The 142,303-nt window shown below is 39.9% G+C and overlaps 15 protein-coding genes and 2 pseudogenes across 16 annotated transcripts in view; 5 read left to right on the top strand and 12 right to left on the bottom strand.

Moving 5' to 3' along the window:
- Window positions 1–890, bottom strand: part of LOC133742381 (uncharacterized) — a 2,225-nt gene extending 1,335 nt beyond the window's left edge. Inside the window, exons 1-2 of the mRNA XM_062170043.1 lie at window positions 811–890; window positions 1–323 (exon numbers count right to left, since the gene is read on the bottom strand). The exon at window positions 1–323 is cut by the window's left edge and continues 1,335 nt beyond it. Coding sequence (XP_062026027.1) covers window positions 1–304 — 304 coding nt within the window. The 5' untranslated portion in view covers window positions 305–323; window positions 811–890. The remainder of the gene's footprint in view (window positions 324–810) is intronic.
- A 12,447-nt stretch (window positions 891–13,337) lies between these two features.
- Window positions 13,338–14,795, bottom strand: LOC133742369 (uncharacterized). Its single transcript, XM_062170035.1, has 2 exons — window positions 14,592–14,795; window positions 13,338–14,117 (listed from the first exon to the last, which is right to left on the bottom strand). Exon 2 carries the CDS (start codon window positions 14,096–14,098, stop codon window positions 13,421–13,423), a length of 678 nt encoding a protein of 225 aa, XP_062026019.1. The 5' UTR covers window positions 14,099–14,117; window positions 14,592–14,795; the 3' UTR covers window positions 13,338–13,420.
- Window positions 14,796–37,990: 23,195 nt separating this feature from the next.
- On the bottom strand, window positions 37,991–44,906 carry LOC133725599 (pyrophosphate-energized membrane proton pump 2). Its single transcript, XM_062152908.1, has 15 exons — window positions 44,734–44,906; window positions 43,773–44,139; window positions 43,387–43,590; window positions 42,647–42,798; window positions 42,393–42,540; window positions 42,188–42,320; window positions 41,413–41,585; window positions 41,004–41,124; window positions 40,620–40,807; window positions 39,969–40,406; window positions 39,704–39,868; window positions 39,458–39,613; window positions 38,839–38,950; window positions 38,509–38,728; window positions 37,991–38,336 (listed from the first exon to the last, which is right to left on the bottom strand). The coding sequence occupies exons 2-15, from the start codon at window positions 43,869–43,871 to the stop codon at window positions 38,237–38,239; spliced, it is 2,409 nt and encodes an 802-aa protein (XP_062008892.1). The 5' UTR covers window positions 43,872–44,139; window positions 44,734–44,906; the 3' UTR covers window positions 37,991–38,236.
- Window positions 44,907–59,067: 14,161 nt separating this feature from the next.
- On the bottom strand, window positions 59,068–60,051 carry LOC133742358 (auxin-binding protein ABP19a-like). Its single transcript, XM_062170026.1, has one exon. The coding sequence runs from the start codon at window positions 59,984–59,986 to the stop codon at window positions 59,357–59,359; it is 630 nt and encodes a 209-aa protein (XP_062026010.1). The 5' UTR covers window positions 59,987–60,051; the 3' UTR covers window positions 59,068–59,356.
- A 1,578-nt stretch (window positions 60,052–61,629) lies between these two features.
- On the top strand, window positions 61,630–64,821 carry LOC133731166 (vacuolar-processing enzyme-like; annotated as a pseudogene).
- A 3,260-nt stretch (window positions 64,822–68,081) lies between these two features.
- LOC133742349 (vacuolar-processing enzyme-like) lies at window positions 68,082–70,718 on the top strand. The gene is made up of 10 exons (XM_062170016.1): window positions 68,082–68,148; window positions 68,296–68,487; window positions 68,623–68,787; window positions 68,870–69,026; window positions 69,177–69,265; window positions 69,398–69,594; window positions 69,709–69,757; window positions 69,889–70,080; window positions 70,198–70,404; window positions 70,498–70,718. The coding sequence occupies exons 2-10, from the start codon at window positions 68,314–68,316 to the stop codon at window positions 70,642–70,644; spliced, it is 1,377 nt and encodes a 458-aa protein (XP_062026000.1). The 5' UTR covers window positions 68,082–68,148; window positions 68,296–68,313; the 3' UTR covers window positions 70,645–70,718.
- On the top strand, window positions 70,652–72,071 carry LOC133731158 (vacuolar-processing enzyme alpha-isozyme-like; annotated as a pseudogene).
- Window positions 72,072–72,855: 784 nt separating this feature from the next.
- LOC133731151 (uncharacterized) lies at window positions 72,856–74,587 on the top strand. Its single transcript, XM_062158597.1, has 4 exons — window positions 72,856–72,921; window positions 73,302–73,373; window positions 74,117–74,184; window positions 74,539–74,587. Exons 1-4 carry the CDS (start codon window positions 72,856–72,858, stop codon window positions 74,585–74,587), a joined length of 255 nt encoding a protein of 84 aa, XP_062014581.1.
- Window positions 74,588–82,141: 7,554 nt separating this feature from the next.
- LOC133731141 (uncharacterized) lies at window positions 82,142–83,392 on the bottom strand. Its single transcript, XM_062158591.1, has 2 exons — window positions 83,313–83,392; window positions 82,142–82,847 (listed from the first exon to the last, which is right to left on the bottom strand). Exon 2 carries the CDS (start codon window positions 82,826–82,828, stop codon window positions 82,142–82,144), a length of 687 nt encoding a protein of 228 aa, XP_062014575.1. The 5' UTR covers window positions 82,829–82,847; window positions 83,313–83,392.
- A 1,899-nt stretch (window positions 83,393–85,291) lies between these two features.
- LOC133720926 (uncharacterized) lies at window positions 85,292–86,539 on the bottom strand. The gene is made up of 2 exons (XM_062147419.1): window positions 86,473–86,539; window positions 85,292–86,071 (listed from the first exon to the last, which is right to left on the bottom strand). Exon 2 carries the CDS (start codon window positions 86,053–86,055, stop codon window positions 85,408–85,410), a length of 648 nt encoding a protein of 215 aa, XP_062003403.1. The 5' UTR covers window positions 86,056–86,071; window positions 86,473–86,539; the 3' UTR covers window positions 85,292–85,407.
- A 1,841-nt stretch (window positions 86,540–88,380) lies between these two features.
- On the bottom strand, window positions 88,381–89,713 carry LOC133742333 (uncharacterized). 2 transcript variants are annotated; one of them, XM_062170005.1, is made up of 2 exons: window positions 89,623–89,713; window positions 88,381–89,143 (listed from the first exon to the last, which is right to left on the bottom strand). In XM_062170005.1, the coding sequence occupies exon 2, from the start codon at window positions 89,122–89,124 to the stop codon at window positions 88,447–88,449; it is 678 nt and encodes a 225-aa protein (XP_062025989.1). In that variant the 5' UTR covers window positions 89,125–89,143; window positions 89,623–89,713; the 3' UTR covers window positions 88,381–88,446. The 2 variants fall into 2 exon arrangements, with proteins under 2 accessions (XP_062025989.1, XP_062025995.1); XM_062170011.1 differs by lacking the exon at window positions 89,623–89,713 and adding an exon at window positions 89,249–89,603.
- A 2,892-nt stretch (window positions 89,714–92,605) lies between these two features.
- Window positions 92,606–94,022, bottom strand: LOC133742326 (uncharacterized). The gene is made up of 3 exons (XM_062169993.1): window positions 93,818–94,022; window positions 93,397–93,494; window positions 92,606–93,257 (listed from the first exon to the last, which is right to left on the bottom strand). Exons 1-3 carry the CDS (start codon window positions 93,913–93,915, stop codon window positions 92,746–92,748), a joined length of 708 nt encoding a protein of 235 aa, XP_062025977.1. The 5' UTR covers window positions 93,916–94,022; the 3' UTR covers window positions 92,606–92,745.
- A 760-nt stretch (window positions 94,023–94,782) lies between these two features.
- On the bottom strand, window positions 94,783–99,349 carry LOC133742316 (transcription termination factor MTERF2, chloroplastic). The gene is made up of 7 exons (XM_062169984.1): window positions 98,660–99,349; window positions 97,605–97,742; window positions 97,208–97,450; window positions 96,591–96,704; window positions 96,304–96,486; window positions 95,802–96,019; window positions 94,783–95,293 (listed from the first exon to the last, which is right to left on the bottom strand). The coding sequence occupies exons 1-7, from the start codon at window positions 99,233–99,235 to the stop codon at window positions 94,954–94,956; spliced, it is 1,812 nt and encodes a 603-aa protein (XP_062025968.1). The 5' UTR covers window positions 99,236–99,349; the 3' UTR covers window positions 94,783–94,953.
- Window positions 99,350–100,582: 1,233 nt separating this feature from the next.
- On the bottom strand, window positions 100,583–102,374 carry LOC133742306 (uncharacterized). The gene is made up of 3 exons (XM_062169977.1): window positions 102,242–102,374; window positions 101,771–102,155; window positions 100,583–101,306 (listed from the first exon to the last, which is right to left on the bottom strand). The coding sequence occupies exons 1-3, from the start codon at window positions 102,299–102,301 to the stop codon at window positions 100,783–100,785; spliced, it is 969 nt and encodes a 322-aa protein (XP_062025961.1). The 5' UTR covers window positions 102,302–102,374; the 3' UTR covers window positions 100,583–100,782.
- A 3,909-nt stretch (window positions 102,375–106,283) lies between these two features.
- On the top strand, window positions 106,284–107,236 carry LOC133731126 (uncharacterized). The gene is made up of 3 exons (XM_062158577.1): window positions 106,284–106,633; window positions 106,745–107,036; window positions 107,111–107,236. The coding sequence occupies exons 1-3, from the start codon at window positions 106,284–106,286 to the stop codon at window positions 107,234–107,236; spliced, it is 768 nt and encodes a 255-aa protein (XP_062014561.1).
- Window positions 107,237–107,436: 200 nt separating this feature from the next.
- LOC133742302 (myosin-6-like) lies at window positions 107,437–108,516 on the bottom strand. The gene is made up of 4 exons (XM_062169975.1): window positions 108,445–108,516; window positions 108,235–108,306; window positions 108,071–108,141; window positions 107,437–107,987 (listed from the first exon to the last, which is right to left on the bottom strand). The coding sequence occupies exons 2-4, from the start codon at window positions 108,253–108,255 to the stop codon at window positions 107,843–107,845; spliced, it is 237 nt and encodes a 78-aa protein (XP_062025959.1). The 5' UTR covers window positions 108,256–108,306; window positions 108,445–108,516; the 3' UTR covers window positions 107,437–107,842.
- A 4,139-nt stretch (window positions 108,517–112,655) lies between these two features.
- On the bottom strand, window positions 112,656–117,156 carry LOC133725598 (U-box domain-containing protein 52). The gene is made up of 10 exons (XM_062152907.1): window positions 116,807–117,156; window positions 116,592–116,716; window positions 116,342–116,463; window positions 115,426–115,637; window positions 115,286–115,331; window positions 114,890–115,187; window positions 114,702–114,803; window positions 114,193–114,621; window positions 113,076–113,834; window positions 112,656–112,978 (listed from the first exon to the last, which is right to left on the bottom strand). The coding sequence occupies exons 1-10, from the start codon at window positions 117,003–117,005 to the stop codon at window positions 112,904–112,906; spliced, it is 2,367 nt and encodes a 788-aa protein (XP_062008891.1). The 5' UTR covers window positions 117,006–117,156; the 3' UTR covers window positions 112,656–112,903.
- Window positions 117,157–142,303: the final 25,147 nt, after the last annotated feature.

The following is a 142,303-nucleotide window of genomic DNA, read 5'->3' as shown; positions in this document are numbered from 1 at the left end:
TTGCAATGTCGCCTTGCTGTTCCAACTTTAACCATAGAGCTCGGGAACTTGAGCTTGCTTCTGCAGCGTATGGCAGCATGGCCTCCGACAAAGTGAGCTTCATGAAGCTCATGCACTTTTGGTCTTTGTCTTCTGTCAAAGGCTGCTCTGTTCCTTGAACCATATTGAACATGTCATACTTCTTTAGAAGTGGGACTAGCAAAGATTTCCAGAGTGAATAGTTGTCTTCAGTGAGTTTAACCGGCACAAGCTGGGCAGCAACATGAGGCTGGAATTGTGAAATCACCTCAGATTGTTCAGCCATGATCGGATTGGTTGATGAGCTATATATGATATCCCATGATCGAAGAAGAACAATTAGGAAGAGACTAATATTACAATAAATATATGTAAGAGAGCAAGAATAAAACTATAATAGACAACAAACAGAACTATTGAGCACCAAATTACGTGAATCAAATCTCCTGATGGCTCCCAGAAACTGGTTTCGAAGGGGAAAAATGTTATTTATGTTTTAATTTGTAGACGTAACGCAAGTTGACGCAAAAGTTTGGACTAAGACCCTAAACTTGGTTGAAGGAGATGTGGAGATCGAGTTGGAACATCACAAATTTTTGATTTTTATAAACTCCGCAAGATTTCACACCCTTTGCACAGGGCAGCCAAATCCGTCATTAAGAAGAATAATAGAGAAGAAAGTTAATCAAATTTCATGTGTAAATAGAGAAGAAAATTACCGAGGATTAAATTAACAAGTATAAATTATGTATTGAATAGTGAAATAAATATAAGTCGAGAACAAGAACAAACCTAAAACTGTCGAAAGATTCCGTGTATACCTGCAAGGCTTGGTCAAAAGATAGCGTCTAATCTCTTGTTATCAACGGTATATATACACAATAAGGGTTTAGCAAACCTCTTTTTCTTTTTCTTCACGAACAAGTCGTACTTGAAAGGAGTTTTAACACGCAAGGTGTTGGGAAGAATCTGGAGTGAATCTCAAAATAGTAAGGAAATATTTTATTTACAATGATCAGTAAATTCGAATCTAAGTATGATCAGGAAACGAAATCTAACTATGATCAGTAAACTGAGTTGCTTGTCTTCCAAAGTTTCCATACCAACTTGAGGGCTAATATTATGATTTTATATTAGTTTGAGTAATGCTAGGTGAACCACCTAGAGCCCACTTTAGATGGCAGCTGATGTGGCAGATCCATATCATCAAAGCATAATTTATTTTTTTTATTTTTTTATTTTTTTCTTAATTACGAGGCATATTGACCATTTACACAATTTGAGCCTAAAAATTGCTCACTTAGAGTTTTTTACTCCTATTTACCCAATTTAAACATCAATAATGACAGTTTTGCCCCCATTTTAATTAACAAACTACACTCCTCTTAGATATATATATATATATATATATATATATATATATATATATATATATATATATCTCTCTCTCTCTCTCTCTCTCTCTCTCTCTCTCTCTCTCGCAGACACAAATCCCCGTCCTCCATCGTCGATCTGTCCGAGTCAACTTGCTCCGGCCATTGCAACTCCTCGGCGGCTTTGAGGCCATCACCGTCGGCTTCTCCATCGTCGAGCCCTGAGCTGCCATCATCTGAGGCTTCGTCGTTTCCGTTGTGGAAGGAGAAACCTGAAAATCTGGGTAGGTCGGATTGCATCACTCATCTGCGGCGGCTCAGTGGCTTAATAAGTTGCTCTCTCTAATCACCTTGACTACTTCCCTCCCTCTCTCTCTCTGCAAAGTGCGAATCACTAGCGATTTCTCTCTCAGATCTGAACAATCGCGGACGCCGCCGCCGATTGGAGTCACCGTGACCTCTCTCTCTGCTCGAATCACTGGGACTTTTCTCTCTCTCCGATCGAACAGCCGAGGACGATCGAGCCATGGAATAGTGGAGGATACGTAGTCGACGTCGTCATCGTTGCAAATGGCGTCTTTGAAGTGGTTGAAGCGGCGTCGGTTGTTGCGGTGGTTTGTTTCTCCAAAAAATTGGCCGATTTCAATATGGGATGTTGCTAGTAGTGATTGTTTTGTTTATTATGATTTGGTTGGGCAATAATAAGATCATTAGTGGGCAATGAAACGATTATTGGAAGATAATAATAAGATTATTGGGGGGCAATAAAATGTTTATTGGGGGGCAATAATAAGATTATTTATTTGGATAAACCTACTAAAACTTTCAAAATTAAAAACATCTTCATTTTTCATTAATTATTGATCCCTAATAAACTTGTTATTGGGGGGGGGGGGGGGGGGGCAATAATATCCTCTGGTGACCTATAAGATCTCCTACGATCTCTTTGGAAAAATCCGGCGACCTCCGGTGAGATTTCCAGCCTGTTACCAGAATCTGGCGAATGATGAACGGACTCCGGCTACCAGTGAAAGGACTCTGGCAACCATTGACCAAAAACCGGCGACCGGTGACCGGAGCCTGTTGACGGGAGTCCAGTGAAGTCTCCGTTGACTTAGAGAGTGATAAAGAGAGGGAGGGCAAAATTGTCTAAAAAATATACAAAAAATCATAAAAAAAAAAAACTTGATTGGGTATTAGGGCAAAAAATATGTAATTTGTTGGGTAAGTGGGAAATCTTATAAGATGCTTGGGTAAGTGGGGCTAATGTAGCTCAAAATTGGGTAAATATACATTTTCCCTTACGAAGATTTTTTTTTCTTGATTTTTTTTTAAACCCTATTTTTTTCTTTGTGATCTGATATGCGAGACGTCTTCTTAGACGTTGTTTTCTTCTCAAATCCTCTCACCTCCTCTTCAATTGATCAACGTCTTCTCAATTTGATTTCAGTTTCCTCACAAGCATCGTCAACAAAAGCTCTCGTGGTTAGTTTTTTTTTTTTTTTCCCTGAGTATGAAACCCAAATAGCATAGCATGTTTGGAATTAGGGTTTGGGGGGAAGTGGATTTGAATTAGGGTTTAGCATGTTTCTTGTGTTATTTTTTTATCCTGAATTATTTCTAGGTAGAACTTTTTTTTTTTCTAACAACTACCCTACAAGTATTCCCTAGTTTGCTACACTGGAGGCCTTTTCTCTTTGTTTACTGTTGTCATGTTTCTTAATATGTAGAAATTAATATGTGCTCTTCAATTGGAAATATATCTGATATGCAGATGACATTTGATGTGATGTGCTGCATGCTAATGAGTGTCACAGATGAGCCCTTGCTAAGGCAACTTGAGAAAGACTGCACTTGAATTCAGATGGAATCTTATTTATTCCTGTCATGATTCTAGGCACTAGATATTACAAAGGCATCAAGGTAATGCAAGCTACCTAGTCGTAGAGGAAGGGAAATATGAGCTAGCTAGCCAAGAAGTCAATAGCCTAGTCCTATATATGTGTCGGTTCACAAATGTATACCTACATTATTGACCAATTCTCTAACATATTAAACTTGTGCAGTCAGAGTGTTTGTCACTGAAAGCCATGAACAAACTAGTGTGAAATCAACAAACTACTCAAGTGTTTCATAGTTCGATGTATGTTCGTTTTCTCTTTGTTCTTTGTTGTCAATTAATATGTCGACATCTTCAATTTGTATTTACTTTTTAACTTATTGTTTCAAGAACGATATATGATTAGCAAAGAGAACTGCGCTTTGTAGTTTTGTCTTGTTCTTTAAACTAATAGTGAGACATCGATGTCAGCAGCCCTATTAAAACATGGCAAGCAACTTTGGGTAGTATAAATTTCACTTGAAATTTTGAATCCAATATGAGTGATCCAGCTCTGGTGAAAACTTGTTTCTTGATGTTATTTACTTTGTATTTGATATGCTTTGCTCCTAGAACTACTTTTGATAGTCTCATGAAACTGGAATCATTTTTGCTTGATATGACATTGAAGATCCTTTGTTTCTGGTTATATATCTATGTTCTGCTAATTATAATACCTGGTACTGACTAGTTCAATGATTTTCCTCCAGTTTACTAGATTTACCAAAAGTTGATTGACAGTGAGAGTTAGGAATGTAAAGTTGGGCAATCTGATTTTTGTTTCTTGCTAATGGTAAGCAAGAGTTGAAAAGATGTTGGTAGTGCTCTTGCAAGATGTCTTTTGAAGACAAAGATTTGACCGGTGTCTCGTTTACTGCTAATGCTAAGCAAGAGTTGTATTGATCTTTTCTTTTCCAAAACATTGTAACAATTACAATTTGGGATCAAGTTGTTTAAGTGTATCTGACTCTACTGCTTGTAATCATAACAAATAGTTTGGCCAAATAATATGTGATCCACTCATTGATGTTAAATTATCATAACAATTTCTCTTTAACGAGAACTATTGATTCAATATTTGCGTCGATCTTTTTTATATTAAAGAAGAAAAGATAAAGTCATCATGTTACATAAGAAAAAGTTCAAATGGATCTGCGAACCTTTTCTTATGACAAGGAAAGTTCTGGAAAAAAAAAAAGGTCATAAGAACATTGCATTAGTTACGTTAAACAAACTGTTGAATATAATTGAGACATGCTTTTACTAAATGATTTTTGTCTACTGAAATGTAACATAAAAATCTCTTAACTGAATATCAGTTATATAAGAAAATAAATAAAAAATTATCAGTTCCAGCAAGTTCAAGTGAAATCAAGCTTCAGTCATTGGTTAGCTCTGCTCTTGGTCACCATTTACACTTTTACTACATTCATGCTTTACCTACATCACATCAATTTCAAAGTATCAAAGAAAGTAATACGTACAAAAAATAACTTAATACATAGATTTTGAATACATACCTTCCATCAGTTTTCCATTAAATTGTTTCCAACAATCTTTTTGATGGTATACGAACTCTCTTTGGATTGACATCACTGTGTGAGGGTGAAAAATCCTTAAAAATGAAAGCACACAATGTATCACTCTTGTTCAACCCTATTCTAGCAACATCATTTAGTTCAAGCCTTCTTTTTATCAATGAACTTAATTCACGATTGACTGCAAAATAACCAGATTTTCTTGGACTCAAACCATGGTTATGCTCAAGCTTTGTAGAATTGATTTTCCACTTTCCATCAAGGGATTTACCAAGTCTATAAGTGCCTTGCAATTAGTCTTCACACTTGGATGCGGCTTTAGAGAGTTGCTTGACTGACTCATAAATTTTCCGGCTCGACCACATAAAATAGTTATATATTTTATGCTCCCATCATCTCCCTTTCTTGATGTTCTCTTTCTCACTGGGAATCCTAATTTCTTCCCATATTTTCTATAGTAGTCATATGCCTCATCAATAGAATCAAAACTCATCTCAACACTGGGCTCTTGCATTATTTCTTCCACCTCACTTTCTTGATTATTCTCTAAGCTCTTTGATGAATCATCCACTATTCCTAGACAATTTAAGTAATTTTGTCTTTTCACATATGTGCCAGCAAAACAAAAATCTTAATTATCTCAAGAAAATTTTAATATAAACAACATACCTTGGTCATTAGTGAGAATAATGTTCTCCGATTCATTGGACGATTGTTCCATTCCTTAAGCACCTGACAAAATAGTGACATATGAGTACAACAATCCTAAACTCCAAATACAACAAAAACGTTAAAATAAAGGCATGAATGTTGTCCAGTTATCAAAGCCAAACCTTCCATTTTCTTTGATCAATAAGAAAAAGAAGATTCAAACTTATTGTTCTAACACAACCTGGTCATAGCCTTGGACGTGAAAGGTGGGTCAAATAGAGAAAGAAATGCAGCAAAAGCTATGAGTATGATCAATCTCTTCAAATCCCAAAAGGTGGATAGTTGAGGCTTGATAAAGAGTAACTCCATGAACTAGTGGAGTCACCCTTAACGTATTGAAGCATAGTAATCAAGTTAAACGTAAGCACAGATTTTTAAGTGGTTGCACTCAATTTCTATAAAAAAAAATTAATAAAAAAAAATTGATAATTGATTTCTATAAACACGTTGAAGCACGGAATGAAGAGCACATATTAATTTCTACATATTAAGAAACATGACAACAGTAAACAAAGAGAAAAGGCCTCCAGTGCAGCAAACTAGGGAATACTTGTATGGTAGTTGTTTGAAAAAAGAGTTCTAGCTAGAAATAATTCAGGATAAAAAAAAGAACACAACAAACATGCTAAACCCTAGCTAATTCAAATCCACTTCCCTCTAAACCCTAATTCCAAACATGCTATGCTATTCGGGTTTCATACTCAGGGAAAAAAAAAAAAAACTAACCACGTTTAGGTAGAGCTTTTGTTGACGATGCTTGCGAGAAACCGAAATCAAATTGAGAAGACGTTGATCAATTGAAGAGGAGGTGAAAGTGTTAACTTAATGAGCAAACCAAGATCGTTTCACAAAATGCATAAACACAACCAAATGATCAATACAGTATGAACTAGAATACAACAAGAGGAGATGCATCACCTGCTTCATGCACAACAGCCATTCCTTCAAAAGCAGTAGCAGCTACACAGCTATTCAACACAAATAACCCGAGCTCCAAAACTTCAAGAAGCCACACGCAAGAAATCTTCTACTCAACTATGTGTTTAACTCCTCTCTATGGGGCAGGACTGAATGTTGTTGTCACATAGTGAATAGGGACTTCAAGCACCTATATATACAAGCTAGATAGGTCTTCCCATAAAAGAATCCTTGATTCTAGCCAATGAGTTATTTATGAAAGATGCTATAATTATCATATCAACTAATTAGATATTTATCTTTATCAAAATGGATTCCTAACCATATGAGTGACATACCAAAGCTCATTAGGGCCCCGTTTGGTTCGCAGGAATGTCAAAATTGGAAAAGGATTTATTTTCCTTTCCAGACGGATATGGAATGGAATATGTTTTGGTATTTCCATGTGAGTGTTTGGAATATTACTAGAAATTAAATTTTGGAATTAGTTTTTCATTTCTATTGTAGTGTTTGGTAAGTCATAAGAATGAAATATGAAATTATAATTTTCAATAATGCCCTCTTACTAATTAAAGTACATCAATTTATAAGGAATATTGGTGGGGAATATAAATTTTTAGAGGGATAATTAATGTAATTTTGCCTTTGACAGTGGGAAATGGAAATAGAATACCACCCCTGACTAGGTAATTCTATTCAGGCTTTATGAGGGAGTCAATTTCCAGTCAAAACTTATTTTTTATTTCCTTTCCAATCTCTAATTACAACCAAACGGCACGTCTGAATGGAAAATGAAATTAATTCCCATTCCATACCATGATTTCCTGCCATCCAAACGGGGCCTAGGTGTCTAGGTAGATAATTCATATATTTCCCATTTATTGTAATAAGTTTAATCAGTTTGTTATTTACTTAATGTAGATAATATTAGGTCCAAATAATATTTTACAGAAAGGATGAAGGAGGGGTGAGAGGAGCTGAGAAGAAAACAACGTCTAAGAAGACGTCTCGCATATCAGATCACGAAGAAAAAAATAGGTTTAAAAATAAAATCAAGAAATTAAAAAAAAAGAATTTTTGTAATTAAGAAAAAAAATTAAAGGGAAAATTTCACAAACAGTACACCAAGTAAAGGCCACTAATAATTCTTATACATAAAGTTCCAAACCAAACATTTCGGTACATGAAATCTGAAACTCGACCCACTATCAGTACACGACGTCAATTTTTGACACCAAAATGTCCATTATGCCCTCAGTTCTTTTCTTTTTTTTAATAATTTTTTTTTTCTGTTCTTTTTTTTTTTCCTTCGTTTTTATCTCTTTCTTCTTCCTTCTTCCAGGCTCACTCCCTCACTTCCAACGCCGCCTTCCTCACCTCCACGCTCACTCCCTCGCTTCCAACGCCGCCCTTGCCCTCCAATTGAACACCCATTCCTCTACCCGAGAACAGGTTCTGCTCTAAATTTAGTAGCTGGGTTTTTGAATTTGATTGTGATTCTTGTGTACAACTCTGAATTGTTGCATATCTTGTTCAAAGTTTGGATCTTTCTTATCTGGGCGTGTTGCTTTTAATTCGAATTAGGAGGTTTCTCTATCTGGGTCTTTGATTTTGAAGCAGGAGTTAGATTTTCCCATTGTTTCTCTCTCTCTCTCTCTCTCTCTCTCTCTCACTTCTTCTCACTCTAAAAACTCTCACACTCTTTCTCTCTCTCTCTCTCTCTCTCTCTCTCTCTCTCTCTCTACGAGACAAATTGTGGTGTAGCTGTGGCTATTGCAAATTGTGTTAAAGTTTAGGGATTTTTCCTTGTTTTTGGTCCTGGTTGAGTTTCATGGTTGTAGGTGATCAGTGCCATTTTATGTTTCCTTTGTTGATATAGTTCCTGTTTGTACTTGTGGACAGGCCCAATTGAGAGAGGTGACATTGGAGGAGGAAAATGCTGCATATGAAAAGGCTAAATCAAACTGTGAAAGTAAAATACAGGAGAAGATTGAGGAAGCGGAGTTACTTAGGAGGAAGTTAGAGGTGATATCAAATTCAAAAACCCAGCTACTAAATTTAGAGCAGAACCTGTTCTCGGGTGGAGGAATGAGTGTTCAATTGGAGGGCAAGGGCGGCGTTGGAAGCGAGGGAGTGAGCCCGGAAGAAGGAAGAAGAAAGAGATAAAAATGAAGGAAAAAAAAAATTATTAAAAAAAAAAAAAGAACTGAGGGCATAATTGACATTTTGGTGTCAAAAATTGACGTCGTGTACTGATAGTGGGTCGAGTTTCAGATTTCGTGTATAGAAATGTTTGGTTTTGAACTTTATGTATAAGAATTATTAGTGGCCTTTACTTGGTGTACTGTTTGTGAAATTTTCCCAAAATTAAAATATAAAAATAAGAAATTATGCTTTGATGATATGGATCTGCCGCATCAGCTGCCACCTAAGGTGGGCTCTAGGTAGTTCCCCAAAAAGTGGTTCACCTAACATTACTCTATTAGTTTTTTGTTTAATATCCTTTATGGAGAAATGGTACTAGCTAGGAGGGAAAAATTTAAGGACTTTTGTCCTTATGAGTCAAGAACCTTATTTATACGTACCCTCATAGAGTACGCTAGAGAAAGTTATTATCCAAGTATTTTCACTATTGGAGACCAGGAACTAGTAGGATTCACATAGAGTTTTTGGTATCAGGTTTGGCTAAATACACTAGACCTAAGATTCATTACGCCCCCTACATTTAATTTTTTGCCTTTAATTTTCCTTTATCGTCTCACAATATTGTATGGTATTGTGGAAATTAGGTGTAGAATGCAAAAAGTTGGACCTGAATTCTGAAGCCATAATCGGATCGGGTTCAAGTTGTCTTCTCAAGAAGAAGGACAATTAAGAACAGACAAATAGTATCAAATAGTTCGAGTTTCTGATATCTTTGGTCGCTTTTGATCTCTTGGTGGGCGAATCACCTCTCCTAGGTGGTCATATCACTTGTTACAAATACGGTTACGTTCATAATTTACACTGCTCAAATGACCTCCGTGCATTGTTCGATACTTTTCAGCATCTAATCTGGTTCTTGCTACCTTTTATTTTAGATGCGGCTATACATCTTGTTATGTTTTTTTCTTTCATCTTGATGTTTTTCTTACATTATCGCATTGTACTCCTCAGATTCATTTAGTATATTACGTATCGTCTCCCTTAAAAAAAAAATAGTCTTTGACTAGTGCCAAAGTTTTTTTTTGTCTGGATAGTAGACCTATAGTTTGGTCATTCAACAATTTAGAGAGCTTAATTTAGACGTTTGAGTCCAGTTATGGGAGAAAGATCTGTTAGAAAGCTTAATCTAAACATCAAAATGTTTTGGTAAATATGGTAAAAAAAAATATCTAAAATAGCTTATTTCAGAAAAAATTATGTCATTTGATATATAATAGCTTATAGAACTTGGACTGAAATGTCTAGACGTTTCCATCTGTTTTTCCTTATTTTCATTTCAATTCCATATTTTTTCCTCATTTTCGTTTTAGTCCAATTAGAGAGCTTAATCTAAACATCAAATTGTTTTGGTAAATATGGTAAAAAAATATTTAAAATAGCTTATTTCAGAAAAAATTATGTCATTTGACAATAGCTTATAGAACTTGGTGAGGGGACTGCTTAAATAAGCTAGAAGCTACCTAAGTCTTTTGCAGTATTAAGATAGAATTCATCTTGATTCAGAAAAGCAAAAATTGGATAACCGCCTAGTCGCCTACCCTGTAGTATTATCTAGTATATAAGCTAGAGAAAGAGACGAGGCCATACAACGATCAGAACATAAATAAAAAAAGAACCAGATCGAGTTAATAATTTTCTGTTCAAGAACAAATAAAGAAAAACCAATTAAATATCGAACTAGCTAACCATCACCCTCTGGAAAATGTAATGCAGAAAATTCTCATTCGCCTTTTGACCTGCAAAGGCGAATAATAAGCCACAGACAAGCTACTCCAACAGCGCCCTTAACGGCACATTCATATTCATCCCTCACTAGCAAGTGATGCAACTCTTCTAGACTCATATGATCGACATCCTTCCATTTACGAGTCCATGAAACAAAGACCTTATAATCCCAGGGAAGTCCGTCAAGAATATAAGCAATAAGCTCACTGTTACTGACAGGACACCCCGCCACCGCGAGTTTATCAGCAATCTGCTTGGCGGATTCAAAGTAATCCGACGGCCATGAGGTTAAACCATACTTGAGTGTTTGCATGCGAGTCCTGAGCCACCACACCTTAGACTTTGCAGCTTCACCGATTTCTTTTTCCAAGTATAGCCACAGGTCCCGGGCGCTTGAGCCTTCGCATTTTGTTATGTATGGTAGAGTGGCCTCGGATAGGGTTTTACTGATCAGTATCCGGCATATGTTGTCCTTACTTGGACACTGCTCTGTTCCTTGGATGATGTTGAAGAGGTTGTAGGTTTTAAGAACCGGGATGAACGTAGATTTCCAGATGAGATAGTTTTCTCTGGTGAGTCTGACTGGCACAAGCTCTGCGACATAGTTGATGTCGATGGAAGATTGTGGAACCGCTTCAGCCATGGATTAGCTAGTCTCTCTAGCTTGAAAAGTGGAAGAAAAAGGGAATAAAAACTACTATTTAGCATGGCAATCAATTGTGTGTATATGTACGTACAATACATTATATAATATGAGTATGTGTGTGTGTATATCTACACACACACACACATACATGAAATGATGATTGAACAAAAAAAAAAAAAATTAAGCAAGTTAATCCGTTAATCCTGTGAAGCAGGAATTATAGACAATATATCAATATGTTTCAGAGATAAACAACTACGGTTTGCTTAGAGTTTGGTGGGCGAAGATACAATTTAGAGAGGAAGACTGTACTTGCAATTTTCAAAACCAAAGAAGCTAAATTATAAATGAAAATTATTTACGAAAACAGAAGAAGATGGACTTGGAGATTGAAGAAACAAACCTTAATAAAACGCCGTAAAAAAATCCCAATATATATGTTGTTCATGTAGTTTTCTCTGAATTGAAAGACTAGCCTTTCTATTGTTCACCACAAAAAAGGTGTCTTATAGTGGAAAATTAAATCTCCTTGTTCTCCAAGTTTGTATAAGGATATAAATCCTATCTGTCTGAATTTCTTTGGCTTCACGCATATAATTCGTTTCTTTTCATTCTTTTCTTTTTCTTTTTTTTCCTCCTTCTTTTTGAAAATTTATCCACGCCTTCCCTTAGTTTTCAATACACGCTTGTTGGCCCATAATTACACTCTTTTCACAAAACTATCTTTGTTAGCGATATTTGAGACCAAGTGCCGAATATCTCTCCAGGTTCCGGTGGCGGCGTGTGGTGGTTTGACTTCAAGCGTACGTAGGACTTAGCTGCAGTGGTTGGACATTCGTGTCCAAATGGGCTAGGTTAGGTTATTTGAGTTAAAATGAGCTAGGGTAAGGCTGATGGGTTTGCTTTGGGCCTTGGTTGGATATCAGCTAATATTGTCTTTGTCATTGATGATAAAGTCATAAAACTGTCTCTTCTCAAAAAATAAAAATAAAAATAAAAAAGAGAGAAGGTTACAGGTACGATTTGAAGAGTGAAGACCTTAGTAAATCGAGCAATATCGAAAATGTATTTCGCTGTTCATCGATCAATTCGGCAATCTTCATGCAGGCCATACAAAAGTAGACTACCGATGCACAATTCGGTTCTTATATGGAATTTTCTTATCGTTGATGCCTAAACTGATACCAAAAGCTTTAAACAGTAATGATCTCTAACTAGCTGTAAAGTAGCTATACTAGTTATTTTTTAACTAGCCACTTTAATAATACGTCTGCATCAGTTCTCTTTATTTTAACTAGTTTTGAATTTATATCATTAATTGAATAAAGAAAAAGTAGTTTAAATATATTTATAAATTGCAAAAAGTAACTTAAAATGAATGTTTTAGATTTAAAAAAAAAAAGATAGTTGCGGCCAAAATAGAGAGCAAGACATGTCCCCGCAATCTTCTTGTCTGTCTATGGATGACAGCTGAATGATATGTAAAGATCATTTTGGCTTGTAATGAATATATTTTCGCCTGATTTGAGTTTGATTTAAAAAAGTATATGACATACATCCATCCGCTCATTTTCTCATTGATCCTCTCGTTTTATTAAATTTCTTTTTCTTAATTAATATTTTTTTGTCCACCCCTTAATTTTTGAAACAAGCATAGAAACCTATAATTATTGCACTCTTTTCATAATTGTTCTTGTTTTTATAATTAAGGAGGCCATCTTTTGAGTTTCCTTATGATTTTTTTTTTATATAAGCGAGTTTCCTTATGACATGATTGCCTTGGTTTTGGCGTGTTTCCATACGTAAGGTGAAGTAGAGTTGAGGAGTTTTAGTTTAAAATTTGTCAAGCGAGTTTATTTACTTGGATGTTCATATAGTGTTGAATAATGATCGATGAATAAGCCCTAACCCTTGTATAACAAAACTTTTGCGTGTGATTGCGCGCCATTATCAAATCTTCACTTTTTTTTAAAAACAAAATTCGATTTGAGCTGAAAAAACTACGAGACATCATTATATATATGGGAGTGGGAGATTTGAAGCTAGCTGCCTCCTAGTGAAATCAACCAGGATATGATGCTGATGAAGTATCATAAAACATGGTGAGCAGTTAGCTATCAATGGAAATACCAGTTCCACTTTTTTTTTTGAAAAGACCAGTTCCACTTTTAGTTATTCACAAATCGTATCAATTGGGCATTCTCTTGGAGATCTGATGCATAAAAGAATCCAGATATCAAAAAGATCGAAAAACATGTTAATCAAGATTCAAGAATAAGAGTAAGAAGCTAACAATAATAAATACTCTCTACTACGTACTATATCACTAGCTAGTCGCTCTAGACAGAAAAAGCCTAAAACACCAAGAAACTAAACCAATTTTGCCTTTCTTATGTTGTGATAATTATTAGCGCCGTGCGCGTGCGTCGCTCAGACCCTTATGATAAATGATGGCAGTAGTTATTAAAGCGAGAGCACCGTACTTGATGACAGTGCGGAATAGCTCTCCTTTACGATTAGATTCTTCAACCACCAGTAAGTCATGCAGCTCCTCTGGAGTTAAATCATCAATTCCAGCTATGATGGAGTTGGCAAAGGCATCATACTCAGACGGAAGTCCGTTAAGGACTTGCTCAATAAAATCACTATCTGCAACCGGAGACCCGGCGGCTTTTAGTCTATCAGCCATGTTTTTCTTCATCTGGTAGTATTTCGACATACTTGTGAACTTTCCTTTTTTCAGCTTTTTGAGGCGAATGCTCAGCTGGACTAGTCGGAATTTTGCAATTCCTCCTTGCTCTTCCAACTTTAACCACAGTGCTCGGGAACTTGAGCATGATTCTGCTGCGTATGGGAGCATGGCCTCCGATAAAGTGAGCTTCATAAAGCTCATGCACTTTTGGTCCTTGTCTTCTGTCAACGGCTGCTCTATTCCTTGAACCATATTAAACATGTCATAGTTCTTTAGAACTGGGACCACCAAAGAACTCCAGAGTGAATAGTTGTCTTCAGTGAGTTTAACCGGCACAAGCTGGGCAGCAACATGAGGCTGGAATTGTGAAATCACCCTAGATTGTTCAGCCATGATCGGATTGGTCGATGATCTATATATGATATCCCATGATAGAAGAAGAACAATTAGGAAGAGACAAACATTGCAATGAATATATGTAGCAGAGCAAGAATAATAGACAACAAACAGAACTATTGAGCACCAAATCTCCTGATGGCTCCCAGAAACTGGTTTCGAAGGGGAAAAAAGGTTTTTTATTTTTATATTTGTAGACGTAACGCAAGTAAACACAAAAGTTTGGACTAAAGGTTGAAGGAGATGTGGAGATCGAGTTGGAACATCACAAATTTTTGATTTTATGAACTCCGCAAAATTTCACACCCTTTGCACAGGGCAGCCAAATCCGTAATTGAGAAGAATAATAGAGGAGAAAGTTAATCAAATTTCATATGTAAACATTTAAGCAAGAACAATAATAAAGAAGAAAATTGTCGAGGATTAAATTAACAAGTATAAATTATGAATTGAATACTGAAAGAAGTACAAGTCGAGAGCAAGAACAAACCTAAAACTGTCGAAAGATTCCGTGTATCCGTGCAAGGCTTGGTCAAAAGATAGCGTCCAATCTCTTGTTATCAACGGTATATATACACACCGATGGGTTTTTTCTTCTTCTTTCTTATAGGGTTTAGCAAACCTCTCTTTCTTTTTCTTCACGAACAAGTCGTACGTGAAAGGAGTTTTATCCAACTATGATCAGGAACAGAAATCTAACTATGATCAGAATTCGTTCGTCCTTAATTGGTTTTGCTCAGTTGCTTGTCTTCCAAAGTTTCCATACCAAGATAAGGACTAGAAGTCCTTACCTTAGAAGGTCAAGGACTCCTTTGTCCCTCTAAATACCTCACTCCAACACAAGCAATGCATGCAAAAAAAAAAAAATAATTGATTGTAAGCAAACAGTCTCTCAATATTAGTTTCGATGCCTTCATCAGCAGGATGGTTGAAAGGAAAAGTGAAGGCTGTTACTTCAAGGGATACCCTTCTAATCATGGCCCTCAACCCACAAGTTTTCTTTCAAATATCCGTTAAAGTTTTTTTTTTCTTTTTCTTTTTTGAATATGGAAAAAAAAAAATTAAAAAAAAAAAATATATATATATATATACACACAGAAAGAATTAAAGATATGGATGACCAAATGACCTTCACCAACCACATGTGCATTGCACGGATAAATTGGTACACAATATTATCTAATCGGCAGAAATTTTTAGGTGCGTAGAACTAAGTTGGATCGCCAAGTGGTTTGACGCCCCAATAATAAATAAACACGTGTATTTTAGCAAAACACAGCTGTCAATTGTCTTGTGAAAATGACATTTTTGTTCTTCGTATCAACCTGGTTCACCTCCTTCCCCATGGAGGCACTGCAGATCTCCTCATCTTCTCCACATAATTCTTTATCCAATTGTTCCTTCATTTGCAACTTCGATGTAAGCGAATAGAATTGGAACACACCTATGTTATTTCGTTCCTTTAAACAATTTACTGTATTATCAAATTGGATTTGTGGCCCTCAAGATGTACATGAAAAAAATGAAATTGGAATATTGTTTCGTTCATCAAATTATGAGGGAACACCCATATATTTCTATCCTTACCCTTGATCTTGGATTAGCTTTTGGGATTGTCGATCCCATAAATGCACTTGTACGGATCGCAGATTGACTAAGTTCGGTGTTGGTCATGATGGCAATCACCAAACAACATACTGTATCAACAAGATTTTGATGGCTTTTTATGGATTAGAGAATGTGTATAAGGAGGAACTAGAAGATGATGGTGTTGATTGAACTGAGTTTGAGAAAATTTGTCATAAGCAGGATCTGGAATTATGGATGATGATGAAGAACGAACCATAAAGCAAAAGTCCAAAATGGCATTTTTCACAAATAGCTGAGTTAATTATTTTTTCTAGAAGCCACGTGTCAAATTATCATTGGAGCGTCAGACCACTTGACAATCCAAGTTGGTTCTACGGGAGCACCAAAAAATTTCTCTCTTTGCTCCAAGACATATGTATATATAGATAGCTATAGTTAGATATGTACATGTTTATTAAATTATTTAATAAAAACCAGCATTCCACGGCTCACCAACAATTTTCGTGATGCTTCGTTTAAATGAGACAATTATAACTTCTTTAGAAATTTTGAAATGATGGAATCTACAACTCCATTAATTAGAATTCTATTAATTACAATTTTCATTGTTTAGTTGTATCTATTTAGAATTTGTAATATGTAATAAATTAAGAAAATTTAAAACAAATTAAAATATTAAAAACGAAAAAGATCTTGTTTTGGAAAGTACCAAAGTAGTGAGGAATTCGGACAATAAATTTCTTCATTTATTCTATAGAGTAATTCATTATTTCCAAGTTTAAAATGCCAAACGAGGTCATTCATGTTTAGAAATTATGAATTCCTAATGTTCATTTAAATTTCATGATTTAAATTAAATTATTTCAGGATGTTCTCTAGGTGCCTATTGTAATCAGGGGTTTAGGCTCAATGTCCCCCCCCCCCCCCCCTTGTATTCGACAGTTTCATTAATCAAGGCTTGAGAGCAGCCGCACCAGCCCTTTATTCAAAAAAAAAAAAAAAAAAAAAATTAAAGTTAGGGTTTTCCGATGTTTATTGCTTGAGGGCTCATTGGGTGGTTGTTGGTACTCGGCGTACCCGGATGGCTCCGGCATCGTCTTATGGTGCAGCATCTCTGAGCGGCGGTCGTGGTGACCAGGAGTGGCCGCCCTTGGTGATAGCGGCTTGGATCAACGGCGGCGTGGATTCTGGATCGACGGCGGTGAAGATTGTGGGCGCTGGATCAGGGTTGTGATGTTTCGTGGCGACGTGGTGGGCGGAGTTTTTGGGTCGTGGTGTGGCGGTGGCTCGTGGCGGCACGGGCCAGGCAGAGCGGGTCGGGCGAAGCTGCTGTGGCTGGTACAAACGACATGGCGTTTGGGAGATGTGGGCCTGGACAGAGCCAAGCTGGAAGGGCTCTAAGTGGAGCTCTTCCCTGTGAGGCTCTTGGGCTTAGCAAATTGGGCTAGGCTTCTTGCCTAGGTCCTTCTTATGTTTTAGCTTGTCTTTTACAATAAATTTCTTTTAGGAAACTAATGCACTTTTATGTGCACTCTATGTACCTCTAGCGCCTCTGGAGTAGTACCAAAGGAGGATTCACGTTACCTCTACGTATTTAAAGGTTTAATGAGTAGGTCTATTTCTATGTACCACTGTGGGTACTACCACTATCTTCTTGTCTGTCTATGTCCTTAAATGACAGCGGAAGGGTATGTAACGGCCTATTCTGGCTTGTGATGATTATTAATGACAATCATTGATCGATTGATTCAAAAAACAAAAAGTTAGGGATAAGTTGAATCTAGAATTATGTGGAAGATTTAAGAGTCGTAGGTTTATGCAAAATCTATTGACTACTTTACAATTTGCAAATTGATATATTTCAATTAAAGCAAATTATATAAGGAAAATTTCCCAAAAATACTATTTCTCCTCAAGTTTTCCGCAACAGTTTGAGACCTATTTAAAAAAATTTCCATAGAAGCTACCCAAGTCTTTTGCAGTATTAACTTAGAATTCATTATGGTGACCGAAGGGAAAACGAAGACACCAGGATCCAGGTCCTAGGTTCGAGTCACCTTGGGGGTAGGAGTGAAATCCTTTGATCCTCTTTGAACAGAAAAGAAGACACCAGGTAGCTTATGCATATTAAATTTGATTTATGCTGTTAATTTTTCCATTTGATCCCTATTTTTGAACAACTGTCTTAAACCAATTTTGTAGCAAACCTTTTTCCTCTTTTTTTCATTTTTGGTTATTGTACTGTGTATATGATCTGCAATTTATGTTGATTGTGTTTAAGGAAAACTGAAATTGGGAGAGAATTGAGTCGTACTTTCATTGATAATAGGGGCCTCTTTATATAGAGGATTACAAGACATAGAATTAGAGTTGTACAAGGAAAGATAATCGTACAATTAATTGGATATCTATGAATATCTCTGAGAATATTTCTAATTCAAAACCCTATTACGACTAGGTCAGGTAACCTAGAGTTTGGGCTAGACACATATTCTGAATTAACTTGAACACTCTCCATTGTGTCGCCCAAACGTGGTGCTCCTCTCGTTGCCTCATTAAAAACCTTGCCAAGTAACAAAAACCCAGTGGGACAAAAATAACCTCGGTCGAAGGGGAAAAAGAGCACAACGCACCCTTCACGTTTCGAGACAATACATGTAGACATCTCCCCCTGATGACAACGGTCATGGGAGTTCGGATAACTTCCGCAAACGATGCTACCAACACGTTTCTCTAAAGTGGAGTTTAGGCAATGACTTAGTGAGCAAGTCTATCATACTGTCCTCAGATCGAACCTAGTTCACTTTGATCTTGAGGAGAGTTTGTTCTTGTTGATTATGCTTGGTGTTGTCGCTTTTGATGTAGCCATGTTTCATTCGTTCAAAACAAGCAGCATTATTCTAAATGATCGTAGGCTCATCTGTGGTAGACTTCAAACCACAATTGCTTCGAACAAGCGTAATTATGGATCCAATCCATATACATTCACAAATCGCTTCGTGAAGAGCAATAATCTTTGCATGCATGGTTCGAAGAAGTAGCGACTAGGGTCTGTCCTGTAGACCTCTACGATATCACTGTCTTTACCCATGGTGAACACTTAACTATTTTGGGAATGACCTTTGTGTGGGTCAGAGAGATACCCAACATCAGCAAAAACCTTATAAAACACATGTCATTTTGGGATGGGGATAGAGGATGCATGCCAGTGTTGGCGGTGTTCTTGGTGTGTGATGGGTCCGAATCCATCGTCTCTCTGTAGGGATAAAACAAGCCCATATCAATCGTACATCTCAAGTACTGAAAGATATCTTTTACACCAATCCAATGGCGTCGTGTTGGCACAAGCTATATCTAGCTAACAAGTTCATGGTAAATGAGATGTCTGGTCTTGTGCATTAAGCTAAGTATAATAATGCGCCTACTATACTTAAGTAAGGCAGCTCTGCCTCTAACACATCTTCATCATCATCCTTTGGATGAAGAGGATCATTTTCAGGATCAATACTACGAACGATCATGGGAGTGCTTGAAGGCTTGACCTTGTCAAAACGCCTAAGCATCTATCAACACGATGCTCAAGTTCCAAACTGAGACATAATCGTGTTCTCCCAAAATCCTTCATCTCAAAATCGGATTTCAAGTGTTCAGCGGTTTCCCTTAACTCTTTAAGGACTTCCAATAAAGATTATGTCCAACATGAATTGTGATAGAATCTGAAACTTGTTATGAAAACGAGTGGGCATATCCCTTCCCAATCAAGTAGTCACTTTAGTAAGCGTTTCAACCTCATTGTAAAACGCGCTCTGTGGTCTAGAGCCACTTGACTTGGGTAAATGAAGTTCACCATGAACCTTCATGTATATTCCGTATCTAGATCCTCATAGAGATATGTAGTGACCACATTTGTAAGCTGCATGTTCAGTTATTCGAAAACTACCAAACTGACAGGATAGTGGAGTGCAATGACATCCATTACGAGAGAATATGTCTCATCGTAGTCGATTCCAGGGCGTTTTGTGAGAAGCCTTGAGCCATAAGGCGAGATTACTATCTCTTTTTCTCATCAAGCTTTCTAATGAAGACCCATTAGTCAACAGTTTTATGCCACGAGGTGTTGGCATCACTGGCTCAAAAACCTTCCTCTTCGTTAGAGAATCCAACTTATCCTGGATCGCATCTTTCCATTTAGGCCAAATTTCTCTACGTTGGCATTCATTCATAAACAGAGCGTGGTTCGATATCATCAGACTCAACAAACTCATGCGCAACGAAATGCGCAATTACATTATCAATTATGATGGAGTTTCTATCCCACGTCTCATGTACACTAGTGTAATTTTCATAGAGTTCTATATTCTCAGGAATAGGTACTGTTTCTACTGAAGAATACGGAACGAGACTAAGTGTGGATCATGAGAGGGAGAGAGAGAGAGAGGGACACAAGCATGTATAGTGGTTCACCTTGCCCTTGAGGCAAGGCTACGTCCACTTAGATATTGTACTATGTAGTGAGGCCAAGTAGCCTTTGATAGTGATACAAGTGAGGGGATCATGGATCCATCCCTTCTAAGAAGGGGAGGACTTCCCTTTATAGCTAAGGGAAGTCCCCATCTATTCTATATTTCCGATGTGGGATACAATGTACATATTGCTTCTCTTGAAGCCTCTTGGAGAGCATGGGAGGGTGGCCTCCCTATGAGGTACCGGCCGACTTCCACCATAGCGAGGTAGCTCGGGTGTCGGAGTACCGGATGCATGTTGTAGGCGGGACTAGCTATGCCGCGGGGCCCACCTAAGAGGTCGTTGCTTATGCTTGGCGGTATGTAGTATAAGTGATATCAACAAGTCCCCCAAGTCCCCGAGTAAGAGGCGCTTCTTGGTTGGGGAGTTTAAATATGATGCCGCCAAGTATAAGTGATGACCTTGTTTGAACGCTATACCCATACTAGTCCCCCAACTCCGTAAGTAAGAAGGGACTCTACGAGTATGTTGGTGCCCCGGGGCCCTTATCAAGCTAGTACCTGCAAATAAGATGAGTGCACACAAAGCATATTGATTGCGCTAGGGCAATCGAAGTGACATTTGAGTCAAATGCATCGAGGTGCATGAATGTTTATGTGAGATGCATGTTACACAATGTGTGTATGTATATATTATGTAATGTTTGACATACGACGTATAAGTTGAAAATGTATGTGTTATGATAGTATAACGAAGTGCATATGATGCATAGATGTGTGATGAACACGATGACACCTAATGATATGTAATGTTGTATGCACGTGATGAACACATGTGAGGACCGGGAGTGTAGTTACTCGCCGAGTCCCCCAAGTCTCGTAGAAAAACAGGAATTTGGATTTAGGCTATGGTAGACGAAGCCGGTAAGGCTAAGAATGAAGCTCCGGTATCGAAGTAACCATTGACAATACTAGCGAGACTATGGCGTGACCATGATAGTCCCCCAAGTATAGGTTAGAAGAAGGAACTCTAACTTACTTAACCCGAACGTATAAGCCATAACCTGATTGTTTGGCTCATGTGTAACGGGAACGTAAGAGATGAGCTCGCTCATGTTGAGCGGGTGTGAGTTTTGTCCTATGGTCTTATTAATGGGATGTAAAAGAAACTTAATTGTTGCGATCAACAATAGGTGAAAAATTTCAATATTTCCATTAATAGACCATAACACGAAAGTATGAGCGTGAAGCTCAATGATAGTCCCGGTCGGGTACTATCTCCACTTGTGATAAGTGGTATGAATAAGTCCCCCAAGTGTACAGAACGCTCGGGAGGTGAGATGATTCAAAAAGCAAAGGATTGGACCTTCGCTTACCCCGCCTCCGGTACCAAGTGGGATTTTCTGAGGGCTTGAGCCTATGGTACCCGATAGGGTAGAATGAGGATTTGAGTCTATGATACCCGGAAGGGTAAATGAGGACTGGAGCCTCTGATACTCGGAATGGTAGAATGAGGACTTGGGCCTCTGATACCCGGAAGGGTAGATTGAGGACTTGGGCCTCTGATACCCGGAAGGGTAGAATGAGGACTTGAGCCTCTGATACCCGGAAGGGTAGGATGAGGACTGAGGACTCTGATACCCGGAAGGGTAGAATGAGGACTTGAGCCTCTGATACCCGGAAGGGTAGGATGAGGACTGAGGACTTGGGCCTCTGATACCCGGAAGGGTAGGATGAGGACTTGGGCCTCTGATACCCGGAAGGGTAGAATGAGGACTGAGGACTTGGGCCTCTGATACCCGGAAGGGTAGGATGAGGACTTGGGCCTTTGATACCCGGAAGGGTAGAATGAGGACTTGAGCCTCTGATACCCGGAAGGGTAGAATGAGGACTTGAGCCTCTGATACCCGGAAGGGTAGATTGAGGACATGAGCCTCTGGTACCCGGAAGGGTAGGATGAGGACTTGGGCCTCTGATACCCGGAAGGGTAGAATGAGGACTTGAGCCTCTGATACCCGGAAGGGTAGATTGAGGACATGAGCCTCTGGTACCCGGAAGGGTAGATTGAGGACATGAGCCTCTGGTACCCGATGGGGTAGAATGAGGACATGAGCCTCTAGTACCCGATGGGGTAGCATGAGGGCTTGATGCCTCTGGTACCCGATGGGGTAGCATGAGGGCTTGATGCCTCTGGTACCCGATGGGGTAGCATGTGGGCTTGATGCCTCTGGTACCCGATGGGGTAGCATGAGGGCTTGATGCCTCTGGTACCCGATGGGGTAGCATGAGGGCTTGATGCCTCTGGTACCCGATGGGGTAGCATGAGGGCTTGATGCCTCTGGTACCCGGAAGGGTAGCATGAGGGCTTGATGCCTCTCGTACCCGATGGGGTAGCATGAGGGCTTGATGCCTCTGGTACCCGATGGGGTAGCATGAGGGCTTGATGCCTCTGGTACCCGATGGGGTAGCATGAGGGCTTGAGCCTCCTTAACCCAATGAGGTTGAATGAGGGCGTGTAGGCCTCGTTTACCCGGTGGCGTGGCCCCGGGTAGAATGATGGTTGTAGCCTCGTAACCCCGTTGGGGTGTCCGGTGGCTTTGGCCTCCGGTACCCGGTGGCGTGGCCCCGGGTAGAATGATGGCTGTAGCCTCGTAACCCTGTTGGGGTGTCCGGTGGCTTTGGCCTCCGGTACCCGGTGGCGTGGCCCCGGGTAGAATGATGGCTTTGTGCCTCGTAACCCCATTGGGGTATCTCGCTCGGGGCGAGGATTTTAAGTACCGCACGTTACACTTATTTAGTGTCATATGTATACATGTAGTAATTTAATTGATGTGCAATCAAGTTAAAGTATGACATTAATACATAGGCTCAATAGATATGATAGCGAAACTATCACATGTCGTAGGCATGCTTAGATTATAGAAATCGTTATTTGAAGCAGGTAAATAATTGCATTAGCTCAAATTTAAAAGTGTAAATGAGAACTTATCTTGTGCCGATTTGGAGTGAATTGGAATTAGAATCATTGTAAGTACCCAAATCATGTTGGAGTTGTCCAAGCATGACGCTCTATTGCTCCGGCGAAGTTCCTTAGTAGAAGGATGATGGTTTAGCTAATTGGAGAGGTGATCGGTGATTATGTATCTTTGAAACAAAATAGGTGATTAGTACGTGAGTATGTAAAATCAACACTAGTATCTTGCATATATACTTTGATAAGGTAGACAAATTATTTGAATATTTGTATCAATTAAGCAAAGTACACAAGCAATGTTTATAGATAGTTAACAAATGACATGAGTGATTGTGTGTCACTGATATGATTTCAAATTGACAATGAAATTGTGGAGAATCAACTTTATCACGTGGACAAGCTACAAGATGGTATCAAGCTAACTATATGCACGCAGCCATTACAGCCTAGCCATCTCCACGTATGATAATGGTAGCGTGATATTAAGCATGCATAATTGTAGTAGATCACAAAAATAAAGCAAGTGTGCCATACATTATCAAGTTTGATCATGGATCATGGATCATGGATCATGGATCATGCAAGATAGTTCATATATATATATGAATTGTGCAATAGTCTAAGTGGGACATGGGTGAAGTGGTTATAGAACTTCTTACCATGCATGACAGCAAGATTAAATGTGTATTATAGTCAAGGTGACATTAATAAGCGAGGCATGTGAATTTTGATGATTTGAATAAGCAATCGAGCTAAGCACATGCTAATCTCGCGATACTGTAGTTGTAATGTAATATGTGTAGCTGTTTGCAATGTGCAGGGGTGCATGCACATAATGGTTCCCGAGAGAGAGTAAATGATGTGTAATAAAGAGTGTCAGTGGGCACATGGAATTAAAAGAACTGGGAGCATATCATGTACATATGACAGAGGACAAAAGATGACCGAGTTGTCCATGTGAGTACAAAAGATGATTAATCTTGTACATGTGACAGAGGACTAATGTGGACACGCTCAAAGAGGAATCAAGAATTGATTGTGCAGCAATAGTCATGCAAGAGTGATCATGGATAGTCATGGTTGTACAATTAACAACAATTTATTTGAATCTTGGAGTAATTGATGGAATGTTGTTTGTTTGGTGTGGTGACACTGACACCACATACGAGAAGCAAATGCATTGGAATGATGTGCATAGATGTGCTCTACAAGTATACAGGTGATAATCAAATAGGAATTATGCATGAATTGTATCTGTGCCTTTAACATGCACAACGTTTTCGAATGGAACTAGATAGGCATGAGTGGTGTGCATGTGGTATGTGAATTAAGCGAGCCATGCCTGACATGTGTTCCTCTAGATCAGAGTCATCCATGAACTCGTCCTAAACATGTATAGATGACTTTCTGTTTGAAAATATCTGCTGCCACGTTCTATACGTAGCCATGTGCATGAATAGTGGCCTATCACAGATGTTTAAAGTATGGTATGATTGGTATCAATATATATTAAGAATGATAAGAGAGACAAAGGACTTTATCTGTTTGGCTGTCTGTGTTGGGATATTCAAACTGCAGCATCATCCGATTACAAGCACCCGAAGCAGCGAGCTTGAAGAGCAACAGAGCGATCTCGGTTGAGTGATGCTGAGTCTGCTCAGCCATAATAGGCTTTCATTCTTCTAGCTCCCATGGGGGTTTGCTCGTCGAGAGGTGAAGGATGGTCTGCTAGATTGGGCCGCATGGCAGAGTACCGATGGAGGCAGGGGGTACCGGTAGGTAGCATGCTTCGGGTATGCGGAGCTAAAAACTTTGGAGCTCAGTCTGTCACCAAGATGTCGGCCTGAGAAAAGTACCGGTGAGGCAGCAGGTACCCGGCCGGGATGAGCCTCCACTGGCCCGAAGCCGAATTTGGAGTGGTGGACTGAGGTTAGAGGTACCGAGCAGTTGTCCAAAGCAAATTCCCTTTTAGGGTACCGAGATGGGTTAAGGATCCGGGCTGATTGAGCATGACCCTGGTGAGGCCCCGGGATAGGAGCTGCCATAGTGACCACCGGGAAGTAAGAAAGGCAGCGAAACCCGGAAAGTCATTCCGGGTGCACCGAGTAGTTTATGCATCTTCCCCGCTCTCTTTTGTTTTTTTTGAAGATACCGCTGAGTATGCATTTAAGCAAAGTACCGCGGTCAGGGAGCATGCATGGCTGAGTCACCGAGAAGTGAAGAAGATGCCGGTGGGGTATGGGTTGAAGACATCGAGGGTAGTTGGTACCCGGAAGATTGGTGGCCTATCGGTACCGGTGATGGTAGGGTACCGGTGAGGGTAGATGGTACCTGAGGGCAGATGGTACCCGATAGGCAGAGGGTACCGGTGAAGCAGAGGGTACCAGTGAAGCAGAGGGTACAGGTGATGATCACCGAGAGGTGAGGATGCCGTGGGGAAGGCCTGGTCCCAAGATTAATTTTTGAAGTACCGAGCGGGTTGTGAAATGGTACCCGAGCATGACTCATTAACGGACCCAAGAAGTTGAATGCCACCGAGACCCATGGTGTGCAAGACTTCCTCTCTGGATATGCATAGGTGCAAGTGGACCCTGTACCTGCTGACTCGTGAAGTTCCCGGAGAAGTGCGAGGCTTAGAAGTGGGGTTGAGTGTACGGGAATGTGCAAGTACCTGCTAGCTCATGTACCCGTGCATGACTCTTGCTCAAGGTTGGAGGTTCATACCCAAACATAGGGGCCCTCCTCCTAGCGCCAATGTTTCTACTGAAGAATACGGAACGAGACTAAGTGTGGATCATGAGAGGGAGAGAGAGAGAGAGGGACACAAGCATGTATAGTGGTTCACCTTGCCCTTGAGGCAAGGCTACGTCCACTTAGATATTGTACTATGTAGTGAGGCCAAGTAGCCTTTGATAGTGATACAAGTGAGGGGATCATGGATCCATCCCTTCTAAGAAGGGGAGGACTTCCCTTTATAGCTAAGGGAAGTCCCCATCTATTCTATATTTCCGATGTGGGATACAATGTACATATTGCTTCTCTTGAAGCCTCTTGGAGAGCATGGGAGGGTGGCCTCCCTATGAGGTACCGGCCGACTTCCACCATAGCGAGGTAGCTCGGGTGTCGGAGTACCGGATGCATGTTGTAGGCGGGACTAGCTATGCCGCGGGGCCCACCTAAGAGGTCGTTGCTTATGCTTGGCGGTATGTAGTATAAGTGATATCAACAGGTTCTGACGTTGAGGCGTCCCTCAACAATAACCATAATCCGGAAGATTCTCATGAAACGGATTTTGAGTGTCGATGATCCAAGGATTGGGTTGTGCCAAAGTATCCTTCGAATCCACGGGCCTCCCTTGCATCCTAGCTGGGGCCATGACCTGTAACGCCAGAGTGCCACTCTCTATGGCATTGGCGCTATGCCTACCTCCGTGTAGGATGGCGCTACGTCCTCTCATAGGGACGTCCATCCTTGCAGGCATATTTGCAGCAGATATGTGTGATCTCGTCACTTTAACAGGGATTGAGATGAGACATAGTGGAGACAGACCACGAAAATTCTTGTCGTTCCTGCTGAACATTCATATTCTTATCTCCCCCTAACGAAGGGAAGACTGTCTCATCAAAGTGACAATCTGCATGACATGCGGTGAAGAGATCGCCTAGCAAGGGCATTAAGTGGCGGGCGATTATTGGAGTCTTAAATCCAACTTAGTTGCCCATTCGTTTGTAAGGACCCATCATAGTGACTGTGGCGGCGCAATTGGCACATAAATGACATACTCAAATATGCGTAAATACAAGATACTTGTACCCAGTCACTAGCTGTAAAGCATAGATAGAATGAGTGGCAGTAGGTCGTAGACGAATTAGCATAGTTGCATGCGATATTGCATCACCCCAAGCGGATATAAGGAGATTGGTGCGCAATACCAATATTCTAGCTACCATCGTAGTCGTTTCCCCGAGACCATTTGGGTGTGTGCATGGGAATATGATGTCCAACATCAGTCCCAATGCAATAACCATCGAAAGCTTTAGATGTAAACTCTCTAGCATTGTCAAATCCAATTGACTGAATAGGATGATCCGGGGAGTAAGCCTGTTGTCATATGATATGTGCTAGGAATATGGCATAAGCAGCATTACAAAAGAACAATGGCACAACACGTGACCAGTGTTTTTGCTGGTCAACCAACGTCATGAGATATTTAAACGTCCGCAAGTTGGTTGAACTAGTCCACATAATCCCCATGGACTCTATGTAAGAACAGAATGAGTATTTTCATATCCTTTGCATAGGACGGTCTCAGTCCTAATTTCCCTAAGGAACAAGCTTTGTAAAACGAGCGAGGAGCTTTAGAAGTAACCAATGAGAATTTTGGTTGGGCCTGAGCGTCTGAAACGCTATTTGAAGCAAATTTGGTGATTGCAGCATCACTTGAGGCGCCATCACCATGACGAACGCCATCTATGGTGTCATAGATAGGGACTGTGCCAGCCCTAGGCTGGTGGTGGACGGCGGCAGCGCCAGAGGCAACAGCGGCGGTCACACTTAGTCCAGAAATCAACTTTTGATTCATGCTTCGTTTCGCTTGAGAGAATGGATGTCCGTGTGAAGTCTTTAGTAAACGGATCATCATATCATGACCAGGATGACCTATCCTGTCTTGACAAAGCCAATATGTGTCTAAATCCAAGGGATCTTCTCTCATGACTTCATTAGATTTAATAGCTCGAATAGTGACATAGAGTCCACTAGAGAGACACATAAACTTCTCCAAGATGCGCCTTTATTCGTAATCATTAGAGGTATTGCAAATGAACTCATTTCCATTCTCTACATGCATTTTCGCATGGAATCCGTTGGCTATTTATAGGTGCGATTTGCCCTAGGAGCGTAGAGAGTTTCTGTGACAGTAATCAATGTGCCATTTGGCAAGGGGAACTTGGGCTATTCCATGTCCTTGAATTAATATTGATGGCCCGCCATCGTAGTCACAAAGTAATATGCTCAGAATCAAAATGGAGTCATAATGAAAAGAACTCGAAATTTTATTCATAAGCCAATGGAGTTACATTATTGTCTCTTTGACCAAAGAAAATCTAATCCAAAATGCTAGCTAATGCAAAACAATGGTAGTCGCCTAACTTCTTTCGGTAACTTCAAAATAAATGTGACCAGGTGAGTAGAGAGATGTCGGTGGAGCAAGGCTCGCTTAAATATCACTAATCTCAGAACATCCTAGACATCACACTTACTTTGGGTGAGCCTACTTTGAAGAAAGACTAAACCATTGGCATCTACTACAAAAATATATGGCAATTGCATATTACATCTCTTGGAAAATAAAAAGACTTAATCAAAATCGCCAGTCTCTGGATCTTGGCCTTTAAAGTCTTCAACCCTTAGAGCGAGATTGTCATCTTGATCTTTTTTCTCCATGTAATTTGCTTCCCTTGCTTCACGATACGTCTTGTACACGTTAGCAACATTCTGGGGTGCATTACATGCTTTAGCCCAATGTTTGGACGCTGCACACCGAAGACAAGCATCATCATGGTTAGGCTCCCTTGATCGAGGCATGCATGAAGCACGTTGGGGACAGCTATGATCCTTGGTGGCGCCACCACCATAGCTAGAGGCTCTGCCTTTCTCTCTCTTCACACGTTGACCTCCACGGTTCCATGCACGCCTATCTTGGCGGTTTCCTTCCTCTTTGGGGCTATAATATGGACTAGAATGTCCGGAATCATCCCTTTCCTTAGGGTTTCACTCTTTGCGCCCTCCCTTAGAGGTGCGACTATAATTAGGCTCCTGAATTGGCATTGCTCCCACGGGTCTAGAGTTATAGTTCTTTACAAGTATGTTGTCGTGCTTTTCAACAACGTTCATGGCTCCGATAAGCTCATGGATGCGTCCGGCATTGACATTAATCCGATAGTTCTTGGCTATCATCAATGCAGAGACGGAGAAGGTAGAGAGAGTCTTCTCGATCAACATCGTATCAGTGATTTTCTGCCCACAGAATTCCATCAAAGACTTGATACAAAGTGCTTCCGAATTGTAATCAAGTACAGACTTGAAATCACAAAAACGGAGGCTATGCCATCTCACTTCTAAATCAGGAAGCAGGGAGTCACGAACGTTGCCAAATCGCTGCTCGAGTTCTACCCATAGCTTTCTAGGGTCTTCCTCATTGAGGTACTCATTCTGGAGCGCGTCATTCATGTGCCTTGTCATGAGAATTATGGCTTTAGCTTCATTCGCCTCTCTCGTAGCTCTATTCGCTTCAAAAGCGGCAACTTGTTGAGGAGTAAGCACATTCGGACTTGGCTCTTGGATCGTACTCAAGATCCCATCAGCCTTAAGATGCTGGCGCATATCATGGACCCACTTGTGGTATCCTGCGCCTGTTGTCTCTAGTGAAGCGAAGCTCAACTTGTTCAGGTTACTAATCCTGAAAAACAACAAAAGATTAGGGTTAGTTTCGGAGCGAAAAGGCTACCACAAAAACAATAGAATTTCTAAGCGTAGTCGCTTCCAAGAAATTAGGAATTTCCGAGCGTAGTCGCTTCCAAGAAATTTTCGATTCCAAGAGGGGTTAGATTAGATCGAAACAATGATATTTGTGGTCGATCGTTTCTTCTCAACAAACTCTAAGTTTGGAGGACTCTACAAGCTCCAAACTTGGAGTGAGCACGAACCCCCACAGTTCGGCTTAATTAGGTCTCCCCTATGATGAAGAAAGGGGGGTAGAAGAAGGGAGTTTGCAAGTCCCCGATAAAAATAAGAGAAATTGAAAAAACTCAAAAACGGGAACTTTTAGTAAAAAATACCTCGAAATAGTGATTGGAAAGTCGCTGGAAAAAGCCGTGGGAAAAGTGCCAGAAGTCGCCGGAAAGTTGTCGGAGGTGGCCGGAAATCGTCGCCGGAGGTGGTTGACCGGAAAAGCATGGCTGGTGGGCTGGCCTTGCCTTTTTTTTTTTCTTTTTGCTTTGGCCCAGGCCTGCCTTCCCTTTTTTTTCTTCTTTTCCTCTGCCCAAGCCCACTTCTTTTTTTTTTTTTTTTTTTTTCTGGCATGTGGGCCGCGGGGCCCTGGGCTGCTTCTCTTTCTTTTCTTCTCTTCTGGGCCCTCTTCTTTTTCTTTTCTTCTTTTCTAGGCCCTCTTCTTTTTCTTTTCTTCTCTGGGCCTCGCCCCTTTTTGTTTCTGGGCCGCACGCTTGAGCTAGGCTCGGTGGCGTGCAGGTGTAGGGAGGATGGGAGGCTGGCGGTTCACGAACGTGCAGCGGTTCTGCCGGCCGGTTCAGGATCTTTCCGGCAGGTTTTAGCCGTAATTTTTCTAGTTCCAGCTTTCTGGTTTTGGGACACCTGTGACGGAAAAAATTCACGGTAGAAGATAGACTGGATGGATGCGGACTAGTCAGGGAACTATCTTTCTCTTCTTGGGGCCGGTTCGAGGATTTTTCGGCCGGTTTTAGTGCCGCCGAATCTGGACTCCTCGAATTGAGGGCTTCAATATATGTTGCGGTGGTTGCTAGAGTTTGAAGGCTACGATTTTAGGGTTTCAGGGTTAGGGCTTCGTGCTGATAACGTGTTTAAGGAAAACTGAAATTATGAGAGAATTGAGTCATACTTTCATTGATAATAGGGGCCTCTTTATATAGAGGATTACAAGGTATAGAATTAGAGTTGTACAAGGAAAGATAATCATACAATTAATCGGATATCTATGAATATCTCCGAGAATATTTCTAATTCAAAACCCTATTACGACTAGGTCAAGTAACCTAGAGTTTGGGCTAGACACATATTCTGAATTTACTTGATCACAGATTGATCACTTTGATCATATATCACCTCCTTTATGGTTCTGTTCTTGATGACTGTGAATTCCTTTTCACACCAAAAATTAGACTCGCAGAGGAAGGTGAAATATTGTACCGTGAGTGAAAGGCCAACAGCCAATGGTGCAGTAGTGAAAGGCCAAACACTGAAGTTGAAACGAAGATCTCTGGAGGATCAAGTTTATGAAAAGTTGAGGGCTGGCCTTGATTTTTTGGTAGTTTAAGAAATTAAAAGTGTTTGAGATGTTACAATTGAACTGTGGAAGATATCATTGAATTGTCTCTACTTGACGGAGTAGACAATACAGAAATGGAGTTATGTTGTCTATCTTTTCAGCACATTTATTGAGTATTCTATTAATTGAAGGTATGTCTTCACGTATAAAGATGAGAAGACAAACCATTAAACAACTATGTTAGTGTTAGTAAGAAATTCACATTGACATTGAGTAGAGAAGGTACTTGAGTTATTATGGATTTACAGCTTAAAAGGTGGCTAATATATCCCACAAGCAAATGAATTGAAACAAGCTGCTGCATATGATGTGATGCTAATTTCACAGGGAAAGTGGTACAACATAAGACCACATCTCAAGATCTAGAACTTTTACCAAAGTACAATTATACAAAAAAAAAAACAAAAACAAAAACAAAACAAATACAAGGAAAATAATAAGACTATCGAATTACCAACCACATTAAACAAAAGTAAGAATCGTTTCGTAGGCATACTCATAGGAAAGATAACTCGCACACACAAGCGTGACAAGAAGGCTACCTAATAGCTCGTTTGACCATTATCAAAGGGGGCTGAAATTTGCACACCCCATTTTACATTCTACACACCCTTTGCCTTTTTTTAATATTTCTTATCAATTCACAATATTTTTCTTCCAAACCTACCATTCTCTCTCTCTCTCTCTCTCTCTCTCTCTCTCTCTCTCTCTCCATCCATAGAACCCCATTCTCCCCTTTCTCTCTCTCCATCCACAGAACCCCATTTGTGCAATCAAAGACGGGTCAAGTAATCCGCAACCCGAAATGGGTCACCAGAGCCCGACTCCGGTGCCACGTAAACACCACTCACTGGACTCGAGTTCATCGGACGGTGCAGTCGCAATCAGCAGAGCGAAGAAGAGCCGCTACCCAGTAGACGACGACGATGACGGCGCCGGCGGTGATCAAGTCGAGTGCTCCGGCAAGTACTGTCGGTCATGCAGCGCCGGCATGATCGCCGATTGCATGGCGCTGTGCTGCTGCCCCTACGCTCTGGTCAACCTGTTGACTCTGGACTTCGTGAAAGTGCCATGGATGGTTGGGAGGAAGTGCTTGGGGTTAGGCAAGAACAAGAAGAAGGAAAACCAGAGCCAGGGGCAGAATTGGAAATCCAAAAAAAAGTACAGGAGCAAGAAGAAGCAGGTTAGTAGTAGTCATCGGCATCAACGTTTTTAGGCGAGAGATCATCTGGCCAAGGCGAGATTGTGCAATTTCGCCTTGCTCTTCCAGCTTTAGCCACAGGGCTCGGGCAGTTGAGCATCCTACTGCGTGTGGCAGCATTGCCTCTGATAAAGTGAGCTTGATGAAGTTCATGCAATTTTGGTCCGTCTGGGGAAGTGGTAGACGCTGCTCTAGATTCTATCTGTAGTTACCTAAGAAATTAAGACACCGGAGAAACTGAGATTGAGGACTAAATTTCCGCTGTAAAAGCCGATCTCCGGCAAGGTTGGGTATTTAGTGAAGTTTGGTTATCCGCTGGTATACCACCCGACCTGTTTTTTTGTAGGTATTTCGTAAATTATCCATACCCACCCAAAACCTATAAAGCTGATACCCCCATACCCATACCCATACCCATACCATACCCACGGGTTTCATTCCATCCCTAATAAAAACATTATGGGCAAAAAGTAATGATAAAGTATATTTTGAGTATAAACCCGCGGGTAAGTATATTTCTCATTTATTTGGGAGAGATGAGAAAGGAAGAGGAAATGATATAAGAGAGGAAAGGAGAGATAAGTGGGAATAGAAGGGAAATTAGTCAAATTACAACTTAGCTAAAAGTATCATCGGAGAAACATTTACGGAGTACATGAAAAACGTGCCGTAAAAAGCCAGAAAGGGAGTAAGTCATTTACAGCGCACATGAAATGCACAATGTAAAAGACCATAAAAGGCATAATTCATTTACGGTGCACATGGAAAGCACGCCATAAAAGGTCAGAAAATGAAGTATTTTAATGCCCCACAAAAAAGTTTGCCGTAAATATAATGTGACATTTAAGCTGACATGAAACGAACATTGTAAAAGACCAGTAAGGGAAGTCTTTTACGACACACAAAAAAGCACGCCGTAAAAGATTGTCATTTACGGCTCACAGAATATGCACGCTGTAATTTGCGCGCCGTAAATGACAAGTTTTGTTGTAGTATCACCGTATATCGGATGGACAATTTGTAGCCATAATTGAAGAGAAGAATACAATGAGCACTAAAAATTAGGGGGGTGAAACTTGCACACCCTCTTTTACAATCTACACACTCTTTGCATTTTTTTAAGGGAAAAATTCACCAACGGTGTCTGGACACTTAGGGGACTTTCAGAATGATACCTGAACTTACAAAGTTATCAATGTGATACCTGGACTCATTTTTTCGTATCAACATCGTACCTATGACCAATTTCCGTAACGGCTCCGTGACGGAAATTGGCCGTAGGTATCACATTGATACGAAAAAATGAGTCCAAGTATCACATTGATAACTTTGTAAGTTCAGGTATCATTCTGAAAGTCCCTAAGTGTCCAGACACCGTTGGTAAACTTTTTCCAATTTTGCACGTGCGATGCACGTGAGTCACTTAATGAAGACAAAAGGACCGATTTACCCTCAAATTCTTTCTTTTCTTTTTTTCTTTATTCTTCTTTCTTTCTTTCTTTCTTTCTTTCTTTCTTTCTTTCTTTCGTTCTTTCTTTCTTCTTCTTTTTTGGTTTCTTCTTCCCATGATTTGAATCATCAAGATTCAAATCATCTTACTCGTCCGATTCCCACCGCCGATCGCCGATCAAACACCGCTGTTGCGTCTGAATCCACCTTCATGCACCACAGATGTTTCTGGTTCCCCCAACTTCAAATCCTATAGCAAATTGAAATTGTGCATTGAGCTCCAATCCCACCCCTCCATCCTCTCCTTCGTTCCCGACATGCAACACCAATATTTTTCTTTCAAAACTACCCTTCTCTCTCTCTCCCCCCTCTCTCCATCCGCAGAACCCATTCTCTCCTCTCTCTCTCTCTCTCTCTCTCTCTCTCTCTCTCTCTCTCTCTCCATCCACAGAACCCCATTTGTGCAATCAAAGAAGCAAATGACTGCAACCACCCTATTTCTCCTTCCTTCCCAATTTGAGAGACCAACCCAAATAAAAGAAAAAAGGGAGGATGATGACATATGGAGCCTCAGCTTCAAGGCCTTCAAGGCCTCTCTGCTTCAACACCGAACCGGCCATTGTCAAGAGCAATGGTCTTAATAGCACTAGCGCTTCTAGTATATCATCGATTGCAGCACAACAAGGAGGAGGCGCGTCGGTCTGGTTAGAGCCTCGTCGCCTACAAGACCCACAAGACCCACCTTGTCCAGCAATTGGGATTTTCATTTCGCCACTACTACTACTACTTCAGTTCCACGCGTCCCTAGATTCAAAGAGCTCGATACCACCAACATGCTCCTCCGTCAGAGAATCATCTTCTTGGGTTCTCATGTTTCATTTTCATTTGAATTATTGAAATGGGTTTTGGAAAATCTTGTGAATTTTTGTACTCTCGTGTTTGTTGGAAGCTGAATTGAATTGTTAGAAGATGGAATTTATGGGTTTTGTTTCATTGAGTTTTGATGATTTGCTTCTTTGATTGCACAAATGGGGTTCTGCGGATGGAGAGAGAGAGAGAGAGAGAGAGAGAGGAGAGAATGGGTTCTGCACTTCTGCGGATGGAGAGGGGGGGAGAGGAGGGTAGTTTTGGAAGGAAAATATTGTGAATTGATAAGAAATATTAAAAAAATGCAAAGAGTGTGTAGATTGTAAAAGGGGGTGTGCAAATTTCAGCCCCCAAAAATTATGTATTTGAATATTGACAAAATAAAAATTTTGGGAAAGATGCAACTTCTCGGAAATTGGCAGTAGCTTTTAGGAAGCCGTGACATTTTTGTAAGTACTAAAAACTCAAAATGTGTTGATATTTTGAAAATTTCTTAACGTTTTAGTGGCCTTGTTGGGGAAAAAACTAGGGTCATTTTTGAATGTTACATTAAAAATTGTAACAAGTCACCACATTAAAAATTGTCTTATATTTTAGATATCAAAAATCAACATATTTACAAATATACCACCAATAATTCTTCTCATCTCCGACGAGGTCTCCGGTCAGGTCTCCAACAAGATTCGATGAGATCTCTAACGAGATCGCAACAGTTACTCTCACCAACACCAAAAGTTACTACTCTCACTAACACCAGAAAGCTACTCTCGCCAACCAAAAAACTACTCTCTCAGACATCAAAAGCTACTCTCACCAACAACAAAAGTTATACTCACCAACACCAAAAGCTACTACTCTCATCAATAACAAAACCTCCTTTCACCAACACTAAAAGTTACTCTCATCAACACAAAAAAGATACCCTCACCAACAAGAAAGTTACTTTCACCAACACCGAAACCTACTCTCATCAACACCAAAAGCTACTCTCTCACATCCTTTTTTCTTTTAACCATCATTTATCAACCAAATGAAGCTTACTGATAAGATAACAAAAAGACCATATATAAACATAACACGAACATACGCTCGATATGAGAGCATAAACACGTTGTATTGCAACTTTTGGAACATTATGCGGACCATTTCAAGACAATGTGCAATATTTGCAGGTAAGTAGTTGAGACCAACAAAGCATGCCAGACTCCATTTCAAGTCCACGAAAACTAGATGTAAACTTCATTCTAAAATCACTGACACAAGTAATGCTAATCTTTTCCAATTAAAGTAACAAAGTCAACAGTTCTGTAGCATAAACACACTGCAGCTGAAATCAAATCGAAATTACCCCAAGACGCGATTCTCCTTTTAAACCTTGGATGACGCACTGCCTTCTTCACCGTCGCCACAGCCCAAAAATTACCTCCTTTGCTCATTAAAAGGATTAGCCAAAACTCGGTGACGTATATATTGTTGACGCCATCACCGATGCATCTCTAAACCTACGGGGTCTCCATGCCGACAATGCTACTCAGGCGACGAATCCGATTGAATTTTGTGGCGAAGCAATGATGATGGCTGGTTCCATTTCCACGGGAGAGTAAGCAGCCCATCGCCTACTCAAAATGCTTAACCAAAACGGCGGCATCATAATTCAATGGAGGAGATTGATTCCCAAATTTTCAAAAACCCTAAGAATTAGTAAGAAATAGGGAAGAAACTTCATATGGTACTTGAACTATCGTCTATTGCATTTTTGTTACCTTAACTTTTAAAACTACTCTGATGGTACCTGAACTAAAGCACCGTTTCCCCATATGGTACTTCCATCCATTCTGCCGTTAAGTTTGCTTACGTGGTGCCAACGTGTCCATATTGCCGTTAGGGAAAAATCCTCATATGGTACATGGACTATCGTCTATTGCATTTTTTGGTACCTTAACTTTTAAAACTACCGTAATGGTACCTAAACTAAAGCACAGTTTCTCTATTTTTCAAAAATGATATATTTTCTCCTATATCACTGATATATCCCTGACATTTCCGATATCTCACTTTTTTCAAAGTTCCGATAGATATGTAGATATAGATATTTTAATCCTTGGTTGTGAATTATCAATTATATTTCAGCTACATGAAACTACTTTTTTCAAACTATTTTTGACATTCATCTCAAAAAAAAAAAAAAAAAGGACGTAGAAAAATGGCAGTATAGAATTGATTGTCTTCCCCTATCAATTAGAACAGAGCAAGGTCAAATTTTTAAGCTTACTGAAATTTAGAGAGAAAATGTATGTATTTTGGCGGATGATATATTTTCTCCTATATCCCCGACATTTCCGATATCTCCCTTTTTTCAATGTTCCGATAGATATGTAGATACAGATATTTTAATCCTTTGTTGTGAATTATCAATTATATTTCAGCTACGTGAAATTATTTTTGAATTTGTTACGGCATAATGGATGGAAATACCATATAGGGAAACTGTGCTTTAGTTCAGATACCATCAGAGTAGTTTTAAAAGTTAAGGTACAAAAAAATGCAATAGACGATAGTCAAGGTACCATATGAGGATTTTCCCTAACTTGTAATATGGACACGTTGGCGCCACGTAAGCAAACTTAACGGCAGAATGGATGGAAGTACCATATTGGGAAACGGTGCTTTAGTTTAGGTACCATCACAGGGTAGTTTTAAAAGTTAAAATACCAAAAAATACAAAAGACAATAATGCATGTACCCATATGAGGTTTTTCCCTAAGAAATATCAGTGGATACCACCGTGGCAGCGGCCTCGCCGTTCAGATTCGAAAATCCGAGCCCGAACTGCTCCAACTCGTCTCGGACTGACAACGATAATGTATATGGAATCGACAACGGCATTTCAAATTCAAAGATCCTGTGCTGCTGAAGCCGAGTGAGATGGTGCCGAAGGAAGGGTTTGCTCAGAGAGAGAGAGAGAGGGAGAGAGATGCAGTTGTTTATTTTATTTTTTAATTTTTTTTGTGGACGGGCTAAATCGTAAGGGACAAAACAAGCTGGCCTTATGAGAACAAAAAGAAAAAACTATGTGGCTTTATAGATAATTAAAGCTTCAAAATGATACTCACAAGTAATTTTCTAAACAGAACTATTGGAGGCTTTAAAAAAATAAATAAATCAAAGTCACTACTTTAACCTCTTCATTCGTAAACAGGAACCTCTCATGTCACTTTAAATAGTGTAATATACTAGAGTACAATTTTTGAGAAGGAGAATAGAGTATTTAACCAGATGATGAATTATGTGGAGAAATAATTAAGATAGACGCTACAGTACACTAGAATGAGCTGCAAGTTAAAATTATTCGATCAAAGTCAAAAGAGAAACAATTCGGTATACTATGAATCAGGCACCCTCAATATACACCAAAAAACCTATCCGTATATTTGCATACCTAAAAGCATTCAAGATTTGGGGGGGGTGTACAGTAAAAATTGGAAAACCCGGAATTGATATAAACTACTCAGAGAAAGACAGGAGCCATGACCAGCGTTATTGTAGCAAGCATTTTAATAAGGACATGAAGTGAAGGTCCAGCTGTGTCTTTGAATGGGTCTCCCACTCTGCAAAACAAACAAGAGGATATCATTTCTGAGAATTCAGAGACCGGTAAATCATTAACAGAATATTAGATAAATCATAATGACAAAAACAATAAGAACTTGGTCAAATCTACTGCCACAGTACCACTAGACATCTCCAAATTAACAGAAAAAGGAGGGCAGGAGGACTTACGTGTCTCCTGTAACTGCAGCCTTATGACAATCACTTCCTTTGCCTCCGAGAACCCCCGTCTCGATGTACTTCTTTGCGTTATCCCAGGCACCACCTGCCGTGTTCAGGAAAAGAGCCATGAGAATACCTGACACTGTTGCAAACATCAGCATGGAAGCCACAACTTTAGCACCAAGTAGAGGCTGCCCAGTATAGTATCCAAATATCCGGAACGTAATACCTGCAAGGGATACAAGCAATAATTATTCCTTCATGATCTAATTAATATGGAAGCAACAACAAACTTATCTCCACTGCATGCCCAAATTTATAAAAACATAATTGACCTACCAACTGCTATAGGTGAAACAATAGCCAAGGCACCAGGTTTTATCATCTCCCTCAAAGATGCAGATGCTACAATAGCAACACAACGTGCATAATCTGGCTTCTCCTTATATTCCTGCAGCAACATGTTAGAAATGGCATTATTAAAAGGCTATATTAACATTTTAACAAGCAGTGTTTATGCACATTATACTTTTCTGTCTGTTCTTTATATGTTCTATCTTCCCTTTCATATGGATACTTTCCAGTTAGTTGGGAATTTTTCAATCAACAATCCTTTCCGCTAATATCATTAGTGTATCAGAATAATAATATATTAGCTTCAAGAGTGCTAGCAACTCTTTATTTACTGTAATAACATTTCATTTTGACCGTCACTGAGTCACAGTGAACTGTCATAATGACACACACACACACACACACACACAGATATATATATATATATATATATATATATATATATATATATATATATGTCTTCTATAGTCAGAGTGAGATGATTATATATTTATTGAAAATGTACTTGGGGCAAAAATATATTTTGTTGAAGCTGTCATGACAAGAGCTTGACTTTGTAAAAGTTATGGTTTACGTGAAAATCACTAGGGGAGCTTATACTAACCATTATACCAGGCCTCTCAATAAATTGCCTTCTTACTTCCCTGACAACCTCTTGAGCAGTTCGGCCGACTGCTGAACAGGCCCAGGCACTAAATAAGAAAATAAGCATAGAGCCCAACAATCCGCCAACAAAAACTTCTGGAATGGCAATATCAACCTGGGAAGTCAGAAATTGCAAATTAAGACCCAACCCAATAAAGTTGCAAACAGGGGGAAATATCATAGGTAGAAGAAGCTTTTTGCTAACCTGCTTGAAAGGTTCACGGGCAAATGTAGCTACCTCATCCATATAAGCACTAAACAGAAGAAACGATGCAAGTGCAGCAGATCCAATGGCAAACCCTTTAGTGGTAGCTTTTGTAGTGTTTCCTACTGCATCAAGAACATCGGTGATCTCGCGAACACTTTCTGGCTGTAAGGATGCAATTTTCTAAATTATATGGAAAAGAAAACAAAAATAGTCTTCACAGATTGAGACAACCATCTTAGAGAATTGATCATTCAAGGGTTACCTGCTGACTCATCTCTACAATTCCACCAGCATTATCAGCTATTGGACCAAACATATCCATCGTGAGAACATAAGCAGCAGTACTTAGCATGCCCATTGTTGCTACAGCTGTGCCAAACAGCCCGCCAGTAGGAACACCATTTTCGTCCACGAGTCCAGAGGTCTGGCCCAGCCAGTAAGCTGAAACAATAGCTACGCTAATGACAAGAACAGGAAGAGCTGTTGATTCCAGACCCAAACTGACTCCAGCGATTATATTAGTCCCATGACCTGTGGAGCTCGCAAGAGCTAATGTGCGTACAGGCTCATACTTGTAGTCTGTATAGTACTTGGTTATCCACACAAAAATATATGCAGTGATGATGCCAACTAATCCACATAAGGCAAAGTGAAACCACGCAGACGGTGCTTGTTCAGTGTATAACAACCATCGGGTAGACTGTAAATAACCATAATGACAATAATGTTAGAAAACCGAATCAACCAAAGAAAAATTGTTGCAGCCTTCTAAATCTGAAATTTAAACATTTATATCTACAAATGATGAAGAAATGAAAGATAAAACTGTGAATTAGCAGCAGATCTCTAGTGTTACATGTTGCAAAACAAAAAGAAACATCATACAATTGTGAGTTATGAATTAGAATATTACCGCACCAAATGTCAGAACAGCTAAAACTACTGTGACTGAGTATCCTCTCTCAAGAATTGTCATTGGATCCTCCATAGAACCCTTCGCACCAGAATCTCGTGTACCCCTGATTGAAAGTATTCCAACCGATGAAATCACCAGATCAAAAGAGTGAACAACCAGAGGAAACAAGATGAAACCAGAAGGATCTGCAGAATCAGTGAATGCACAGGTGAGAAGATTAGATTGTTTGAACCAAACCAGTAACTGGAACATGTAAGCCCTGGCATGCGAAACTAAAGTCATATTTCCTCAAATGGCACTCCTTGTGTGTGTGTGTGTGTGTGTGCGCGCGTGTGTGTGTTGTCTGAATATATACATTTGAAACACCAAATATCTGCTTGCCTTCAATTTTACAACGTTGAGCCATTGTTCCCCCAAGTATCATAGCACTGATTATTTCAGCAGCAATACTTTCAAAAAGATCAGCACCTCTAGCCGCACAATCCCCGACATTATCTCCAACCTAAATTGCAAATATTTCAATGATTAAAGTCAATAAATTTATAATAAAGAGGCAGCAGACATGTTTCTACATCAATAAGTAAAGTTACAACTACAGTAACTTCTCCTTCATTAATCATTGTCTCTGCACAAGTCTCCATGCAAGTTTAACCAACGCATAATTATGCAACCAAAATAATAGAAACACCAACACTTGTTCGATGAATGTCATATGAGAATAAAATGTACATCAGATCGGAAGTTGTTGGTATGAGCTTCCATTGCTAATGCACAAAAGATGAAAACTTACCAGATCTGCTATTACAGCAGGATTCCTAGGATCATCTTCAGGAATCCCCTGTTCAACTTTTCCAACAAGATCTGCTCCAACATCAGCTGCTTTTGTGTATATTCCCCCACCCAGCTGAGCAAATAAGGCAACAAAAGAAGCTCCAAAGCCATATCCAACAAGAAGAAGAGGCACTGCAAATTAAGTGCATCAACTGATCAAAGTCAAGCAGCAGATTTAAGACAAACACTGGAAATGGCAACTGACTCAGCAAAACAAACAAAAGTCTTAATTGGAGACCACAAAAGAGGCATAGGCAGTCAAACAGCTGACATCATTATACAAGCATTTGCGTCAAAACACCACTAGGCATCTAGTAGAGGTTACACTAGATAAAAGGCCTAGTTGTAGGTTTGTAAATAAGCAAACAACAATATATAAATATTTATATAAACCACTACAGCAAACAACTATATTTACAGTCCTCAAACTATTCAGAAAGAAAAAAGTATATACTGTACTTATGTGTGTGTGTGTGTGCGTGCATAAAAAAGTGAAAACTAAAAAGCTGACAACATTATATGGTTTTGTAATTCTAGCAACACTATACAAAATAAAAAACTGAGAACACTATATGGTCTAGTAATGCTAGCAACACTATACTTAAGATACAGCAATACAGTTTAAATGTCCCATCATCATATGATAGAAATAGAAATGGAAATGGAAGCTGGTACACATTGATGTCATAGATATCATAATCATAAGACAAGGAGCAAGGAGTGTCAAAACATACAGTCAGTAACCTTCATTGAACCCGGTGTATCCACTCCCAGCCAGACATAAAATGTGGAATACAGGATGGCAATACCGATTACAGCCATACCAACGACAATCATAGCAGAAAAACCACCAGCACGAACAGCTATCTGCACATGGTAATCCGGTTTAAGATATGAATGTGATGCATTCTCATACAATTAACTACGACGGATAAGAACCTGCAATGCCTCCCTTGCAGACCGTCTCGCAGCACTAGAGACTCGAACATTGGCACGAACTGATACCCACATCCCAACATACCCTGCAATACCTGAACAGAAAGCTCCCAAAAGAAATGCAGCTACAGTAATACATGCAGTGGCTACCCTGCATCAGCAAAGTCAGAAGTGTAAATATTTTTTTGACATACAATTTTTCTTTTTAATGGTGATGATGATAAGTAGCATTAAATGAATAAAGAACTTATTATCACCTTCCAAGGCCAGATGACTCTTGCTGAGGAGTCGTAGTGCGAAATAAGTATATGCAAAGGATAACCGCAGCCAGTAAAAATGCCATCTTAGAGATGGTCCCATACTGGGTCCTGAAGAAACCTTCAGCTCCATCACGTATTGCATCTGATATCTGAAAGGAGAAATGACAAGCTCAAGATAAGTAAATAAGAACTTAAACAACGTCATAAATTTACAACATATCAGAACCATCTTTAGTTTTTTTTTTTTTTTTCCTTCAAGAAAAGCAGTCGACACTCAGACAGTCAAACATCACTTCAGACACTTTGGGGGTCATTTGTCAGAGTAGGCAGAATTAGACTACTACCATTTGGGTCTGATACAGTTATACCATTCGATATTCTGCCTTTCATTACTCATGAAAAGACAAGTTATGGTTAACTTTCAACTCTTCTTACACATGACAATTGAACATAATTAGTCCTTGGTTTACTAGCCGACACAGAGTAATACCAATATTTTAGCACCAAATCCAATAATTGTATTTTGCTCAAGCTGTATTATATATTCATTGTGGTTCATGGTGTATATTACTACTATCGATGCAGATGCCTACCAAAAAGAGCGCAGAAAACCTAATAAAGAAACATGTTCAAGTTTCAACTAAAAAGTTCCAAATAAATTAATATTTAAATTCATTGGCTCATGGAACAGTATGGACACCTCAACATAGACAAAAAGAGATTGGAGGAAGCTGTACCTGACCCATCTCCGGAGGTCCCTCATCTTTTGCAAGAACCCATTTGGCAAGGTGCATTGCCAGAAGGAAGCTGATAATACAAACTGAGAAGACGAACACAATGATAGGAGAAGTGCTTGCTCCAATGTAAAAGACCACTCCAAGTGCCAGAAGCAAAATCACAAAAAGGACACGAACATTTATTCGCCTCAAAATTCGAAAAATCTGCACAAATGTATAAAGAAAGAATATGAAAAGAAGAAACGAAGAGAGACCAAAACACAGGAATAGGACTGTCATATGCCATTAAACCATATGCTTGCGCTCTATGACACAAATACAATGCACTGAAAAGGAAACACTGGTTAGAAAAGAAAATAGGAGCTAAGCGGACATAATATTCTTACCAATGGGTTGTAAGATTTACCACGCATGTTTGGAAATGTCCTCAGCCTGTCTTGGTAAGGCCCCAAATTACCATCCTCCAAATCGCCACCCATGAGCATTGTATGGCCGGAATTCACCCTCCGAACTACAGGAAAAGGACTGTACTCGCTATCTTGGGGCAAATCGCCCCCTGAACCTGGCCGCTGAATTTTGAATGTCCTTATTCAGCCACTGGAGAAAAGATTTCACCTCATACAAGTAAGCAGCAGTATCTTTAGTTTATGGTCCAGCAGCTAAACTCAATAACTTCTTTCTCCTTTTCCCTTCGCCCGAACTCAAGACTTGAACCAGAAAGATTGGTCTTCAAATCTCTTTACCGCCAAACCACTATCATATAAACGAAATAATCCCATCAGTGCATGCGCCAGCAAAAGCCTTAACATGTAACGAAGAAACTTCACCTCATACAAACCTTACCTAGAGTAAAAGCACAATATGAAACTTAAAACCACAAGGCAAACTTAAATCCTTGATTCCCAGCTATGAAAGTATGAAACATTCCGAGCAACTAAGTCTACCAAGAGCCTATTTGACTAACACTATAACTGATGAATCGAGAATCACAGAAACGAGCTACCTTCAGATTATAAACAACTAACATTTGACACACACAACACACTGAAATACGAAAAATGTAAAATTCACACTCCTATTCATTACACTAAACTCATCAATTCAAACACCTTGTTCAAAAGGCTTCATTCAAAAGCGCCCAATCTCTCAACTTAGGCAGTCATATTCTCAAAGCGAAGCTCTTTTTCATGTGAAATTTCACGCTAGACCTAAGGAAAATCCAAATGCAAATATCCTAAATTCGAAATTGAGCGTCGCGAATACGATCTCTGTGAGAATCGAAATAGCAGCATAGAAAGCTAGAGTTCCTAAGGAAAGAGAGAGAGAGAGAGAGATCAATAATCTTACCAGCCAGCAAATGAATGTTGCAGAGGGATTGGATTAGGGTTTCAGCAGCTCGAAGACTTTTCAGACTTCAGAGAGAGAGAGAGAGAGGCAAAAATAGTAAGGGAGTTTTTGGTGAGATCTGATCAGAATTAGAGAGAGTGACAGTTTCAACAGCACAAAGGAGGAGGAGGAGGAGGAGGGGAGGAGGGTGCCCAAGTCGTCGTTCCTTGCCGACGTGGCGCAGGCCATGTCAGCTACCCAATCATGTTATGACATGTCACCTATCCATGTTTAATCGAGGAGCCCAAAATGCTATCCGTTCTTAAAAAAATATATAGAAAGTTTCAAATGCAACACATCCAACTTACTAATTAAAATGGAGTCATTCTAATGAGAACCACTAAAATGAAGACTAGTTGACGATTTTCTAATCAACGGTTTGGGAGACCCACTTTTTTATTACATTACGGCAAATCAATCGTTTGATGTTTATGTATGCATGAGTAGATTACTTTTGAATTTTTTTTTTTTCTAAATTGCTAATCATTAAGGTATCGAACTAGCTAGATCAAATCAATAGGCAAACCAAATTTGTTAGACATGAACCGTTTATGTTCATAGCTGATAAATCATGATTATGAATGTCTTAACGATTTTAAATTTGGTTGAAAAATTGCATAAATATTAAAACATCTAACGGTTGATTTGCGTAAATGTGATCAAAAAGTAGGTCTCACACAAAAGTTCTCAACTAGTCCTCATTTTAATGGTCCTCATTAAAAGGACTCCCCTAGTTAAGATATCTATTTGTTAGATACTTAAGAGAGCCTCTAAGTGTGGAACCTTTACACCCGGTTCGAATCCCACCAAAGTTGATTGGAATTTAAATCTCAATCTTTTCTTGGTGTCAAGAAGAGAAAGCATTTTAACATGACCTCAGCACATATTAGTTGATGAGCCTAAGAAAGTACGTATCTATTTTGATGAAATATATAACGAAAATAAATCAGGTGTCACGCCCCGAATTTTGAATAATCAATTCAAAGTCCGAAACATGAATAATAACAATTACAAATAACGTCCTGAAATTTTTTCTCACAAACAACCACACTTCACACCTCTCAATATTACAATAAACCAAATCCTCAATTTATTTATTACAACACACTCTCACCAAATCAAATTGTAAGGCTCAAATGAGCTTAACTCAACTCACTATTACAATTGCTGTAAATCTATGACAAATACTCTAACCCGTACGATCACCGCCCTGATTCTCCTGACCTGCAGGATTACCCGCTACACAATTTGAATAGTGTACCGGGATTGCAACAACACCAAACCCGGTAAGCTTTTGACAGCTCGTATGAGTAAACAAGAAATGAACGGTTGATTTATTAAATCATATTTCTTTTAACTCAAGCAAAACAACCAACAATCACAACAACCACAAAGCAACATCAAGCCAACACACAGAAATCAATGAAGAATACATCCCCGCAGTCCCCTAACCTCAATATCACCTAAGTGGTCTTTCCCACAACCTACAATTATTCCCATTGCATGTGGTCATTCCCACATATCACCACACAGGTACTCCCATATATCACCACACGGGGAGTATTTCGCCACACAGGTACTCCCACATGTCACCACACAGGTACTCCTACATATCACCACACGGGGAGTATATCACCACACGGGGAGTATATCACCACACAGGTACTCCCACATATCACCACACGGGGAGTATATCGCCACACAGGTACTCCCACATGTCACCACACAGGTACTCCCAAAATCAGTCACTAAAATCACCAACTCTAAATCACCGATGATTAATACGGGATCTAAACTCACATCTTTCTTCTCAAAACCCCAAAAGCGTATTTATACAAACACGGTGACTGACAGACTAGAGCTCTAACCGTATTGTAGTCCATCATCCACTAATTAGAGCATCCTATACCCTCATACTGGTCACTACATCGACCCTAAATCCAAAATCGAGTACAACTATATTCTTCCACACAATATGATCAATAATTCCATGATACGTACTATTATTGTGTAAATATGTACTCAAAATACAACTCCAAAATCACCAATCCATTCTCAATCATATCAACACACCAATCACACGTCAACCAATATATATATTCCACGTAAATATATATATACGTAATCATCCGCTCAGGGATGACCACTAATACCAACTATAAACCACACATAGTGAAAACCGAGAAATTCACTTTTATAGTTTAAAATACCTTTTACTTACCTATGGATCGTAGAAGATCGAGCCCATGTATTTTAAAACAAATATTCATTTTCGTCAAACATTTTCAATCCATTACGATTTAAGTAAGGTAATTTTGGTTCGTAATATGAACCATGTGAGGTTTACTCACCTCGATATTCCCGCTGCGTCTTCAATTCAACACAATACACACCGAAATCGTTCACCCAAGGGAGACCGTCAATCACCTAATCACACATGACCTTATTTTAGCCAATAACTCAAAAACATAATTAAACGACGATCTAACGGTCGGATCGAAATTAAACGGTGATCCAACGGTCGGATCCTCACAGATCGCCTTTAGGATCATCCTCCAAAAATCATTACGAAGATCCAACGGTCAGATCTTCTTGAATCGTCCTTACTAACATCTTCACAAACTTATACTAAAATCCAACGGACAGATCTTCGCCCATGACCACACTAAGAGTCCATCAGACGGTCCGATCTTCACAGATCATGAATCGAACGATCGAAATCGATCGAAACGTAAAAATTCATAACTTAATCATACGATATCCAAAAATTGCGTATAATATATCGAAATGATCGTATTGAAATATAGGATCTAAAAATGTATAGAAACCATATTTTTGACCCCCGGAGGTGGCCGGAAAGGGCCGCCGGAGTTAGTGGCAGAGCCGCCGCCGACCACCGCCAATGGTGTCGGGGCCGGGCTGCCCTTCTTCATCTCATCAAGCTTAACAACTTTTCTAACTATCATGTAAGCTGGAAATGACCGGAAGGGGTCGAAATTACCTTGGGCTGCCCTTCTTCATCTCATCAAGCTTAACAACTTTTCTAACTATCATGTAAGCTGGAAATGACCGGAAGGGGTCGAAATTACCTAGAACAGTCGAGGTGGCCGGAATTTTTCCAGAAACCGACGAGAATTTGCAGAAACCGGTGTTTGGACCCAAAATAAGCATTTTGGCCTGACAAGGCGTGTCTTGGAGAAATTGAGCCAATGTCAGTGGCTCAAGCTATATATTGTCGACAAGTTCAAAATATATATTTAGAGGCTAAATAAAGCCTACTATGGAAGAATGGAAGCATGGAAACATGAAAAGTCAACTTTAGCATATTTTCCTACTTCGGCTAGGAAAAACCGAGCTAGACAAGGAAGGAGGGGTGGCAGACTAACCAAATGAAATCTAAATGTGCTGAAACTTTCCAGATCCATTCTAGACAGCCCAAGGATCATTTCTTATGAAGAGTGCAAGAGTTTTTCTTGAGTGGAAGGCCTTCAAACAATCAGCCCAATTTTCTACAGAAGCAAAACTGGAAACTGGACCAGTAGGAGGTCCAGCAGCATTTTCGGCCCAACCACATGGAATAAAAATCTGAAAATTTGTCAGGATGATCTACACTCATAGTGGAACATTTCATATGAAGAAGTCGAAGGCATATAATGAAGTCTTGTTGGAGAAATAATTGAAGGAATAAAGGGGCAGAAACTGACCTAAAACCAGCTCAATATTCACATGTTCATGTTTCCTACCCACATGAAGAAAGCTAGATGCTTTTCTCTTTTTCCTTGGATATATTTTTCTTCTACAATCTCTTTAATAGATCATCACCACTTCCATGTTGCTGCACCTTCATGCTTTGCTTTCATTTCATCTTTTCTCTATCTTTTCCATATTTTACAAGTGAACTTAGATCTACTTTCATTATTTTTCTTCCACTCATCATTTCACTCTTCTTTTTCTTCCCTATATAAACACCTTCTCCTCTCATTCTAACACACCCATTCACAACACACATTCACATTCAACAACAACATCTCTAAGATGATCTAAGTTCTCTCTACAGCAAACCTCTCTAAGAGCAACTCCTCTCCTTCTCTTTCTCTTACCGGTGATCATACTCCTAGTCCTAGTCTTCTCAGAAGCCGACTTTCAGTGCCACCAAACCCTCTGTCAACGTGCTTCGGTCCTAGTCTCCTCGGGAGCCGACGGTAGTGCCGCGACCACAACGGTTACAGAACCAGCCAAGCAAGGGTAACGCCCTAGCAACCCAGCCAAGCTAAAGTCACGCTTTAGCAAGTTCTCTCTACTTCCCGGTGGTTCTCGCTCTGCTCGATCTACAACATCGAGTATCGATTTGGTGACGCAAGAAGATTAGCAAAAGTCCTCACCACGAGGCACAAAGAATCCCCAGGACGAGGTTGGTGCTCTCCTCGTCCACAATTGCTTGAAAGAAGTCAGGTCAAGGGACACCCCCGACGACCGCACCCGAACGGTGCTGGCACGCCCGCGCAGAAAAGAGACTGTTGACTAGCTGCAGCAAAATTGGAGCCAAACAACCGGCGAAGCTCCGATCAACGTAAAAATGTCCTCCTTTCGCTTCGATTCCTTCAGGAGACTTGTTCAGAACTTAAAGACGAACTCACTGGTTCAAGAATCACTCAAAAAGAAGCTCTACAGCTCGAGATATCTTGATCGAAAGTTTCGGTGGCCGGAAAAATTCCAGAATCCGGTGAGCTTGAGTTCCGACGTAAAAACTTCAACCTCAGGCCTCGATCCCTTCTGGAGAGTAGTTAAGAACCTCAAGGCGAACTCACCAGGCCAAGAATCACAGAAAAATGTGGTCTATAGCTCGAGATATCCGGATCGAAAGCTTGTTCTTCGATTTCCACGGGTCAAACTCCGACGAACGTGAAAATGGTCGATCCAGGTCTGGTCCTTCTTGGTGCTTGTTCAGAAAGTTGTGGTGAGTCCAATGAGCTAAAAATCAAGAGAATTGACGGCCTGTAGCTCAAAATATCGAGATCAAATCAAATTGAGTTCAAACGGAACCGTGTCCTCCGCCGCTACTGCCGGGCGTGTTGCGGTGCAAGGCTGCCACCGGCAGCTGCGTAAGGTCAAGGTGATGCTGTGGGAGGTGGTCTGGTGCTGATTTGTGGTCGGTGGATCGAGGATGAGTTTTGGAGAATTTTGCTCTGTTTCTTGGATGCTTTCGGACGAGAGAGCGAGAGAGAGAGAGTGAGAGAGCTCGTGACAGAGAAAAAGAAAAGAGAAGCAATTATGCTTGGGACGAAAGAGAGAGACCGAGACAGCCAAAAGGGAGAGTGAAAAGCTAAAGGAAGAGGTGAAATGTTCGTATTATTCCTCCAACGAGGTTATTACAATCTACCCCCCTTAAAGGAATTTCGTCCCGAAATTCAAGCACCTAATTCCCCAAAGAGTTGTGGATACTTCACTCTCATGTCAGACTCTAACTCCCATGATGCATCACCCTCGTCATGATGACTCCACAGCACCTTCACAAGATCAACCTCCTTCTTACGAAATCTCTTCGTAGAACTATCCCAGATACGAACAGTTCTAACCACAAAGGTCATATCTCAATGGTAACTAAATCAATTCATCACTTCACAAATCACCACATAGAAACTCAATCATAATAGTAATGAGTCACGTATCACTACTCAACAAGTGTTATATCATCTCATAACACAATCACGATAAGGTGTAGCCTTGGCTAACCCACACAATCTCCTCAACCATGAGGCATACATCACACAACCAACCATCCACAACCATTCCAGAACAAGAATCACAGGCAAAAGTTTAACTACAAATATTAGTCAAACTTAACCACACAAAATAATGTGTAGAAGAACAATGCTTCACTACACTCATAATTTAAAGAAGGTTAAACACCTCCACAACATCTTCTTATTCATCATGGGCCACTTGGCCTTCTTGTGGGCTCTGGGAGGGTCCACTAGTACGCGTTCACTCCAATGATGATAGCTTGGGCTTGCCCAATCCTTGGGCTAAGCATTTGAACCGGCCATTTGGGCTGACCATTTGGGCTGAACATTGGGCTTCCATTTGGGCTTAACATTCGGGCCGAACATTTGGGCTGGAAACTCGGCCCACCAACTTTCAGCTCGGCTACGGTATGAAGTTGTACATACCGTTGGTATACCGTATCGACTTTACATACGTATACATACCGTACATACCATATGTATATCATACCGACCGTATATACATATGAATACCGTACATACCGTATATACGTATGCATACCATACATACCGTATATACGTCCGTATATCGAGCATATACGAGATCCAAAAATATTTGTAGGAGGTAAGGTTCGAACTCCAGACCCCCTAAACCAATGCTTTGCTCCCCAACCACTGAAGCAGGAGCTGCTCTCATTAATATAAGCACACGTGTTATATTTATTATGTCATAAGCAACATAATTAAAATAAGAGGGAGGCAAGGTTCGAACCTCAGACCTCATGTACAAGAGCTTAGCTCTCAACCACTCGAGCACAAGCTGTTCTCGTTGTTATCCATACAATTCTTTTTAATTACCAACTTTTTCATCAAACCGGCCCATGAAGTACCCAAAACTGTATCAGCAATCCAGCCCAAAAATACCCAAAACTATTTCAGCCATGCGGCCCATATAATACACCAGAACTGTTTCAGCAATCCGGCCCATCGGGCCTCCAACCACAGCTACAGTTGTGGGCATTGATCCTTGAAGTGCCCTTGCACAGTCCACATGCCACGACTTGTCTTTTCCGTGATTTACGGAAATCAGATCTACTTTCGGCTAAAGCTTGTCGGTCACAGCTCCTCGAGATTCCTCCGGTTCCCTCACGCGCTCTCCACGCGCCAACAACTTTTCCGTGTTTTAGGGCTACTTTAATCCAACGCGTAGATTGAATCTCAGAGATCGTCCATCCAACGGTGGAGATCTGCTCACCTTGTTCTATAAATAGGTGCATTCTGGAGAAAAACTGTTCACACCAAAGAAAAGAAATTTTCCCCAGCCATTCTCTCTCAAACTCTTCAGCCTTCCTCTCGAAACTCAAATCCTTTCTTCATCAATTTCAATCCTTCTCCTCCCGATCTTCTCTTCCATCTGGTAGATTCAATCTCTTCTTTTCTCGGAACTTTCAGATCTCCAACACCCCTTCATCAACCTTAATCCTTCTAAGGTCAATCTCCCACAAACACTCAACAACTTCGTTCTTCAATTTACACTTCCTCTCAACTCATCACCATGGAACCACGAACTCTGCAACTAATGGAGCTACAAACCTAGCAACAAATCGAGGATGTAGGAAACAACCAAGCAGCCGGGAGTAGTGCCAACACGGATTTCTGGCGAAGCCGTACCAGGTGGATTCCTACTCCAGATCAAATAAGAATCCTCAAGGATCTTTACTACGACAAGGGAGTTAAGTGCCCAACTACAGAGCACATTCACGAGATCTGTCTCCAGCTGAACCAGTATGGACAGGTTGAGGGCAAGAACATTTACTTTTGGTTCCAGAACGTCAGGGCTCGAGAGAAGCAGATGAAGAGGTGCAATCAGGCTGCTCAAGTGCCCATGGGAACTAGTTCCACTGGTACTGGTGGATCCATTGATATTAATTTTGGGTCCACTAGTCCTACTGGTGCTGGTGGATCCATCGACATCAATTTTGGGCCAGCTGGTGGATCCATTGACATCAATTTTGGGTCCACTAGTTCTACTGGTGCTGGTGGATCCATTGATCTCAATTTTGGGCCATGGGTCGACTGCAGTGTTGACCCATATTTTTCCTCACCCTTCATTACTAGTACTAGTACTACTTTCTTTGGCAGGAATGAAGAACAAACTTCCATGGAACAACGAGGAGAAGATCACCAGGAGATTGAAACTCTTCCTCTGTTCCCCGTGCACGGTGAGGACGTCCTTGGTAACCCGAAGACTACTTCCGAGGAAGGTAGCGCATATGATTACTATTTCGGTGGCTCGGGCGGTTACAACGGTGGTTCTCGCGTTTCCCTTGAGCTCAGCCTCAACCCATCCGGAGCTGGTGACTTGGCTTAGTATAGTGTAGTCCTTTTTTTTTTTTTTTTTTTTTTTTATAATGTAACTAAATCAATAAGACTGAATGTATGTGGTAGTCTTTTCTTTAAAAAACAAACCAACAACGACACCAAGGATCGAACATTGGTCACCCAATGCTCTTTCAAAACCTTAGCCAGCTCAGCTGCACTCGTACTTCTAGTTTCCTTGAAGCTTTCTAGATTAGTATCCACCCCTACGTAAGACATAACTTGATTCACCAATCGGTACTAGTAAAGCACCCAATATCTCACCCTGACTACACCACAATTCAAAATCCTATCCTCACAACAATATCCGGCCCCATAATTTAATTATACAACACTAGCACTCCTAGGGTTGAAAATAACGTCATTACCTAAGCTCATACATCGACCCAATGTCTCTTCACAGTCAATCCTATCACGAGGTCATATCAATCTTTCCATCAGTCAACCATACACAAAATCCATCATAGTAACAACGAATCATGCATTACTACTCAACAATAGTCAGAGAAGCAGCACTCCACAATAATTTCCAATACCATCCGCAGACCTCAGACCACACCCCAACATTTAGCTAATATATAGAAGCTATCCTAACCACCAAACAACTGTGCATGAATGAATGCTCCATTATAACACAATTCCATCACTAAGCAACCAATAACTGCTAAGTACTCTTCAACTCAAAACACCTGCATATCCAACTAATGGAAAGTATCACAACTACTAGTCAAATACTCGTAACGACTTTAGATACAAGCATTGGTCAAACACCATGACCCCAACAACCAAACGACTACAACGCACATAAGGATACTGTTTTTCGTGAAAACCATCCTCAATAACTCCACCAGAGTTTGATCCAAAGGTTCCCATTCCTCAAAGGCTATAACTCAAAGAAGCTACACAAGCTCCACCACTTCACTTACAAAGTCAACCTATGCTATGATAACTTAACATACTACCCTCATTAAAGGTAACATAAGTATCTCCCAAATTACATCACTACACTCAAAAATCAATATAGTCTTGAGAATTCTACCCCATAATCTCTCACACTCCTATCATCTTGAGTTAGTGAGATCAATTCTCTTTCCAACTGCTCATAGATTCTCAATTTATACTAATAACTCAATCTCACACAAGATTAGTATAGTTACCTCAAAGCCGCTTTATACACGTATCACAAGTCAATTACCAAACTCCACTAAGACATCTCGTTACAAAACAAGATATCTAATCCTTGATACGTACATCCCATCCAAAAACATCTGTACGTCCAACTTAAAAAAGGAAAATTACTATCGATTAATACTTATATCCGCATTGGATACGTGCATAGGTCAACACCATGTCTTCCATCCAAACACTTCAACATACGAAAGAACTTCATTTCCATAAAACAATCCTCACCGACTCATCAGAGTTAAATCCAGAGGTTCCTATTCCTCGAAGATCACAACTCGCGGAAACTAACTTATTCTAATACAACTTAGAAGACAACTCTACCGTCCTACGGACATACACGCTGTCTAGACCCCATACTAAGACATACCCAATGATTATACCAGTACCGAAGAGTATATGATGGGGATCCGCTGCAGACGGGCCATCACTCGGGGGGTACTGATTATCACCAAATATGTACCTTACGCTCTGATACCAAACTGTCACGCCCCGAATTTTGAATAATCAATTCAAAGTCCGAAACATAAATAATAACAATTACAAATAACGTCCTGAAATTTTTTCTCACAAACAACCACACTTCACACCTCTCAATATTACAATAAACCAAATCCTCAATTTATTTATTACAACACACTCTCACCAAATCAAATTGTAAGGCTCAAATGAGCTTAACTCAACTCACTATTACAATTGCTGTAAATCTATGACAAATACTCTAACCCGTACGATCACCGCCCTGATTCTCCTGACCTGCAGGATTACCCGCTACACAATTTGAATAGTGTACCGGGATTGCAACAACACCAAACCCGTTAAGCTTTTGACAGCTCGTATGAGTAAACAAGAAATGAACGGTTGATTTATTAAATCATATTTCTTTTAACTCAAGCAAAACAACCAACAATCACAACAACCACAAAGCAACATCAAGCCAACACACAGAAATCAATGAAGAATACATCCCCGCAGTCCCCTAACCTCAATATCACCTAAGTGGTCTTTCCCACAACCTACAATTATTCCCATTGCATGTGGTCATTCCCACATATCACCACACAGGTACTCCCATATATCACCACACGGGGAGTATTTCGCCACACAGGTACTCCCACATGTCACCACACAGGTACTCCTACATATCACCACACGGGGAGTATATCACCACACAGGTACTCCCACATATCACCACACGGGGAGTATATCGCCACACAGGTACTCCCACATGTCACCACACAGGTACTCCCAAAATCAGTCACTAAAATCACCAACTCTAAATCACCGATGATTAATACGGGATCTAAACTCACATCTTTCTTCTCAAAACCCCAAAAGCGTATTTATACAAACACGGTGACTGACAGACTAGAGCTCTAACCGTATTGTAGTCCATCATCCACTGATTAGAGCATCCTATACCCTCATACTGGTCACTACATCGACCCTAAATCCAAAATCGAGTACAACTATATTCTTCCACACAATATGATCAATAATTCCATGATACGTACTATTATTGTGTAAATATGTACTCAAAATACAACTCCAAAATCACCAATCCATTCTCAATCATATCAACACACCAATCACACGTCAACCAATATATATATTCCACGTAAATATATATATACGTAATCATCCGCTCAGGGATGACCACTAATACCAACTATAAACCACACATAGTGAAAACCGAGAAATTCACTTTTATAGTTTAAAATACCTTTTACTTACCTATGGATCGTAGAAGATCGAGCCCATGTATTTTAAAACAAATATTCATTTTCGTCAAACATTTTCAATCCATTACGATTTAAGTAAGGTAATTTTGGTTCGTAATATGAACCATGTGAGGTTTACTCACCTCGATATTCCCGCTGCGTCTTCAATTCAACACAATACACACCGAAATCGTTCACCCAAGGGAGACCGTCAATCACCTAATCACACATGACCTTATTTTAGCCAATAACTCAAAAACATAATTAAACGACGATCTAACGGTCGGATCGAAATTAAACGGTGATCCAACGGTCGGATCCTCACAGATCGCCTTTAGGATCATCCTCCAAAAATCATTACGAAGATCCAACGGTCGGATCTTCTTGAATCGTCCTTACTAACATCTTCACAAACTTATACTAAAATCCAACGGACAGATCTTCGCCCATGACCACACTAAGAGTCCATCAGACGGTCCGATCTTCACAGATCATGAATCGAACGATCGAAATCGATCGAAACGTAAAAATTCATAACTTAATCATACGATATCCAAAAATTGCGTATAATATATCGAAATGATCGTATTGAAATATAGGATCTAAAAATGTATAGAAACCATATTTTTGACCCCCGGAGGTGGCCGGAAAGGGCCGCCGGAGTTAGTGGCAGAGCCGCCGCCGACCACCGCCAATGATGTCGGGGCCGGGCTGCCCTTCTTCATCTCATCAAGCTTAACAACTTTTCTAACTATCATGTAAGCTGGAAATGACCGGAAGGGGTCGAAATTACCTTGGGCTGCCCTTCTTCATCTCATCAAGCTTAACAACTTTTCTAACTATCATGTAAGCTGGAAATGACCGGAAGGAGTCGAAATTACCTAGAACAGTCGAGGTGGCCGGAATTTTTCCAGAAACCGACGAGAATTTGCAGAAACCGGCGAAGCTCCGATCAACGTAAAAATGTCCTCCTTTCGCTTCGATTCCTTCAGGAGACTTGTTCAGAACTTAAAGACGAACTCACTGGTTCAAGAATCACTCAAAACGAAGCTCTACAGCTCGAGATATCTTGATCGAAAGTTTCGGTGGCCGGAAAAATTCCAGAATCCGGTGAGCTTGAGTTCCGACGTAAAAACTTCAACCTCAGGCCTCGATCCCTTCTGGAGAGTAGTTAAGAACCTCAAGGCGAACTCACCAGGCCAAGAATCACAGAAAAATGTGGTCTATAGCTCGAGATATCCGGATCGAAAGCTTGTTCTTCGATTTCCACGGGTCAAACTCCGACGAACGTGAAAATGGTCGATCCAGGTCTGGTCCTTCTTGGTGCTTGTTCAGAAAGTTGTGGTGAGTCCAATGAGCTAAAAATCAAGAGAATTGACGGCCTGTAGCTCAAGATATCGAGATCAAATCAAATTGAGTTCAAACGGAACCGTGTCCTCCGCCGCTACTGCCGGGCGTGTTGCGTGCAAGGCTGCCACCGGCAGCTGCGTAAGGTCAAGGTGATGCTGTGGGAGGTGGTCTGGTGCTGATTTGTGGTCGGTGGATCGAGGATGAGTTTTGGAGAATTTTGCTCTGTTTCTTGGATGCTTTCGGACGAGAGAGCGAGAGAGAGAGAGTGAGAGAGCTCGTGACAGAGAAAAAGAAAAGAGAAGCAATTATGCTTGGGACGAAAGAGAGAGACCGAGACAGCCAAAAGGGAGAGTGAAAAGCTAAAGGAAGAGGTGAAATGTTCGTATTATTCCTCCAACGAGGTTCGTATTATTCCTCCAACGAGGTTATTACATCAGGTCTCCCATTGCTAGCAAACGAAAGCATGGAACGATTTTCCTCTTTAGTATAAGTCTGTGCAATAGGACTGCTAGCTCATTAACCTGTCAAACGAAAGCATGGAATGTCCTTAGTTGAGCTTGTGTAATAGGATTTGAGTACCCTCGTTCCCCAACTTAAGTTGTTTAAGCTTATTTCTGTAGGAAATAATGAGATGATTTTTGCACTATCTCTCTTTTGAATCTAGCTGACTTTTGTATTTTGAGTTGTGAGAGCAATATTTTGATTCATGTGGGTGTCTAGGGTTTATGGTTTAGCTCTTTTTTCTTCTTCTGAAATGTTTGATTTGATGGAGATAGTGCAAATTGACAATTTATACCAAGTAAATAGTGTCAATTTTCGTAATTACCAATTGCAATTATAACCAAATTTAGAGGGTCCCTTTAAGATTTGGATTAACTGATTTAGTCAAATCTTCTATTTTTACAGAAAATGTCATAGATAAGAGCTACCATTGTCTACAAGTTTTATTATTAATTTGGGTCCAGGGGCTATAAGTAGGTGAATAGGTATCCTTCTTGATAGTGGTCTTCATCATACCCTTCTTGAGTTGATCATGAAGTCTGCTTGAAAGAAAAGAAAAGTAAAAAATATTTCAAGATTGTGTGTTGTGAACATTTCATCTAAAAGCATTTTTAGTCGACTCTCTATTTTAGCTCATTAGTTATTTTGGAGAGCATTTATCTATTTTAGCAGCTGCACCAGATTCTTAAGTGGTTATCAAACCATGTCTCCAATTTTCATGGATCCGATTTGGGTTCCTAAAATTGCCATCAGAAAATCTCAATATGATTGTTACTTAATTGACCAAGTCTTCGATGTGAGGCTTGTGTCCCAATTTTCAATGTGAGAATTTGATTTGTTAATTGATTCACCAAGTCTCCAATGCAGGACTTATGCCCCAATTTCCAATGTGAGAAGTGGACTTAATTGATTGCACGTGTAGACCGCGAGCTACGTTGCAGGTGAGGGGGATCTCACATTAGAAAAGTGACAAAAGAAAATATAACCTATAAATGGGTGACTCCCAATTGTACCGAGACATTTTGTGTTTAAACCAAACACCTAACGGGTGGTTAAGTTGGGACAATATCGGTACATGATAGGCTACGGGCCACACTTATCGCTGTTTAAAAAGTTGCTCAACTAATCACTTAACGAATTGTCATCTTAACTATATGCTTAGCTTCAATGATGTCTCTGTCGTCTCTCGATCAACAAATTACCTTAACTATTATATATGTGCAACAGTCTATGCGTCGTTGACTCTAAATATCATCGGATATTGTCTTAATTAATCATAACCATTTAGTCCATTAGCTGGTTAATTAAGCCAACAAGCCTGCATGTACGTAGTTTATTTAAAAGAATATCAATGTTATTAGTGATGAAGTATCCATATATCATTTTGGATGTAAGAAATTCCTTTTCACACATTCGTGACTTCTTTCTTGCCGCGCAACTCCACTGATAACAGACCCTCAATAAGTTTATGTTTTGCAAGTCTCCCCTCATGTGGGTTTCATGACCTCATTAAGCAACCTTTTGTTCTGGTCACCTAATTTTCTCTCTCTTTTTTCTTAATTCTTTTAGAAACCAAATCATTTGCACTCAATAAGTCCATGCCCACAAGAAGCAGTACGTACGTACGAACAAAATACAAGTACAGAATCAAGCAGAAAGTAAAACATGAAATAAGCCCTCGAGGGCGGGTCACACACACACACACACACACACACACATCAAGATACACTAGTTAGTACCCCCAAGAAGACGCTTGAGTTTCTGAATCTGAACGGTGTCAAGTAAAGTAGACTTGGCTATGATTTCAGTAGGAAAATTGTTTTGAAACAGAGCAGTTTCCAGAGTCTGCACACCTGGGTTTGCACTACTGAAGCTGGCATATGCAAGTGCTGGAGCATCACCCACATTCACTAGGAAGTGAAACAAACCTTGAGGAAAAACCATAGTGTCACCCTTGTTCAGAGTCTTTACATAAGGCTTATTATTCGAGGCAACGAAACCGGCAACTACTGTTCCTTCCACAAGGATTACAAGTTCTGTAGCGTCACGGTGTGAGTGAATCGGGACAACTCCACCAACAGCAAAGTCTGCACGAACCAGTGCAACGCCTAGGCCATTGAGACCAGGAAAGTTAACAGCAAATGCAGCCGATAGCCCGATTTTGTTGATACTTGAGATGTTACCAGCAACTCTTAGGCCAGAGAACACAAAGTCATCTACCGTAACCTTTGCGGGATCTTTGCAAGCGTACCCTGCAGGGCTTTGAGGAGCTGCATAGTCTGCAACACAAAAGTCTTGCATAGCAGCATAGGAACCGGAGAGAATGAGAGAAAACACGAAGAAGACACGGGAAATCATCTTGATCGATATACGTAAAATTAAGCTGATGGGCTTATGTATCTTCTTTCTTTGGTCGAGTTATGTGTCTTGGTCACCTAATACACATACCTAAGAATACGACTTTAAATAGTAAAGGTTTTTTTTTTTTTTTTTTGGCAAAGTAAATAGTAAAGGTTTGGCTGCCTAAAATATTACTCAACAGTATTGCTTGTCTTATCACCAGTATATTGCTTGTCTTATCACCTTGCTATTAGCTAGCTTACAAGTAACAGTCATTTTAGCAACTTGTACAATCATATATAGGACGTCTACCTAGTCATACATAAGGATTTGCGTCTAAATATGAAGACATATATATGTATATAGTTAATACGAAAAAAAAAAAAAAAGTGGAGGACCCCCACTGATTTCTCGTGAGGTTGTAAAATGGATCATTAAAGCATATTTTGACTAGATAATAAGTTGGGAATATTGATTCAAAGTGATGACCAGAAGTTCGACTTCATCCGTTACTTAAAGCTAGCTGACTGCAACTGATGGTTAGTTGACAAGGAGTTACAATTTTGGTCTCACGTGACTTAATTATTTTCTTGTTAATTACTATAAAATTCTTCAATTATTAAAATGTATATAGGTGAAAAGGACATGACCGGAACTCCGGAAGGTTTGGTAAATGTTCTCTTAGATAATAGTATAGACATGTATGAGCTTCTATATATGAGGCTTGTAGGTTGTAACTGAGTTGAACAATACGTACATTATAGTAAATTAAGAATATCCCTTGCAACCCGTGCTTGTTAATTAGCATGGTTCCTCATCGCCAAAATACAAAAATATGAGCTTAGCTCTCTATATATTACCAATCGATCAATATTAGATTGAATGCTCTGATTGTGGCGTTTACATGAATAATAATAATAAGATACACCACATGCAAGTATTTAAGGTTTTTGAGGATAAATGTACTTCAATTACTTAACTCTTATTAACAATATATTGTTTACGTATATTTTCATTTATACCTCTAAGTCTGATAACGTACATAACATTGTTAAAACAAACGACATGATGTTAACGGATTAACATCATCCGCGTGCTCCCAACCTAGAAATTAGTAATGCAAAGATGATCTCGATCTGTACATGTTCAATCCTTTCTTCCAACGTTGTACACTTTGCCATATTAGATATCCTGACTCAAATTTGTTCTCTTGGAGTTTGGACTCGTTTGGAAAACCATTTGACTGAGTTGAGAATAAAACGTAGATTGCTTTTCTTGGAATCGGGAAATTGAAACTGACTCATAATTAATTACTCATACAGTCATACTTCAAATTTTGTCAGGAGGATTTACCAAAAGGAGGATTGCGTGTCCATGATCGATCACTTTGTCCTTCTTCTAGTTCATATCGAAGGCTTGATTTTGCAACCATGCATGAAACTTTATAAATAGTCGGCTAGCTACTTCCTTAATTTAAATCAGAACTACATATAGACCTTAAGTACTGAAAATCTTGAGAGCAGTATTTAGCTACTAGAAGTCTAGAAGTGGTCTTCCTGCAAGTTCTCTGAGATCATGTTCTTTTGTTATGTAGTTGAATTGGTCTGTTCCAAGTCTTGATTTTCAAAAATCTCTTTGATGAAAAAAGAAACAAACTTTATTCTGCAACATATATTCTCCCTGTCGTTGATATATGTAATAGTGCATAATTTTCTTGGTCCTTTTTTTGCAGGTCACTATGACCCTAATCACAAGGCCTCGCTATGTTTTACTATTCCTTGCATTACTGAGTTTGACATCCATTTCACCATCATCATCATCAAAAGTGGAAGATATCAGCAACTGAACAAGAATATGGGCAGTTCTGATTGCTGGGTCAAGACTCAAGAGGATATGATAACTATAGGCATCAGGTTAGATTTTGCCAGATCATATATCTCTTTAGTACCAAAGTATTATTTTCAATTTTTCACATAATTCCCTTGATTAGCACATACATATACTCGATCTTTGTTAGGAAGTAATTGAAGTTAACACAGTTTGTTGTGCTACCTATGTACGTAGGCTGATGTATGCCATGCATACCAGATACTGCAGAAAGGTGGACTCAAAGATGAGAATATCATTGTGTTCATATATGACGATATTGCATTCAACCCAAAAAATCCTAGACCTGGTGTCATTATCAACAAGCCAGATGGACATGATGTTTATCAAGGAGTTCCCAAGGTCAATAATTTATATTATCCATTTCATTATTACCACCTAGCTAGCTATCATTTTATCAATTACCACTGTCATTTATTTAACTATTTTTAATCTCTTTTTTTTTTCCTTGCAGGACTATACAGGAAAGGATATTAACACTCGCAACTTCTATGCTGTTCTTCTTGGCAACATAAGTGCCCTCACTGGTGGTAGCGGCAAGGTTCTAAATAGCGGTCCAAACGACCACGTTTTCATTTATTACGCTGACCATGGCAACCCTGGGGTAATGAGCATATTCACCATCTCTTGTGATTAACGCATAATAACTTTATAATTTTCTAATACAACCGTTCGTGTTGTATAATGTAATACAAAGATTAGCTCTGTAAAAAATCAATCAAATTGAAGACCTTTTAGTTATTCATTTCTATGAAATACATGGACGGTTCATCATAATAGTAGTAAGTGTTGTTAGAGTTATCCATTTGTTTGATTCAATTAGATAATTAAACGATTTCTGATTTGATTAATTTTTTACAAAGATGATCTTTAAAGGATAACTTAGGATATTGACCGTTGGATTATAAATTTATTAAGTAAAAATATGTTAATCGACAACGGGGGTGAATATGCTCGTTCACCCTAGAGGTGAACCTAAAAATTGTCCGTTGGTAAGTAACTTGTCATAATCTTCATTATATTTAGTCATCCCAAATAACTTTAATGGGGATAAATTAACGCGCATAAGCCATAAGCTAGTAATGAAATTTAATTAATATCCGGAGACTATACTTTGTATTTTAGGCATGCCAATTGAAGGTGATTACGTATATGCTAAAGTCTAAAGATCTCAAAGATGTGCTGAAGAAGAAGCACGATGCAAAAGGTTACAAAAGCATGGTAATTAGGCTTAGCAGCCTTAATAAATTTCTCATATGTTTAATTTTTTCAGTTTTAATTGGTTACGTAAAAAGCTAGTTAAAAAATCCATTAATATTTATGCAAATTGCAAAATCTTTAGGTGTTTTACATGGAAGCTTGCGAGTCTGGGAGCCTGTTTGAGGGCCTCCTTCCCAACAATATAAGCATATATGCAACTACAGCAGCAAATTCAAAAGAGAGCAGTTGGGGATTCTATTGTCCTGGAGACTTCCCTAGTCCTCCTCCAGGATATGACGTTTGCTTGGGAGACTTGTATAGTATTTCTTGGCTTGAGGATTGGTATATATGCAACAGTACTTGTTGTCATATACGTTAATTCATCATTAATATATATTTATCTTCTAGTAGTCCTTATAACAGGTCTCATACTTGAGGATAATATTGTTGCTATCTTGTCGCATGCAAATAGTTTTATATGCATGTTATATACGTTGCTTGCAGACTATAGCAATAAGTTTGAACTGCACAAAAACCAAATTTAGCATCGGCCCTAATGGATCTACGTTTGAAGTCGATGTACATATTAGACTGTGTTCAATACTTATATCCATAATTTTAACATCTTTTTTTGTTTTTTCTCTTTTTATTCATGTGAACAGTGACAAGCACGACTTGAGCAAAGAAACTTTGGCGAAGAATATGAAGTGGTATTTAAGTACCCTTTAATTCTAAGTGACTAATTTTCAGGCACACAAACATATACATTGTCGTGATCGTTTAGTGCTTTTACAGGTCCGAAGGAGAACAGCAAATGGCTACTTAGATTCAAGCCATGTCATGCAATTTGGGAATAAGAGACAGAGCGAGGATTTCATCTTCACTTACATGGGTACAAATCCTGAAAATGATAACTACACTTACTTCAAGTACACGGCATCACCATCGACCTCAAGGCCAAGGGTTGTCAGCCAACGCAATGCAGACCTCCTCCATCTTCGGTACAAGGTAGGTTATAAGCTGCACTCAAGCTATCAATTTGAATATTTGATTAATTAAATTTTCCAGAATATGAATATTCTCAAATTTGGATGCTGTTAATTTTTTATTTATCAGTTCGACAATGCCCCTGATGGCTCCGATGTGAAGCTTGAAGCTGACAAACAGCTCATTGATAAAAATTTTCGGAGGAAAAAGGTGGATTATAACGTAAAGCAGATAGGGAAGCTTTTGTTTGGGTATGACAAGAGTTCAGAAGTGATGAAGAATGTTAGGACTCCGGGGGAACCTCTAGTAGATGATTGGGACTGCTTTAAGATGCTTAAGTAAGACCTAAGCACCATAGTTATATATTACTCGCAAAAGAAATGTAGCCTTAGTCAAGCATGTACGTGTATATTTAGTAGTGTTTTAACTGATTGACAACTGTTGATTGATGTGAGGTTTATAATGAGTCTCACACCAATTAAAAATTCAACTCATCCATTCATTGATGCTAGAAAAACCCTAATTGAAAACATAATTCAGTGATTTTAATTATCACATTACTGCTGGCTAATTATTTTTAAATCTTACATGCAGGTGAAAACTTATGAGAAACATTGTGGATTTTTATCAAGTTATGGAAGGAAAGTAGGAAACACACGAGAGCTATTGCCAACATGTGCAATACTGGAGTTACGCCGGAACAAGTGGCTGCTGCATGTGTTCAAACCTGTCATATGAAATCCCCTCTCTCTGAATTCCCTTGCTATACCATAAAGTGATTAATGAATAAATTGATATCACATGGGATATTAAAGCCTAGCTTCCCATATGATTCGATCGTTACTGTCGTATGTGAAAGCACCAATGTTTACATAATTACATGTGCACTAGTGTTGGCTTTTACCAAGAAAAAAAAATTGAGATTATTAAGCTCTATTCTTGGACTTTCTCAGTATAACAATGCGGTCTAATTGTGTTTTGCATACCCTAAAATGTCCATTTTATATAGTGAATTACAATTTATCTGTTGGATGCCATTTTACATGGTAATTAACCTTCTAATTTCATGAGAAGGTACGTATTATGTTACATGCACTTTCCTCCTCACCAATCATTCGACGTATCAACTTTACATTACCACTTGGTCGGGCATCTGACTCGATGATGACAAAATGACGATAAATTTAACCAAATTCAAGAAAGATTGCCAGCAAAAAATCTCGATATATGACATCGAGACTTGCATGAAATATCCATTTATAATGTTTGAAACTTCCTAAGTGATAAAGTAATTTGAGGTTCATAACTAAACTAATTTGTAATGGATGGAGCTGACCCAAATTCTTATAAAACCCATAGACAATGTCCCCATTTTCTCATGTGGGATTCATATTCTCAAAATCAAGGTGAATTAAGAGAGAGGGGGTTTCATATGACAATTAACCATTAATAATATTCCTAGCTTTTGGCTTTTGTTTTGTTCCATACGAACAATCCTAGCTAGATCTAACCAAAAGCCAATTAACGGCAGTGATATATATTCACAAGGTAAAGTTTTTGGATCTTGTTTTGAATAATTTCGAACCCTTAATAACTACTATAGTCTGTTTGGTTTATATAAATATTTTTAATAATTATTAGTCGCGTAAAAAGGATTATACAGGAGAGGATGTTAATCCAGGAGAGTTTCATGCATTAGTGTTGAAAATAAAACTGCTCTCATGGGAGGAACTAGCAAGGTTGTGGATATAAATGGTTCAAATGACCATTTTTTCATACATCACACCGACTATGGCTATCATAGGAAACTTGGTAAGCAATTTCAACTAATAAAAATTTCAAGTACTCTGATCTTACTATTGATCCCCTGATGGTCTAATGGACATATTATATGAAATTAATGCACGCAAGTGAATAAGTTTTACTTATGTTTACATATGCTAAAGGCCTCATCATCTCGTGAAGACAATCGAGCATGGTAAAAGCAAGCTAGGTGAAACTGGCACAGGAGTTCTCCAAAAAGATGAAGGAAATTGTGTCAGGACGTTCAATAGATCGTACTACTGCAATGTCACACAATCATGCATGTCACACATGAATTTCACCTGGTAAAGGGAACAGAAGTCACTGCCTGATAACTTCACATTCGACTACTAGTTGTAACACTAGTAGAATTTGTTCAATGATATCTCAATAGGGAGGAGCTAGAAATTTTATGCAAGTATGACAAGCTTTTCTACTAAAGCATATGGAGTAACTCAAATAGTAGATTCTCATACTGATTAGTTTCTTGTTGCTATTAGAAAAATGACACATGATTAGTTTGCATAATTTCAGGGACTCGATCGATTTGAAAGGGACGTTAATTGAAAAGGTGTGGCATCATGTCTATCGCTCATTTAATTAGATAGTAATGCTAGTCTGATAAGATAGCTGACATCTTTCTTGTAATCGATTATATTTGGAATCTGACATTTCAAATAGTTATGGATCATTAAGAAAGAGTCCTGACCTAATAGTTTGTTTCATTAGAACGTTTGATTCATCCTATTATTTTCTAACACAGTATATCAGAAATGAAGCGTAGAAGACAACGTTCTTTTCTATATGCGGGGTGAATTACTTTATTAAGATCGATCTTGTCTTACCTTGCGTATCGTCATTTGATGCAAATACAATACTGATCGAAACCCTAATTAAATTTTATGATAATCTATATCATATGAACGCAATACAGTCGTAGACAATATAGTCCATGTCATAGCTACTTAAATTGATTAGTACATTTGGTTAGAGCTAATCATCAACTTCAATGAAATTGTGATCAAATTTAACTAGGAATCAACAAGTACTAGGTGGCTAGCTAGCTTTATTAACTGAAATTAATGTTGTCCCTGCTACAAGTTTTCTCTAAGAATGGAAAATGATGAAAGAAGCCCATGCCATCACCAGACCAATTAATTATAGAGTCATTATCTATTTGATCATGACTAGACAATGACATTAAATTAAAACTTGTAATAAGTATACATATATAGGTTGTGTACGCCCGTGGTGCTAATTGAGAACAAGCCAAGGTTAGCTCAATCCCATTCACATCCAATACATGCTTTATAAGTAATTTCGTTTCTTGTACTACTTATTCTTCTTCAAATATGCTACCGCTAGCTATTAATACGTAAACTCCAAAACCAATAGTTTCCATTAATGGGAAAAATTAATTAATTGTGGATCGATCTTAAGCGTGAGAACAAAAGTGATTATTCCTTTTAAATGATAATTAAGAATAAGCCACCATATGGTAGTGGACCACGTCAAATACCAAGCTTGATCGATTATGCATGATGAAGAATATTGGGGTGCGATAATGAATAATCAGACTAATTTTTGGAAAACAATCTAAATTCAATAGGAAAGAACATGATAATGATAGAAATGGTATAGAAGTATAAGATGATTTTTTTAATTATTAAATCAGTTTTGCATCCCATTTTAATTGGGAGATTTATCTCTACGCCCACTACCAAATTTCCATTCAGAATGAGAGGTTCCATGAATATCATTTTGAATCCATATCAGAGTCCTTCAGTTAAATTTTTAAGAACCCTAGCTAAGAAATACCTTAACTATTGAAAAGTTAGAAGTTAAATTAGGAAGGCTAAAGTGGTCAGTATATTATTAAGAAGAATTTGTATTTTAACTTTCTTATTCACTCTCACTTACTGGATCTCTGACAAAGTTTTTGGATATCCAAATGTTTCACCAAATTATGTAACTTTCCAACATTGTTGCAGATAGATACATCACTACGTATCTCATCAAAAAGTTGGCAGTTGGGTCAATTTAGTTTACTAATTAAGCTTGAATGTTGCATATATGTGATTTTTTCTTAAAATAATTAAATAAAGAATGAGGCAATAGCGTATAATCTGTATAGTGCCTCATTAATTTTGGAAGTTTGATCTGAACCGCTCATTTTAGCCACTACACCTCTATAAATTGAGCATGCACTACTTGTTACAAGAGCACACTTAAATCTGAGAGCTTGAGTACGTGAAGCCTTTGAGCAATTTCTTTCCCAAGACACTGAGAAGTTTAAATTCTTGGTAAGCTGGAAGCTTGATCAATTAATTTATAGGTTGAGCTCTTTAGAGGGTGTTAACCTCATTTCAAGCATCTATTAGTCAATATAGCACCTAAACCTCGTTAAGTTTTGGACTTCTAATCAAGCCTGCTTGATTGTGTTTCTACAGGTCATCTTAATCTGCAGAATGAGTATTCAAGGTTTAGTAGTACTTCTTTTTCTGTCTGTTTTGAGTGTGAGTACTATTGGGAGCACTCTTGTTGAAAATGGTTCTACGAGTACCACTCATCATAAGTCCAAGGGAAAAAGATGGGCACTTCTAATTGCTGGTTCAAATGGTTACGATAACTATCGACACCAGGTCATTTAATTAAATTTATCCAAATCTAGCTAGCATCAAGTAATAGTTAAACTTTTGTTTGATATATTCAGATATGGTCTTCTTATGTGAAGAGTAATAAGAAGTCTAAGTAATGCGCTACATATATATATGCAGGCTGATGTATGCCATGCATACCAGATACTTAAGAAAGGTGGACTCAAAGATGAAAACATTATTGTCTTCATGTATGATGATATCGCCAACAACACAGAAAACCCTAGACCTGGTGTCATTATCAACAAGCCAAACGGCAAGGATGTCTACCACGGAGTTCCCAAGGTATGAATTTTTGTTATATGGATAATAATAATTTGTTATTAATTAAAATATGCATGTTTTAACCCTAACTAGCTTGATGCAGGATTACACAGGAGATGATGTTAACTCACACAATTTCTACGCTGCTATTCTCGGAGACAAAACTGCACTCAAAGGAGGAAGTGGCAAGGTTCTGGAGACTGGTCCAAATGACCATATTTTCATATATTACACTGATCATGGTGCTACAGGACTTCTTGGTTAGTAATTTTTGTTAATTTCTCAGACCAAAAAGAAATAAAAACGACCAATATGTTAAATTTAAATAAAATATTTAATTGATGAACAGATAAATAATTCTAACAAATTAATATTGCATGGTCACACATATGAATGAAATGTTGTTTCAGGGATGCCTAGTGAAAGTGACTTTGTTTATGCTAAAGATCTGATACATGTGCTGAAAAAGAAGCACGCTGCTAAAGGTTACAAAAGCATGGTGAGAGTTTTCACTTCAGTAGTAATTGATATACAATCTAGCCTCCATATAGATAGATTTGAATTATTATTTTTGGTGAATTATGAACTTATGAACTCTTTTACGCTTTGACAAAAAAAAAAAAAAAAAAAGGTGTTTTACCTTGAAGCTTGTGAGTCTGGGAGTATGTTTGAGGGTTTGCTTCCAAAGAATATGAACATTTATGCTACTACAGCATCAAATGCAGAGGAGAGTAGTTATGCAACATACTGTGATGGTGATCCAGGTGTTCCTAAAGAGTTCGGTACTTGTTTGGGAGACTTGTATAGTATTTCCTGGTTGGAGGATTGGTAAGATATATATAGTAGAGTTTTGTTTATATGATGCTGTCTAACTAGTGACTTTCTAATATAGTTTGAATCAAAAGCTAACTGTGATTTTTGGTGCAATCACATTGGTATCAGCGATGCAAATGATCTGCGGAAAGAGACTTTTGGGGTTCAATATAAAAGGGTAAAAGCAATGAAATTTTTTCACACTATCAGATCTTTAGGGAACTTAATTTGTTTATAATTTGTAATTTTGTATGCATATTGTCCTTGAAAATGAGAATAATATGATCATGCTTGTTGACTAAATTACAGGTCCGAAGCAGAACAAATGAATCTCATGTTATGCAGTATGGAGATATGAGTCACATAAAGGAGTTCCTCTACACTTACATGGGGGCAACTCCTAAAACTCATAGCTATGCTCCCTTCACAGCCTCGCCTTCGGAATCAATCTCAAGGACTGTTAGCCAGCGGGATGTAGCCCTCCTATATTTTCTGCAAAAGGTTTCCATACTTCAATTCTGGTTTTTTTTATTTTTTATTTTACAATATAAACTAGTTGGTTTTTGGCAGTACTTAAAAATTTCAAAATGTTTTACATTTCCTCTGTTTATTCTTCAGGTAAACAGAGCTCCAACTGGCTCTCATGAGAAGATCGAAGCTCAAAAGCAGCTACGTAACGAAATTGCTCGAAGGAAACATGTGGACTACAGCATAACCAAAATAGGGGAGCTTCTGTTTGGGACCGAGAGGAGCTCAAAAGTATTGATGAATGTCAGGCCTTCGGGACAACCTCTAGTGGATGACTGGGAGTGCTTCAAGATGTTTGTAAGTTAACTCTCCTAGCTATCAGAAATTTTTTTTTACACACTTTATTGATTGCATCTCTCAGTTGTTGAATTGGAGTTCTTTCCTATGCAGATAAGGACTTATGAGAGTCGCTGTGGAAAGCTATCGAAATATGGAATGAAATACACTCGAGCTTTTGCCAACATGTGCAATGCCGGGGTCAGCCTAGAGAAACTGGTTGCAGTGTCTGATCAAGCTTGTTCTAAGAAACATGTCTAATCTGAAAATGGATGTACTAAATATGTATGCCGGTTACTTGCTTTGGGTTGTTTATCTTTTACGACATATGTAACATGCATGTATGTGAATATGTGATGTTACATTAGCTTTTTTATGAAAATAAAAATTATAAGTTAATAAAGATCGAATCTTTCACAAATGTGATATATATTGTCGATCTGCAAGTCTGACCAGTACTTATAAACAGATGTCCAATTTTCTGCCTTGATCACAGTCCATTCTAGTGAGGAGCTGTTCAGAGTCCATTAGAAGGTTTTAATTAAGTATATTCATGATAATATATGGACATCATATATGAGTTGTTCACCTTAATGTGATGAAGAACACCTGGGAGTAATGCCTGGGAATTGAGATATAAGATATATCCTTATCTATGAGTTTGTAACCAGTAAGAAAAAAAACAGAAAAAACGAAAAACAAATACATGTAATTAAGTAAAATCTTCAGCAAAACAATATTGTCTTCAGTAAAGAAAAGTTAAGAGATACACAATACACAATTAGAAAAACTATCAACATAAACATAAGACCCTATATAATAGTTCTCATTCTCTCAATCTGATACTGAAGAAAGGAGGACTGAAAGATGAGAACATCATCGTCTTCATGTACGACAATATTGCATCAGACAGAGAAAATTCCAGGCCTGGTGTCATTATCATCAACAATCGAAATGGTATTGATGTTTACAATGGGTTCCCAAAGGTTTAATTTCACTCATTGGAGAGATCAGTTTGATTAGTTCAATACTATTTTTTACTAGAATTAATTTTTTCTTTTCTTTTCATGCAGGATTATGCATTAGGTGATGTTAATACAGTCAATCTTTTCGCTGTTATTCTCAGAAACAAAAGTGCCCTCATTGGAGAAAGTGGCAAAGTTCTCGACAGTGGTCCCAAATGAACACATCTTCATATATTATTCTGGCCACGGTGATCCAGGATTACTCGGTTAGTAACTTTAAGATAAAGAAAATTATTTTTAAACAAAGATGTTTGAATAAGCAAGCACTATAATGAAGGATTAACTAAGTCTAGTTGTATTATATATGCAGGCTAGGGATGCTTGATAGTCATTCTATTTGTGCCAAAGATCTCAGAGATGTACGTGCTGAAGAAGAAGCATCATGCTAAAGGGTACAAAGGGATGGTAAGAATTTCCACTACAGTATATATATATAGTAATTGATATGTAGTACTAAGTTTTTTATCTCTCTTTTACCAATATTTGGTATTCTACCTTGAAGCTGCATTTGGAGGGAGTCTATTTGAGGGTCTCCTGCCAGATAGAATGAGTATCTATGCTACTACAGTATCACGAGAAAGTTTTGCAGCATGTCAACATGATCCTGCTGTTCCTGCAGAATATACATGCACTATAAGAAAAAGTGAATCACACGAAATGTAACAGACGACATACGACATTTTGGTGTCGTCTGAGTTAGTCAGACGACATATTAGTTATATTTATCGTCTGTTCTCAAACTCAGCCTAACACATTGTAATCAATTGAAATTTGGTGAAATTGACAACTTTAAGACAACAGTTACTAGGACATGTGTTGTCTGAGAAATCAGAAAAAACAAAAAAAAATTATTTTACATTTATTTTTGTAGCCAAAACACAAATCCTGAAATCCCTATCTAGCTCAATTCCCTCCCTTGGTCGTATCAAAACCAAAAACTTCCCTCCCTTTCGCTCTCACAGGATCGAGAGTGAAATCGATACATTCTCGCTCTTGCCTCACTCTCTCTCCGCCTCTCACTCTCACTCTCTCTCCGCCGCCCCAGCTCGAAGTCGCTACCTGGTCCGGTGGTTTACTCTCTCCGTCGCCGAAACTTAAGACCGCATCAACTCCGGTTGAGCTAGATAATTGATTAGTCTACAGGTACTATATCCCTCTTTAATAGGGCCTTTGTTTGATTAGGGTTTGGAAATTTTCAATTTGGGTTTGTTGGGTATGATTGGGTTTGAGATTTTGAGATGTTGATGTCATTGCTTGTTCTAGTTATAAAATATTGATTTGTTTAGCTTTTCTGCAGAACGTGAATTGGGTGGTGTTAGGGAGGTCCAGGGGTAAAGACTCCACTTGTTGTTCAAGTGAATTGTCTTTCTTCCTCTTCTCTGGTCTGTCTTCATCTTCTTCTTCTTCTTATTTTGGTTTCGCACTTGGTTGAACTTTTACAGAGAAAATGGAACTGGGTCTTGCTTCACGTTCTTTTGATTCCTTTGACTTTAAATTTGGAATTCCTTTACAAGTAACTCAGACTTTCAAGAGATAAATTCTTGAAGTAGGTTGTTCTTGAGCATTTTAGTTTGGTTGTTGTTAGTTCACATATTCTTTTCTCCCTGGTAGTTAGTGTCATCTTTTATTCTGGAATCAGTTTTGTGGGCTTGAGGTACTATTTGAAATGTGCTGTTTATTTCCTTTTTCTTTATTTTTGGTTATGCTGAAGGATCTTAGCTCATGTACTTTTCTTCCTGATTTTATTTCTCCTTTTGTTTTTCGCTATCCACTGGATATTATGCTTTTTGTCCTATATTTACTGAACAATTGCACTGCCTTGTTGTATTACAAATGAATCGTTTGATATAAATCTTTTATCCAAGCCTCTAACTGTTTCTTCCACAATTCCAGAATGCTCATAGAAAATGTGTCCATAGGTCGTGCAATGAGAAGGGAGATATCATTTGTGAAATCTGTCATCAGGTAATTCGCTAGAATGCTTTCATTCCTTTGCATATGCAAGTGTCATTTTCATGATCTTTTATAAAATCTGTTTGATTCCATTTCTAAGTTAGGGATTAGTAATTTTGGAAATTCCTTATATTCATATAAGTAAAGCAGCTTCGTTTATTTAGAAGCTATCATTGTCATGCTTTCCCACTTCTTTTATTGCGATTCGATGTATCATGAGAATATATTTTTTCATATCAATTAACTATCATCTATGTAACTTATTCTAGCATGTGGCCATTTTCTGGTAACTTTGATGATTTCAAATGGTTTATTTGAATCTTTTTTTTTTTTTTTTTAAAAGGCTTGGATAGGTGAGGAAGGATCCTACCTATCCACTTAAAATAAGAGAAGGAAAACCAAAATACAAAGGAGGGGGACCAAAGCCAAAACCTCCCAGATAAAAGGAAAGCGTACATGACACTAACGAAAACGAAAGTTCGGAAGACCTAATTGGTCTCTGTTACAATGTGCAAGTATAAAGGGTGGAGCAGAGTCCCACCAAAACAAGCTTGTAGAAGCTGTACCAAAATTCGCTAATGCATCCGCAACTTGATTACCTTCTCGAAAAATGTGTGATGAGCGGAAGTTCATTTGAGAAATACGATACAAGCAATTGCGCCATTCGATGTGAACTAAATGGTTTATTTGAATCTTCTCCAGTCATGAATTGCACAGTTTGTGTTCTCTATGATGAAAAAGTTCTTTTGATGCAGCCTTACCAACCTGGTTATACTGCTCCATCACCTCCCCCTCAGTCTGACGACACTACTGTTGACATCAGGCAAGTTCACAATTTACATAGGCCTTTTAACTCGGTTCACAATCCCACAATTTACATTATGGGATTTTTTTTTCTTTTGGTTTTTCAGAATTAAATTTGGAAAGATGGCAGGATGTATATATATGATAGTGCTCTTTGTATTACAATCTTCAGGCCAATATGGTGTAGACATTGTCTGTTTTGACCTTTTATCTTTTGCTTCGCATTGAGGCATGGACAATCTCTAGTACCCCGTTGGATTTACGTGATCTTCGACTATTGGCAATTGAATCTGAATATGATGAGTATGCTGATACAAGTGCTAATGGAGCAACTTTTTGCTGCTCTGGTTTTTTTATTTTTTTATTTGTTCAGCTTTTCTGCAGAACATGAATTGGGTGGTGTTCAGGAAGTCCAGGGGTAAAGACTCCACTTCTTGTTTAGGTGAATTGTCTCTATTCTTCTCCTCTTGTCTGTCTTCATCTTCTTCTTCTGATTTTGGTTTCGCACTTGGTTGGATTTTATAGAGAAAATGGAACTGGGTCTTGCTTCACATTCTGTTTTTGATTTAAGTAAAAGGAAGATGAAATTAGAGAATTTTCTAAGTGGTCTGTTTTTTTTTTTTTTTTTTTTTTTTTTTGCAAATTGGATGTTAGTGGAAATAGGGATATGTGGTGTAATGGTAAAGTGCACCTACAGATGGATTCAGGATTGCGGTTGAATATTTGGGATTATATTGCATCTAATTATATTGGAAATTAGTTTTTGTGAATGTCACCATCCTTGGTCAAGACTTCTATGCGATGTTGGGAGATTCTTTGGCTGTATTTAGCATTTTTTTAGCATTTTTAATGCTAATACGGCTTGGTCAAGTATTGGTTTGCACTTCATCACTGGTCCACTAAGTAGCTACTTTGGTTCTAATTTTCCATGGTATTCATAGTACAAATATCTATCTTGAACATCAATTTTAATGTCATAAACGATATAGTTTGGTTCAAAGCAATTCAACCATGTTTGAGTCCTGATTAGTAAGTCTGCTATATTTCATCATTACTGACAAGCTTGGTCCTGTGATAGTTGAGCATCATTCTGGTGTCAACATATTTTGGGAAAACTTGAAATGGTGAAATTGCAAATATCCAATATTCATGTTTATGTACAATGACTGTTTTACTTTGCATAGTCCTAGTATTGGGCCAATTAATGAGTTTGTCAAAGATTACACTGCCTTTTTTTTTCTTCTTCTTTTTTTGGGTTTTGAAAAGGTGCAGATTATTACTGATTAAAATAAAATCTACAGAGTAGAAAAGATATCCATGGAGAAGAACTCACTAGATATACCAGCAATAACACCAAAGAAAGAAGAAAGAAAAACTTAGCAGTAGCACCACAATAGTATTGCAATCTAAGTAATCAGGGACAAATGAGCTATTTTAGTATTCCTCAACACCAAGGACATTGAAACCCATACAAATGTTGACAAGGGCTCCATCCTTGGTTCTACTATTATTGTCTCTAAATTTAGCTAGTACTGCCATTAAAAATCAAGATATGTACGTATTAAGATGAGCCATTGATTTGCATTACATTAAAGGTCTTTCTCTTCAAGCACACCATTATTCAAACCTCCAGCTGTCCTTTATGTCTTTTGTTGATTATTCTTATATTTCTACATGCAAAATTGTTTTTACAGAGTGAGCTTCATGGGCTTGCTGCTTTACAATGGTCTATTTGTCAAGACTCCCTGAGTACGTACATATGTTATCTTTGAGTACTTACTCGCCTGTTGTATAATGACTCTAATCATCACAAACATTTAATTGCTTGTATTTTACATGATGTTTGACCTATTGATATTTTGATTTCTGTTGTATAATGACTCTCTTATTCTACCTCACCCCAAATACCCAAATTCATTTCCAGACCCAACCTGTCCAATCCCTCAACCTCATGCTTGCAAAAGCCGTCGACAGAGGCGTTCATTTCAGATCTGACGGCTACTTCGTCTTTCGGCCTCATCGACAAAGTAGAATTTCTCTCTTCCTCTGCGACCTCATCTTCCTATGCTCCGTCACAATTCTCTGGTCCTCTGTTAAAGATGACCCTTTCTTCCCACTTTGATAAATAGACTAAGGACATGAAAGGAGAGGAAAAAGGTTGCGAAAGAGAAAAAAATAAAATAAATAATTATGCTAGAATCTGATTCTTTTCCAATTGCATGATGATGGGATAGGTGAAGTCACCAACAATACCTCATTTGCCACAACATTGAGAATTATTTTCAGCATTAAGTCCTTATCATGCAAAGCTTGTGGAAGAGAGTTTTTTGTAAGAAAAGACCAGTGTATGAGTGCACAAATGAACATGTATATTTTTCTGCTTTTTTCTTTTTGTCAGAGTATTCCCTTTCTTTTCATTAATGCCTTTATTTGTTGTGTGTAGGTTGAAGCTGCCAAAGGTTTCCTAGGAGTCTTAAGAACTTACTTGGGTTCTCTTTGCTCTAATCTTCGTTCACACACAATTACAAATGTACAATCGAATGACAATAAGGTGAATTCCACGATAATGATATTTGTCTGATGTATTTAGGCTATATATGACATTCTGGCAATGTACTGCAATGTTCTGTATTTAGGCTATATTTACAGAGTAGAGTTGGCTAATGCTAGTTTTCCAACTCATGGGGATAGGCACATTTCTATGCTTTACTTTGTGACGTAAAGTTTCACGGGGATAGGCATATATAATCATGGAGGAGTGTCGGTTTATGGAACCTTGGCATCTTGCATATACCAGTTGTTTGGGTCCTAATGTTGTACATACGGACCTTGTTCTCTCTCTCTGTGTGTCTCTGTCTCTCTCTCTCTGTTTCTCTTTCTCCCTCCCCCCTCCCTCCGTCCCTCTGTTGAGTCCGTCCCTCCGTCTACGATTCCCCTCTCTACTCTTTAATTTGATCTGCGAGGTTTGCTATAGTTTGGAGGACTGATGTTTTAAGAACGGACAAGTAATCTGCTGAGGAGTTGATTGTAGTACGGTGGCTCTTCCTCAAGAATGAATTAGATGTAAGCATATATTAGATCCATGAGAACCAATTAATCTGGTTGAGACCTGAGGATTTTGAATACATGGGTGATGGGTGTATGTTAACAAATGCATGCCATGTGTGTGGGTATATTGATCTGTGAGTTCATGAATCCCCTCAAAAATCACAACTACTATTATCTTCTAATGGATGAGCCAACTAACTAAAGCCTCCAACAACTTCTAGAATCAATGTTTTTCTCTGGTACATACAGTTTCAATTATGGTGGTGGTGAGGGTTTGCGACAACTGGTGATAGGTGAAGTGTTTTTTTTTTTTTTGATGAAAGGAAGTCAGCCCATTATATAGATTTAGCAAGCAGTATAAAAACGAAACACCCCTAAGGGGTCGACAGAAAGAATCGTTTCTCAGAGTATCCTGAGACTTCTATTCTAAAACAAGAACAGGAACCCACTATACCCCCAGTACACCCACCTTTTAGACAATTCACGCACTTTAATTCCATACAAAAATCAATAATCCCCGAAGCAAGATTAAAAAATCCTCAGAGATTATGATTTTTGCGACTTAACAAAATTAAATAACAATTGGAGGTTGTCGTCCTAGATCCCAAATTTTTATAAGAAATCCACCGGGATCCCAAATTCGAATCCAGAATAGAATAAGCCCACACTCTGCAGCCTTAGGCAATCCATTAGGGCCCAAGCCCAAGCCAGAAAAGTAGAGCCAAGCCCAAACCCAATTAGGGTTTGCCCTTGTAGCCAACGCAATAGTGACTCTGGTCTTGCCGCCACCGCCGCACCAACCTGCCACCATGCCTTCGATCAACCTGCCCCAAGGAACCAGCAATCTCCCGACTCCAACACCACCAGATGACCTAGGTAGAGAGAGGACTCTGACATACACCATGCCTTCAACCCGCTCGTATCGAGAGTGTGAACCAGTCGATCTAGCAAAACCAATGTCAACGTCGTGGAAATCGGACCCCCCAAACGGCAGATCAATGACTACCCCTCTGCATCTTTGCTGCCAGACAAGGAACAACCGTCGAATAGCCAGAAAACAGCCATGTCGGAGGTGCAGCCATTCGTAGATCGGAGACTCGAATAGAGACTGACCCGACCCGGACGGAATCTTCAATCCCCTCCGCCAAGGTTGAATCAGAGCACCCTGCGCCTCTGGTAACTTTCCTCGACCTATGAGGCTCGCCCGTCTTGGTCTCCTTGGGCCACCACCAACATCAAAAGGCAGAAACTCTGATAGGACACATGTCACTGTGCCTACCAGCCACCATGGCGCAGAAGGAGTTTGCGACAGAGAAGATACGAGGCAAGCCAATCTTGATTTAGGATCCCCTAGAGGAGACGCTGTAGGTATACTCCATACAAGATGAAGAGAGGTACAGAGAGGCCAACCCCGAGGGCGGCGTTCTCCCAACCCTAGCAGAGCTCTGCTAGGTCGAAACATTATTTAGTTCTTTCTTTCTTTCTTTATCACAATGGGATAGAACTATAAATAACTAGCCCGCGCGATGCTGCGGGTTTGTTTTTTTCCAAGCTTCATATATAATAGATTAATATTCGCAATCTAAAAAATATAGGCGTTACTTAGAATATGATTTGTTTTGTTGTTAATAAAAGATTAACAATAAATGGGATACAACAACAAAAAACGTTTTCCATGATTTGTTACAAATACAAAACAGAATTGTTCTCCCTTAAAAAAAAATATTTAAAAAAAGAAAAAGAATGTGGCAGAATTGTACAAAAAAAATGAAAGGTTATGGTAGAATTGTAATTTGAGTAAAAAAAAAAGGGTAAAACCGTCACTTCATTGTGAACAGTGATGAACCAACTTTAGTATATGTATAATAAAATATATGTCAGGGTGTAGTAAGATATTTGCCGGATTCATTTAGTTTGATTTCACGTCCCTTTTTGTAATTAGTTTAGGTATTTTAGATAAAACTTTATTAATAAATAACAAAAAAATCAAAATATTAGTAAAAGGCTTGCTGTGATTGTGTTTGCTTTGTAAGAGATGATGCAAACCATCGAGGTACGTAAATGATTAGTGAGACTTTGAGAGGGAGAGAAAGCAAGTTAGGAAGCATTTCTTTCTCTGCCCAGAAGAACAAGAACGCTTGGATGTTCTCAGAGAGAGCAAAAAGAAAGTCTAATTTTTGAGAGAGATTAAAGTGGATTGCTTTATGAATGAAAGATGATTTGGTTTTTAGACTCGATTTCCTGGGCATGGTCTGTATCATCCTTTTCTTTTCTATCTTCTTATTGATTGAGAAGCAAAAACAAAGGAAATTCAATGATTTATGCCATATATTAAGTAGTTTTTCATCAGACATTTTGATTTTTTAAATTCTCTACATTTATTAAAGATCAATATAGTTTTCTTTATACATTTTGATTTTTTTTTTCTTTATTACATCCTATGTATATTTAGTAGGGGTTTTCTCTCTCTCCAAAAAACTCGGACTCGGCGCCTTAGTTTTGCAATTTTATTCTTGTCCGGCGGCGCTCGAGATCGGCGTTGGCTCGCCATGCCGGTATTGGGTGGTTGTCGGGCGGGTATTTGAAAGCTATATATGCCCGCAGTCTCATGAGTGCGGTGCTTGTGGCTCGAGGTTTTGTGCTGAATGGGTTATGATGGAGTCCAGGTCAGCCGGATTGTGCAGGTATGGTGGTTGTCGACAGCTTCCAGGACGTAGCGGTGGCCATCCTTGGCATGGAATTTCCAGGATCTGTGGCGGCGTGGCTATGACGGCTTCTGGCTGTTTGGTGTAGCGACAGGGCTTTGGTGTTCTGGGACGACTAGGGCGGCGTGGCTATGGTGAATCTGTTTGGATCGTGGTGGCGGCGTGGCTGGGGGTATCTGTAGGTTCCGTGGGGGAGGTCATGGCGGTAATGGATCGGGCGGCGTTGTCGACGGCTGGAGGTTGGGGATGGTGTGGCGGGCTTGGGTCATCCCTTTGCTGCTGGGCCTTGAGCTGGGCCCATGTTCTTGGGGCTGCTCTCTTGGGCTTTAATTTTGGGCTGGGGTGTTTTTGCCCTAGGTCCTTCCTATGTTTTTAGTTTATCTATTTACAATAATTTCCTTGTATTAGGAAGCTACGCATTTCTATGCATTCTATGTACCTCTAGCGCCTTTGGAATAATACCAAAGGAGGATTCCGCTATCTCTACGAATTTGACTGTATAATGAGTAGGTCTATTTCTATGTACCACTGTGGGTACTATCACTATCTTCTTGTCTGCCTATGCCCTTAAATGGCAGCGGAAGGGTATGTAACGGCCTATTCTGACTTGTGATGAATATTACAATCATTGATCGATTGATTCAAGAAAGAAAAGAAATATATAATATATATATATATATATATATATATATATATTATATATTTCTTTTTTTTTTGTAATCAATTAAAAGTGACTTGTCAAAAATATCCCTGAAAAATCGATCATGTGTATATTGCACATGCTATTTTTTAACGGAAGATGGATGACATTTGCCCTTCTAGTGAATGATCCATTTTTTTAGTTTTTTTTTTCTAGGGATAAGGTATTAAACCAACTTTTCAATCATATTTTGGTATCTCAACCGTTCAGATTTTAGATCCTAATGTGTAGATCATTTCTGAAAATTTTCAGTCAAATTGATTATCGTTAAGGCATTCAAAACTGCGATTTAAAATTATAAATATGAAAACCTCAATTACAACAATTAAAGAGTAGGCTGATATCAAATTAAAGAGTAGAGAGGGGAAGCGTAGACGGAGGGATAGACTCAACACGGAGGGAGGGTGGGTGGGAGAAAGAGAAACAGAGACACAAAGAGAGAGAGCATCAACAGGCTAATTACAATGCTTTAATTTTTAATTTTTTTTTTTATGAAATATAACATTGACATTTTATGGGTAAAATGAGAAATTTATAGCAAAATATATTAGGGCCGGATGTTGTTAGATATTTTTTGGGTACATTTAGTTTGATCCATAATCAATAACCTTAAGGATGTAATAGCTCTTTCTCTAAAAAAAAAAATGATGTAATAGCTCTCTGACTCTAGCCCTAGCCACTGCCTTGGTCTGGGGCCCCATCAACGCCGAGCAGAATTTCTCTCTCTACCTCTAGCCGTCCTTTGGAGGCAAGCCAACGTTGATCGTGTTTGACGCAATTTCACCTGAGATGCCTCTTTGTAGATGCGGTATACCAGACTTTCCCTTCCATCGCGTCTCATCACATTGCCGGAAGAGATGGAGGTTTAACTGTTGTCGAGTTTTCATGGAGGCCAACGCACAAAGAGGTGGGTTAATTTTTCAAGGCTCCTGGAAGGCGAGTAGGGGACTTGCAGGGTTGGGTATCCGATAACATAAACAGAGCATCATGAATTCTTACGGCTCCGACGGTTAGAAAAGTTGGACACGTCGGGAAGGCGATCTGGTTTAGGTGTCCGGTGGTGAGACAGATTCAGATGCGACAGCATGCTGCAGCGCACAAGGCGATAGCGGTGCTGGCCGAGAGACAGGGTTGCAACTGAGGGAAGGCAGGAGGAATGCTGGTGGCGCTGGCTTTCAGGTGCCCAATTCTGGTTGGGTACCCAGATCAGTTTTGGGGCCCAAGTCAGTTTTGAGGCCCAATCCAGTTTGGATGCTCAAACCATGGAGAAAGGCTTGGATGTGGGCTGGGTTTGGGGCCCAGGAGATACTTTGATTGAAATTTTGTTCAATTTTGCTATTATATGTTTGGGTGTACTGCCTATATATTCTATAAATAGTTTCAGTATAATTACAACGTAAGTACCCCAATTTTCCTTTCAAAAACAAAAATAAGAATAAATAACTTAAGTTGGTGATAACAAAATAATAATAGTACGAGACTACGAACTCATCGACCAAATAAAGAAAGAAAATAATAATACTCTACGTTCTTCTAGCATCGGCCCAACCCTTCTCCCAACCAATGACGTATCCAACGAGATAACCAACGAAAACAAAAGCGCCGTACTTGATGACTTTACGACACCTCTCTCCTCTACGGCTAGATTCTTCACCCACTAGTATGTCATGCAGCTCCTCTGGAGTAGTTATGGCTTCAGTTCCAGCTCTGATCAAGTTGGCAAAGTTATCATAATCAGACGGAAGTCCGTTAAGGACGTGCTTAAGAAAATCACCATCAGCCACTGGAGATCCCCCAGCCTTGAGTCTATCAGCCATTTGTTTTGCTGATTGATAGTAATCGGACATACTTAACTTTCCTTTCTTCAGCTTTGTGAGGCGAGACTTGAGCAGGAACAGTCGAGATTCTGCAATGTCGCCTTGCTGTTCCAACTTTAACCATAGAGCTCGGGAACTTGAGCTTGCTTCTGCAGCGTATGGGAGCATGGCCTCCGACAAAGTGAGCTTCATGAAGCTCATGCACTTTTGGTCTTTGTCTTCTGTCAAAGGCTGCTCTGTTCCTTGAACCATATTGAACATGTCATACTTCTTTAGAAGTGGGACTAGCAAAGATTTCCAGAGTGAATAGTTGTCTTCAGTGAGTTTAACCGGCACAAGCTGGGCAGCAACATGAGGCTGGAATTGTGAAATCACCTCAGATTGTTCAGCCATGATCGGATTGGTTGATGAGCTATATATGATATCCCATGATCGAAGAAGAACAATTAGGAAGAGACTAATATTACAATAAATATATGTAAGAGAGCAAGAATAATACTATAATAGACAACAAACAGAACTATTGAGCACCAAATTACGTGAATCAAATCTCCTGATGGCTCCCAGAAACTGGTTTCGAAGGGGAAAAAGGTTATTTATGTTTTAATTTGTAGACGTAACGCAAGTTGACGCAAAAGTTTGGACTAAGACCCTAAACTTGGTTGAAGGAGATGTGGAGATCGAGTTGGAACATCACAAATTTTTTATTTTTATAAACTCCGCAAGATTTCACACCCTTTGCACAGGGCAGCCAAATCCGTCATTAAGATGAATAATAGAGAAGAAAGTTCATCAAATTTCATGTGTAAATAGAGAAGAAAATTACCGAGGATTAAATTAACAAGTATAAATTATGTATTGAATAGTGAAAACAAACCTAAAACTGTCGAAAGATTCCGTGTATACCTGCAAGGCTTGGTCAAAAGATAGCGTCTAATCTCTTGTTATCAACGGTATATATACACAATAATGGTTTTTTTTTTCCCTTCTTTCTTATAGGGTTTAGCAAACCTCTCTTTCTTTTTCTTCACGAACAAGTCGTACTTGAAAGGAGTTTTAACACGCAAGGTGTTGGGAAGAATCTGGAGTGAATCTCAAAATAGTAAGGAAATATTTTATTTACAATGATCAGTAAATTCGAATCTAAGTATGATCAGGAAACAAAATCTAACTATGATCAGTAAATTGAGTTGCTTGTCTTCCAAAGTTTCCATACCAACTTGAGGGTTAATATTATGATTTTATATTAGTTTGAGTAATGCTAGGTGAACCACATTTTGAGGAACCACATAGAGCCCACTTTAGATGACAGCTGATGTGGCAGATCCATATCATCAAAGCGTAATTTCTTATTTTTATATTTTTATTTTTTTCTTAATTACGAGGGATATTGACCATTTACACAATTTGAGCCTAAAAATTGCCCACTTACTCCACTAATAGTAAGAGTTTTTTACTCCTATTTACCCAATTTAAACATCAATGACAGTTTGGCCTCCATTTTAATTAACAAACTACACTCCTCTTAAATCTCTCTCTCTCTCTCTCTCTCTCTCTCTCTCTCTCTCTCGCAGACACAAATCCGCGTCCTCCATCGTCGATCTGTCCGAGTCAACTCGCTCCGGCCATTGCAACTCCTTGGCGGCTTCGATGCCATCACCGCCGGATTCTCCATCGTCGAGCCCTGAGCGCTATTGATGCAGAGGTCCTAGCAGTCATTGAAGCTGTCCAGGTCGCTTTGGTCCGTCGGTGGACTCATATTTGGTTAGAAACAGACTCTGTTTTAGTGCTTGCCTACTTCAGATCACCTAGTCTAATTCCATGGAGATTGCGTGTTCAATGGTTAAACTGTCTGAATCTAACTACTCAATTAACTTTCCGGATCTCACACATTTATCGGGAAGGAAACGCTTTAGCTGACAAGCTTGCCAGATATGGTGCAATGCATGAGGGAGCAGTTTGGTGGAGAACACTGCCCCGCTCTTTTTCTGCAGAGTATGGGAGGGATCTTAATTCTTCAGTTAATTATAGGTTCTCTAGACTTTGTTATTAGAATTAGTTTGTGCTTCTTGATTTTAGTTTCTTCTTTTTGCTCAAAGATTGTCAGTTCTGTTCGTTTTTAGTTTTTTCGGTTTTGGCCTAGTTCCCTCTTTCCTTCTGTACTTTCTCTTTATATTAATAAAATTTCGAATAAGGGTGAGGAGTTAGCCCTTATATCGCTTTAAAAAAAATAAAAATATATATATATATATATATAAAGACTTTGACTAGTGCCAAAGTTTTTTTTTTGTCTGGATAGTAGACCTATAGTTTGGTCATTCAACAATTTAGAGAGCTTAATTTAGACGTTTGAGTCCAGTTATGGGAGAAAGATCTGTTAGAAAGCCTAATCTAAACATCAAAATGTTTTGGTAAATATGGTAAAAAAAAATATCTAAAATAGCTTATTTCAGAAAAAATTATGTCATTTGATATATAATAGCTTATAGAACTTGGACTGAAATGTCTAGACGTTTCCATCTGTTTTTCCTTATTTTCATTTCAATTCCATATTTTTTCCTCATTTTCGTTTTAGTCCAATTAGAGAGCTTAATCTAAACATCAAATTGTTTTGGTAAATATGGTAAAAAAATATTTAAAATAGCTTATTTCAGAAAAAATTATGTCATTTGACAATAGCTTATAGAACTTGGTGTGGGGACTGCTTAAATAAGCTAGAAGCTACCTAAGTCTTTTGCAGTATTAAGATAGAATTCATCTTGATTCAGAAAAGCAAAAATTGGATAACCGCCTAATACTACATCTAGTATATAAGCTAGAGAAAGAGACGAGGCCATACAACGATCAGAACATAAATAAAAAAAGAACCAGATCGAGTTAATAATTTTCTGTTCAAGAACAAATAAAGAAAAACCAATTAAATATCGAACTAGCTAACCATCACCCTCTGGAAAATGTAATGCAGAAAATTATCATTCGCCTTTTGACCTGCAAAGGCGAATAATAAGCCACAGACAAGCTACTCCAACAGCGCCCTTAACGGCACATTTATATTCATCCCTCACTAGCAAGTCATGCAACTCTTCTAGACTCATATGATCGACATCCTTCCTTTTACGAGTCCATGTAACAAAGACCTTATAATCCCAGGGAAGTCCGTCAAGAATATAAGCAATAAGCTCACTGTTACTGACAGGACACCCCGCCACCGCGAGTTTATCAGCAATCTGCTTGGCGGATTCAAAGTAATCCGACGGCCATGAGGTTAAACCATACTTGAGTGTTTGCATGCGAGTCCTGAGCCACCTCACCTTAGACTTTGCAGCTTCACCGATTTCTTTTTCTAAGTATAGCCACAGGTCCCGGGCGCTTGAGCCTTCGCATTTTGTTATGTATGGTAGAGTGGCCTCGGATAGGGTTTTGCTGATCAGTATCCGGCATATGTTGTCCTTACTTGGACACTGCTCTGTTCCTTGGATGATGTTGAAGAGGTTGTAGGTTTTAAGAACCGGGATGAACGTAGATTTCCAGATGAGATAGTTTTCTCTGGTGAGTCTGACTGGCACAAGCTCTGCGACATAGTTGATGTCGATGGAAGATTGTGGAACCGCTTCAGCCATGGATTAGCTAGTCTCTCTTGAAAAGTGGAAGAAAAAGGGAATCAAAACTACTATTTAGCATGGCAATCAATTGTGTGTATATGTACGTACAATACATTATATAATATGTATCTCTTGCTACCAAGTATGTGTGTGTGTATATATACACACACACACACACACACACGAAATGATGATTGAACAAAAAAAAAAAAATTAAGCAAGTTAATCCGTTAATCCTGTGAAGCAGGAATTATAGACAATATATCAATATGTTCAGAGATAAACAACTACGGTTTGCTTAGAGTTTGGTGGGCGAAGATACAATTTAGAGAGGAAGACTGTACTTGCAATTTGCAAAACCAAAGAAACTAAATTATAAATGAAAATTATTTACGAAAGCAGAAGAAGATGGACTTGGAGATTGAAGAAACAAACCTTAATAAAACGCCGTAAAAAAATCCCAATATATATGTTGTTCATGTAGTTTTCTCTGAATTGAAAGACTAGCCTTTATATTGTTCACCACAAAAAAAGGTGTCTTATAGTGGAAAATTAAATCTTGTTCTCCAAGTTTGTATAAGGATATAAATCCTATCTGTCTGAATTTCTTTGGCTTCACGCATATAATTCGTTTCTTTTCATTCTTTTCACCAGCTAGCAATTTCTTTTTCTTTTTTTTCCTCCTTCTTTTTGAAAATTTATCCACGCCTTCCCTTAGTTTTCAATACACGCTTGTTGGCCCATAATTACACTCTTTTCACAAAACTATCTTTGTTAGCGATATTTGAGACCAAGTGCCGAATATCTCTCCAGGTTCCGGTGGCGTCGTGTGGTGGTTTGACTTCTAAGCGTACGTAGGACTTGGCTGCAGTGGTTGGACATTCGTGTCCAAATGGGCTAGGTTAGGTTATTTGAGTTAAAATAAGCTAGGGTAAGGCTGATGGGTTTGCTTTGGGCCTTGGTTGGATATCAGCTAATATTGTCTTTGTCATTGATGATAAAGTCATAAAACTGTCTCTTCTCAAAAAATAAAAATAAAAATAAAAAAGAGAGAAGGTTATGGGTACGATTTGAAGACCTTAGTAAATCGAGCAATATCGAAAATGTATTTCGCTGTTCATCAATCAATTCGGCAATCTTCATGCAGGCCATACAAAAGTAGACTACCGATGCACAATTCGGTTCTTATATGGAATTTTCTTATCGTTGATGCCTAAACTGATACCAAAAGCTTTAAACATTAATGATCTCTAACTAGCTGTAAAGTAGCTATACTAGCTATTTTTTAACTAGCCACTTTAATAATACGTCTGCATCAATTCTCTTTATTTTAACTAGTTTTGAATTTATATCATTAATTGAATAAAGAAAAAGTAGTTTAAATATATTTATAAATTGCAAAAAGTAACTTAAAATGAATGTTTTAGATTTTAAAAAAAAAGATAGTTGCGGCCAAAATAGAGAGCAAGATATGTCCCCGCAATCTTCTTGTCTGTCTATGGATGACAGCTGAATGATATGTAAAGATCATTTTAGCTTGTAATGAATATATTTTCGCCCGATTTGAGTTTGATTTAAAAAAGTATATGACATACATCCATCCGCTCATTTTCTCATTGATCCTCTCGTTTTATTAAATTTCTTTTTCTTAATATTTTTTTGTCCACCACTTAATTTTTGAAACAAGCATAGAAACCTATAATTATTGCACTCTTTTCATAATTGTTCTTGTTTTTATAATTAAGGAGGCCATCTTTTGAGTTTCCTTATGATTTTTTTTTTATATAAGCGAGTTTCCTTATGACATGATTGCCTTGGTTTTGGCGTGTTTCCATACGTAAGGTGAAGTAGAGTTGAGGAGTTTTAGTTTAAAATTTGTCAAAGCGAGTTTATTTACTTGGATGTTCATATAGTGTTGAATAATGATCGATGAATAAGCCCTAACCCTTGTATAACAAAACTTTTGCGTGTGATTGCGCGCCTTTATCAAATCTTCACTTTAAAAAAAAAAACAAAATTTGATTTGAGCTGAAAAAACTACGAGACATCATATATATATGGGAGTGGGAGATTTGAAGCTAGCTGCCTCCTAGTGAAATCAACCAGGATATGATGCTGATGAAGTATCATAAAACATGGTGAGCAGTTAGCTATCAATGGAAATACCAGTTCCACTTTTAGTTATTCACAAATCGTATCAATTGGGCATTCTCTTGGAGATATGATGCATAAAAGAATCCAGATATCAAAAAGATCGAAAAACATGTTAATCAAGAATAAGAGTAAGAAGCTAACAATAATAAATACTCTCTACTACGTACTATATCACTAGCTAGTCGCTCTAGACAGAAAAAGCCTGAAACACCAAGAAACTAAACCAATTTTGCGTTTCTTATGTTGTGATAATTATTAGCGCCGTGCGCGTGCGTCGCTCAGACCCTTATGATAAATGATGGCAGTAGTTATTAAAGCGAGAGCACCGTACTTGATGACAGTGCGGAATAGCTCTCCTTTACGATTAGATTCTTCAACCACCAGTACGTCATGCAGCTCCTCTGGAGTTAAATCATCAATTCCAGCTATGATGGAGTTGGCAAAGGCATCATACTCAGACGGAAGTCCGTTAAGGACTTGCTCAATAAAATCACTATCTGCAACCGGAGACCCGGCGGCTTTTAGTCTATCAGCCATGTTTTTCTTCATCTGGTAGTATTTCGACATACTTGTGAACTTTCCTTTTTTCAGCTTTTTGAGGCGAATGCTCAGCTGGACTAGTCTGAATTTTGCAATTCCTCCTTGCTCTTCCAACTTTAACCACAGTGCTCGGGAACTTGAACATGATTCTGCTGCGTATGGGAGCATGGCCTCCGATAAAGTGAGCTTCATAAAGCTCATGCACTTTTGGTCTTTGTCTTCTGTCAACGGCTGCTCTATTCCTTGAACCATATTAAACATGTCATAGTTCTTTAGAACTGGGACCACCAAAGAACTCCAGAGTGAATAGTTGTCTTCAGTGAGTTTAACCGGCACAAGCTGGGCAGCAACATGAGGCTGGAATTGTGAAATCACCCTAGATTGTTCAGCCATGATCGGATTGGTCGATGATCTATATATGATATCCCATGATCGAAGAAGAACAATTAGGAAGAGACAAACATTGCAATGAATATATGTAGCAGAGCAAGAATAATAGACAACAAACAGAACGTACTGTTGAGCACCAAATCTCCTGATGGCTCCCAGAAACTGGTTTCGAAGGGGAAAAAAGGTTTTTTTATTTTTATATTTGTAGACGTAACGCAAGTAAACACAAAAGTTTGGACTAAAGGTTGAAGGAGATGTGGAGATCGAGTTGGAACATCACAAATTTTTGATTTTATGAACTCCTCAAAATTTCACACCCTTTGCACAGGGCAGCCAAATCCGTCATTGAGAAGAATAATAGAGGAGAAAGTTAATCAAATTTCATATGTAAACATTTAAGCAAGAACAATAATAAAGAAGAAAATTGTCGAGGATTAAATTAACAAGTATAAATTATGAATTGAATACTGAAAGAAGTACAAGTCGAGAGCAAGAACAAACCTAAAACTGTCGAAAGATTCCGTGTATCCGTGCAAGGCTTGGTCAAAAGATAGCGTCCAATCTCTTGTTATCAACGGTATATATACACACCGATGGGTTTCTTCTTCTTCTTTCTTATAGGGTTTAGCAAACCTCTCTTTCTTTTTCTTCACGAACAAGTCGGACGTGAAAGGAGTTTTATCTAACTATGATCAGGAACAGAAATCTAAATATGATCAGAATTCGTTCGTCCTTAATTGGTTTTGCTCAGTTGCTTGTCTTCCAAAGTTTCCATACCAAGATAAGGACTAGAAGTCCTTACCTTAGAAGGTCAAGGACTCCTTTGTCCCTCTAAATACCTCACTCCAACACAAGCAATGCATGCCAAAAAAAAAAAAAAAATTGATTGTAAGCAAACAGTCTCTCAATATTAGTTTCGATGCCTTCATCAGCAGGATGGTTGAAAGGAAAAGTGAAGGCTGTTACTTCAAGGGATACCTTTCTAATCATGGCCCTCAAGGCCTCAACCCACAAGTTTTCTTTCAAATATCCGTTAAAGTTTTTTTTTCTTTTTCTTTTTTGAATATGGAAAAATAAATTTATATATATATACACACACACACAAAAAGAATTAAAGATATGGATGACCAAATGACTGAGAAATTTTTTGGTGCTCCCGTAGAACCAACTTGGATTGCTAAGTGGTCTGACGCTCCAATGATAATTTGACACGTGGCTTCTAGAAAAAATAATTAACTCAGCTATTTGTGAAAAAGACCATTTTGGACTTTTGCTTTATGGTTTGTTCTTCATCATCATCCATAATTCCAGATCCTGCTTATGACAAATTTTCTCAAACTCAGTTCAATCAACACCATCATCTTCTAGTTCCTCCTTATACACATTCTCTAATCCATAAAAAGCCATCAAAATCTTGTTGATACAATATTTTGTTTGGTGATTGCCATCATGACCAACACCGAACTTAGTCAATCTGCGATCCGTACAAGTGCATTTATGGGATCGACAATCCCAAAAGCTAATCCAAGATCAAGGGTAAGGATAGAAATATATGGGTGTTCCCTCATAATTTGATGAACCAAACAAGAATCCAATTTCATTTTTTTCATGTACATCTTGAGGGCCACAAATCCAATTTGATAATACAGTAAATTGTTTAAAGGAACGAAATAACATAGGTGTGTTCCAATTCTATTCGCTTACATCGAAGTTGCAAATGAAGGAACAATATATTGGATAAAGAATTATGTGGAGAAGATGAGGAGATCTGCAGTGCCTCCATGGAGAAGGAGGTGAACCAGGTTGATACGAAGAACAAAAATGTCATTTTCACAAGACAATTGATAGCTGTGTTTTGCTAAAATACACGTGTTTATTTATTATTGGGGCATCAAACCACTTGGCAATCCAAGTTAGTTCTACGCACCTAAAAATTTCTGCCGATTATATAATATTGTGTACCAATTTATCTGTGCGATGCACATGTGGTTGGTGAAGGTCATTTGGAGAAATTTTTCTATGCTGCAGTCAAACCATGTCAGCATGCTGATATGGTTTGACTTAGCATGAAAAATTGACACATAGATTCATATTTAATTTAATTAAAATACGACTGTTTTGTTATATTCGGAAAAGACCTTTTTGGGTCTTTCAACACTGGTTTCCTTGTCACATATTGTCTGAGGAAAATTCAGACAACATTATCCAGCAACTTGTCACCTTAAAACTATTCAGACAACATTGGCATCCAGCAAAGTATGGTATGAGGTTCATTCAAGACAACAAATGCATCAACATCAATGTTATCTTAAATAACATTCAGACAATATTGGCATCCTCAAACTTGTTATATAACGTTAATTTAGACAACAAGAAAAATAAAATGTGTGGTCTAAAATTCATCCGGTACAACACATGCATCCAAGAGATAGTCATATTAATAGAATTTCAGACAACACCGGAATCCATATAATTGTTATCTTAGATAAGATGCAGACAACATTAGGTAATCGAAAGTGTAGTCTGAGGTTCATTCAAGACAACACCATTTCGAGCAAATTGATATTTGTAATGCATTTGACATAACATCTGGTAATCAAAAATGCTTGTTTGATGTTTACTTCACATATCAGGTCTCGTACATTATTGCCGTTGAAGATATTTAGGAGACAACATTGGCTTGGAAAGATTGTTGTGCTTGGTGAATTTCACTCAACACCCCGGCAGTAAGCTGTTGTCTGAGTTCATACCCGACAACAGACTACTGTCATAAATCGAAATTTGGTAAATTTAGACAACACATATTTAGGTACAAATGTTGTGTGAATGACCAGAGAGACAATTAAAAAAGAATGTTGTCTGATGGGGGAGATCAGACGGCACGCCAGTTTACAATATCTCCATTTTCATTCAGACAACAGGCTTTTGACTGTTGTCTGATTCACTTTGTGTAGTAGTGATACCACCTGTTTGGGAGACTTGTATAGTATTTCCTGGATGGAGGATTGGTATGTTATATACTTCTATTCTAGTTGAACAATGTACATTGATGAATCATATTTTGACATATTTAGACCAAATGTACATACTGATCACCTTGCTGTTGTTTCAGTGTCTTTTGGTAATTTTCACATTGAGAGCAGTGACAACCAAGATATGCGTAAAGAAACTTTGATGGAGCAATATGAAATGGTAAAATAATGAAACTTTGTCACACTTAAAGCATTTATGAGAAAAACACTATGATAGATGAAAATTTGCATATCAGATGCATATGTATAATGTCAGTGACAATGTGAATCATATATGTCAACTGTATGAGCGTTACAAGTCCGAAGAAGATCAATTAGATCTCATGTTATGCAGTACGAATATATGAAACATGCACATGATTTCCCATTCACGTAAATGGATGCGGATCAACAAAGAACAACTTATCTTCCAAAAAGCAGATTTACCTTCTGTGCCTCATAAATCAATACAATACTCACATTTCATCTGCAACAATTTGAATTTCTTATTTTCAACAATTGGTATCTCTATCACAAACTACAGCGCTAACTCGTCAATTTACTAATAAGAGTATATTCAAAGTAATAAAACTAATTTCAGAATCATTGACAATCACCTAAGCCTCCTCCTCTTAGAAGTTCTGGTTTTCCTTCGAACACTTGTCACCTTGCTTATTTTCACACGTCTCGGGCTTTTTAGCCTTTGAGACCTGCCCGTAACGCGAACAGACATACTCCTAGACTTTAACCTTACATGACGATGATGGTGGCTGCGAGTGCCATGCCTACTCGAACGGTTAACAGAGCTCTGCACCCTATCTTTTCTTCTCCTGCTGAGTGACTTTCGCTTTCTACTAACATTAAGATTACGATAATTGTCCCACAACTCATTATCCCCACTTGAACTGTAGCCTTGTTCAATGTCTCGAAATTGGTGGCGGCGGAGATGGCGTCGGCGACGATGGTTTACCCTCTTAGTGTTCCTCAACTTGTACCACACGAAACTACAAATATCATGTAGCGCAAACCAATATGTCTCACATGCAGCCCAGCACATTTTACAGAGGCTTTTTCCAATGCATTGGAAGATCCCCAACTTGAATACTAAATAGAAGAATAGTAATGCTGAAAAAAAGAGAAGATATTAAGAAACAAATCAACCATTCTCCAAACGAAGCTAATATCAGTGGCACTTCCAAGGCTAATCCAAAAAACCAAAACATCATAGTGAAAAATAAGATAAAACCAAGGAGCCGATATTTACTTATGTAACAAAGGACCAGGATCATCAGCAGTTTCAACAGATTGGACACGCATAGATGCTCAATGAAACAAACCAAATCCCAAGGTCCTGAACACTCCCTGCAGAATCAAACATTTCATACTAATATTAGTGCAACAGCTAGAAACAAAAACTATTTTATATAAATGGAGATGGAAAGTACTTTCACATCAGTGCATCAACACAACAATGGAGATGCATCTGATGGAACATATGTGCGTAAAACTGGGAAGGCGCAACATGCCATCACATCATGATGTGAATCTCTAGTTGGATATGAATACATGAAAGCTAGAAATGAAAGAAATTTCATATCAATGGCGATGTCACTTAAAATCAATTGCATCAATACAACAAACTAATATGAGACAACATGCATCGAGTGTAAAGACGTAAGACTTACTGGCATGATCCATCAAACATAGTCTTAAATGGAGACAAAAATGTTTTTTCAAGCAGGTCGCCGAGCCCATCCGTAGCTTTACTGATGACAATCCCCATTGCAAGAGGAAGTTCTTAACACTGTGTTTACTGCAGCCAACTCCTTCCCAAATGTCAATCGCTCTGCAAAAGAAGTCGAAGTTTCTTCCCTGTTAATATTAACATACTGTTTTCTTATGCAATATACTAGATAGTAAGACTAGAAATACCAAATACAGATGCCAATGTTTATGTTTCTATATGCAAACGGAGAACAAAACTAATAGCCATGTTGGTCAGAGAAAGTGATGATACGAACTAATTATAAAATCCATCTTCTAGGCGCAACTTGATTCCAAAATCTCTGAATCTAAACCAATACCCAAACAGCCTTGAGCCTTCTCATATGTAATTCTGTATCAGAAGGAGACCACGATTTATCATTCATGGCACTTGAGTCATTCGAAAGTGATAAGACCAATCAAATGATCCTTTTAGGCTGAACCCAAGATTTTTCATGGAATGATCAATTGATCATCTGAGTTCCTCTCAAGATTTTTCATGGAATGATCAATTGATCATCTGAGTTCCTCTCAGTTTTACGGTTTCTCTTTCCTTCTTTCATGGTTTGTTAAAACCAAAAACTAAACGGAAGAAGAAGATATCTATCTCTCTGTACCTGTTTACCCCTAAAGCATTTTGAAAGAAACATGGAACAAGATCTATCAAAGAAATCATGGTACTGACCTGAGAACTCTTGATATAATTGAATGATGAAAAGCCAAGAACAAGGATATTTGCCCGCGTCGACTTGAAATAAATAATGAGAAAGTGAGAAACGGTTAACGGTCGAACTAGGCCAACAGGTCGGACATGGGATCACCTAGTTTTTTCATTTTTCATTTTTTTTTTTTACCCCAAGTTTTTTTTTTTTTTTTCTTTTATCTTAAGATCAATGAAATTTCCAGTTTGTAATTTTACTTTTCGTATAGAAAGAAAAAATATCACTGAAATATTACAGCTATACATTGAGCATTACAACAAAAGTGAAACAGAACTCTGACTAAATCTGAGGTTTATTATTTACAATCTAAATCTAGGAGCAACTCTCCCTTCACTTCATTGCTGTGTAGGCGGAGATGTGACGAGCATATTTTCACCACTCATAAACTCAACAGCAAATTCTTCATCGTTTTTAGCCAACATATCCTTTAAGCTACACTCGATATTTTTTCCCTTTAGCACCAAGTACCTTGGTTTTATCTTCTTTTCTAATGAATAACTGAAGTATCTCGGATAGTCCACCACTTCTGTTATCGGCTTCTCCATGGTGTTTAAGAGGAACTCAAGCTTTGGTCGCAAAACCTCTTCGATGCTGTACCCAAGTAAAGGAGAAAATCTGCGGACCATGAATGCAATATCCCTCCGTGACAGCCCTTTCTTCATCAGGTACTTCACCCTGCACACCAAATACCCCACACCAATGTATAAGATTACACAGAAGTTGACTTACATTTTGATCTGCCCCCCTGCAAATTCGACTTTTCTATCATATAGTTACATACTGCAAGGTTTATTGGAGTACAGTGCAGTTTGGAATTCGTGAAAGAAATTTAAATTCAAAACTCTATCATTCTTGCCCTTCCAATATGCAATCTAAGCAAATTGTGCATGTGGCAAACATGCACTAGGAAGTTATAATTATCAATTGCTTAAATCAGAATTTGATTCCAATACACACTTGAGTCAAGACATCGTGTACTTGCTGGAAATCAGAATCATTTGGTTTATCATATAAAACATTTTTCAATCATATCAGTCCCTTGAAATTGAAATGGCAGGAAAAGTACAATTGTATTGTCTACCACGACAATGATTTTGAGTTGAAGGTGAGGGTCCAGTTATTCACAAAGAACAAGAGAATTTTATATTAACTGACCGCAAATATTATAGGAAAAGAGCATTACCGAGGAAGCAAAGTTCTGTCAGTGTCAGACACAAGAAGCTCCGGGTACTTTTTGATAACCCGAGGAAGGTGAACTTTTGAAACACCAATACTTGCAAGGAAATCCAGCTTTCTCTTAAGTGTTCTCTCAATGCTGGCAGCAAATATTTCAGGACAGCGACCAAGTATGGTCCCAACAGTTTCTTTATCAAATCCTAGACCTTCCATGAATGAAACTACCTGCATAAAGCAGTAAAGACGATTAAGATGAACTCAAGAAACTTTCACACATGTACATGGTTCGCAAATCCTTCACAGAAACACTGTAAAGTCTGCAGATGTTGTGCTTTGGATGAGACTCATAAGTCTCTACTGCGGGATCAACTTGAAATGATGGTAATTTGATTGGACAGGGTATGTTATGACATACATATATACTACAAGCAGAACTTGCAATTTAGGATTTGCTTTCTCAATTCTTCACCATTTATGCGAAAATTTGAATAAACTAAAAAGTTACCCACCTGAAGAAATTCTTTAGGTTTCCGTAATAGTAGCTGAGGACTTCTAGAGATCACCTGACCCAACTTCTTGTTTGCAATACCCAATTCATCAATCTGTTCAACCATCACTTTTAGAGTACTAGTCGAACAACCCAAGATATGAGGCCAGCTTCTGATTGCACACCCAACACTTGCTTTTGGGACCTGTCATGAATCATAAATCCTCATTGGTTAATTTAACCAAATATTAATCATCATTTGTTTTGGAAATACTAGGCCAGCAGTGCAAAAATATAATTGGAGACTACCTTTTCTAAATCAAAGAAAGAAAGAACCTCTTTGAAGTTCTCGTGAATGCTTGTAGATAGAATCCATGGATATTTAATCAACATTCTGCCAACATCTTTATCCTCCAGACCAAACTGCAAAACAATACATAAAGGAATGCTCAACAGAGTAGAAAATGTATCTCCATAATGTCATGAAATCCATTCTTGGTCAATATCACGAAGATGACAATGTTTAACTCTATCCTCACAATACTATTAACATATATAGAAGCAAAGAATAAGATACAATGTAATCTGCGTAGTAGCTCATGAAATTTTGAAAATCCAAAAGTTGACAATATGTCCAAGCTAGGGAAGAGGAAGCTAGAACAACATAATCATATAGTGAGAGAGAGATCACATGTTTTAGAGTATACTACTGCAGAAAACAAGGTGACTTTTGCATTGCATTTGGTAAACAACTGAAGGGTGTATGAAAGCATTAAAGTTAAGTATAGAAGTGCAACAGCACAATGGAGTACAAAAATCGCCTCCCCTGCAGATAAACCAGATCTTGATAACCGCATGTTAGAAGTCATATACATTACAAATGTTTCATGCATAGATTAGAGAGAAACATAAACACACTACTGTACCTCTTTAAAAGCATGCACTCTCGCTGTAATGACTTTAATGTTGCAAAATATAACCGGTGGAAATAACAAAAATATGGTTCTCATGCTTTCTCTGCGGACTCCCATATTTTCAAGATATTCAACCACAGGGGTCATGTGACGCTCCAAGGACAACAATAGAAGACGTGGAAATGATTCAATCAAATAACGAAAAGTAGCATCTTCCGAACCCAACATGTCCAGACCTCCACGCCTAGCCGCAATCTATAGCATAAAATGAATAGCCAATTGGAACTCAGATGAAATCATCAAAATACACAAATGTACACAGAAAATGAATCGCTAAATAACGAAAAAATAAAATTAACTTGCAGCTTTACATTCAACGTTTATAAGAGTTGCAACAGACATATCAGACCTTTTCAAAGAAGGATAAGGTTAGTTGCAGGTCTTCATCAATAGGAATTGATAGGTGCATCATCATACGACGAGCATTTTTTCCAATGAGCCCCCCATCATTACTGCCAGAAAAGAATATTTCCTTCACATACTTAACCTATAAGCCAAATGCAAAATAAGAGACAATTCTGCAACAGATCTTAAGAATAGTTTGAATTCTACATTCATACAAGATAGGGAATCAATACCAAGTACCTCACCCTTGTCCCTTTCATAAGATGGCCATTTTCACAGCTAGGTGGTTCTAGTTCATCTTCATTATGGAAATCACAAATTCACAAATACTATCTTAAGGATTTTGATGTGCTATGCCAAAAAAGAACAGGAAAGCTTGTGACATCATCTTATATGCCATTTGTCTCCTATGCTTTCTCATAAGCAGTACTCTCACCAGCTCATAACATGAATTGAAAAAACCACAATGAATGTTAACAATGCAGGCCTTTGTAAATTAAAGAAAAAGGGTTGCCGTTTTATTTTATATCCATCCCATTAAATCCCTGGGTAAAATCTACAACTATATTTGTATAGTGCAGGACTGGCCATAGTGAGTGACAGTAAGAGAACAGTGTCAAAATTGGAGGATGTGTCATCACTGAATAGCGGATATCATAGGTAACTCTGAAAAACTCTAGCCTTCCTCTGCCTTCTATAGCAAGAATGTTTCTTCACCACTCTCCATCCTCTTAATCCAAGTACGCGCAGAAAATTTATCGTAGAATAGGATATCATCTCTTACCAGGGAAAATCTCCATGAATGCTTAGTGTCCATACCAGCTATTAATTACTAAAAGTCCTATATCCCATCAATTTTAGCCATTACAATTTATCAAAACTTGTCCAAATACCAAATTTCTATTACACAAGCCAAGAATTCAATAACAAATGTAACACTCAAACAAAGTAACTACTAGCACACCATCATCTAAACCAACTTCCATTAAACAATTTTCTCACAAATGGTCAACTAAAGTATTCGAAAAAAAGAAGAAGATAGAAATGCAACTCCCTTACCTTGTCAATGAGCCCAAGTAGTGTCTCTGCCGACGAATGCCTTGCAATATTCATAGCCGAAGATAGACCCAACCCAACCGCACTCTCCAAAAACGCAACCTTGCCATTGTCACCTTTCTCCTTAGCCAAATACTTCACCTTCTCTTTAAACCCAACCAACTGCTCTCTCCACACCCCAAGCTCATCCAACTCCTGGACCCCATCCACCAACACCCGCATATATCTCGGCGAATTCAACGAAACAAAGATTGCTTCCTCCTCAGAAACCCCAAGTTCTTGAAGAAACTCCAAGATAGCTTCTTGGGCAGCCAAGACTTGCTCCGATTGGTGGTCCGGCGAGGACGCAGGGCAGCTGGGTGGTGCGGCGAGCAGGGGATGGTGAAGGTGGAGATGGGTTTTGGAGGGGGTGTGGAAAAATGGGTTCTTGGGGTTTTGGGTAAGGTGGAGTCTGAGAGTTAATGTGGGGTTTGGGGGGTTTGGGAAGAAGGATGGGGTTCTGGGTGGGTTTAGGGATGAGGATAAGTTGATAGTTAAGGTGAGAGTTGTGGGGATCGAGAGGAATTTGGGGGAGGACATAATTGGAGGTATCACACTCAATACATTGAGAAAGATGAAGTCTTTCTTAAACCCTATAAAATGTGTTGTGAATGGGATATGGTGTTAAACCCTGAAAACCCAAACTGAGCTATAGCCACCGTGAGGGGAAGCATGGAGACAAGAAATAAATAAAATTGCTCCCTCTTTTATTCTTTATCATTTTGTTTTGTGTGTTTTTGGTAGTGAAGTTTTTATTTTTGGACAAAATTTTGGTACTGAAGTTGGGAGTACCAGAAAATTATTATTTTACAGATCGGACTCATTGGAGTAAAGTACTCAAAATAAAACATTAAAATAAAAAATACATGAAAATGGTGTTTCGATGAGTATATTTGGACGAGCAAGTTTTGTGAAATTTAAAAATGTCGTCTTTTGAGGAAGTAGCGGGCTATAGTAAGTATATACTAGACTCCAAACACACCCTATGGGTGTAGGGTGTGAGTAATTATGTGGCAAGTTATTATTCCACATAATGTGGAGAAAATTGCTGCACATATTTTATTTTTGATTTTTTTTTGTTAAATTTCTTTTGTTTTTCTTTTATTTGTGAATTGACCATTTTGTCTTTCTCAAATATTTCAATTCAAATGTTTTTTAATATTTAAGGGATATTTTGGTAAAATTTTTTTGTTTTGGCTGACAAACTCTCTTCTCTTAATAATAGTATAGATAATGTTAAAAAAAAAAATAGTAAGCATTTTTTGTCAATCATTATCATTTCACCCACAAAACCATGTGTAAAAATGAATCTCAACGTCCAGTGTGTTTGTTATGTGCTGCTTACATTATCATCCTTCTCAGTGAAAGCTCCTCCGCATAAGTTCTACTTTATTTTTGTATAATATGACGTTATAAACTGAAAAAGAGATGCATCCGGTGTCTTAGAGACTATCAAATTGCTCGTAGCTAGCATTCCTGTGCGCATTTAGACATGTTGTCTTTTTTCAGTGGACTCGAAGTCCTCCCGTATGGATGCCTTTTGGTTATGGCCATGCCACCAACTCTTCGCTGGAGTATTGCTTGATAAAATAAAATTTCAGCTATATGGTATCTTTGTTTAGTGGACTCGAAGTCTGCTTGATCCCCTGTATAGTTGGATGCCAATTTCTTTTTGGTTATGGCTGTGCCAGCATCTTCAAACACTTCTACCAATTCTTGGCTCGAGTTTTGCTTGGTAAGATACTTGAGCTATATGGTACCTTCCGTCTACAATACTCCTACTTCACAATATTCATGGTCCATCACTTTGTCGATGAGATTTCACCTTGTAGACTGAGTTACATGCACAAATTACATCAAAGGTACTTGTTTCTTACTTTCAAAAACTGCATAAAAGATACTTGCTTCTAATTACATTCACAAACAGCACACTAGGTACTTCTACAACTCTACAAAGTAGAGCCCAATATCCACACAAAGTAACCTAAAAAAGCTAATTGCATAAAAACACTACAGACCATTTCCTAGTGGTGAAAGGAAACAGATTTACAATGGAAACAAAAAGGGGGCACTCGAGCAGTGGGTTTTCAAACCCAAGTGCCTTTCAGAAGAGGAGTAGTAGATGCAGTCTCCCCAAAAGTCTTGATCAAATCAGAACACGATTCATCAGCTTCCACCTTCTCAGATTGAAGCTCTAACCCCAACTCCTCTTCTATATGATCCGAAGCCGATATGAGCAAGAATTCACAACCTTCGTAGTTCAAAAAGTCGGGTGGATCAGCCGGGTGGAACCGTAGCTTCCCGAATTGGCCTTGTAAGTGAGCAGGAAACACTGCCCTGCGCTTGCTCTGCATCCCTCTGTACTGTGAAGTACTGCTGCCATGTTGCTCTGGGTTCTTTATTTGAATATGAAATGAGCCTTCATGCTTAATGTTTAGTGACTCCTGAGGCTGATTGCACTCGTCTTCAGGTGGAAACTCAAGCTTGTAGATCAAATGAGTGTGGGGTTTCTTCTTTCCCTCTTTATGCCTTAGAATGCGATAAATGCCTTCTCCAAGTGCCCTTGCTGCTGATGTATGTCTGTGTCCTCTGGTTTTAGTATCATGCTCCTCTGTTATGGAAAGATTATGATTAATATTGTTACTCGTAACATATTACAAATCGAACTTACTCTTGCCATGTGTGTACATTAAGTTGATTGTTACCTAGTTGTTTGGTCAAAATTGCAGTATTGCAATACTTAAACCAATGGTGTGTTGATATCTCATTTGTTCATTATCTATAAGAAGGAACAGATAGTTCGGAATCGGACACTACTACCCAAGACAAATTTTGGTACTAAACGATGGAACACAGCCAACTCGGACACTTGTTATCACATCAATTTTTTCTCTCCTGGTTATCACCCTATCATTTGGTAAGCAAATTTGGTTGAGTCTAGCACTTCCTATTTGATTGGGGGTGATCGAAGTCTGACCAATCCTAAACCTAACTCCTTTTCTCATCCTCTTTCCCGACTACAATCCTAACACATTACTTGAATGAAAAGTGTATGAAGTAAGGCAAAACACATACCTCCTTGCAGGGAAGACTTGACATCATCTATATTTGTGGTGACCAACTCCACAAAGCCCCAATAAGGTCTACTCTTCTTGCTTGGATCAGGAAGGCTTTTCCTTCCCATCACTATGAACCTCAGCAATGGTTGCTTCTCAATGTTCACCTCCTGCTTCCCATGTCCACCTTCACTTTCACTACCACCAGAACCTACTTCATCCCCAGAATCTGACCCCTTCCTCTTTGCCCCTTCCTTTCCTGAATCTGGGTCTTGCTTCTCTTCGATTGATCTCTCACCAGACTCTGGCCTCAAAACTATGTACAAACGTTGCACATCGTCTGGACTGTGAGCCTCTTCTTTGTTCACCTTTGGCCTGTAAAAGAAGAATATTTCCCCCCTCTCCTGCAAATCCAAGAGTGATTGGTGCTTCATAAAAACTTTTACTATGTCTTTAAATATATTTCCTATTAAACAGGGAAAGAAATTACCTGGATTTCAACTTGGACATCCTCAGTTTTGGTCTTGAATACTTCTTGGCCTTGTCCCATTGTTCCTTTTGTGATGCTTCTGAACTCTGTAGGTTAAGATAGAATGTTGTAGGGTGACTAGGGTCCTTCTAATTGAAAAGAAAGTGAAAAGTGAATCGGTTACTTTGAGTTTTTTATATTTCTGATGAACATAATTGATACTTCCACTAGACACGTGTCCTGTAAAGATGACACATCCACCCCTTTTGAGAGTGCCACGTTTTAAATTTCTTCAGTTCACCGCAAAGGGGATTTTATCTGAACATAAATATCCGAGTTATCAGTAAACAGGGGAGTGTATTCCATGCACTGACAGTGCATAGGTACTTGCAATATGAAAGGATTCAATTTTTTATATATTAAAATATATAAAGGGGTGTGATTAAATGAGTGGCTGTTATTTTTTTTTAGATTAAAATAACTGACAGTGCACTTGCACTGTCGGTGTCGGTGCATACAATCCTCTCCACAGCTCTAAAAAGAAGAAGAAACCTATCACTAGTGCACTGTCGGTGCATACAATCCTCTCCACAGTAAACAGCTCTAAAAAGAAGAAGGAACCTATCACTTATCTACAGAATAATGCATCGGGAAACGAGTTAGGAGGCGAAATATTAGAAAGACATTCTTAACTCTTCATAAGAAATCTATCTATTATGTTTCAAATATAGAAAAAAGAAAAGAAACAATATTACCAATTGAGAGATAAGAGATAGGCAGAGACTAGAGCAGTATAGATGAGAAATTTTAAGTTGTTCATGAACTAAATTCACATGTTTAACTAAATACATGGATAATATGAAGAAAAAACTTTATTTTTTTTAATTATTTTATATTGCTTGATAAAGAAAGGTAAAAACTTTGAGCTTTGTTAAATTAAAGCATTAAACTTCTTTAGATTATCATATCTAAGTGATGATTTTCTAAATTCATATCTCATATTAGGATAATTAGTTTGTCAATCTTAAAAGTCTAAAGCCTAAAGCCTGAGGCAAGACGACGGCCTTAAGAGCAAATGCACCGCACTGATCTTGGACGTCCAAGACCAGCCAAAATGGCAAAAAATGACAAAGCTGCAATGCACCGCAAACTTGTTGGACGATCAGATGCCTTCCCGACCAAGCCCAATGGCAAGTCTTGGACTTTGACTTGGTCGACCAAAATGGCACATGGGCCTCACATGGAAGGTGACGTAGGGTAATGGCGGTTGATCACTTTTGTCTTGTAGTTAAACATGGTGGGATTAAATATGTTTGAATCAGCTGCTTTTGTTCCAACGGCTATATCTGGGGCTGCTTTTGTACCATTGGATTACATTTATAAAAAAACAACCATTGGATTAAATAGTGAATGATTGAGAGGCATTGACCTTGCCTATTTGGGGTGCATGAAAAAATTGGGAGACAAAGGCAATATTAGTGAATAGTGCACAAATGGGAGGCAAGACCTTGCCTTTTGCCTTTGCCTATTGACTCTTGGGGTGCATTTGCTCTAATTGCCTTGGCTAAGGGACGACCCTACAGTCCCTACTACACTTATTTTGACATCAATAGTTTAATCAGGTGTGGTTCAAATCTTAGTTGAAAAATTAAAATATTATATATTCAACAGGTAAATATTCAACTATTAGTCTAAACATCCTTTTTAAATAATTTATTAGGAATACCGCATATAGAAAATATAGAAGTGCAATCACTATGGAATTTCAAAGAAGCTAAGCTGAACCACATGAACATTCAACAGTAATACCCTTTTTCACTTTGATGTTTTTTTTTTTTTTTATGATTATGTCAACTCATGTATGGATCAACGAAATTACACATAATGACTTACCCCTATGAAGATGTCAAAAGAGTTGTTACCTAAACAATTCAACATTTTTAAAGGTAAAAGGCACATCCAAACCTACCCAACACAACCGGCAAAAATTTAAGGCGCACAGGAAGTGCAGGTATTGTTAACGACATGACTCAAACTTGAGTACCTAGTACCTACGAATTCTTGCTCCAAAAATAAAAATTCTAAAAGAAAAACAATTAAACCAAAAAAAAAAAAAAACCTAGGCCCATTGGGAAGCCCAAACTTTGATGCTGTTGAACACTACAATGGTGCTCAAAAATTAACAATTAAATTAGAATATCAACATAATTCAAAGAAGACCACATTTATACCCAAACTTCAATCAAATTAACAAAGAGACCACACTCCAAATCCATACAAAATCTGAAAAACAAAATACGAAAATTTATCAAACAAATACTTATTACACAAAAAATAAATAAAAAAGAAGAGGCAGTTGGAATGTGCGCGGGCTTGGGAACCCGTCCACATTCAATGCTCTCAAGAAACTGTTGAGGGCTCAAGATCCCGACTTTGTTTTCCTTATGGAGACAAAGAAGAAGAAGGCTGTTATGGAAAGGTTAAGTAGTAAATTGGGTTATGTCAATTGTAGGGCAGTGGAAAGAACAGGGAGGCAAGGTGGAGGCTTGGTTTTTTGTTGGAAGGACACGGGGAACGTTACGGTGATTGATGCTACAAATGGGTTCATTGATGTACTGGTTATGCTTGATGGTAAACAAGTTAGATTAACAGGGTTCTATGGGAGCCCGGAAACAGGAGAGCGACGTCATTCTTGGGAAGCACTCCGGCGGCTGTCACATTTGTTTCCTGGAGTGGCTTGGATTGTTTTCGGCGACTTTAATGAGATTACTAATAATGACGAGAAGAGTGGGGGAAGATTACGACCTGATTGTCAGATGGATAGATTCAATCAAGCCATTAATGATTGTTGTTTACAGGACGTTGAGTTCTCGGGTCCAAAGTTCACATGGAGTAATGGCATGGTGCATGAGAGGCTAGATAGGGGATTATTTAATAATGAAGCGGCTACTGCTTTCCCTAAGCTACATGAGTTTCATATTGACGTGGGTGCAAGTGATCACTTGCCAATTATCTTTGATTTGATGGGGGCTGGCCTACCAAAAAAACAAAGGGGGCAGAGGAGATTTTTATTTGAAAGCTTTTGGGTAAAGGAGGAAAGGTGTGGTGATATTATTAAAGAGGTATGGGAAGATCAAACTTGGGCCGAGGTCAACCTTGTCACAAGATTAAAGAAATGCGCGGAGGAGTTATCCTGTTGGAATAAAACGGTGATTGGACACGTACCCCGCAAAATTGCAGAACTCAAAGTTTCTCTACAGAAGTTTCCGATTGATGTTCAGAATGAGGTTGACAGAAGCCAACGTAAGTTAATTAAAACCGAGCTGGAGAAGTATGCTGAAATGGAAGAGACTATGTGGAAGCAAAAGTCTCGAATAGATTGGTTGCAGGAGGGAGACAAATCTACCAAGTTCTTCCATGCTTATGCAAAAAGTCGTGGGCAGCGAAATAGGGTGGAAGGAATATCGGATGAGAATGGTGTTTGGTGTGAAGAGTTATCTGATGTGCAGAATGCGTTCATTTCTTATTTCACAAAGTTATACACTACTGAGGGTTGTGCTAATATTGAATTGGTCCTGGACAAGATCCAGCGACGAGTATCCGATGAAGTTAACTCTAAGTTGTTGAGAAGATTTGAACGGTGGGAGATCGAAGTTTCTTTAAGGCATATGGCAGCACAAAAATCTCCGGGCTTTGATGGAATGTCGGCTTTGTTTTACAAGACTTATTGGTCTATTGTGGGAGATTCAGTTTGTGACTTTTGTTTAGGGGTATTAAATGAAGGGAAGGATTTTGGTGATTTTAATCATACTCTGATCTCCCTTATCCCGAAGTGTTCCAGTCCCAAGCACGTATCAGAATTTAGACCGATTAGTCTTTGCTCCATTGTTTATAAGTTGATATCCAAGACAATTGCTAACCGGCTCAAGAAGTTTTTACCGGAAATTATTTCTTGTACTCAGAGTGCCTTTGTACCAGGAAGGAATATCCAAGACAATGTTATAGCGGCGTTTGAAACTGTTCATACAATCAGAGTACACAGAAGAATACTGTGACCCCCAAAATGGTACTTAAATTGGACATTAGCAAAGCATATGACAGGGTGGAGTGGGATTTTCTGAGGGCTGTTATGTTGAAGCTAGGGTTTGCGGAGGAGTGGGTGAATTTAATTATGAAGTGTGTTAATTCGGTGTCCTTCTCGGTACTTTGGAAAGGACAACCGGTGGGGTGTTTCAAACCAACGAGAGGAATACGTCAAGGAGATCCAATTTCTCCATATCTTTTTCTCTTTGTTTCTGAAGGGCTTTCAGGGCTTCTTCATCATGCGGATTCTACGGCTCTTCTTAATGGAGTGAGAGTGGCCCCCAATGCACCTTCCATATCACACCTGTTATTTGCAGATGATAGTCTCTTGTTTGTTAATGCAACGGTATAAGAAAGTGTTGCCTTGAAACAATGCCTCCTCCTTTATGAGTGTGCTGCGGGCCAACGTATCAATTTTCAAAAATTTGCTCTTTCTTTCAGCCCTAATGTCTCTGAGGATGTGAAGAAGGACGTGCAAGCGATATTAGATGTACCACTAGTTGATTTTCATGAGAAGTACCTGGGGTTGCCAACAACAATTGGCAGGAACAAGACGGATGTTTTCAAGAAGCTGAATGAAAGATTAGATGTTCATCTCCAAGGGTGGCAAGGAAAGTTCCTCTCAAAAGCGGGTAAGCTTGTCCTAATTAAAGCTGTAGCTCAGGCTATTCCCACTTATTATATGAGTGTTTTCCGGTTACCTGTTGGAGTTTGCAAAAAAATTCAATCTAAGGTGAGTAGGTTCTGGTGGGGGAAAGGTGGTGATGTGAAAGGTATTCACTGGTGTCGATGGGATAAGCTATGTAGCAAGAAGGAAGACGGTGGACTGGGATTCCGGGACTTGAGAGCATTCAATCAAGCTATGCTGGCAAAAACGATTTGGAGGATATTTTGGGGAAAGCATTCTTTGGTAAGTTCTTTGCTTCAAGCTAAATACTTTCCGGAGAATTGTTTTCTTAATGCAACGTTGGGTCGTACTCCATCTGCTATTTGGCGGGGCTTGATGTGGGGAAGGCAGGTGATTGATAGGGGGACACGGTGGCGGATAGGAGATGGGAGAAGGGTGAGTATAAAAGCTGATCGTTGGCTACCTTGCCCGGTCAATTTCAAAGTTATAAGTCCAGTACGCACTACTAAAAAAAATTGCTTTTGCGACGCCTATTTTGCGACGGCAAATTGAGCTTTTGCGACGGCAAAAACTTTTCGCGACGGCAAATTGAGCTTTTTGCGACGGAAAAACAGGCGTTGCAATAGGTGGCGTCACAAAATCCAATTGCTACGGCAATTTTCCGTTGCAAATACTTTTTTGCGACGGTTTTCTCTTGCCGTCGCAAATTTATTGTTTTGCGACGGCCCATTTGCTACGGTGACTTCCGTCGCAATGTGTATTTCAGGATAATCCATGTGGAGGTATTTGCGACGGCAATCATGCCGTCGCAAAAACGAAATTTTTTTATAAAAAAAAAAATGGTGCTAATTGCACCATATTTTCATTTTTAGAACATGCAAAAATGAAGACTATTATACATGCATCTGAAGTTAAATTACAATATCAAATCCATTATAACTCAACCATTGCGGAATAACTCCCCAAATTTCACAAGGACACAACCTCAACACATACTCCCCAGATTTCACATACTCCCCATTGCTAGATGTACAACATTCACAACGCAGAAGGAGACTGTAAAAGTAAAGCAGGATCAGTATAGTTGAACATTATTTCAGCAGAAGTGATACAATTGCCAAGAAGAAAGAAGTAATTACCTATTAAAGAGTTGCACATTAATATATAAGAAAGTCTGAGTGTAGATCTTCTTGACAAGAATAAGAGGCACCTGGAACCCCCAAACCACAATCAATTTTATGCTTCAAGATGAAGAAAATAATGAGACCAATTAAATACACAGAGTGGCAAAGCAACAGAAAACCTGAGTGTATATTGAACTCATCTTGTATAGATAGCCAGTTGATGAAACTGAAGTTGCAAAGCAACAGAAAACCTGAACACAGCAAAGAACGTATCTAAATATACACAGAAGTAAAGATTTCAGAAAGACATCATAATAGGATGCAGAGGAGGAGAGGAGGGGGTGGTTTGATACAAATTAAAACCCGAATCAACACAACTAATCCCTCACAGCAAAGACAACATGCAGGACAATCTTTCTCTCCAAACTTTCCACTACATGGCATATATCTTCCACAACATAGATACCTATATAATAAATAGAATCCACTAGCAAGCGCGCCCGTGCTTTGCTGCGGAAACCACTGTTATATGTATGAATCTATATTCCTACCTTAACAATGTATATATTCACCTTATCAATATTATGGTCCTATAATTGTTGTCATGGCATCTCCCTCCTGTTTTTGCTGATTCCCTTCCTGGAAATAAAACAACATATACCAATTGAGTCATCAAACAATGACCATAACACTGTTAAAAAAAAATTTGAAAAATGAAAAATCAAGTCATTAGACAATGTCCTGTACCTCAAGTTTATTACATGAAGGTTATGAATTTTGTGCAACTATGGCCTCCACCACATAGTGTGATAAATCCAATTCTAAGATGAGTTGCTGAATATAAATACGATACAGAGTAAGTCTTCATTTAGTTAATTGAGTTTTCTATTACATATTTTATCTAGACATATAATTGCTAAATTGATAAAGAATTGGAATTAGTTGGTATTGGATTGAAAAACTGCTTACTCACTGAGCGAATGTTTGTTTATTTGAAAATCTTCAGATTAAAACTAAATTGAATACATAAACCACCGGACATGAAATTGAAGCACAGAAGAAGAAAAATTCTTCAACAAATGAAAGCAATTGCAGCATTCTATCATTGACCCATGATTAGATTCATATATAAATTAATGAAAGATATGAAATTATCGAAGATAAAAACTATACATTGAAGTAATAAGTACACAAAAAACAGCAAATGAAATCAAATGTGCAAAGAACTACAGAACGCCGAGAGAAATTGACCCTTGCTATCTTTGAATTTATCGAAACGCAATCATCTCAAATAACAGTTTGTTAACAGTTTGTATCTTATCTCAATATGTTATTCTTCCTCAGGTATGTGTTTTTTATTATAGTTTGGTTAATTTTGAAATAGATCTATTGTATTTGTGCTTGCTGTTATTGGGTATGACTTCTAGTGCTAGCAATTTTCTGTTTTAATTTGTTTAAGACTTAGAAGAATTACAATAATTGTTGCAGAACTTAATACACTTAACTCACCAAGCAATTCAGAGAATTTAACTAAGATTGACAATGCAGTTAGTTGCAGTCATAACTAACAAATGACAGAATACAGCAAGTAACTAAATGGAGGTAGAACAGGAATAGTGTAAAACAAAGAAATGCATAAGGAACTGCGAATGATTCATGAAAGAACAGTGTCTTTTCAAGGGAAATTATGAGTTAAGTACTCATGGAAAGTGGACTTAGGGGATTTCTTTACAATTTGATTAGAATAATAGTACAGGCATGACGGGGAAAAAGAGATTAGAATCATTTCATTGGGGAAGTTCTTCGTAGCTATGAAGTTGAGCATTTTTGTCCATTCATATATAGTATGCTATATCATCAAAATTTCATATACACAGAACCAAAATTTAGGGCAAATCCGGAAAAGCATAGAACCATTCACTCCAGGAACCCAGAACGCAAATAATACAGAGATTACAAAACACATACAATGAAAACCCGGAATCGATCATTTATAGAAGAGAGTCTATACCTTGACAATTTGATTGAGCAGAGCAACCCAGATTTTCGCTTCTTGAATATCCCTTTCTTTTATCTCCCAGATTTTCATTCTTCAACAAATGAAAGCAACTGCAGATGCTTAATCGACACCAGAATCGCATCGATTGCATCTACAACACAACCGAAAATTAGTCAAGACCTGATCGTTTCTGCTAATCGCAAAGTGGAGCTTCGATCTTTGCCGCCTCGCCGATCAAATCAGTCAGCGCCGCCTTAATGTTCATATGCACGTCTTCCCTATCAGTCCTCAATTCGCCTCTGAATCTCCGTAAGCCCTTCATGAATGCTATCCCTATTCTCAACAGTGCTGAATCTCTAATAGTAACCAAATCAAACCCTAGAAATTTAGAAATTGAGAGAATTGAAAATGGAGAAAGTAAAGGACCTGTTTGGGGAGCATTGAGGCGTGGGCCTTGCTGCCCATGATAGGGCTTTGTCGAAGGAGATGGACTCGATGAAGTGCTTGACGACGTCGGTGAAGTGCTCGAATGTGTCGGTGAAGCGCTTGACCGCATCGGTGACGCCCTCCTCGAAGCGGCCGCCCTAGACCTTGGCCTCCTTGGGCTTGGTGGTGGCGCATTGGAGGTCGAGCTTGGGCATGGGTCTGTGAGAGGAGGGTGTGATCGACAGAGGGAAGGGAGTGGTGGACTAGTGGTCAACTGAGGAAGAGAGGGGTGAGAGTGAGGTGGTTTAAAAAAGTTAGATATTTTTTTTTTGCGACGGTAAGACATAAATGCGTCGCAATTAATAACAAATCTAACTACGGTAAACATCTTCCGTTGCTAATAATAAAAGTTTTTTGCTACGGACAGTTTGCCGTGGCAATTAGTTACCAATTGCGACGGAAATGAATGCCGAAGTAAAAAACCGAAGCAATTGGAATTCTTTTTAGTAGTGACGTATGTTGGAGCATCAAAAGGTGGAATCTTTGTTTACTGCTTCTGGTGGTTGGAATGTCCCTTTGATCAAACAAATGTTTTTAGCTCATGAAACTGAGATGATCCTAAGTATGCCCCTGGGGTTGAGAAGTATACCAGATAAACTTGTCTGGCATTATACCAAAAATGGTGTTTATAGTGTGAAGTCTGGTTATTGGGTTGCAAAAGATATGCAGGTCCAACACGGAGAGTCTATAGCAGGTGGCAGTGTTAATAGAAGTAAGGAAGTGTGGGGAAGAATATGGAGTATTAATGTGCCTCCTAAGGTCCAAGTTTTTCTTTGGCGAGCAATGCAGGGATTTCTGCCATGTGCAGCAAATTTGAAACAGAGGAGGATTTTAGATGATCCGTGCTGCTGGCAGTGTGGAGAGCCGAGGGAGACAGTGCTGCCTGTTTTATGGAACTGTCCGAATGCAATGAAAGTGTGGAAGAAGACTTTTCTAACTGGGGTTTGCCGGGTTTGGCAGGAGCCATCCTTTTTTGACCTTGTGCATCACGTTTTGACTACTTCTACTGAGAGTGAATTTATTTTCTTTTGTTATGTGTCTTGGTGGTTATGGAAGAACAGAAATCTGCAGCGACATGGAGAGAAAATAATGGGTCCCAACGAGTTGTTGCATTCAGCTGAAGATTGGCAACTGAGCCATATGAACATAAGCAGACCGAAAAAGAATGTGATTGGCGTACAATGTCAAAATAGTGTTGCCTGGTCACCTCCTCATCCTGGAAATATTAAATTGAACTTTGACGGGGCATGTGATTCGAAAAATGGAGTCTGTGGTCTGGGGATTGTATTCAGAGATCATCGGGGAATAATGAAAGGTGCATTAGCGGTCCCACAGGTTGGCAACCTCCCTCCAAGATCTGTGGAGGCTCTTGCCTTGTTACATGGGCTTCGGTTTGCTGCACATGTCGGCTTCTCCAACATTGAAATTGAAGGTGATGCTCTATCAGTTATTAATACATTACATGAGAGTTCGGAAGATTTAAGTTCTGAAGGTCACTTAATTGATGAAGTCAAGTCTTTATTACAGTCTTTTCCTAGTTGTAGTAGTAAGTTTGTGAGACGGGAAGGCAATAAGGTTGCCCATCGGCTTGCAAAAGAAGCTTTGAAAGTTAGTCAGCCGTTACTTTGTTTAGAGTCGGGGCCGCAGTGGCTTCATCAGTCTGTCAGTATGGATTTCCAGTGTGAAGTCTAGTTGAGACAATAATTTTGCAAGAGTCACCCTGGTGGTGGGCTATTGCAAGTTATTGATCCACAAATCATTGTAATCGTTTCATTAGTAATGAAGTACCCTTTTGATCAAAAAAAAGAAGAGGCAGTGACTGTGCGACGACGGCGGCGGGGCAAACCGTACGTCACCTCATTCCCACTGTGCCCTAGAATCCCCAAAACTTCACCGTCAAGCAACTTGAACCTCTATAATCAAAACCCCAAGAAACAATTGATTGTAGTAGAGAGGGAGAGATGAAAGTCCAAACGACGCCGTTCGGCTCTTCAAACGAAAAGGTGACGTAGGTGGCATATGATAGTAGCATACGAAGAACACACACCAAATATGATCTCATTGAAGTACTGAACACGCACATACACATCCCTAAGTAAATCTATGAAAAACAACTTTGTCACACACATTTTGATCATATATATTTACGTGTAAGACTTGAATGTTAATCATATTTACATGAGAACAAATTGGAGGCTGCAGCAGACTATGAATCTAATGCCTCTAGTTTACTTACTCAAGCCAACAGTTCGGGAGCAAAAATTGCAATTGAAAAGAAGGGAAAAGAAATTCTAGTGCCAACCTAATTGGCAAATCATTGATTCTATACTTCCTGCTTATTTTTAAAAACTCAAAATTGTTTCTCATGATCCCTCTTGATTTTCTGTCTGTGAAGATGTGCTTGACTGGCTCTTGAGCTGTGGATCACTCATTACTTCCTGCAACAGATGTTTGAAAATTATATGAATAAACTTGTGAAATGAGCTACTGAGTAGCGTCCAAATGGTTCTAAAATATTTCAATTATTTGACTTACCTGTTGATCAGAAACATTGAATTGAATGGTGGAATTAGGACCAGTACTGCCTCCTGATAACAAGATGTTCATATTTTCTTCACCAAGTTCTCTCAGCTTACTTAGCTCTGGCAGTACAACATTGCATAGATCCGGCCTGTCTTTGCGTCTGAGTTCTGCGCATTGGAGTGCTAGCTTTGCTAGCTTTAAGGCTTCTTCAACAGGCCAATCAAGCACATCAGGGTCCAAAACCTCAGCAAATTTGTCCTTCTCAATAGCCCTTTCGACGAGGTGAGTTAATCCCATTGGTGGCCTTGATGTTATCATTTGCAAGAGCATAACGCCTAAGGAGTAGACATCAGATTTCACACCAAGCATTCCTGTCTGTTGGTACTCCGGGTCTATATAGCAGAATGTACCAGCCGTTGATGTCATCAGGTACTGAGTCACATTTTCAGCAACAGCTGGGACTAGTCTGGCCAACCCAACATCACTGATCTTACTTACAAAGTTGTGGTCTAGTAAAATGTTTCCGGGCTTGAGGTCACGATGCACCAAGGGTTCTGGCTTGGTCTGGTGGAGAAAGAGAAGACCTGTGGCAATCTCAGCTGCAATTCGAAACCTGAGTTGCCAAGATAGAGGTGGGCTGTTCCCTTTCCTTTTGAGACGGTCCTCTAAGCTTCCATTGGCCATATATTCATAGACTAAAATGCCATACTCGGGGCAGGCTCCTAGAAGTAGCACCATGTTGGGATGTCGAATGCAGCTGAGAATGTCAATCTGCATTTTATCATGACAAAAGAGGTTATCCATACAAGCTTTCTTACATCTACGTAGTATCAGATTTCGAAGAACAGGTTGTTGGTTTACAATGAAATTGTCAAAGGAAACACTGATATGTAGAACACATAAACTTGGCAAACGTGAGAAAATCAGGTAAACAATATCTAAACCCTAAAGCTATATCAAGTTTTCACTGATGTCACTAGGAAAATTTTGGCATTTACTTGCAATTCTTTCTTATTATGTACTTTTTTCTTTCATTTGAGGAAGACTTATCTTGGAAAATACTTTAAGAAACTAAGTTTGAAAAAAAAAAAAAAATCATATTAACTAAACAAGTTTCTCAGACCCTCACCTCTTGCTGAAACTGTGACCTTCCTTGAGCTGCATCTGGACGCAAGACCTTGACTGCAACTGGTGTGTGATCAAGATAGCACTTATAGACAGGACCATAACCTCCTTCCCCAATTTTTCGACTTGGAGCAAAGTGCTCTGTTGCTGCTTCTATCTCATCAATGCTATATCTCCTGTATTTGGTATCACTGTTGGCTAGATTATTCAATATCTTGCTCATTTCCTCTGCTTCCCTGAGGGCTTTCATTTCTGTGTGTGCTCGTTTTTGTGATTCCAACTCTGCAATTCTCTTAGCAGCATCAGCTGCTTCCATGGCTGCCCTGCACCTAGCTTTTTCTTTCTCAGCCACTGCAATTGCAGCTTCTTGAGCCAGTCGTGCCTCCTCTAGCTTTTGTTCCTCTTCAGCCTTGAAATTGTTCAGCTCCATTTCCTGCAGTCGACTCACATGAATTTAAAAAATACCATGGAATCTTGAAAAGCAGAAAGAAAATTTTTCTTATCATGACCGACCTTCTGTTTAGCTGTAAGTGCTTCTCTACATGCTGTGCTGTACATGTCCATTGTTTGCTTCAGCTCTAGCTTTAGCCTCCTCATCTCAGCTTCAACTTCCTCCTGCGTGAGTTTGAAATCACTATATCATTCGCAAGCAACAATGCTTGACAAGACATTTCTTTAAGAATATCATGTCCTAGCCTCACCAGGTTTTGTGATGACCATGAAGATGATGTTAGGCTGGTGTCAGACACCATCGAAAAATCATTCATAGAATTGAGGTCCCCGAACCTAGGTGCTATAGGCATTGAACCAAAGCTGTGGTCGGAGCTGGTAGATAGCCGCCCTCCTCGGCCTTGATCAATATATTCATACATTACAGATGAAGCACGGTCTGTGCTTGCTCTGTCTGAGCTTATAAATGATATGTCACTTTCAGATTCTGAGAATCCTCCACTCATCCTTCCTTTAGTAAAACCTCCTCCTCCTCTAGCAAATGGCGATCTATTTCCATTCAAGATGATGAGATTAGTCCTTTCGTAAATCACATAGCATTGTCAGTTTAACACGTAATATTACACACTAATTAAACCAGGTTTTACCTGAATGGGTCATCTGGCAAGTTACGAGGCTTGAACGATGGCTTGGCTGCTTGATTTAGAGGATCAAGATATCGCATCTTGAGTTAGTTACTAAAACCAAAATGGATTACATTAAAGATTGATTATTGGGAGAAGCAAACCTTTCAAGTATATGTTGTGTTTAGGTGTTTCAGATACTTTAGAAGCATTCTGCTTATTTAGGGACTCAATGTGGGAAAGTAGTGGAGATCTATATGGGGCAGCACGAGAAGCATTTCGCTCTGAAGAGGGCTTCCCTTTGGAGATGATATATACCGTGCAGAAATCTGGTGCCCCTTTTAAGACACTGCTTGACATACCTGATGACTTGAATCTGCACCAGAAAATATACTGTTGTAACAAACCGAAACAAAAAAAGGTGATATATGAACATAGCCTGCATAAAATGTTTCCTAGTAAACAGAGAGAGAGAGATGAAAAAACAGAATAAAATAAAATAAAACAAAGCTGATTTTTTTGAGGGAAAGGAGGTCAGGTTTTATTGAAGAAAGATGTCTAAAAATTACACAACTTCAGCTGCTAATGCAGCTTGTAAAAAAGAAGGGGAAGAAAAATAAAAAGTCTCCATAGGGAGAGTCCTAGTATGAGCAGCCATCAGATGTGCCACCCTATTTGCACTTCTCTTTGTATGGACTACGCGCAGGTTTGCATAAGCATCCAAAATGTACTCCATATCATCATAAACACGTCCCAAGATGGACAAGTTGCTCCCCTCTCGGCTAAACAATTGTCGATACACCAATTGCGAATTAGTCTCCACAATAGCTGGCAAATAATGATTTGTAACTACAAACTCAATGGCCTGTTTTCAGGCTACAGCTTCCACATGTTCAGGTGATAAAACAAAGCTGATAGCATCAATCATTTATTGTTTGTTAAGGTACTCAAGGTTTGCAATCCCTGGTGAGTTTAATTGTGGAAGTGCCAATTGTGTGTGTGTGTGTGTGTATAAGAATCAATATTATTACTTAGTATGTTGGATTACATGAAAATAAATAAGCAAAATGAGGCAATTACCTTATAAAACCATGCTTTGACGGAGCTCCAAGAACCAGAGTCTCAATTGCAGCATAAGAAACATACTCTGTTAATGCTTTTCCAATATCTGTATCTTCAAGTATGACATCAAGGCATTGTATCTGTAAAGATGAACTTGCATGAGAAACCAATCAATAGGCAGCAAACATTAAACAGCATGTATTGTAAATAAGACGTGAGGCATTTTGCTGCCCCCAGAAGGGTACAATGTGAGATATTCGAAAGTTACATCCTTTCGAGTACAATAGCAGTGGAATGTGAGGAACAGATCTTTGGTCATCTTTTCAAGCTGTTGTTTGTGCGGTGAGCTAGATGGGTTGTTTGAATCATAGATAATGGCATTGGATCCAGCCACTGCACCAAAAGTTGACGCTGTTATTACAAATTTACAAATATAGTATTGCATTCGAAAATAGGAAAGCTAAGAAGGAGAGAGATATCTACATGAATTTGTTGCGTTTTGCCGGTGAATAACATGAATTAGAACAACAGTTTGGCCCCTGGAGAGAATAGACTCAGCTGCCCACCTCAATGCATTTTGGCTCCCTTTGTCCTTGTCTATGGCGACCGCTACCAACCCATTTCCTCCTCCTCCACCTCCTCCTTTCGTCTTCACCGCATTACCTCCTTTGTTATACCACATTGTTTTACAAATTAAAGGTCCTACTCTTACTATGAGGAACCAAATTAATTAGTTCCTAGCTCGGACGTCAGAAATTGGGTACAAAACCAATAATGATATGTACAAGGTGATGAACCTGAGATGATGAGGCCTTAAACAAACCTCTCATCACTTTTGAAACTCAGACCACATCAGTTTTACAAGAAGAGGTGCACAACCCTCTCTATTTTGGGATTTCAAATACAGGCCTTACAATGATAGAGTAGGCGCCAGAAATAGACTAGGACGCGCAGAAGACTTCTCAATGTCTCATTTTCTTATTTTTTTCATTGGTTTTTGCTGTTTACATATACACGGAAATATTAATGATAAATAACGCTAATGGAAAATCCCACTAAAACAGGGGTATCCCAAAGCTATAGGAAGAAAAGGATTTTATCTAAACCCATGAATCTACTAATTTTACTGAACTTCCTGCGCGGATCATTTAAGTTGCCACAGAACAAATTGTCTTTTAAGAAGTGGCAATTTTCAACAAGAGCGCACGACTCAAAAAATACAGAAAATTAACATTCTTGGATCGTTGCATTTCGAGTATGTGTAAATTCATGTTGACACAAAAGCATTAAACAACAAGTGAGCTTTCATTATTTTTTTATTTTTTTTTAGAGAAACGAGAACACTTCATTACTCGGACCTACAATATTATAAAGGGATCTATCACAGTCGTGGCCCTGATAAATTAAGCTTCGCACATATAACATTGTGCTAGCTAGACCTGTGAATCGAAAAGCCACGAGAGAGCTCTGACAAAGCAGGGGAGACCTAGGGTTTGGAGAGAGTAAAGGGATTTCTTCAGCCTATCCGGCGGCGCCCCCACGTCGACCATGGCTCTCTGCCTCATCGACGAGAGGCGGGTGTTGCCGGAAGGGATCGCAGGGATCTTGCTCTGTGAGTCGATTTGCTGGTTCAGATCGAGTATGGCTCTTCGTTTCTATCAGGCGGCGGTGTTGGTGGGGAAGACTGATGGTGGGCGATCGGCGTGGAGGAAGGAGCCAGAGGCCAGATCATGGCAGCGGTACGCCATGGATCGTATGGCACTGATTTCTACTCTACGGTGTGTTGCTAGACGGAGGTGGTAGCTGTGGTGGATTTGGGCTCTCAAGATGGTGGGCATGGCGGCAGCACGGTACGGTAATGTTTTCACCGATTTCTCGGTGATAGAATTGGTGTGGCTTGTCGCATGGTATCATTGACTTGGGGTGCTCGAAGACATGGAATTGAGGTGGTGGCCTGCCGGCCGGATTCCTGATGACAAGGAAGAAGAGTACTGTGGCAGCGTTTCTCTATTTTTGGTTAGAGTCTTGTTTTTGGTTAGGTTGGTTAGAGTCTTGTTTTCAGTTAGGTTGGTGGCTAGGTTCTTTTGGTCAATAGTTAGTCCCTCCTCTGTTGAGTGAGGGTTGGGTCAAATTGATGTGCCATGGAGGTGGTGTCTTTCCTGGGGACGAGTTGTTTTAGTTTCGGTTTTATCTTATGGTCAATGTGCTGACAAGCGATCCTTGCATGTGGTCTGGCTTCATTGGGACGCGATGTGGAAGAGGGCATTGGTTTTTATGGCGGTTGTCTATGAGGTGTTATCGATATTCTCGGGATTATCTGTAGCCTGTGAGGTTGGGTGACATTGTTGGTTAGGGGTTGGACTCTTTTGGCTCATGGAAGTCATTCTTGATGACGGACCCGTAACTGGTTCGGTTTATAGGGAGGAGAGTGGGGAGTTCATGTCCACCACCGGTCATTCCCATATATAATCTTTGGTTATGTTCAATAAAGGTCTCTTATTCTCAAAAAAAAAAAAAAAAAAAAAGAAAAAAAAAAAGCTAGACTTGTGAATTGACCGGATTTTGATCCGTATCTGCTCTGCATCCATAGTTATTGAACTGGTTTGAATTGAAAATTTGATTGGTTGATCGTTAATCCGCTTACTTAACAGATCAAATATGAATTTAGGTCGATCCGATCTATTACTGATCCGGTTCGGTTTTATAATAATTAAATTTTATTTTGTATTAGTAAAATATTATTTTTTAAAATACTAAATATAAAATATTAAGAATACTTATTAGTTTTAAATATAAAATAATAAATTTACATATATTATAACAAAATTTTTGCTGAAACGTAAATGACATAGTATTCTTAATTAAGCTTCCAATATTGAGAATATGAGAATATGAAGTTGAAGCTTAGTGATGCCTATGTTCTTTTTAATTTTTTATTCTCTTATCCAAAAACATACGTACATACATAGTACTGTCAAGTATAATCATGAGCTAGGACTTGAGGCTACCTCTATATTTCCAAAACATAGTAAAGGTGTAACCTCCGGGAACACCAGCAGATGGGCATTCGCCTGAGCTAAAATGCATAGAACTGATGGGCATCAGTCCCACATCAGAAATCAAATGGAACTCACTCCCTATTTCACCTATAAAAGGTCTCCTCTTCTCTCCTCATTCATTATGCATTATTATTTACCTAACGTTACCCTATTAACATAAATACATTGACTGACTTAGGCATTGGAGGAGCTAAGACCGCCAACCATGGTCTCCCTCTTGACGCTAGTGTATTTTACTTGACAGGTGAAATTGACGCTTACCTCCACTAAATCAGCACAGACTCCAGACCCGAGTTAGCAAGATCAGACTCCCTCTGAATTTTGAGCATTAACAACATCAGTGAAGTATTACTTTGAAAATTTAGTATTTTGGTTACCTTAGTTTATCATTCTAAGTGATGTGTTGGTTATGTAATTCAATTTTTGGCGGTACTCTTCATTTTGTTGAAATATTTTATTAATTTTTCATGAAGTATCATGATAAAAATTTATTATTTAAACTTTATAGGTATTATAAACGGATCGGATTTGTGGATCGAGTATTCGTTAATCCGCCAGATATGGATTTGGATTGAGTTATCAATGATCCGCCTAGTTATCTGATTGGATCGGCTTGAAAATATTTATTACTAAATGGATTCGGATTTAAATTGATCCGTTCCAAATCCGATCCATTTACAGGTCTAGTACTAGCAGACACCTTACACTACTCAAGTATAAGGATAAGAGATAGAGAATATATCAAAAGGAAACGGCTCATATAGCCCTATAGTTATCCCTTGTTATGAATCGTACATTATTAAGTAAAAACAAAATTAAAAACCTAATGGGCTCCCATGCCCAAGATCAACACCAAAACCTAACGACACAAGAAGAAACCCTAGCCACCAGAGATATCAGCTAGACATTAGCTTCACTATTAGAGCCGCCATCAGTATGAGTAGCACCACCGGCTCCCCTAAAACCAACCATGCCACCACGAGGCTGCGAACCAACCACCTCAATACTAACCAAAGGAAACATAGGAGAATCAATCACCGCAAGAAGCCTTACCAGACACCAGTCCCCCACTATTGTCACCCTTGTCTGGTGGAAGAGCTAGTGCAAACACCAAGAGCGAGGTGTATCTGACTCACTAGAAAATGATCGATAGTATCTGGTCCACCATGTGAACAACCACAACAAGATTCGAGGATACAAGCCACCCACTAGGTAATAGCAAACAAAGTCCAATTGGGTAGCTGGGTCCGGCACTGCCTGGACTCCCATGTCTTGGAGGGCCAGCGACCAACCTTGAAGTGTCGTCGTCGATTGCAACAACAATGACCTTGGGATTTTTGGGAGAGAATACGATCGAGAGTGGAAGACAGGGAAGCAATCACAAGCAGAAATGGTGATCAATGTTTTAAAACGCTGAGGCGTACTCCGAGGCGTTTACGAGAGAGCCTCACTAAGGAGTTAGCCTTGAGACATAAGGCTTACACCTTACGATATATATATATATATATATATATATATATAGCGTACATTATCTCTAACTTATCCCGTCAATGTACAAAATTGATCCAACCTGAACCCATTTACCGCACCAACAGATTTTTATTCTTACTCGGCACTCACCCTATTTAATGGCAAAAAGTCGCTTTCAGGCTCTAATGATTTAGAAATTATGCCGGTGCCTCTCTCTCTCTCCCTCTTCTGTTAGGATCATTTACTGTTCATTCCTGACTTTCCTTGCTTTTGGTCCATTATCTTATTAGCTTTAACTCTTGAGCTGGACACGTTTTGGTTCTAGCATGAATAGTTGATAGCTGGTTCAGATTAATTATAACATTTTTGTAAAGACTATATATATGTTATTGTGGGAACCCTGTTCGGGATATGAATGAAAATGCAGTTTCTTTAACTTTCATCTGTTTCTTCTTTGTTTTTGGTAAACTGTCTCTACCAACTAGTATCAGAGCATGGATCGGACCATGCAAGCTCCCGCTCCCTCCTCCACCCCAGTCACCTCCGCCTTGGTTCCACCACCACCCCCTCCTCCAATTACCCACCTAGCTTCTTCCTCTTATCAACCAACTGATGAAGCAGAACCTTTACAAAGGGCAGAATTTCACAACTCCTTAGCCATTCTTCAAGAGGAATTCCACCAGGCAATTGACGCAGTCAACAATAACCATACATCCTTTCAAAATCACATCACTGCACGACTTGTAGCTTTGCAAAGCACTATGATGCAAGTTTTTACTGGACAACACCAACCCCTTAGCTCAGCATCTCCCTCCACCCCCACTTCAACTCCATCATTTTCACCACTTCCACCACCGCGTACACCGGCCCACATCCCACCTGTAACATTTGGGTCCATCACAACCCCAATCACTTCTTGCCAAGGTTTGAATTCTCCTACTCCTTTCCCAACTCTCACATCACCAATACCTACACTTCCCGAGTCCTATCCACACACACATCAACCATTGCCATCTGCACCACCACAATATTCCACCATTTCATCAATTCCACAACCACAATTTGCCACCACAAATAACGCTCACCACACCCAAGCTCACCACACACTTCAGTATGAACCCCAATTCTTCAGACCCCCAAAAGTCGACTTACCTCGATTTACCAGTGATGATGCTGCCGGTTGGATCACCATGGCCGAAAGGTATTTGCGCACCCAGCGCATACCACGATCAGAAAAGGTGGCCATTAATTGCAGCTTCCCATTTTGGACTCGATGCTTGTTTTTGGATGAACTCGTTTGAACAACAACATCCATTGATTACTTGGGAGCAGTTTGTACCGGCTTTCTTGGCCCATTTCGGCGCAGGTGCGAATCATGATTTCAAGATTGCACTATCACACCTGCAGCAGACGTCAACAGTGGAGCTCTTCATCACCGCCTTCACCAAATTGTCCTGCAGAGCCCCAGATTGGAACAATGTTCATCTTCTTACCATGTTTTTGGGCAGCCTGAAACCGGCAATCCGCATCGATGTCAAGACCTTCAATCCTCTCACTTTGACAGAGGCACAAAGGCTGGCACGATGCTGTGAGGCTAAGCTTTCTGAATACCAGTCGACCTCCGATCTTCGCCCCAATAGATTTTTCCGACCAAATCAGTGGACCCAGTCTTCTCGCTACAACAGCACCACTCCATACTCAACCACTCCCCCATTACCTGACCGTGCCAACCATACCTTACCCTCACCTGCTCCCACCCAAACACCTAACCCACTACACGTACAACCCAACAAAATACCAACCCATCGCAATCACAGAATCCTTTCCACATCGGAACAACGTGAGAGACGAGCCAAAGGTTTGTGCTTTAATTGTGACGAGCAGTACACCCCTACCCACTCCTGTAAACAACCATTCCTAGTCATACTAGAAGCACCTACTGCCATACCCAATGAGGAATCCGCTGACACTCTGGATTTTCATGATTGCCCACCTACCCTAGATGACACAAATCCTGAAACAGAGGAAGCCTACCCACTTCTAGCCATTACCCATACTGCAATTGGAGATATGATGCGACTTACAGGGTTGATTGATAATACCTCCATCAAAGTGTTCATAGATTGCGGTTCGGCAGGCAACTTTCTCCACCCAGCCATCGCTCACCGACTCCAATTACCGGTCTTAATGATATGTTCCCTTGTTGCTCCAGTACTCTGGACTTTGTGTGTGTGTGATAGATTTGCTGGTGTGATTTCTGTATTGTTTCTACATCTGGTATCAGAGCAGGTACAGTAGAGCAGGTATAGAGAGAGCAAGTATAGCAGAGCAGGTGTAGTGATCGATGGCGAACCGAGGGAATGATTTTCCTCAATGCCCAGTTGATAAATTTGATGGGAAAGGGAACTTCCAGCACTGGAGATCGCAGATGGAGCTTTTCTTCAAAATAATGGAGTATACAGAGGTGGTGATCAATGGATTTTCAGATCCAGGAGACCAAGCAAATCTCACACAAAATCAGAGGGAGGAACTGATTTGAAATAGGAAGAAAGATAACAGAGCCCTGATGTATATTTATGGAGCAATTGATTCTGAAATCTATGAGAAGATTGCACATGTTACCACATCGAAGGAGGCCTGGGATTGTCTGATCAATACCTTTGTGGGAAGAGATAAAGTGAAGAAGGTGAGATTGCAGACTCTACGACGACAGTTCGAGCTTCTTCAGATGGAGAAAAAAGAAAGTATCTCCGATTACTTTGCAAGGACATTGGCCATTGTCAATCAAATGAAGGCCAATGGGGAGGTTCTCAAAGAACTCCAGATTGTGGAGAAAATCCTTCGAACCTTGACGGAGCGGTTTGAAGGAAAGGTCACAGCCATTGACGAGTCTCAAGACCTTAATGCTATGACGGTGGATGACTTAATGAGTTCCTTGCAGGCCTATGAACAAAGGCTGAATGAGAAGTTGGAAATGGTGATTGAAGAAGCATTGCAGACTCAGTTAATCTTCAAAAAGGAGAAAAATTGGTTGTCCCGTGGTGAGTCAAGCTCAACTAAGAAGAACCAAAACTCAAGTTACAAGAGAGGTTCACAGGGCAAATTTGGAACAAGAAGAGGAAGAGGAAGGGGCTTTCATTGGAGTCAAGGAAGAGATAGAGCAAATGTCCAGTGCTTTAATTGTCATGGATATGGTCATTACAAAAATGAATGCAGCTTGAGAAGGTCGGAGAACAAGCAGTTTCATGCCAAGTTTGCAGAGGACAACAATGACAGTGAAGAGACTTTGTTGATGGCTTTCAGTGCTATGAGTAATGGTGAACAGATCACATGGTACCTGGACACAGGCTGTAGCAATCATATGTCCGGTCACAAGGAGTTGTTCGTTGAGCTAAATTAGTCAATACGGTCAGAGATTACATTTGGGAATGCTGCAAGGATGCCAGTTAAAGGAAAGGGCAAGATTTCTATCCACCTGAAAAATGGGATGTACAACACCATATCAGATGTATACTATGTGCCTGGCCTTAGTCACAACTTGCTTAGTGTGGGGCAATTATCAGAGAAGGGGTATGACATGAGAATTTTCAAAGGAGTTTTCACCATCAGAGATCCTCGACGGAAACTAATAGCAGAGGTAACCATGGCTCCTAATCTCTTGTTTCCATTATATATGCAGTATGATAAGTTACCTTGCTTTAGTTCTATGGCAAATGGTGATAATTGGTTGTGGCATATGCGTTTTGGGCATTTAAATTTCAATAGCTTAAATGCTCTTGCAAGGAAGAAGATAGTCTGTGGATTGCCTCCTATTCATGTTCCAGACCAAGTTTGTGAGACTTGTGTTCTTGGGAAAAAGCACAGAGATACTTTTCCGAAAGGGAAGACTCTAGCTGAGAGCTCAAATGCCCCTTGAGATTATACACTCTGACTTGTGCTCTGTTGAAGTTCCTTCATATGGTGGTGGGAAGTATTTCGTCACTTTTATTGACGATTTTAGTAGGAAGACATGGGTGTATATTTTGAAGAATAAGTCTGAAGCATGTGATGCATTCAAAGTCTTCAAGGCTTATATTGAAAAGGAAAGCGGAGGAAAAATAAAGGTGTTGAGAACTGATCGAGGCCAAGAATATATTGTTTGTGATGACTTCTTGAAGAAAAATGGTATTAAACACCAGCTGACAGCCAGGTACACGCCTCAACAAAACGGCGTAGCGGAGAGGAAAAATAGAACCATTATGGATATGGTGAGATGCATGCTGAAATTTAAAAATTTGCCCAAGTATTTTTGGGCAGAAGCTGTTTCTTGTGCAGTGTACATTTTGAACAGGTCTCCTAGTAGAAGCATTGATGGGAGTACTCCGTATGAAGTGTGGAGTGGTGAGAAGCCCAACATTTAGCATATAAGGGTGTTCGGATGTATCACTTTTGCTCATGTTCCAGATCACATAAGGAAGAAGCTTGATGACAAAGCTGATAAGTGCATTTTTATTGGCTATAGCACGGTGACAAAGGGGTACAAGCTTTATAATCAGGAGACAAAGAAAGTAATAGTGAGTCGAGATGTCACTTTTGATGAGCAAAGTGCTTGGGATTGGTGTTCAAAATAAAAGAGACCAGCCACACTCATCCCATTGGAAGAAGATTTAAGTGATGATGATCAGCAGGTTAACAATCCAGAAACTCAATCTCCAGCTAACCAAGTTCCAGAAGCAGAGTCTCCACTAGAAGTTGCATCAACAAGGCCTCAACGTGAGCATCGTTTGCCACCATACTTGAAAGACTATGAATTGAACACTACAAGGAGAAACATATCAGATGAAGATATTGTCAACTTTGCTTTGTATGCTGATTGTGATCCTCTTACTTTCAATGAGGCTTGTCATCAACAACATTGGGTCAAGGCAATGGATGACGAAATTCATGCTATTGAAAAGAATGACACATGGGAGCTCACTTCACTTCCGTAAGGAAAGATAGCCATTGGAGTCAAATGGGTGTATAAGACCAAGTACAAGCCGAATGGAGATGTGGATCGCTTCAAAGCGAGGTTGGTAGCCAAAGGCTACAAGCAAAAACTAGGTATTGATTATCTTGAAGTTTTTGCTCCTGTTGCTAGGCTTGACACTGTTAGAATGGTGATTTCCCTTGCTGCTCATAATTGTTGGAAGATATTTCAAATGGATGTTAAATCTGCGTTCTTGAATGGAACTCTTGAGGAGGAAGTCTATCTTGAGCAGCCACTTGGTTATGTGAAGGAAGGCCAATCGGAGAAAGTGTATAAGTTGAAAAAGGATTTATATGGCCTTAAACAAGCTCCGAGGGCATGGTACACCCGAATTGATTCCTACTTTGTGGAGAATGATTTTGAAAGGTGTCCATATGAGCATACTTTATATGTTAAAGCTAATTTGCAGGGAGATGTTGTTATTGTGTGCTTGTATGTGGACGACCTTATTATCATAGGTAATAATCCAAAGCTAGTTGAAGAAATCAAGGTGGCTTTGGCATCTCACTTTGAGATGACTGATATGGGGTTGATGACTTATTTTCTTGGTATTGAAGTGGTGCAAAGTGAGAAGGGGATTTTTATCTCACAAAGGAAGTATGCTGGAGACATTCTCAAACGTTTTAAGATGGAGTTTTGCAACCCAATCTTAACTCCAGTTGAACAAAGATTGAAATTGAAGAAAGATGGCAGTGGAGAGTTTGTTAATCCCACACGATACAAGCAACTTGTTAGGAGTTTGCGCTACTTGACGGCTACTAGACCAGACATCACATTTGGAGTTGGATTGATAAGCAGATTTATGGAGTCTCCTCGTCAGTCACATATGCAGGCAGCAAAAAGAATACTGAGATATGTCAAAGGAACTCAAAGTAATGATATTTTCTATGCAGCTCACTATCTGAATGAACTTGTTGGATACACAGATAGTGATTGGGCAGGAGATGAAATGGCAAAGAGCACCTCAGGTTATGTTTTTGATATTGGTTCTGGTGTTATATGTTGGTCTTCAAAAAAGCAACAAGTGGTAGCACTTTCATCAGCTGAAGCAGAGTATGTTGCAGCAAATAGGTGTGCTACTCATGCAATTTGGTTGCGTCGAATTCTTGGAAACTTGCACCAAGAACAGAAAAATCCTACAACAATCTTCTGTGATAATAACTCAGCAATCTCACTGTCAAAGAATCCAGTTTTTCATGAGAGGACAAAGCATATTCATGCCAAGCATCATTATATTCGAGATTTGGTGAAGATGAAAGAGGTTGCAGTTCACTATTGTCCATCTGGAGATCAAGTAGCTGATATATTTACAAAGCCTCTGAAAACAGTTGCTTTCTTGAAGCTGAAGGAGCTAATGGGGATGATGAAGTATGAAGATCTCGGCTTGGTTTAAGGGAGGCTGTTGGAAAAGTAAACCAAGCCTTATTTAAATAATTGCCTATCCTATTGTAATAGTTACCTAGTTAAGTGCTTTAGTGTGGTATTGTTTTTTGGAGTGGCTCTAGGTGGACTATTCTAGGCTGCTGTCCTTTTTTTTGGTGTAAAATACTCTAGCATGCTGGCTCTTTGGGTTTAGAGCAGCTTTTGCCTTAAACTATTAGTGGTTGTCGCACAGCTATTATATATGGTTGTGCCTCTTGTACTTTTTGTTGTAAGGGGTGTAAGAGAGTGATTAATGATATGTTCCCTTGTTGCTCCAGTACTCTGGACTTTGAGTGTGTGTGATAGATTTGCTGGTGTGATTTCTGTATTGTTTCTACATCCACTCGGCCTCCGGCGAACCACTCCGACCTGCGGGTATCGTCCACAACGTGAAGGTATCGATCCAAGATTACTCCTTCACCAGCTCTTTTCTTCTATTACCTGTGGCAGGCTGCGATTTGGTACTGGGAGCCCAATGGCTCAACACTTTGGGCCTGATAGCTTGGCACTTTCAAGAGAAAATAATGGGCTTCTTCACCGAGGGGCACTTTCATGTACTAAAAGGCCTCACAACCAATCACCAATCAACCCAAACCAATGAGCTTTTTGCCTACATTCCATCTACTAAATGGGACTCCACGGCCCAAACACTTACTCCAACAAACCCACCCCAATCTGAACCTTACCCACCTCCCATTCAAGCCTTACTAGATTCATCCCATGATATTTTCTCTCAACCAATGCAGTTACCTCCAGTGAGACTCATTGATCATCGCATTAACCTCCTCCCTAACACCAATCCAATCAATGTCCGTCCCTACCGTTACCTCCATTCTCAAAAGGCCGAGCTTGAGAAACAAGTAACCGAGATGTTGGAAAGTGGATTGATCCGCCCTAGCTCCAGCCCATTTTCATCATCGGTCCTCTTGGTCAAAAAGAAAGAGGGCACATGGAGATTTTGTGTCGACTATCGCTCCTTAAATGCGGCAACTGTCAAGGATCGGTTTCCTATTCCGGTTGTAGATGAACTATTGGATGAGTTACATGGAGCTACACATTTTACTAAACTCGACCTAAGGTCCGGCTACCACCAAGTGAGAATGCTCGAAGAAGATATCCCAAAAACGGCTTTTCGGACACATGAAGGCCACTTCGAGTTTGTTGTAATGCCGTTTGGGCTTACAAATGCACCATCTACCTTCCAAGCTCTAATGAATCAAGTATTCAAACCCTTGTTACGCAAATGTGTGCTAGTTTTCTTTGATGATATTTTGGTTTATAGCAAAGACTTGCCATCCCACGTAGTGCACCTTGAGGAGGTATTTGAATTACTTCGGACTAATTCCCTACAGCTGAAACTATCGAAATGCAGGTTTGCTACTACCCAAGTCGACTATTTGGGCCACGTGATTTCAGCTCATGGAGTTGCTGTTGACCCAACAAAAATCCAAGCCATACAGACTTGGCCCAAACCCACAACGCTGAAAGGTCTCCGCGGGTTCCTTGGTATCACTGGCTATTACCGCTGCTTCATTCAGCGTTACGGTAGCATCGCCAAACCGTTGACCGAGCTGCTCAAGACCGACAATTTCAAGTGGACACCGGCAGCAGAAACAGCCTTCGCGGAATTGAAACGCGCTCTGATGACAGCGCCTGTTCTGGCATTACCGGATTTTTCAATCCCCTTCATCGTCGAAACTGACGCTTGTGGGCTGGGTATCGGCGCCGTCCTCTCTCAACGGAAACATCCGATTGCTTTCCTCAGTAAGCCTCTCTCTTTCCGAAATCAACGCCCCGAATTTTGAATAATTAAATTCAAATCCGAAACGCGAGAACAAACACAAGAAAACACATATAGAAAATTTTTCATTTAAACTAAGTAACAAACAAACTGAACTCACAATGTCAATACCGACTCGTTCTTTAGAGTCACATATTACATTACAATAGTTTACAAATTAAACTGAATATCAATTCAACGTGTAACCACTCTCACCAACTCACTACACAGCGGAAGACTACAAGTAAAAAGCGCCCTTCTACACCCACGTGACGGAAAGTCCACCTCAGCTTCGATAACGATCACCCGATATTCTAACCTGCACAATAAACCCTACACCATAGAATAGTGCACCGGGAATGTAAACAACAAACCCGGTAAGCTTTTCAGCCCGTATGAGTAAACTCAATTAAAATGACTCACGTCACTCATGCTTATAATTTCTCAATTCGTGAGATAATTAAAGCAACAATATTTAATTATCACAACAAAAATATCAAGTTCAAATTAATCAATATCATGCTCAATAATTTAAACCCAACTAAAACCCACATGCTCTGACTCTCAATTCATTTTATCTCACTTCCCACAATCTCCAACTATACAAATAACTCCCAATATTTTAAACATTTTACGTCCCCACAATCTATCAGATCACCATTCCTTTGCCTCAACGGCACAACCAGGAAAACATACTCATTTCCCTCAACATGACGCGGTTGCCAAAATCATGCCACCCCAACTCATTTTCCAATCACTACAGATCACAACCCACAACTATACCCACAATAAGAATTAAGCAAAATCAGTAATCCCTGCATAGAAACTTAGTTCAGGAGATCACATGAAAACAAACAAAAGGAATCATATTAATCCCTGCATAGAGTTTAGTTCAGAAATTTACATTAAACAAACAATTCAAAAGACAGTAATCCCTGCATATAACTTAGTTCAGGAGATTACATTAAAAACAAACAATACAAAAGATAGTAATCCCAGCATATAACTTAGTTCTGGAGATTACATTAAAATTCAACAATTAGAAGGAAAGGAAAATCAATGAGGATGTCCAACAACTCACACTAAAGTCAATGATCAGCCATCAACACCCAATAATTCATATTATCTCAATTCACACCCTAATATAAAATCAAGTCCCTCCTCAGACAACAAAAGAAAGCATACACTTGAAACTCTCTTTTAAAAACATGTACTCTTGAGTGCCATAACACAAAGTTATCCCCCAAGAAGTACAACTGCAGACAGACTAGAGCTCTAAATGTATCGTAACTTGTCCCCCTGGCCAAGGTGCAAGCATCCGATATCATTACACCCAGGTTTACCACTGTAACCTTCGGACTTCAGACCTTTCGACCCTCAGAACAAACACAGGTTACCACTGTAACCTTCGGACTTCAGACCACTTGGTCCTCAGAACAAGACATTTAAGGAAAACCCTCAAGACTCACAAATGTCACATCACAACTTTAAATCACTCTTTCAACAATATAATCATCAAAGATATACATATCACAATGCCACACCATCCAAATATATATATATTCCACGTAAATATATATATACGTAATCATTCACGCAGGAATGACCACTACTACCAACTATAGTTCACACATTTAAAACCAAGAAATTCATTTTATACTTAAATTCATTTTCATTACCTGTGAGCCGTAGCTCGAGTCGATCGAGTTCATATTATTTCAAACAAAACTTTATTTTGAAAACGATTTACAATTATCAATCAATTCTGACAATAAAATAACTCGGTTCGTAAATAAACCACGTGAGATTTACTCATCTCTAATCCAGCTGCGTCTTCTCAACAGCCCAAAAACAACGATCCGTAATCGTCCACCTATCGATCTGTCAATAACCTAATCAAACACGATCCTAACTTAGTCGATGAATCGAAAACGATTATATTTCGAACTCCATTTGCCCTAAAATTCTGAAAGTAATCCCGATTGAGACAAAACTTCATCCGAGACCACACAAAGTCATCAGGACAGTCATACGATCAACATACTAAAATTTGAAGCAAAACCGATGGTCTGATCTCCGCATATCGTAAAACGAAGATAAAACGTAAAAATCGTAAATAGTGACGTCAAAACGTAAATCCACTATTTATCAACTTTTTCTAAAATAACCTTGTGATATATCAAAACGCTCGTAAGGATGCATAGATGAATAAATTGAAAACATAACACAAAAAGGAAGCTGGACACGCCGTCGGCAGTGGGCGGTCAACGCCCGGTCAACGACGGCGGGTCAACGGCAGCCAACACCGGCCAACCACCTCCGATGGCAAAGTGACCAACTACAAACTTGCTCAAAATGAATAGATGAGCCACTTTTATACCTGGAGCAAAGTGAGATTCGGTCTAGATGGTCCTAGATCAAGCCTGGAAGTTGGATTAATCTCTGTCGTCTGATCAAGATTCCAGATCCAACCAGAACCGTCAAAAGCTTCAAACCTTGATTTATCGCTCTACACTCCAAATCGTCATGCAAGGAGGATATGAGGATGATCAGAAGGAGGAGGGGATTCCAAAACTGAGAAGGATCGGCCCGTGCAACGCCGGAATCGGGGATCTCCGGCCGGGTCGGGTTTCGCACGGATGTGGTGTCTTTGATTTAGCTCTGGGGGCGGCGGCGGGGCAAGATGGTGCCATAGAGCGACTGGGCGGCTTGCGGCGATCACAAGGAGGGTCGGGTCGTGGCCGGAAAACGCCGGAGGAGAGAGAAAACTCCGGGTCGGTCGGGACCCGAGGGTTCTGAGGAGAGAGAACGGAGAGAATGGGGGAGGAAAATATAAAAAGGGAAAAGTTTGGGATTTATGAAATAATCTGGATTTTTTTGCTATTTATAGAAATTTCCCAAATTTCAATCACTCATAAATTTCTCATACGAACTCTGATTTCCGCGTTCCACATGTCCACGAACTCGTATCGACGCGCTCTACAACTTTCGTGAAGGAAGTTTTCGGAGAAACCTAACGAATAAAAAGTTAACCTTTGCAACCCCCCTAAAACCATACTTTCAGAATAAAAATTCGTCCGAAACACTTCCGCACCACCCTTGAACCACGAACTCGTACAAATGAACACTTTATTAATTCCTGGAAACCATTAGAAATTAATAACGAATTTCCGGGGTCTTACATAAAGAGATGCTGGCCATCATGCCGGCCATTGACAAATGGCGTCCCTATCTCTTGGGCCATCAGTTCACCATCATCACCGATCACCAAACACTCAAGTATCTCTTAGATCAACGCATCTCAACTCCTTCTCAACACAAGTGGTTGGCAAAACTAATGGGCTACCAGTATACGATTGAGTATAGGCCGGGAAAGTTGAATACGGTTCCGGATTTGTTGTCTCGCCGCCATGAACTCTGTTCAATTCAGGCGATCTCGGCCCCAGTGTTTGATGGGTTAGCACACATAGCACAAGCCTGCCTCAGAGATCCGGAGACTCACACCGTCATCTCCCAATTACAGCAGCATCTCCCGAGCAAAAAAGGCTTCACTTTGCACAACAACCATCTGCTATATAAAGGCAAGTTCTTTGTCCCTGAATCCTCTGATGAGCGTACAAAGCTACTCTATGAGTTCCATTCGTCCCTCCAAGCGGGACACTCAGGTTATTTGCGCACATACCATCGCCTCTCTCGCAATTTTGCATGGCCCGGTATGCGCAAAGCAATCAAGTTGTTCATTGCAGAGTGTGATCATTGTCAACGACAAAAGTATGAGACCATCAACCCTCCTGGTATGTTACAACCACTTCCCATTCCCGACAACATTTGGCTCAACATCTCGATGGATTTCGTGGACGGTTTACCAATTTCAGAAGGCCATAATGCAGTGTTGGTTGTTGTTGACCGGTTATCAAAATATGGTCATTTCATTCCAGTTTCGCATCCTTACACTGCCACTGGAATTGTCGAAGTTTTTCTCAAGGAGATCTTTAGGCTTCATGGCATGCCCAAATCAATTGTAAGCGATCGGGATCCCATCTTCATTAGCCACTTTTGGGAAGCTTTCTTCAAATTGCAAGGCACCACCCTTTGTCGAAGCTCAGCATATCATCCGCAATCGGACGGCCAAACCGAAGTTGTGAACAGGTCGCTAGAACACTACTTACGCTGCTTTGCAACCGATAAACCGGCATCTTGGAGTTCTCTACTTCACTGGGCAGAGTGGTGGTACAACTCCACATATCACTCCACCATCAAGATGACACCATTTCAAGCAGTCTATGGCACCCCACCTCCATCAGTTGCAGCCCACATCCCAGGTTCTACTTCCGTGAATGCTGTTGATAATGCCTTAAAGAGTCGTGATGATCTCATTCAATTGCTCAAGCTACATATGCATCAAGCTCAAAATCGTATGAAGCAAACTGCGGACCGCACACGTACCGAGAGGGAGTTCAACATTGGTGATTGGGTGTTCGATCCTAACGCTACACCCTTATAGGCAGCGCTCCTTGATCAAGCATCCTTCTCATAAACTCAAACCGAGATACTATGGTCCTTTCCAAGTTCAAACTAGAATTGGTCCAGTTGCTTACCGTTTGGCACTTCCCCATTCTTGCCGGCTGCATCCAGTTTTTCATGTCTCACTTCTCAAGAAGCGCATTGGTGAAGGAACTCCGCTTACCACAACACTCTCGGAATTCAATGACAAAGGTGAACTGCTATGGCAACCGGAACGTGTGCTAGACATGGCAGTTGTGAAGAAAAACAAAAGGAATGTCACCCAATGGCTCATTCAATGGCTCGGTCTTCCTCCTGCAGATGCCAGATGCCACTTGGGAGGATGCTCACACCATCAAAGCCAGGTTTCCTGCTTTTGGTGCCTGAGGTCAGACCCCTACTCAGGGGGGGGGAATTGTTAGGATCATTTAATGTTCACTCCTGACTTTCCTTGCTTTTGGTCCATTATCTTATTAGCTTTAACTCTTGAGCTGGACACGTTTTGGTTCTAGCATGAATAGTTGACAGCTGGTTCAGATTATAACATTTTTGTAAAGACTATATATATGTTATTGTGGGAACCCTGTTCGGGATATGAATGAAAATGCAGTTTCTTTAACTTTCCTCTGTTTCTTCTTTGTTTTTGGTAAACTGTCTCTACCATCTTCTCCTTTCTCTATCTCTTTCTCTCTCTGCAAATCGGAAGCGATGCACGAACCGGAGCAAATCTCTAGGCCGAGGAGTTTGGTGATGAAGACAAGGAGGCAGTCAAGGACTACTTGAACAAGTCAGGGTTCGAGCGGTGGAAGAAAATTTACGGCGAGAAGAAGGTGCGCTTGGTGGCGCCACCGTCTGTGACGTCCAGCAGCTCTCTATCCCACTCGCTAAGGAAGTCGGCGTCGTCACCGCCACCGACATTTTCACGGTAATGATGGAGAAAGTTTGATTTTGGAATGAGTTTCCTTTCCCAGGAATTCTGTACGTTTGTTTTCTACTAGCCGGTGATATCTAGTTCAATTCAATTTTGCACACCACCTGTTTATGTAAATGCCCCAATGAATCTGCTAAATCTGTATGTTGAGTCATTGACATATAGAATGATTATGACCTTGGGGTTTAACCATTATATGCACAAAGATTGAATTTTTCATTAAATGAGGCATTGTGTTGTGAAGTTTCATCCTTTTTTTTCTTTTTTTCTTTACAGCCGCAGTTCTCAACATTGTTTGCGCAGTTCAAGTTGTTTGAAAGCAAAGGAGGCTCCTTTTCGGGTTGCATAACTTGTATGAGGCATTGTTTTCACTGACCCAGAAAATATCATGAGGATCATTGCAGTTGCCAGATCTTTTAGTGCTCGTCCCACACTGCCTAAAGCAACTGGTTATTTGATTGATGGTTGAAATGCTTTGATTCCAAGCTTTTGGAATTTTGAACTGGGTCTTTTGAAATGCTTTGACTCTGAGCTTTTGGATTTGGGAAAAGAAGGGAGTAATTTTGAGAGCTTGGGAGGGAAGTATGACACGGTGGTATGTCTAGATGTATTGATTCATTACCCACAGAGTGAGGCTGATGGGATGATTGCCCACCTTGCTTCTGGGAGTTCTCAGAGCCCAACTTCTATATATAGTTCCTGGTGATTCCAAGTCGATCTGTTTCATCAAGAGACAAGAGGCATTCTATCTTCTAGGGTAGTATCTTACTTAAATCAAGCGAGGAAAATTCAACTGCCAAGTGTACAAAATGGTAGGATTCGTAGTGGCTAATTAATGGTCACGTTGTCTTTCTTTGGCTGGCATGTTATTATTTCAAATGAAAATTGCTATTGGGTTTTGGCCTCTGGGTAAGTCTTTGCCAAGACTTTAGTGCAAATATAATGCAATTATTGGGTTTTGCCCCTTAGAGATAACTAGAAAAGGCAACCGCGCGATGCCGTGGGAATTGGATTTGTTAGTTGTTAACAATTTTTTATGTAGTGCTTAGTTGTTAAACAATTCTTTTTGTAATTCTGATAAAAAATGTAATAGATCATAGTTACATAAGTTTGAGAAGTACAATTTTAGATTGTAACTTAAGCAGATTATGGCCGATTGATAAACAAAGTTTCTATAGTGCAAGTTTTAATAAGTTGCTTGAACAGTTTACACATTTGCGAGAACTACAATTACAGAAATATGATTAATGAAACTCTTCTATTTTTTAGATTAAAAAAAGAAACTCTTCCGATCCATTTTTAAGATTAAAAAAAAAAAACCTACTTTAGGTATCATTTGTAGAAGGGAAAAAATCATGAATAGTACTCGAAGTAAGGCCCACTCCGAATTTCAGTACACAAATTTCTAAAACATAAACTTTGGTACATCAAATATTAAGCCCGACCCAATATACGTACACGACGTCAATGACTCCGTCAGACGTCGTGCCATTATGCACATAATGAAGGGCAGAATAGGTTTTTTCATTTGTCAAGGGTTTCCTCTCCCTCACTCTCTCTGACTCTCCCCCTCCCTCTCCCTCTCTCTTTATCTCTATCTCTTCTCTCTCTCTAGAATGGCTCTGCAACTCCAGGAAACACTGAAGGAGGCAACTGTAGTCTACACGGGCCTATCTTCTGGCGACCTTCTTCACACTTCTGGCTCTGCTCTTTGCCGCTTACCATGTCATTTATGAGCTTTTTGGGCCATCCGAGACCCACTACCGCCTCAGGAACTTAGAGGAGATGCAGCCTCTGCCGTCGCCGGTCCAGCTCGGGGAGATCACCGCCAACGGCTCCAATCCCAAGAAGCCTCTGCTCATGGCCATCAAGTCTCAGGTCTATTGGTGAATTTGCGATTTTCGATCTCTCTCTCTAAACCTCGCTCACCGGCTCTGCTACCCCGAACCCACTTCGCAGAACCCACTTCACACCTCCAAGATGCTCGCTTTCCGTCGTTTCGGAGCCGACCCAGTTGCAAAAACCAAGCACCAAGCTGTTTCCGGCCGAGGAACTCCTCATCCAACTCTTGTTGCAGTCAATTTGGGTTTTAGTACAATTTATGCACGAAGAATATCATAGGAGGCCACTCTTTTCAATCGATTCGTTTTGTGAGGACCAGCGGTTGTCGGCAGTTGTGATGGTAGGACGCTGTGTTGAAAGCGTGGTGGTGCTGCTTGCACGCTGAACTGTGCAAGCAGGTGAGAGAGAGAGAGAGAGAGAGAGAGAGAGAGAGAGAGATGAGAGAGCTAGGTGCCCACGGTAAGAGGAGAGAGGATCGAGTGCTCAATAGTAAAAAAATTTGAAGAGACCGTTTTACCCCTTGAAATACGATAGCTGGCACGAAACTAACGAAGTCATTGACGTCGTGTATGTTTATTGGGTCGGTTTTGAAACCTCATGTACTAAAGTTTATGTTTTGGAAATTGGTGTACTGAAATTCGTAGGGGTCCATAGTTCAGGACCACTTACCAAAATTTTCCCTGGGGGACTCCCTGGGGGGCCTAGCAGGGGCCCACCCGAAAGGGTATAAAGCGTTTGCTCAGTAAAACCCACGGTTGACAACGCACTGACGTTAATTATGCTCTTGCAAGTCTAGCGGAAGAAAACGCTTCAAACCGCCGAACAACTCCCCAACCAAGATTGCCCTCCTTGACTGGGGACTTGGGGGACTTGTACATACATGTACATTTGCAAGCATAATTAGCTATAATGGGCTACGCTCATTGTACCGCTAAAGGTACTAATTCCCGCCAAAGGAATAACATACAGAAGCACAGCCAGGCGGGACACATCCTGGGCCTCGGATCACCCCCAGATCACCGCCAACGCGCCGCCACGCGCCGCGCCAAGATAGCATCAGAAGCTCCCAGAGCTGGGGACTGAAGCACATCTGTCCCACATCGAAAACAAAGAGAAGATCAACCTCTTCCTCACCTATAAAAGGTTCTCTCCTCTCTCCTCATTAATTACGCATTTAATACTTACCTACTGTTACTTTGTCAACATAAGTACATTGACTAACTTAGGCATCAGAGAGTTGAAGACCGCCCAGCGCGGTCTCCCTCTGAAGCACTTTGTATTTTACTTGACAGGTAGCGGAAGCTTTGAGAGCATCGCAAGTATCGATCCGCCCACCGGATCAGCGTTAACGAAGGTTCAGCTACCGCCGAACTTTTAGACATTAACATTGGCGCCGTCTGTGGGAACCCTTGAACAAAAGGCCATCCCACCACAATCACCATGACTAACGGTAGCGGGGGAAACGCTGAAGAGCAGGCAGACCATCCCGCCATCCCCCAATCCTCCGACCCAGCGGTAGGCGTTAACCGTGCACTATTCACAACCCCGGCCAACCCCGGCGGTGAGGCAAATCCAAGCAGCAGCCGCCCGCCGGGCCAAGATCTCGTCACTATGTACGAGCTAGCACTGGCAGATCTTCATAAGGCAAACAGAGAACGTGAGGAGGAGCGCAAGGAAAAGGCTGAAGCCCAGAGACAGGTGGCTACGCTCATGACGCGTTTTGAGGAACTAAAGAGGACGCTGGAGGCCACCGCCCGCCCGGCACAGAGCGAGCAGTCACGTAGCACCAGGCGTAGTCGACCCGGCACCGGCACATTGGTACCAGGGCCGGTCATACAGAAGCAAGTACCGCTGAACCCACCTGAGTTGTTGGGAATGGGACAACCGCCCATCCCCCAACTAATGTTAGAGCAGGAGGCGGAATCACTCCCGCACACCAACCGCTCGGAAGCTAGGGCGAGGACTGAAGGCAATCCGCCTGGGCCTCGGCGCAGGCAGACCCAACGGATTATTCAGGCTGATTCCGCCGACGATGCAACCGCCCAGATATTGGAAAGGATGCACCAACTGGAGCAGAGGTTGATCCGAGTGGAGTCGGGTGCCCCAGCGCCAACTCAGAATCCACTTTTCGCTTCCAGACCTGGGCCATTCACCGCTGCGATTCTGCAAGCTATCAGACCAGCGTCTGCAAAAACCCCAAAGATGTCGCATTACGGCGGAATGTCTGATCCCTTCGTCCACATGGACACCTTCAAGAAGGTCACCAACAACAAGGGATTCGACGACGCCACCTTGTGCCACTTGTTCAGCGAAACGTTGGATGGCGAGGCAATGAACTAGTTCTTTGAGTGTCCGCCGGGGTCTGTCAGCTCATTCCATGCACTATCACACGCTTTCCTCTCTCGGTTCATCTTATTGTCCGCCGGACATCACAACACAAGTCAGTTGTTCAGCGTCAAGCTGGGGGAGGACGAGTCACTGAAGGCATTTGTCACAAGATGGCGGGCGGCAGCGTCTCAGTGCCGCGACCTGGACAAAACAATGGCATCAGCGGCCTTCAGGAAGGGACTTCTCAAGGGACCATTCCTCTATCACCTCAACTACAGTCATCCAAATGCGACGTATGACCACGTCATGAGTGAAGCGGTCATTCACGCCCAGGCGAAATTCATCACATATGGAGAAACCCCACTGCCACCAGCAACTCCAACAAAGTCAACACAGCCATCCTCCAATCATCAGGAAACCGCTAACAAGATCCCTTCAGCACCGCCAAATGACAAGAAAAGGGAGTGGCAGCAGGGCCACCACCAGAACAAGCGGCAGAAGGACCAGCATTACAACAGGGGTAACCGCCCAACCCATGGGGATAACCGCAACAAGCAGGCGGAGTCCTCGCAGCGGTATGCAGTATTCACGGTCCTCACGGCCTCGTATGAAGACATCTACAATCAGTGCAAGGATCAGATCCCACCGCCACCCCCTCCAAAGTACCCAAAAACGGGCAAACCCAGGAACACCGGCAAGTGGTGCAAATACCACGAGGACAGCGGCCACAATACCAACAGCTGCAATGCTCTCAAAACTGCCATTGAGACCTTGTACCGTGACGGCAAGTTGGAGCAGTTCAAGGTGCGCCAACCGCCACCTGTGATTGCCAATATTGAGACTTTGGGCCGTATTAACACCATCGACGTCGGTGCCCCAATCACTAACATGTCCCACAGGGCAAGGAAGCGCTATGCACGCGCTACTCACCCAAAGGAAGTCTGCAACATCCGCTACGAAAGATCCGCCAAACTCCCAATATCAGGTTGGGAACCTATTACCTTCTCAGAGGAGGAGGAGCGCGGAGTGCATTTACCCCATGACGACCCATTCTTGGTCGATGCCATTCTTGGCAAATTCTCAGTGGGGAGAATCTTGGTGGATAGCGGGTTCGCTGTCAACGTCATCTTCAGCGGTTGCTACGACATCTCAAGCGGAACAAAAAACTACTCCAGGATCACGAGCCACTGCTCAGCTTCTCCGGTGACGTCACACAACCGCTAGGGTCGGATTACATGCGACTGGTTATTGGCACTAGTCCATGCATGGCGGAGGTACATACGGAATTCATTATTGTCGACTGTTTCAGTTCGTACAACGCCATCATTGGTCGACCAGCGCTTAACAAGCTCAAGTGCATCATTGCCGGGTACATGCTTCTCATGAAGTTCCCCACGCCCAACGGCACGGGCTGTGTGAGGGGAAGCCAGCAGCTGGCACGAGAATGTTATTCAACGACTATAGCGCGGTCAACGCGCCGCCATGAAATTCTGACGGTGGGTAATGAGGCACCGCCACCAAACATCTTTGAGGATCCTAGGGATGAGGAGGAGAAATATGTAAGGAAGGAGCCGGTCAACCCGGACACGTCGTTGAAAGTTGTCTGCATCTCAGACGAGCACCCTGAGCGGACAGTCCGCATAGGCGCCCAACTAGACCCAGAGGTGGAGGCAGAACTCACTCAATTCCTACGTGATAACGCCGCCGTCTTTGCATGGTCCTACGCGTACATGCCAAGTATCTCTCCTGAAATTATCACTCATAAACTGACCATCAAACCCTCCTTTTATCCCATCAAGCAGAAGCGGAGGGCCTTTGATGAGGAAAAATATTGGGCAATCGGAGAGGAGGTCGCCAAACTCCAGGACATTGGATTCATCCGCCAAGTCATCTATCCCCAGTGGATCTTAAATTTGGTCATGGTCAAAAAGCCCAGCGGCAAGTGGCGGATGTGTGTCTACTTCAAAAATCTCAACAAGGCATGCCCAAAGGATAGTTTCCTGCTACCTCGTATCGATCAGCTAGTCGATTAAACCGCCAGACATGAGCTCCTCAGCATGATGGACGCTTTCTCCGGATACAATCAGATCAAGATGCACCCTAGCGACCAGGAATGCACCACCTTCACCACTAACAAAGGCCTCTACTGCTACAATGTCATGCCTTTCGGTCTGAAGAACGTCGTTGCAACTTACCAGCGGTTGATGAACGCCATGTTCGCTGAGCATCTGGGAAAAATCATCGAGGTCTACGTGGACGACATGCTAGTTAAGAGCATAAAGGCCAGCGGACATGTGGCAAACCTCAGGATCATAGTAACCATTCTCCTGGCCTATGGTATGCGCCTCAACCCAGAAAAATGTTTCTTTGCGGTCACCGCCAGCAAATTTCTGGGTTACATCGTCAGCGAGCGAGGCATCGAGGCTAACCCGGATAAGGTACAGGCCATCCTTAACCTGGCGGACCCCGAGTATAAGGTGGACGTCCAATGCCTCCAGGGCAAGTTAACCGCCCTTTCTCGATTCATCTCTCGACTCACTGATAAGTGTGCCCCATTCTTCAAACTCCTCAAAACGACTCACAAGAAGGTCATCGACTGGAACCCAGAGTGTCAGGCGGCGTTCCAGGGCCTGAAGGAATACCTGGCGAGAGTCCCTCTCCTATCTGTCCCTATGCAAGGAGAAACACTGTTCATATACCTAGCGGTCCCGTCATCGGCGGTAAGTTGCGCCATTGTCCGGCGGGAAGGCCAAGACGAGCTCCCAGTGTTCTACGCCGGCAGAGGCATGAACGGAGCAGAAACAAGGTATCCTCCCTTGGAAAAACTAGCCCTCGCACTTATCGTTGCCGCCAGACGCCTCCGGCAATACTTCCAGGCTCACACGATCCATGTGTTAACCAATCAGCCGCTGAGACAAGTGATGCAGAACCCTGAACACTCGGGGCGCCTCAGCAAGTGGGCCATTGAGCTCAGTGAGTTCGACATAGAATACAAGCCAAGAACCGCCATGAAGGGCCAGGCAGTGGCGGACTTTATCGCTGAACTCACCGAGCGTCAGCCAGAACCCGGTACCGAGACAGAGCCCGGAACAGAAGTGGTAACCGCTAAGGAAGCAATTTCCCCACACTCGGATTGGAACCTGCATGTGGACGGCTCCGCTAGCGCCAGGGCCAGCGGCGCCTGAGTCATCTTAACAGGACCCGGGGGACTGAACGCGGAGTACGCGTTGAAATTCAACTTCAAGGCTTCAAACAACATGGCGGAGTACAAGGCACTCATCGCCGGTCTGCTCCTCGCCATTGACTCAGGGGCTGACAGCGTCAACATATTCAGCGACTCTCAATTAGTCGTTAACCAGGTCAACGACAGCTTCCAGGCCAAGGACCAGCAGTTAGCGGCATATTTGGGGTACGTCAAAACGTTGCTAAAAAAGTTCAAATTTCACACCATTACACAAATCCCCAGGGAAAAGAACGCCAAGGCTGATTCACTGGCGAGACTGGCAACCGCCCAGCCACATCAGAGTCCAGCGGACACAAGAGTGGAGTGCCTTGACAAGCCAAGCATCACAAAGACCCTAGCGGAGATCTTCAACATTGAAGTCAACCCCAGCTGGATGGACGAGATCATTGCATA

The sequence above is a fragment of the Rosa rugosa genome, chromosome 1, assembly GCF_958449725.1.
Source record: "Rosa rugosa chromosome 1, drRosRugo1.1, whole genome shotgun sequence".
In the NCBI taxonomy this organism is placed as follows: domain Eukaryota; kingdom Viridiplantae; phylum Streptophyta; class Magnoliopsida; order Rosales; family Rosaceae; genus Rosa; species Rosa rugosa.
Note: the sequence above shows the minus strand (reverse complement) of the source record. Positions and strands in the feature narration are given on the sequence as shown.

Coding starts and splice junctions, on each gene's coding strand:
- LOC133742369 (XM_062170035.1), bottom strand. CDS start 14,098: ATGGCTGAACAATCTAGGGTGATTTCACAATTCCAGCCTCATGTTGCT.
- LOC133731126 (XM_062158577.1), top strand. CDS start 106,284: ATGGTACTTAAATTGGACATTAGCAAAGCATATGACAGGGTGGAGTGG. Junction 106,634..106,744: donor TTTGCAGATGATAGTCTCTT/GTTTGTTAATGC, acceptor TCTTTCTTTCAG/CCCTAATGTCTCTGAGGATG. Junction 107,037..107,110: donor GCAAAAAAATTCAATCTAAG/GTGAGTAGGTTC, acceptor TAAGCTATGTAG/CAAGAAGGAAGACGGTGGAC.
- LOC133725599 (XM_062152908.1), bottom strand. CDS start 43,871: ATGCTCATGGGTGGCGATTTGGAGGATGGTAATTTGGGGCCTTACCAA. Junction 42,799..43,386: donor GACCTCCGGAGATGGGTCAG/GTACAGCTTCCT, acceptor TTCTCCTTTCAG/ATATCAGATGCAATACGTGA. Junction 41,586..42,187: donor TTCAATGAAGGTTACTGACT/GTATGTTTTGAC, acceptor CTTAATTTGCAG/TGCCTCTTCTTCTTGTTGGA.
- LOC133731141 (XM_062158591.1), bottom strand. CDS start 82,828: ATGGCTGAACAATCTGAGGTGATTTCACAATTCCAGCCTCATGTTGCT.
- LOC133725598 (XM_062152907.1), bottom strand. CDS start 117,005: ATGTGGTATAACAAAGGAGGTAATGCGGTGAAGACGAAAGGAGGAGGT. Junction 116,717..116,806: donor GCAAAACGCAACAAATTCAT/GTAGATATCTCT, acceptor CTTTTGGTGCAG/TGGCTGGATCCAATGCCATT. Junction 115,332..115,425: donor ACACAACATATACTTGAAAG/GTTTGCTTCTCC, acceptor TAAATCAAGCAG/CCAAGCCATCGTTCAAGCCT.
- LOC133731151 (XM_062158597.1), top strand. CDS start 72,856: ATGGAACTGGGTCTTGCTTCACGTTCTTTTGATTCCTTTGACTTTAAA. Junction 72,922..73,301: donor AATTTGGAATTCCTTTACAA/GTAACTCAGACT, acceptor CCACAATTCCAG/AATGCTCATAGAAAATGTGT. Junction 74,185..74,538: donor GACACTACTGTTGACATCAG/GCAAGTTCACAA, acceptor TTATTTGTTCAG/CTTTTCTGCAGAACATGAAT.
- LOC133742333 (XM_062170005.1), bottom strand. CDS start 89,124: ATGGCTGAACAATCTAGGGTGATTTCACAATTCCAGCCTCATGTTGCT.
- LOC133720926 (XM_062147419.1), bottom strand. CDS start 86,055: ATGGCTGAAGCGGTTCCACAATCTTCCATCGACATCAACTATGTCGCA.
- LOC133742316 (XM_062169984.1), bottom strand. CDS start 99,235: ATGTCCTCCCCCAAATTCCTCTCGATCCCCACAACTCTCACCTTAACT. Junction 97,451..97,604: donor CCTTATCCTTCTTTGAAAAG/GTCTGATATGTC, acceptor TTTATGCTATAG/ATTGCGGCTAGGCGTGGAGG. Junction 96,487..96,590: donor CTTTCTTTGATTTAGAAAAG/GTAGTCTCCAAT, acceptor GATTCATGACAG/GTCCCAAAAGCAAGTGTTGG.
- LOC133742358 (XM_062170026.1), bottom strand. CDS start 59,986: ATGATTTCCCGTGTCTTCTTCGTGTTTTCTCTCATTCTCTCCGGTTCC.
- LOC133742349 (XM_062170016.1), top strand. CDS start 68,314: ATGAGTATTCAAGGTTTAGTAGTACTTCTTTTTCTGTCTGTTTTGAGT. Junction 68,788..68,869: donor TCTACCACGGAGTTCCCAAG/GTATGAATTTTT, acceptor AGCTTGATGCAG/GATTACACAGGAGATGATGT. Junction 69,758..69,888: donor TTGGGGTTCAATATAAAAGG/GTAAAAGCAATG, acceptor ACTAAATTACAG/GTCCGAAGCAGAACAAATGA.
- LOC133742302 (XM_062169975.1), bottom strand. CDS start 108,255: ATGAGTTCAATATACACTCAG. Junction 108,142..108,234: donor TGAGTTCAATATACACTCAG/GTTTTCTGTTGC, acceptor TGGGGGTTCCAG/GTGCCTCTTATTCTTGTCAA. Junction 107,988..108,070: donor AATGTGCAACTCTTTAATAG/GTAATTACTTCT, acceptor TTACTTTTACAG/TCTCCTTCTGCGTTGTGAAT.
- LOC133742306 (XM_062169977.1), bottom strand. CDS start 102,301: ATGGGACAAGGCCAAGAAGTATTCAAGACCAAAACTGAGGATGTCCAA. Junction 102,156..102,241: donor ATGTCCAAGTTGAAATCCAG/GTAATTTCTTTC, acceptor TTGGATTTGCAG/GAGAGGGGGGAAATATTCTT. Junction 101,307..101,770: donor CAAGTCTTCCCTGCAAGGAG/GTATGTGTTTTG, acceptor TTTCCATAACAG/AGGAGCATGATACTAAAACC.
- LOC133742326 (XM_062169993.1), bottom strand. CDS start 93,915: ATGGGGATTGTCATCAGTAAAGCTACGGATGGGCTCGGCGACCTGCTT. Junction 93,495..93,817: donor ATGTTTGATGGATCATGCCA/GTAAGTCTTACG, acceptor TTGATTCTGCAG/GGAGTGTTCAGGACCTTGGG. Junction 93,258..93,396: donor CCTGGTCCTTTGTTACATAA/GTAAATATCGGC, acceptor TCTTTTTTTCAG/CATTACTATTCTTCTATTTA.